The 144,179-nt window shown below is 46.0% G+C and overlaps 3 protein-coding genes and 3 long non-coding RNA genes across 36 annotated transcripts in view; 3 read left to right on the forward strand and 3 right to left on the reverse strand.

The window, feature by feature from the left end:
* Nucleotides 1–11,952: 11,952 nt before the first annotated feature.
* On the forward strand, nucleotides 11,953–101,355 carry ythdc1 (YTH N6-methyladenosine RNA binding protein C1). 13 transcript variants are annotated; one of them, XM_052517550.1, is made up of 15 exons: nucleotides 11,953–12,231; nucleotides 19,083–19,184; nucleotides 25,263–25,585; nucleotides 29,158–29,530; nucleotides 37,860–38,008; nucleotides 39,814–39,922; nucleotides 40,030–40,147; nucleotides 40,430–40,514; nucleotides 42,420–42,589; nucleotides 46,665–46,744; nucleotides 47,576–47,612; nucleotides 54,757–54,799; nucleotides 57,580–57,645; nucleotides 59,407–59,565; nucleotides 101,125–101,355. In XM_052517550.1, exons 1-15 carry the CDS (start codon nucleotides 12,204–12,206, stop codon nucleotides 101,338–101,340), a joined length of 2,058 nt encoding a protein of 685 aa, XP_052373510.1. In that variant the 5' UTR covers nucleotides 11,953–12,203; the 3' UTR covers nucleotides 101,341–101,355. The 13 variants fall into 13 exon arrangements, with proteins under 13 accessions (XP_052373510.1, XP_052373507.1, XP_052373513.1 ...); XM_052517547.1 differs by lacking the exon at nucleotides 59,407–59,565 and adding an exon at nucleotides 85,929–86,087; XM_052517553.1 differs by lacking the exons at nucleotides 54,757–54,799; nucleotides 57,580–57,645; nucleotides 59,407–59,565 and adding exons at nucleotides 80,143–80,185; nucleotides 83,509–83,574; nucleotides 100,848–101,006.
* On the reverse strand, nucleotides 44,270–44,937 carry LOC127929584 (uncharacterized). Of its 3 annotated transcripts, none has more exons than XR_008135280.1 (4): nucleotides 44,805–44,937; nucleotides 44,691–44,773; nucleotides 44,443–44,556; nucleotides 44,270–44,385 (listed from the first exon to the last, which is right to left on the reverse strand). It is a non-coding gene; the product is annotated as an uncharacterized LOC127929584 (long non-coding RNA). The 3 variants fall into 3 exon arrangements; XR_008135282.1 differs by having other exon boundaries at nucleotides 44,443–44,633; XR_008135281.1 differs by having other exon boundaries at nucleotides 44,634–44,773.
* On the reverse strand, nucleotides 49,979–77,181 carry LOC127929583 (uncharacterized). 17 transcript variants are annotated; one of them, XR_008135274.1, is made up of 10 exons: nucleotides 77,095–77,181; nucleotides 76,930–77,062; nucleotides 76,630–76,671; nucleotides 76,251–76,320; nucleotides 75,608–75,677; nucleotides 74,906–74,975; nucleotides 50,781–50,955; nucleotides 50,611–50,745; nucleotides 50,385–50,479; nucleotides 49,979–50,223 (listed from the first exon to the last, which is right to left on the reverse strand). It is a non-coding gene; the product is annotated as an uncharacterized LOC127929583 (long non-coding RNA). The 17 variants fall into 17 exon arrangements; XR_008135275.1 differs by lacking the exons at nucleotides 50,385–50,479; nucleotides 76,630–76,671 and adding an exon at nucleotides 76,388–76,429 and having other exon boundaries at nucleotides 50,174–50,320; nucleotides 76,930–77,027; XR_008135276.1 differs by lacking the exons at nucleotides 50,385–50,479; nucleotides 76,630–76,671 and adding an exon at nucleotides 76,388–76,422 and having other exon boundaries at nucleotides 50,174–50,320; nucleotides 76,993–77,062.
* Nucleotides 83,525–85,917, reverse strand: LOC127929585 (uncharacterized). The gene is made up of 3 exons (XR_008135283.1): nucleotides 85,290–85,917; nucleotides 84,849–84,995; nucleotides 83,525–83,668 (listed from the first exon to the last, which is right to left on the reverse strand). It is a non-coding gene; the product is annotated as an uncharacterized LOC127929585 (long non-coding RNA).
* Nucleotides 101,356–119,364: 18,009 nt separating the features above from the next.
* On the forward strand, nucleotides 119,365–132,507 carry dnajc25 (DnaJ (Hsp40) homolog, subfamily C, member 25). Its single transcript, XM_052517509.1, is given in 5 exon segments — nucleotides 119,365–119,711; nucleotides 121,885–122,037; nucleotides 123,205–123,602; nucleotides 123,604–123,673; nucleotides 127,743–132,507. Coding segments are annotated over 5 exon segments (1,044 nt in total). The 5' UTR covers nucleotides 119,365–119,411; the 3' UTR covers nucleotides 127,866–132,507.
* A 10,064-nt stretch (nucleotides 132,508–142,571) lies between these two features.
* The window catches only part of LOC118379804 (ceramide glucosyltransferase-B), a 68,573-nt gene continuing 66,965 nt past the window's right edge, over nucleotides 142,572–144,179 (forward strand). Inside the window, exon 1 of the mRNA XM_052517515.1 lies at nucleotides 142,572–142,861. Within this exon, the coding sequence (XP_052373475.1) occupies nucleotides 142,626–142,861 (236 nt within the window). The 5' untranslated portion in view covers nucleotides 142,572–142,625. The remainder of the gene's footprint in view (nucleotides 142,862–144,179) is intronic.

Raw genomic sequence — 144,179 nt, forward strand, 5'->3', positions numbered from 1 at the left:
CACTCTTAACAATACACCCAATACACCCACTCTTAACAATACACCCACTCTTAACAATACACCCACTCTTAACAATACACCCACTCTTAACAATACACCCACTCTTAACAATACACCCACTCTTAACAATACACCCACTCTTAACCATACACCCACTCTTAACCATACACCCACTCATAACAATACACCCACTCATAACAATACACCCACTCTTAACAATACACCCACTCTTAACAATACACCCACTCTTAACAATACACCCACTCTTAACAATACACCCACTCTTAACAATACACCCACTCTTAACAATACACCCACTCTTAACAATACACCCACTCTTAACAATACACCCACTCATAACAATACACCCAATACACCCACTCTTAACAATACACCCACTCTTATCAATACACCCACTCTTATCAATACACCCACTCTTAACAATACACCCACCACTCTTAACAATACACCCACCACTCTTAACAATACACCCACTCTTAACAATACACCCACTCTTAACCATACACCCACTCTTAACCATACACCCACTCTTAACAATACACCCACTCTTAACAATACACCCACTCTTAACAATACACCCACTCTTACCAATACACCCACTCTTATCAATACACCCACTCTTACCAATACACCCACTCTTAACAATACACCCAATACACCCACTCTTAACAATACACCACTCTAACCATACACCCACTCTAACAATACACCCACTCTTAACCATACACCCACTCTTAACAATACACCCACTCTTAACAATACACCCACTCTTATCAATACACCCACTCTTAACAATACACCCACTCTTAACAATACACCCAATACACCCACTCTTAACAATACACCCACTCTTAACAATACACCCACTCTTAACAATACACCCACTCTTAACAATACACCCACTCTTAACAATACACCCACTCTTAACAATACACCCACTCTTAACCATACACCCACTCTTAACCATACACCCACTCTTAACAATACACCCACTCTTAACAATACACCCACTCTTAACAATACACCCACTCTTAACAATACACCCACTCTTAACAATACACCCACTCTTAACAATACACCCACTCTTAACAATACACCCAATACACCCACTCTTAACAATACACCCACTCTAACAATACACCCAATACACCCACTCTTAACAATACACCCACTCTTAACAATACACCCACTCTTAACAATACACCCAATACACTAACAATACACCCACTCTTAACAATACACCCACTCTTAACAATACACCCACTCTTAACCATACACCCACTATTAACCATACACCCACTCTTAACCATACACCCACTCTTAACCATACACCCACTCTTAACCATACACCCACTCTTAACAATACACCCACTCTTAACAATACACCCACTCTTAACAATACACCCACTCTTAACAATACACCCACTCTAACAATACACCCACTCTTAACAATACACCCAATACACCCACTCTTAACAATACACCCACTCTTAACCATACACCCACTCTTAACAATACACCACTCTTAACAATACACCCACTCTTAACAATACACCCACTCTTAACAATACACCCACTCTTAACAATACACCCACTCTTAACAATACACCCACTCTAACAATACACCCACTCTAACAATACACCCAATACACCCACTCTTAACAATACACCCACTCTTAACAATACACCCACTCTTAACCATACACCCACTCTTAACCATACACCCACTCTTAACAATACACCCACTCTTAACAATACACCCACTCTTAACAATACACCCAATACACCCACTCTTAACAATACACCCACTCTTAACAATACACCCACTCTTAACAATACACCCACTCTTAACAATACAGCCACTCTAACAATACACAATACACCCACTCTTAACAATACACCCACTCTTAACAATACACCCACTCTTAACAATACACCCACTCTTAACAATACACCCACTCTTAACAATACACCCACTCTTAACAATACACCCACTCTTAACAATACACCCACTCTTAACATACACCCACTCTAACAATACACACTCTTAACCATACACCCACTCTTAACAATACACCCACTCTTAACAATACACCCACTCTTAACAATACACCCACTCTTAACAATACACACACTCATAACAATACACTCTTAATACACCCACTCTTAACAATACACCCACTCTTAACAATACACCCAATACACCCACTCTTAACAATACACCCACTCTTAACAATACACCACTCTTAACCATACACCCACTCTTAACCATACACCCACTCTTAACCATACACCCACTCTTAACAATACACCCACTCTTATCAATACACCCACTCTTAACAATACACCCACTCTTAACAATACACCCACTCTTAACAATACACCCACTCTTAACAATACACCCACTCTTAACAATACACCCACTCTTAACAATACACCCACTCTTAACAATACACCCACTCTTAACAATACACCCACTCTTAACAATACACCCACTCTTAACAATACACCCACTCTTAACAATACACCCACTCTTAACAATACACCCACTCTTAACAATACACCCACTCTTAACAATACACCCACTCTTAACCATACACCCACTCTTAACCATACACCCACTCTTAACCATACACCCACTCTTAACAATACACCCACTCTTAACAATACACCCACTCTTAACAATACACCCACTCTTAACAATACACCCACTCTTAACAATACACCCACTCTTAACAATACACCCAATACACCCACTCTTAACAATACACCCACTCTTAACAATACACCCACTCTTAACAATACACCCACTCTTAACAATACACCCACTCTTAACAATACACCCACTCTTAACAATACACCCACTCTTAACCATACACCCACTCTTAACAATACACCCACTCTTAACAATACACCCACTCTTAACAATACACCCACTCTTAACAATACACCCACTCTTAACCATACACCCACTCTTAACAATACACCCACTCTTAACAATACACCCACTCTTAACAATACACCCACTCTTAACCATACACCCACTCTTAACCATACACCCACTCTTAACAATACACCCACTCTTAACAATACACCCACTCTTAACAATACACCCACTCTTAACAATACACCCACTCTTAACAATACACCCACTCTTAACAATACACCCACTCTTAACAATACACCCACTCTTATCAATACACCCACTCTTAACAATACACCCACTCTTAACAATACACCCACTCTTAACAATACACCCAATACACCCACTCTTAACAATACACCCACTCTTAACAATACACCCACTCTTAACAATACACCCACTCTTAACCATACACCCACTCTTAACCATACACCCACTCTTAACCATACACCCACTCTTAACCATACACCCACTCTTAACAATACACCCACTCTTAACAATACACCCACTCTTAACCATACACCCACTCTTAACCATACACCCACTCTAACAATACACCCACTCTTAACAATACACCCACTCTTATCAATACACCCACTCTTAACAATACACCCACTCTTAACAATACACCCAATACACCCACTCTAACAATACACCCTCTAACAATAACAATACACCCACTCTTAACAATACACCCACTCTTAACAATACACCTCTTAACAATACACCCACTCTTAACAATACACCCACTCTTAACAATACACCCACTCTTAACCATACACCCACTCTTAACAATACACCCACTCTTAACAATACACCCACTCATAACAATACACCCACTCTTAACAATACACCCACTCTTAACAATACACCCACTCTTAACAATACACCCACTCTTAACAATACACCCACTCTTAACAATACACCCACTCATAACAATACACCCAATACACCCACTCTTAACAATACACCCACTCTTAACAATACACCCAATACACCCACTCTTAACAATACACCCACTCTTAACAATACACCCACTCTTAACAATACACCCAATACACCCACTCTTAACAATACACCCACTCTTAACAATACACCCACTCTTAACCATACACCCACTCTTAACCATACACCCACTCTTAACCATACACCCACTCTTAACCATACACCCACTCTTAACCATACACCCACTCTTAACAATACACCCACTCTTAACAATACACCCACTCTTAACAATACACCCCTCTTAACAATACACCACTCTTAACAATACACCCACTCTTAACAATACACCCAATACACCCACTCTAACAATACACCCACTCTTAACCAATACACCCACTCTTAACAATACACCCACTCTTAACAATACACCCACTCTTAACAATACACCCACTCTTAACAATACACCCACTCTTAACAATACACCCACTCTTAACAATACACCCACTCTTATCAATACACCCACTCTTAACAATACACCCACTCTTAACAATACACCCAATACACCCACTCTTAACAATACACCCACTTAACAATACACCCACTCTTAACAATACACCCACTCTTAACAATACACCCACTCTTAACAATACACCCACTCTTAACAATACACCCACTCTTAACAATACACCCACTCTTAACCATAATACACTTAACAATACACCCACTCTTAACAATACACCCACTCTTAACAATACACCCACTCTTAACAATACACCCACTCTTAACAATACACCCACTCTAACAATACACCCAATACACCCACTCTTAACAATACACCCACTCTTAACAATACACCCACTCTTATCAATACACCCACTCTTAACAATACACCCACTCTTAACAATACACCCACTCTTAACAATACACCCACTCTTAACAATACACCCACTCTTAACAATACACCCACTCTTAACAATACACCCACTCTTAACAATACACCCACTCTTAACAATACACCCACTCTTAACAATACACCCACTCTTAACAATACACCCACTCTTAACAATACACCCACTCTTAACAATACACCCACTCTTAACAATACACCCAATACACCCACTCTTAACAATACACCCACTCTTAACAATACACCCACTCTTAACAATACACCCACTCTTAACCATACACCCACTCTTAACAATACACCCACTCTTAACCATACACCCACTCTTAACCATACACCCACTCTTAACAATACACCCACTCTTAACAATACACCCACTCTTAACAATACACCCACTCTTAACAATACACCCAATACACCCACTCTTAACAATACACCCACTCTTAACAATACACCCACTCTTAACAATACACCCACTCTTAACAATACACCCACTCTTATCAATACACCCACTCTTAACAATACACCCACTCTTAACAATACACCCAATACACCCACTCTTAACAATACACCCACTCTTAACAATACACCCACTCTTAACAATACACCCACTCTTAACAATACACCCACTCTTAACATACACCCACTCTTAACAATACACCCACTCTTAACCATACACCCACTCTTAACAATACACCCACTCTTAACAATACACCCACTCTTAACAATACACCCACTCTTAACAATACACCCACTCTTAACAATACACCCACTCATAACAATACACCCACTCATAACAATACACCCACTCTTAACAATACACCCACTCTTAACAATACACCCACTCTTAACAATACACCCACTCTAACAATACACCCAATACACCAATACACTCTTAACAATACACCCACTCTTAACAATACACCCACTCTTATCAATACACCCACTCTTAACAATACACCCACTCTTAACAATACACCCAATACACCCACTCTTAACAATACACCCACTCTTAACAATACACCCACTCTTAACAATACACCCACTCTTAACCATACACCCACTCTTAACCATACACCCACTCTTAACCATACACCCACTCTTAACAATACACCCACTCTTAACCAATACACCCACTCTTAACAATACACCCACTCTTAACAATACACCCACTCTTAACAATACACCCACTCTTAACAATACACCCACTCTTAACAATACACCCACTCTTAACAATACACCCACTCTTAACAATACACCCACTCTTAACAATACACCCACTCTTAACAATACACCCACTCTTAACAATACACCCACTCTTAACAATACACCCACTCTTAACAATACACCCACTCTTAACAATACACCCACTCTTAACAATACACCCACTCTTAACAATACACCCACTCTTAACAATACACCCACTCTTAACCATACACCCACTCTTAACAATACACCCACTCTTAACAATACACCCACTCTAACCATACACCCACTCTTAACCATACACCCACTCTTAACAATACACCCACTCTTAACAATACACCCACTCTTAACAATACACCCACTCTTAACAATACACCCACTCTTAACAATACACCCACTCTTAACAATACACCCAATACCCACTCTTAACAATACACCCACTCTTAACAATACACCCACTCTTAACAATACACCCAATACACCCACTCTTAACAATACACCCACTCTTAACAATACACCCACTCTTAACCATACACCACTCTTAACCATACACCCACTCTTAACAATACACCCACTCTTATCAATACACCCACTCTTAACAATACACCCACTCTTAACAATACACCCACTCTTAACAATACACCCACTCTTAACAATACACCCACTCTTAACAATACACCCACTCTTAACAATACACCCACTCTTAACAATACACCCACTCTTAACAATACACCCACTCTTAACAATACACCCACTCTTAACCATACACCCACTCTCATAACAATACACCCACTCATAACAATACACCCACTCATAACAATACACCCACTCTTAACAATACACCCACTCTTAACAATACACCCACTCATAACAATACACCCAATACACCCACTCTAACAATACACCCACTCTTAACAATACACCCACTCTTAACAATACACCCACTCTTAACAATACACCCACTCTTAACAATACACCCAATACACCCACTCTTAACAATACACCCACTCTTAACAATACACCCACTCTTAACAATACACCCACTCTTAACCATACACCCACTCTTAACAATACACCCACTCTTAACCATACACCCACTCTTAACCATACACCCACTCTTAACAATACACCCACTCTTAACAATACACCCACTCTTAACAATACACCCACTCTTAACACTCTTAACAATACACCCACTCTTAACCATACACCCACTCTTAACCATACACCCACTCTTAACAATACACCCACTCTTAACAATACACCCACTCTTAACAATACACCCACTCTTAACAATACACCCACTCTTATCAATACACCCACTCTTAACAATACACCCACTCTTAACAATACACCCACTCTTAACAATACACCCAATACACCCACTCTTAACAATACACCCACTCTTAACAATACACCCACTCTTAACAATACACCCACTCTTAACCATACACCCACTCTTAACCATACACCCACTCTTAACCATACACCCACTCTTAACAATACACCCACTCTTAACAATACACCCACTCTTAACAATACACCCACTCATAACAATACACCCAATACACCCACTCTTAACAATACACCCACTCTTAACAATACACCCACTCTTAACAATACACCCAATACACCCACTCTTAACAATACACCCACTCTCTTAACAATACACCCACTCTTAACAATACACCCACTCTTAACCATACACCCACTCTTAACAATACACCCACTCTTAACAATACACCCACTCTTAACAATACACCCACTCTTAACAATACACCCACTCTTAACAATATACCCACTCTTAACAATACACCCAATACACCCACTCTTAACAATACACCCACTCTTAACAATACACCCACTCTTAACAATACACCCACTCTTAACAATACACCCACTCTTAACCATCTGGTTTGCGCATAATGGGACTATCATTTGTTTGTCAACAGGAAAATGACCCAAAACACACCTCCAGACTGTGTAAGGGCTATTTGACCAAGAAGGAGAGTGATGGAGTGCTGCATCAGATGACCTGGCCTGCACAATCACCCGACCACAACCCAATTGAGATGGTTTAAGATGAGTTTGACCGCAGAGTGAAGGAAAAGCAGCCAACAAGTGCTCAGCATATGTGGGAACTCCTTCAAGACTGTTGGAAAAGCATTCCCCATGAAGCTGGTTAAAAGCTAGCTATTTAAGCTGCAGCTGGTCCAAAACAGAGTGGCATGTTTTGCTCTTCATTGTAATCAGAGGGCTGATATAAATACTATGCATGCCCAGTCTCTCTTGGCTAAGAGTTGAGGAGAGACTGACTGCATCACTTCTTATTTTTATAATAAACAATGTGTTGAAAATCCCAAATTGTTTGCTTACACTGACACACACACTTATCCCACCAGACATGCCACCAGGGGTCTTTTCACAGTCCCCAAATCCAGAACAAATTCCAGAAAACGTACAGTATTATATAGAGCCCGAATTGCATGGAACTTCCTTCCATCTCATATCGCTCAAATAAACAGCAACCTGGTTTTAAAAACCAGATAAAGCAATACCTCATGGCACAACGCCTCTCCCCTATTGGACCTCTCTATCCCTCTCCCCTATTGGACCTCTCTATCCCTCTCCCCTATTGGACCTCTCTATCCCTCTCCCCTATTGGACCTCTCTATCCCTCTCCCCTATTGGACCTCTCTATCCCTCTCCCCTATTGGACCTCTCTATCCCTCTCCCCTATTGGACCTCTCTATCCCTCTCCCCTATTGGACCTCTCTATCCCTCTCCCCTATTGGACCTCTCTATCCCTCTCCCCTATTGGACCTCTCTATCCCTCTCCCCTATTGGACCTCTCTATCCCTCTCCCCTATTGGACCTCTCTATCCCTCTCCCCTATTGGACCTCTCTATCCCTCTCCCTATTGGACCTCTCTATCCCTCTCCCTATTGGACCTCTCTATCCCTCTCCCCTATTGGACCTCTCTATCCCTCTCCCTATTGGACCTCTCTATCCCTCTCCCCTATTGGACCTCTCTATCCCTCTCCCCTATTGGACCTCTCTATCCCTCTCCCCTATTGGACCTCTCTATCCCTCTCCCCTATTGGACCTCTCTATCCCTCTCCCCTATTGGACCTCTCTATCCCTCTCCCCTATTGGACCTCTCTATCCCTCTCCCCTATTGGACCTCTCTATCCCTCTCCCCTATTGGACCTCTCTATCCCTCTCCCCTATTGGACCTCTCTATCCCTCTCCCCTATTGGACCTCTCTATCCCTCTCCCCTATTGGACCTCTCTATCCCTCTCCCCTATTGGACCTCTCTATCCCTCTCCCCTATTGGACCTCTCTATCCCTCTCCCCTATTGGACCTCTCTATCCCTCTCCCCTATTGGACCTCTCTATCCCTCTCCCCTATTGGACCTCTCTATCCCTCTCCCCTATTGGACCTCTCTATCCCTCTCCCCTATTGGACCTCTCTATCCCTCTCCCCTATTGGACCTCTCTATCCCTCTCCCCTATTGGACCTCTCTATCCCTCTCCCCTATTGGACCTCTCCCTATTGACCCCTCCCTCCCCTATTGGACCTCTCCATCCCTCTCCCCTATTGGACCTCTCTATCCCTCTCCCCTATTGGACCTCTCTATCCCTCTCCCCTATTGGACCTCTCTATCCCTCTCCCCTATTGACCTCCCTCTATCCCTCTCCCTCCCTATTGGACCTCTCTATCCCTCTCCCCTATTGGACCTCTCTATCCCTCTCCCCTATTGGACCTCTCTATCCCTCTCCCCTATTGGACCTCTCTATCCCTCTCCCCTATTGGACCTCTCTATCCCTCTCCCCTATTGGACCTCTCTATCCCTCTCCCCTCCCTATCCCTCTCCCCTATTGGACCTCTATTCTCTCTATCCTCTCCCCTATTGGACCTCTCTATCCCTCTCCCCTATTGGACCTCTCTATCCCTCTCCCCTATTGGACCTCTCCATCCCTCTCCCCTATTGGACCTCTCTATCCCTCTCCCCTATTGGACCTCTCTATCCCTCTCCCCTATTGGACCTCTCTATCCCTCTCCCCTATTGGACCTCTCTATCCCTCTCCCCTATTGGACCTCTCCATCCCTCTCCCACCTCCTCCCTCTGTATATGGATTGATATGTAAGGCTATGTGTGCCTTTAAAAAAATGTTCTGTCTTTGAGCTGTTCTAGTCTATTGATGTATTATGACATAATTATTATGTCACTCTGTATCATGTGTTGTGTGGACCCTAGGAAGAGTGCTTTTGCAACAGCTAATGGGGATTCTATCAACTGGGCAGCAGGTAGCCTAGTGGTTAGAGCGCTGGGCCAGTAACCGAAAGTTTGCTGGATCGAATCCCAGAGCTGACAAGGTAAAAAAAAGACACTTAACATACTGTAGGCCGTCATTGTAAATAAGGATTTGTTCTTAACTGACCTGCCTAGTTAAATAATAATCATAATAAATTACCGAATACCAATTAAATTGAAAGAGGACAAAATTAAATTAAATCATTGGATCCTGTTGATCAGGTAGCTTTGGTCAACAAGATCTGACATTCTTATTGTGCATAATGGTAACTGACGTAGATTGGAAAAGTGCAATTGGAAAAGTGCAATTCAAAAAGGTGCTACCTCGAACCTAAAAGGGTGCTTTGGCTGACCCCATAGAACCCTTCTTGGTTCCAGGGAGAATGCTTTTGAGTTCCGTGTAAAAACCCTTCTTACATGGAACCAAAAAGCGTTATCCTTTGGGAACAGCCAAAGAACCCTTTCGTCAACCCTTTTTTTCTAAGATTGTAGATGAGCGGGCTGTCATTACTTCAGAACAATTGAAAGTTGTGTACATTGCAATAAAGTAAATAACTTTTACCTTTAATTTGATATTGAATATACAGAGGGAGTTCTAGCCCTTGACCTTGACCTTGACATTAGACATATGCCATTGGATGAAGAGGTCTTCTGTATGGGGGAGTTTTTGTCAGAGGCCCTACGCTTGTTCTGAACATGAACATACATCGCTTGAGGTAAGGTTTTGGAAGCATAAGGAACTTATCTTTCATATCAGCAAGAAATCATTTAAAAAAAAAACGTTATTGATGGGAGTCATTGAACACAAAGCAGCACTTCAGGCTGTCTAGCTCCTGGCTATCCTTTCGTTGGATTGTGGGATAGATCTCATTATTGTAATGATTTTTAAAATATTTGATAAGGGCTGTTTATGTTAATTGCCTGTATTCAATGGAGAAAAAGCATATGCTTCTAGACTCATTTCATGAATATTTTTTTTATATATTTTTTTTACCTTTATTTAACCAGGCAAGTCAGTTAAGAACACATTCTTATTTTCAATGACGGCCTGGGAACAGTGGGTTAACTGCCTGTTCAGGGGCAGAACGACAGATTTGTACCTTGTCAGCTCGGGGGTTTAAACTCGCAACCTTCCGGTTACTAGTCCAACGCTCTAACCACTAGGCTACGCTGCATAAGCTATCTCGAGACCACGCCCATATGTGTTTATTTGTCACATGCGCTGAATACAACGGGTGTAGTAGACCTTACCCTGAAATGCTTACTTTAAAAGCCATTCATTTTTGTTGTTGGCCAAATTCAAAAGTTATTGATCTCCAAACAAAAAAACGAATTCCTTGCTTTAGTGGGGGAAACATCGCCACCTGCTGGAGGGAGACATGTTTCCCTTAGAGTTGAGCCTCTCCCCCCCAGCCCTTGGAGTTGTGGGTAAAACGTTTTGCAGCGGTCCACTAGATAGCACAGCCTCAAAGTAAACGATATCTTTAAAAAAAAATATATATATTATTTTTATTTTTGATATATAAGGTTACCAGTTTGGTCAACGTTAGGGTTAAAAGTTGTGTTTAATGTTAGGTTTCATCACATTTAAAAGACGTCAACGTGCCTGAAATAGGAGGAGTTTCAGACTTTGTGGCTGTGGTAACGACCCTTTGCAGCAGCAGCAGGAGGGATGCAGTCATCCGCCATTTCAGCTGCTACGATGAGACCTTACTTCCAGTAAACATTGACGAGGGAACCATCCATTTACCACATTGTAGATGTTTTAGTTAGATATAGAGCAACGATTGGGTATAGGGCAACTATTAGACATATAGGGCAACCGTGAGAGGAGACAAAACGAGTCCTCTAAAGGTTTGCGGAAAGCAGGGAAAGGGGCGGAAGATGGCGGTCGACAGACGAGACGACAAAGGTAACGACGCCTCTAACCATTCTCTCTCCTATCGCTGTGTGTGTGTGTGTGTGTGTGTGTGTGTGTGTGTGTGTGTGTGTGTGTGTTTGTTTAGCTAGAAAGCCATAGTTGATGGTAAAGTAATTCCAATTACTCACAATTTGCCTTCAAGAATGATTCATTTTTAATTTTGGGGAGGAGAGGAGGGGGACACAGACAGTTATATAAGTTACATGAGCGAACGACATTCGCCATAGTTTTTGGTAGTTCACTATCGATAGTTTTTTTTTTTGTTTGTTGTTAAAATGACACCCAGAGTTTATACCCTCTGGCCACAGCTAAATGAACCATTTTGAGGTGTTAGGTAACGTTGTCTACAGCGATGCTTAACCGGTAGTAATCATGTCGCATTAGTTAGAAAAACAACAATCAAGCTGATTTGTGCCTCCGCCCGGATCTAAGTAACCAAACCTCCATTCCAGGGCCGTCATTGGAAATACCAATTTGTTCTTATTTTAACTGACTTGGCTCGTTGAAGGTTAAATAAGGGTAGATCGACAAAAGTAAATCACGTTATTCAGCTGTTTTTCCCCCCTAATTTAAGTAGAATACTATTGGAGATGTGTGATGCTAATTAAATGTGTATTCGGGTAATATTCCGGCGTTTGGTGATGTCTTACTGTCCAAACACATCTGGAAATGGATGTTATTGGTCTCAAACACATATTTAGCAGATGTTATTGCGTGTGTAGCGAAATTCCCCCATGTACCGGTACGTACATGATCCATTCATGCTGCAAAGTCGTCAAGTTGTAACTCCTTAACAATATTTTATGGTGAGATGGCGGGCAAAAACTGGCAAAATATGTGTGCTTTCTTTGACACGTTTTCCAACACAACACTAAAATGCCTAATGCCAGTCGGGGATGTTGCTTCTCTCTAAGCCAATCAGGTTTCAGCAGTCTGTTTACCCCTGGCAGAACGCAGCCGTGCAACATCAGGAAGTAGCATTAGTGTCTAGCATGGTGGTGGAAACGGATGTTTCCCAAAACAAAGTATGCATATTTAACCCATTTTTTCCCCCAGCCTACTCGCCATTTATTATTATAAATTCATTAGGTCCTAATCTATGAATTTGACATGACTGGGCACAGGCGCAGCCATGGCTAGCCCTGGGAGGGCAAAGGCTCACCCACTTGGGAACCAGGTCCACCTACTGGGGAGCCAGGCCCAAACAACCAGAATTAGTTTTTCCAAACAAAAGGGCTTTATTACAGACAGAAATACTTCACAGCTGTCCGGGTGGGTGGTCTCCGATGATCCCACAGGTGGAGAACCCAGATGTGGAGGTCCTGGGCTGGCGTGGTTACGTGTGGTTGTGAGGCCTGTTAGACTTACTGCCAAATTCTCTAAAACAACGTTGGATTCAGCTTGAACATTAAATTCTCTGACACAGCTCTGGTGGAGATTACTGCCGTCAGCATGCCAATTGCACGCTCCCCTAAAACATTAACAAACAAAAAAAACCTCCACATTTGAGTGGCCTTTTTGTGTCCCTAGCACAAGGTCCACCTGTGTATTGATCAGGCTGTTTAATCAGAGAACGGCTCACTAACAGGGATGTAAACGAATTTGTGCACAAAATGAGAGAAATACGCTTTTTGCACATATAGACCTTTACTGGGATCTAATATTCCAACTCGTGAAACACGGGACCTTTACACGGTGCGTTTAGTTTAGGAGGAAATCGATAAAACCTTAAATGGAGAATGCTTTAACTATGATTCGGTCCATGCCACTGCAAACCAGATTTTCATTGGCAAAAAAAGAACACAAAGCAGACTAAACTCTATGGTCCTTTTCAATCCTACTGTTGTACAATATTGAGTGGTATAGCTAGCAGTACAACATTGAGTGGTATAGCTAGCAGTACAACATTGAGTGGTATAGCTAGCAGTACAACATTGAGTGGTATAGCTAGCAGTACAACATTGAGTGGTATAGCTAGCAGTACAACATTGAGTGGTATAGCTAGCAGTACAACATTGAGTGGTATAGCTAGCAGTACAACATTGAGTGGTATAGCTGGCAGTACAACATTGAGTGGTATAGCTGGCAGTACAACATTGAGTGGTATAGCTTGCAGTACAACATTGAGTGGTATAGCTAGCAGTACAACATTGAGTGGTATAGCTAGCAGTACAACATTGAGTGGTATAGCTAGCAGTACAACATTGAGTGGTATAGCTTGCAGTACAACATTGAGTGGTATAGCTTGCAGTACAACATTGAGTGGTATAGCTTGCAGTACAACATTGAGTGGTATAGCTTGCAGTACAACATTGAGTGGTATAGCTTGCAGTACAACATTGAGTGGTATAGCTAGCAGTACAACATTGAGTGGTATAGCTAGCAGTACAACATTGAGTGGTATAGCTAGCAGTACAACATTGAGTGGTATAGCTAGCAGTACAACATTGAGTGGTATAGATAGCAGTACAACATTGAGTGGTATAGCTAGCAGTACAACATTGAGTGGTATAGCTAGCAGTACAACATTGAGTGGTATAGCTAGCAGTACAACATTGAGTGGTATAGCTAGCAGTACAACATTGAGTGGTATAGCTAGCAGTACAACATTGAGTGGTATAGCTAGCAGTACAACATTGAGTGGTATAGCTAGCAGTACAACATTGAGTGGTATAGCTAGCAGTACAACATTGAGTGGTATAGCTAGCAGTACAACATTGAGTGGTATAGCTAGCAGTACAACATTGAGTGGTATAGCTAGCAGTACAACATTGAGTGGTATAGCTAGCAGTACAACATTGAGTGGTATAGCTAGCAGTACAACATTGAGTGGTATAGCTGGCAGTACAACATTGAGTGGTATAGCTGGCAGTACAACATTGAGTGGTATAGCCTGCAGTACAACATTGAGTGGTATAGCCTGCAGTACAACATTGAGTGGTATAGCCTGCAGTACAACATTGAGTGGTATAACCTGCAGTACAACATTGAGTGGTATAACCTGCAGTACAACATTGAGTGGTATAGCTGGCAGTACAACATTGAGTGGTATAGCTGGCAGTACAACATTGAGTGGTATAGCTGGCAGTACAACATTGAGTGGTATAGCTGGCAGTACAACATTGAGTGGTATAGCTAGCAGTACAACATTGAGTGGTATAGCTAGCAGTACAACATTGAGTGGTATAGCTAGCAGTACAACATTGAGTGGTATAGCTAGCAGTACAACATTGAGTGGTATAGCTAGCAGTACAACATTGAGTGGTATAGCTAGCAGTACAACATTGAGTGGTATAGCTAGCAGTACAACATTGAGTGGTATAGCTAGCAGTACAGCATTGAGTGGTATAGCTAGCAGTACAGCATTGAGTGGTATAGCTAGCAGTACAGCATTGAGTGGTATAGCTAGCAGTACAGCATTGAGTGGTATAGCTTGCAAAATAAACACATGTGTCTCTGGGTGATGCATTTTTCCATCATTAGGACTGTTTTAGAAATGTCAAAACACTGTTTTGAAGTCTCGTAATCAATATGCAGAAACAGCCAATTTTATGTTGTCAATAGATTACAAACTACCTACACATTAGGGAAGTTAACTGCTAGCTGTGGAAAATTAGATTTGGGTTAATTTGCATAATTTGGTGTTTTCGTAGGTCGTCTTATCTTTTCACACGCACAGCAAACATACGCTATTTGGCTGACACCTCTCAAGACAGTTTTTTTCCCTTGACGCATAAGTCAGTCCTGTGATTATAAAACATTTAAAAAACAAAACATTTCCACAATGGAAAAATGTTTTGTTACTTTATATCTGGTGTTAGTCATATAACTAACGTAGAAAATATCATGTACCTGACCGACACGATCAACAGTATGTGCACACCTGATCGTCGAATATCTCATGCCAAAATCATTGGCCATTAATATGGAGATGGTCCACCCCCTTTGCGGCTAAAAAGCTCTATTCTTCTGGGAAGGCTTTCCACTAGATGTTGGAACATTGCTGCTATAACAGCCTCCACTCTTCTGGGAAGGCTTTCCACTAGATGTTGGAACATTGCTGCTATAACAGCCTCCACTCTTCTGGGAAGGCTTTCCACTAGATGTTGGAACATTGCTGCTATAACAGCCTCCACTCTTCTGGGAAGGCTTTCCACTAGATGTTGGAACATTGCTGCTATAACAGCCTCCACTCTTCTGGGAAGGCTTTCCACTAGATGTTGGAACATTGCTGCTATAACAGCCTCCACTCTTCTGGGAAGGCTTTCCACTAGATGTTGGAACATTGCTGCTATAACAGCCTCCACTCTTCTGGGAAGGCTTTCCACTAGATGTTGGAACATTGCTGCTATAACAGCCTCCACTCTTCTGGGAAGGCTTTCCACTAGATGTTGGAACATTGCTGCTATAACAGCCTCCACTCTTCTGGGAAGGCTTTCCACTAGATGTTGGAACATTGCTGCTATAACAGCCTCCACTCTTCTGGGAAGGCTTTCCACTAGATGTTGGAACATTGCTGCTATAACAGCCTCCACTCTTCTGGGAAGGCTTTCCACTAGATGTTGGAACATTGCTGCTATAACAGCCTCCACTCTTCTGGGAAGGCTTTCCACTAGATGTTGGAACATTGCTGCTATAACAGCCTCCACTCTTCTGGGAACGCTTTCCACTAGATGTTGGAACATTGCTGCTATAACAGCCTCCACTCTTCTGGGAAGGCTTTCCACTAGATGTTGGAACATTGCTGCTATAACAGCCTCCACTCTTCTGGGAAGGCTTTCCACTAGATGTTGGAACATTGCTGCGGGGACTTGCTTCCATTCAGCCACAAGAGCATTAGTGAGGTTGGTCACTGATGTTGGGTGATTAGGCCTGGCTCGCAGTCAGCGGTCCAATTCATCCCAAAGGTGTTCGACAAGGTTGAGTTCAGGGCTCTGTGCAGGACAGTCCAGTTCTTCCACACCGATCTCGACAAACAATTTTTGTCTGGACCTCACTTTGCACGGAGGCAGTCATGCTGAAACAGGAAAGTGTCTTCCCAAGCTGTTGCCACGAAGTTGGAAGCACAGAATCGTCTAGAATGTTGTTGTATGCCGTAGCGTTAAGATTTCCCTTCACTGGAGCTAAAAAGCCGAACCATGAAAAACAGCCCCAAAACATTATCCGTCCTCCACAACTTTACAGTTGGCACTATGCATTGGGGCAGGTAGCCTACCACTTTGCAGCGCAGCCGTTGTTGCTCCTAGACGTTTCCACTTCACAATAACAGCACAGACAGTTGACCGGCGAAGCTCGAGCAGGACAGAAATCTGACAAACTGACTTGTTGGAAAGGGTGTCATCCTATGACTGCCACTTTGAAAGTCGCTGAGCTCTTCAGTACGGGCCATTCTACTGCCAGTGTTTGTCTATGGAGATTGCATGGCTGTGTGCTCGATTTTATACACCTGTCAGCAACGGGTTATTACATTACGGCTTAAATGGCAGAATCCACTAATTTGAAGGGGTGTCCACATACTTTTGTAACTATAGTGTATAAAGAGTAGCTGGCTACTCACTAGCATGTGGGCTTGAGAGCTTGTTTACGAGGCCTGTTGATTTTTCTTATTGCCTGCTACAAGAAGTTAGTCGTTTAGTGGTTCTAGTCAAAGGACTGACTTTGGAGGAAGACTGACTTGACAGCAAGTGATTATTGCAAAAACGTTTTAATTTAAAAATTTAATTGAACCTTTTTATTTAACTAATCAAGTCGGTTAAGAACAAATTCTTATTTACAATGACGGCCAACCCCGGACGGCGCTGGGCCAATTATGTGCCGTCCAATCACAACCCAGTTGTCATACAGCCTGGATTCGAACCAGGGTGTCGGTAGTGACACCTCTAGCACTGAGACGCTGTGCCACTCGGGAGCCCAAAGTGGATCTTATGGATGTTGGAGGCTTATACTTAGCCTGAGTATAATATCACAAGCCCTGAATTAAATTGGATTATTGCTGACTGTTAGGAATGCAGTGTGTTTGACCTTTAAATTGTACAACAAAGGGGGGTCGGGTCTCCTGTTCTGTTCAAACTAACCTTACAGAAAAAAAGAAAGCGACAACAGGTTAAAACATGTTTATTTACTTAAGTATTCAGACTCTTTTGCTATGAGACTCAACATTGAGCTCAGCTGCATCCCGTTTCCATTGATCATCCTTTTAGATGTTTCTATATAACTTGGAGTCCATCTGTTATGCAAGGGAGGGATAACGAGTAGAATCATGCCTCTGAACTAGCTGACTAAACTCAACCGTTTTATGATGGCGTTGACTGGAGCTCTGACGTGTAAAATACTGATTTCGTCACCCAAAGCCCCCTGGGTGATTCGGTAATCCGTCCCTGGTTGGAGCTCCGACTATTTGCCGCTCAACTCCGTAACTCGTTGAGTTTAGTCGGCTCTAACTAGTCTAGTCGGCTCTACCTAGTCTAGTCGGCTCTACCTAGTCTAGTCGGCTCTACCTAGTCTAGTCGGCTCTACCTAGTCTAGTCGGCTCTACCTAGTCTAGTCGGCTCTGCCTAGTCTAGCCGGCTCTGCCTAGTCTAGCCGGCTCTGCCTAGTCTAGCCGGCTCTGCCTAGTCTAGTCTAGCCGGCTCTGCCTAGTCTAGCCGGCTCTGATTCTCAAAGATGATTTAAAAACACTTATGCTAGCTACATCCCAAATAGCATCTTATTCCTTTCCATAGTGCTTGTTTTGACTAGAGCTCTATGGGCCTTGGTTCAAGTTAGCTACCCTAAATGGACTCTGCACTCTTAAGTTGAAATGTGCTATGTGTAACTGTGATTGTACCTATCTGTCGTCCTAGAGGGAGAGCTCAACGTGCTGGATGACATCCTCACCGAGGCCCCGGACCAGGATGACGAGCTCTATAATCCTGAGAGTGAGCACCACGTCAACCAGAAAAAAGGTACCTTTTAACAGTGCACTTATGTCTGTTTATAAAATATTTAAAAGGTTGTATTAGCGAGCCTCATTGTCAATCTGTACCGTAATGCCCAAATCATTGTCACTCTTTGTCGTCCCTTTTTGCAGTGTACACTGAACAAAAATATATATAAATGCAACATTTTTGAAAGATTTTTATTTACAGTTCATATAAGGAAAATAGTACATTTTATTTATCAATCTATGGATTTCGCGACTGGGATGCATCTGTTGGACACATCTTTAAAAAGGGTAGGAGCGCGTGGATCAGAAAACCAGTCCGTATCTGGTGTGGATCAGAAAACCAGTCCGTATCTGGTGTGGATCAGAAAACCAGTCCGTATCTGGTGTGGATCAGAAAACCAGTCAGTATCTGGTGTGGATCAGAAAACCAGTCAGTATCTGGTGTGGATCAGAAAACCAGTCGGTATCTGGTGTGGATCAGAAAACCAGTCGGTATCTGGCGTGGATCAGAAAACCAGTCACTATCTGGCGTGGATCAGAAAACCAGTCACTATCTGGCGTGGATCAGAAAACCAGTCACTATCTGGCGTGGCGTGGATCAGAAAACCAGTCAGTATCTGGCGTGGATCAGAAAACCAGTCACTATCTGGCGTGGATCAGAAAACCAGTCACTATCTGGCGTGGATCAGAAAACCAGTCACTATCTGGCGTGGATCAGAAAACCAGTCAGTATCTGGCGTGGATCAGAAAACCAGTCACTATCTGGCGTGGATCAGAAAACCAGTCACTATCTGGCGTGGGAAAACCAGTCAGTATCTGGCGTGGAAAACCAGTCAGTATCTGGCGTGGATCAGAAAACCAGTCACTATCTGGCGTGGATCAGAAAACCAGTCACTATCTGGCGTGGATCAGAAAACCAGTCACTATCTGGCGTGGATCAGAAAACCAGTCGGTATCTGGCGTGGATCAGAAAACCAGTCGGTATCTGGCGTGGATCAGAAAACCAGTCGGTATCTGGCGTGGATCAGAAAACCAGTCCGGTATCTGGCGTGTCCACCATTTTGCCTCATGCAGCGTGACACGTCTCCTTCGCATAGAGTTGATCAGGCTGTTGATTGTGGAATGTTGTCCCATTCCTCTTCAATGGCTGTGCAAAGCTGCTGGCTGGAATTGGAACGCGGTTGTACATGTTGATCCAGAGCATCCCAAACATGCTCAGCCGGTGGTTACATGTCTGGTGAGTATGCAGGCCATAGAAGAACTGGGACATTTTTCAGGTTCCAGGAATTGTGTATAGATCCTTGCGACATGGGGCCGTGCATTTTCATGCTGACACATGAGGTGATGGCGGCAGATGAATGACAGGACGCCGGGCCTCGTCTCGTTCAAATTGCCATCGATAAAACGACATTGTGTTCGTTGTCCGTGGCATATGCCTGTCCATACCATAACCCCACCGCCCCTATGGGGCACTCCGTTCCCCTCAAAACCGCTCACCCACACAACACCATACAGACTATCTATCTGCCCAGTCCAGTACGTGAAAGCTCCTCTCTTCTCAGACTGTCTTCACACGTTCCCTCCTCCTCTCCGCCACCAAGGAAGAGGGCATTTCATTTCGTGACATGTAGCTGGAGCTCCTCTCTTCAGCAGTAATGGCTGCTGGTATTGTCATGCTGGAGGGTCATGTCAGGATGAGTCTGCAGGAAAGGTACCACATGAGGGAGGAGGATGTCTTCCCTGTAACGCACAGCGTTGAGATTGCCTGCAATGACAACGAGCTCAGTCCGATGATGCTGTGACCTACCGCCCCAGACCATGACGGACCCTCCTCCTTGATTAGTGACTCCCCATCCCGGGTGCGGGAGCGTCGACTGACACTAATTTGCATAACGCAACGGACATAAATATTCCTAGAAAATATTCCTATTCATGAAAATCACAAATGAAATATATTGAGACACAGCTTAGCCTTTTGTTAATCACCCTGTCATCTCAGATTTTCAATATGCTTTACAGCCAAAGCTAGACAAGCATTTGTGTAAGTTTATCGATAGCCTAGCATAGCATGTTGTCCAGCTAGCAGCAGGTAACTTGGTCACGGTAATCAGAAAAGCAATCAAATTAAATTGTTTACCTTTGATGAGCTTCGGATGTTTTCACTCGCGAGACTCCCAGTTAGATAGCAAATGTTCCTTTTTTCCCCAAAATATTATTTTTTTGTAGGCGCAATAGCTCCGTTTGTTCTTCACGTTTGGCTGAGAAATCGCCTGGAAATTGCAGTCACAAACGCCCGAAAAATATTCCAAATTCGCTCCATAATATCGACAGGAACATGGCAAATGTTGTTTATAATCAATCCTCAAGGTGTTTTTCAAATATCTATTCGATAATATATCAACCGGGACAGGTGGCTTCTTAGTAGGAGAGAGAGAAACAATGGCCACATTTGTCCTTTACGCACAAAACACTGAGACTTCAGCTGACCACTGATGCAATGTTGACGTTCAGGCTCATTTTTCAAAATAAAAGCCTGAAACTATGTATTGTGGCACTAGACACATTTTTTAATTTTTTTTTAAACCTTTATTTAACCAGGCAAGTCAGTTAAGAACATATTCTTATTTTCAATGACGGCCTGGGAACAGTGGGTTAACGACAGATTAACGACAGATTTGTACCTTGTCAGCTCGGGGGTTTGAACTCGCAACCTTACGGTTACTAGTCCAACGCTCTAACCGCTAGGCTACGCTGCCGCCCATTAGGGAAGCCATAGAAAAAGTAAACGGGTTGATAGCCCATTCACTGCTCAATAGGGACGCATAGGAACGCAGAGGATCTAAATAAGAGTCCCTTCCTGTTTGAATTTTTCTCAGGCTTTCGCCTGCAACATCAGTTCTGTTATACTCACAGACAATATTTTTATAGTTTTGGAAACTTTAGAGTGTTTTCTATCCTAAGCTGTCAATTATATGCATATTGTCCTGACAAAATATCCCGTTTACTACGGGAACGTTATTTTTCCAAAAATGAAAATACTGCCCCCTAGTCACAAAAGGTTAATTTGGGTGAATTTTGGCCCATTCCTCCTGACAGAGCTGGTGTAACTGAGTCAGGTTTGTAGGCCTCCTTGTTCGCACATGCTTTTTTTAGTTCCGCCCACACAGGATTGAGGTCAGAGCTTTGTGATGGCCACTCCAATACCTTGACTTTGTTGTCCTTAAGCCATTTTGCCACAACTTTGGAAGTATGCTTGGGGTCATTGTTCATTTGGAAGACCCATTTGCGACCAAGCTTTAACTTTCCTGACTGATGTCTTGAGATGTTGCTTCAATATATCCAGATAATTTTACTACCTCATGATGCCATCTAGTGCACCAGTTCCTCCTGCAGCAAAGCATCCCCCAACATGATGCTGCCACCCCCATCCCAACCACCCCGTGCTTCGCGGTTGGGATGGTTCTTCGTGGATATAGTTCCTTTTGTACCTGTCTCCTCCAGCATCTTCAAGGTCCTTTGCTGTTGTTCTGGGATCGATTTACACTTTTCACACCAAATTACGAGCGGTGTGATGGCTGCGTGGTCCCGTGGTGTTTATACTTGCGTACTATTGTTTGTACAGATGAACGTGGTACCTTCAGGCATTTGTAAATTACTCCCAAGGATGAACCAGACTTGTGAAGGTCTACAAGTATTTTTCTGAGGTCTTGGCTGATTTCTTTTGATTTTCCCATGATGTCAAGCAAAGAGGCACTGAGTTTGAAGGTAGGCCTTGAAATACATCCAAGCTGTTTAAATGCACAGTCAACTTAGTGTATGTAAACTTCTGACCCACTGGAATTGTGATACAGTGAAATACTCTGTAAACAATTGTTGGAAAAATGACTTGTCATCCACTAAGTGGATGTCCTAACCGACTTGCCAAAGCTGTCTAAATAACTGTCGTGGAAATTCAGTACCGAGAGATTTGATCATTTCTTCAAACAGTACTTTAATTTTTTTTTTTATTTCGATTAATTATTGCAATAATGAGGCTGGTCTTTTAAAAAAAAAATTGTAAAAATGTTTTTTTTAAATTCCCACCCCCACCCTTGAGTTTAGGACCGAGTAACCTAACCTTTACACAAATGCAGAGTATATAGCGAACACTAAAAATGCTTAGTCGTGGTTGGTTCCAGCAATCCCATGCAGATTGGGGTGTTATAAGTCACTCTGGGTTCACCCCCCCCCACCCCCTGCTTAGTTTCCCAGATGCGAGGATGATTGAGACAATGAGGGATTGTTCTACCCCTAAGCTATCTCTAGTAAAACACATTCTTGTCTGTGTAATGCAGTCTTTAGATCATTTGTCAGCTCGAGCCATCTCTGGTAACCATACGCCCAGATAAGCTGCAGGGAACTAGAGTGGAGCCCATGAAAACAGAACAGTAATGTCCTATTTTTAAAAGTATTAAGTAAGTACTAACTATTTATATCAAACAAACCAGGTAAATACACCACTGTTCAAAAGTTTGGGGTCACTTTAGAAATGTCCTTGTTTTTGAAAGAGTCAAGTTTTAAAATACAATCAAATTGATCAGAAATGCAGTGTAGACATTGTTGATGTTGCAAATGACTGAGCGGCTGATTTTTAATGGAATATCTACATAGACGAACAGAGGCCCATTATCAGCAACCATCATGTTTATTTTTTATTTTACCTTTATTTAACCAGGGAAGTCACAAGTTCTTATTTTCAATGACGGCCTAGGAACAGCGGGTTAACTGCCTGTTCAGGGGCAAGAGGACAAGTACATTAGTGTCTAGTTTGAGGATCCGACTCCTCACAAGTCCTCAACTGGCAGCTTTATGAAATAGTATCCGCAAAACACCAGTCTCAACGTCAACAGTGAATAGGCGACTCTGGGATGCTGTCCTTCTAGGCAGAGTTCCTCTGTCCAGTCTCAACAGTGAAGAGGACTCTGGGATGCTGGCCTTCTAGGCACAGTTCCTCTGTCCAGTCTCAACAGTGAAGAGGTGACTCCGGGATGCTGGCTTTCTAGGCAGAGTTTCTCTGTCCAGTCTCAACGTCAACAGTGAAGAGGCAGGATGCTGTCCTTCTAGGCAGAGTTCCTCTGTCCAGTCTCAACAGTGAAGAGGTGACTCCGGGATGCTGGCCTTCTAGGCAGAGTTCCTCTGTCCAGTCTCAACAGTGAAGAGGTGACTCCGGGATGCTGGCCTTCTAGGCAGAGTTCCTCTGTCCAGTCTCAACAGTGAAGAGGTGACTCCGGGATGCTGTCCTTCTAGGCAGAGTTTCTCTGTCCAGTCTCAACGTCAACAGTGAAGAGGCAGGATGCTGTCCTTCTAGGCAGAGTTCCTCTGTCCAGTCTCAACAGTGAAGAGTGCGGGATGCTGGAGGCAGAGTTCCTCTGTCCAGTCTCAACAGTGAAGAGGTGACTCCGGGATGCTGTCCTTCTAGGCAGAGTTTCTCTGTCCAGTCTCAACGTCAACAGTGAAGAGGCAGGATGCTGTCCTTCTAGGCAGAGTTCCTCTGTCCAGTCTCAACAGTGAAGAGGTGACTCCGGGATGCTGGTCTTCTAGGCAGAGTTCCTCTCTCCAGTGTCTGTGTTCTTTTGCCCATCTGAATCTTTTATTTTTATTGGCCAGTCTGAGATATGGATTTTTCTTTGCATCTCTGCCTAGAAGGCCATCATCCCGGAGTCACCTCTTCACTGTTGACAATGAGACTGGGGTTTTGCGGGTACTATTTAATGAAGCTGCCAGTTGAGGACTTGTGAGGCGTCTGTTTCTCAAACTACACTCTTTATGACAATTTTGTTAGCTCAGTTTTCAGCTGTGTTTCTGATCAATTTTATGTTATTTTAATGGATAAAAAATAGGCTTTTCTTAAAAAAAAACAAGGACCTTTTCTAAGTGACCTCAAACGTTAGAAAGGTAGTGTATGTAATTTTTTTGTCACATAACACAGCCACAAAGTCAGACCTGATGCCGCTCCGGTGGGAGACATAAAGTGAGAAACTGACACAGTCCAAGGCAGAGGGATTTAAGAACATAATATTGAAGATTTAATTACTTTTTTTTTTCTCCCTCCTTACAGGATCTAAGAGGAAGAATGACCGAGGGGATGACCACGATCTGAAACGTCTCCGGCCCTCGGCTCACACCACCACCAGACAGGCCACTAAAAGATCTGCCCCCTCGGCTGGCGGGAAGAAACTGGTCAACCTCAGGGGGGTGCGGCACCCCTCCGAATACAAGACCGAAGATTATTACGACGACCGGAAAACCCATTCCATCCGAGCTGGTGGGGCGCAGAGGGGGGACCCTCCCAAAGCAGCCCACCTTGACAAGCCTCTGGGCCGCAGGAGAGAGCCAGACAGACAGAGGATCAAGCCCCTCATGCCTGAGCTAACCACAGAGGTAGGAGTGGCTTCGCTACGGGTCACGAGGGGAAGTTAGAGTAGCATCTCTGCAGGGCTGTTTTCAGGTCTTTTCACTTCGCTAGTCAGTATAGCCTTTTCACGTTAGAATGAAATGAGATGCATCTTCTCGTGCTCTGTAGATCGGACAGGCCCCTGTCGGGTCACCGAGCCAGCGACGACAGGGAAACACTGCTGGTTTGTCAGCCTGTCCCGCCTCTCGGTACCTGTTTTTGCACTGTGGTTGACTGCAGTCAACAATAGAAATTAATGGAGGAGAGGGCATGATGCTTCTCTATCTCCTGTGAGTGAATGTCCACATCCCGTGTTGTGTATCTTTTAACGATGAGTTGAGGTTCACTTCATTATTGTTTTCCACCGCGGCGTCGGGGCACATGGGATATTTACGATTCTTTTGATTATATATATATATATATATTTTTTTTTTCCGGTTCTTTGATTGGCCCGCTGAACAGTGTGTGTTGACTAGTTTTTATAAAATGTGTATTGCTGACTAAATAAAGTCGACCTCCAAATCGAACAAAATCTTGCATTTTCCTAGTATTCAAAGCACCGCGTCGAGTCTTGCCAGCGGCCGCTGAAGTGACTCGTCGGCGTAGCCTTGTGATTGGTTGTTTGGGAATGAACAGCCCTTTTTTTGAACTGATCTCTTAGGTGAATCGAATCGCATCGACGAGAGAGCCCTTCATTTGGCTCCCTAATTTGCATACTGGTCAGCTACGACTGCTTCTTGGTGAATATGTGCAGATACATTAGAGAATCATTTTGATGAAGATTGTGAATCATCACTGCAGGAACAATGGGTAGTGGAGAACCTCATTCTGGTGCAAAATATGAACGGGGAAAAAAACGATTTTGAAGGTTATAAAAGCTGATGTCATTATACCTGTATGGTATTATTAAAGAGAATGGAGTCGTAGTCGGCTGGAGGAGCAGTCATACAGGCCCTAGCCCATATCCAAAACAACCAACACACTGAAGTCATACAGGCCCTAGTCCATATCCAAAACAACCAACACACTGAAGTCATACAGGCCCTAGTCCATATCCAAAACAACCAACACACTGAAGTCAGACGGGCCCTAGTCCATATCCAAAACAACCAACACACTGAAGTCATATAGGCCCTAGTCCATATCCAAAACAACCAACACTGAAGTCATATAGGCCCTAGTCCATATCCAAAACAACCAACACACTGAAGTCATACAGGTCCTAGTCCATATCCAAAACAACCAACACACTGAAGTCATATAGGCCCTAGTCCATATCCAAAACAACCAACACACTGAAGTCATATAGGCCCTAGTCCATATCCAAAACAACCAACACACTGAAGTCATACGGGCCCTAGCCCATATCCAAAACAACCAACACACTGAAGTCATATAGGCCCTAGCCCATATCCAAAACAACCAACACACTGAAGTCATACAGGCCCTAGTCCATATCCAAAACAACCAACACACTGAAGTCATATAGGCCCTAGCCCATATCCAAAACAACCAACACACTGAAGTCATATAGGCCCTAGTCCATATCCAAAACAACCAACACACTGAAGTCATATAGGCCCTAGTCCATATCCAAAACAACCAACACACTGAAGTCATATAGGCCCTAGCCCATATCCAAAACAACCAACACACTGAAGTCATATAGGCCCTAGTCCATATCCAAAACAACCAACACACTGAAGTCATATAGGCCCTAGTCCATATCCAAAACAACCAACACACTGAAGTCATACAGGCCCTAGTCCATATCCAAAACAACCAACACACTGAAGTCATATAGGCCCTAGTCCATATCCAAAACAACCAACACACTGAAGTCAGACGGGCCCTAGTCCATATCCAAAACAACCAACACACTGAAGTCAGACGGGCCCTAGTCCATATCCAAAACAACCAACACACTGAAGTCATATAGGCAACACTGAAGTCATCTAGTCCATATCCAAAACAACCAACACACTGAAGTAGCCCCATATCCAAAACAACCAACACACTGAAGTCATACAGGCCCTAGTCCATATCCAAAACAACCAACACACTGAAGTCATACGGGCCCTAGTCCATATCCAAAACAACCAACACACTGAAGTCATATAGGCCCTAGTCCATATCCAAAACAACCAACACACTGAAGTCATATAGGCCCTAGTCCATATCCAAAACAACCAACACACTGAAGTCATATAGGCCCTAGTCCATATCCAAAACAACCAACACACTGAAGTCATATAGGCCCTAGCCCATATCCAAAACAACCAACACACTGAAGTCAGACGGGCCCTAGTCCATATCCAAAACAACCAACACACTGAAGCCCTAGTCCATATCCAAAACAACCAACACACTGAAGTCATATAGGCCCTAGTCCATATCCAAAACAACCAACACACTGAAGTCATATAGGCCCTAGTCCATATCCAAAACAACCAACACACTGAAGTCATATAGGCCCTAGCCCATATCCAAAACAACCAACACACTGAAGTCATACAGGCCCTAGTCCATATCCAAAACAACCAACACACTGAAGTCATATAGGCCCTAGTCCATATCCAAAACAACCAACACACTGAAGTCATATAGGCCCTAGTCCATATCCAAAACAACCAACACACTGAAGTCATACAGGCCCTAGTCCATATCCAAAACAACCAACACACTGAAGTCATACAGGCCCTAGTCCATATCCAAAACAACCAACACACTGAAGAAGTCCATATGCAAAACAACCAACACACTGAAGTGCCCTAGTCCATATCCAAAACAACCAACACACTGAAGTCATATAGGCCCTAGTCCATATCCAAAACAACCAACACACTGAAGTCATATAGGCCCTAGTCCATATCCAAAACAACCAACACACTGAAGTCATATAGGCCCTAGTCCATATCCAAAACAACCAACACACTGAAGTCATATAGGCCCTAGTCCATATCCAAAACAACCAACACACTGAAGTCATACAGGCCCTAGTCCATATCCAAAACAACCAACACACTGAAGTCATATAGGCCCTAGTCCATATCCAAAACAACCAACACACTGAAGTCATACAGGCCCTAGTCCATATCCAAAACAACCAACACACTGAAGAAGTCCATATCAAAACAACCAACACACTGAAGTCATATAGGCCCTAGTCCATATCCAAAACAACCAACACACTGAAGTGATATAGGCCCTAGCCCATATCCAAAACAACCAACACACTGAAGTCATACAGGCCCTAGTCCATACCCAAAACAACCAACACACTGAAGTCATATAGGCCCTAGTCCATATCCAAAACAACCAACACACTGAAGTCAGACGGGCCCTAGCCCATATCCAAAAGACAACTCCCTGCCTTTCTGCTTTTTCTATTTGGCTGACTTACGGGAAACACTTCAAGTGCACTGGTTTTGAACAGAGCCCCATGGTCCACTCTTTTACCAAAACCTTATGGCCTTTGCCAAAAGTAGTGTACTATAAAGGGAATAGGGTGTAATTTGCGATACAGACCCTGATGCCTTTCTGTTCTCCTCTTGTCTAGAAGCTGATGCGTCCCAGTGAGGGGAGTGTTGGCAGGGTCAGCACCTCCTCCAAGGAAGAGGCAGAGGAGGCATCAGACCAGGAGACGGGCAGCACGGCTGAGTCCTCCGAGGGAGACCGATCCAACATGGAGGGAGAAGAGGTGATGGAGGAGGAAGAAGAAGAAGAGGAGGAGGAGGAGGAGGGAGAGAAGGGCCCAGAGGAAGACGAGGAAGAGGAGGAGGAAGAGTATGAACAGGAGGAAGGGGATCAGAGAGTTGTGAACGAACCGCCGGATTACGACACTCGCAGCGAAGCCAGCGACTCCCAGTCTGATTCAGTGTCGTTCTCTGAGGGGGAGTCTGTTCACTCTGGGTCTGGATCTGACGCCTCAGGTAAACAAAACATCTGCTCAACAACCTTTTCTTCTTCTCTTTTCACTATCCTGGTTGCATCCCATTCTCCCGACATCTGTTCACTTCCCTTCATGGATTAAGAAGGAGGTGACTGGTATCAGAAAATAAATGGGTGAAACGGCCTGATTAGAGGCACCAATCCATCCCATTTGGAGAGCCTTGGACTGTCCTAGAGGCACCAATCCATCCCATTTAGAGAGCCTTGGACTGTCTTAGAGGCACCAATCCATCCCATTTAGAGAGCCTTGGACTGTCTTAGAGGCACCAATCCATCCCATTTAGAGAGCCTTGGACTGTCCTAGAGGCACCAATCCATCCCATTTAGAGAGCCTTGGACTGTCCTAGAGGCACCAATCCATCCCATTTAGAGAGCCTTGGACTGTCCTAGAGGCACCAATCCATCCCATTTAGAGAGCCTTGGACTGTCCTAGAGGCACCAATCCATCCCATTTAGAGAGCCTTGGACTGTCCTGGAGGCACCAATCCATCCCATTTAGAGAGCCTTGGACTGTCCTAGAGGCACCAATCCATCCCATTTAGAGAGCCTTGGACTGTCCTAGAGGCACCAATCCATCCCATTTAGAGAGCCTTGGACTGTCCTGGAGGCACCAATCCATCCCATTTAGAGAGCCTTGGACTGTCTTAGAGGCACCAATCCATCCCATTTAGAGAGCCTTGGACTGTCTCAGAGGCACCAATCCATCCCATTTAGAGAGCCTTGGACTGTCCTAGAGGCACCAATCCATCCCATTTAGAGAGCCTTGGACTGTCCTAGAGGCACCAATCCATCCCATTTAGAGAGCCTTGGACTGTCCTAGAGGCACCAATCCATCCCATTTAGAGAGCCTTGGACTGTCCTAGAGGCACCAATCCAACCCATTTAGAGAGCCTTGGACTGTCCTAGAGGCACCAATCCATCCCATTTAGAGAGCCTTGGACTGTCCTAGAGGCACCAATCCATCCCATTTAGAGAGCCTTGGACTGTCCTGGAGGCACCAATCCATCCCATTTAGAGAGCCTTGGACTGTCCTAGAGGCACCAATCCATCCCATTTAGAGAGCCTTGGACTGTCCTAGAGGCACCAATCCATCCCATTTAGAGAGCCTTGGACTGTCCTGGAGGCACCAATCCATCCCATTTAGAGAGCCTTGGACTGTCTCAGAGGCACCAATCCATCCCATTTAGAGAGCCTTGGACTGTCTCAGAGGCACCAATCCATCCCATTTAGAGAGCCTTGGACTGTCTCAGAGGCACCAATCCATCCCATTTAGAGAGCCTTGGACTGTCCTAGAGGCACCAATCCATCCCATTTAGAGAGCCTTGGACTGTCCTAGAGGCACCAATCCATCCCATTTAGAGAGCCTTGGACTGTCCTAGAGGCACCAATCCATCCCATTTAGAGAGCCTTGGACTGTCCTGGAGGCACCAATCCATCCCATTTAGAGAGCCTTGGACTGTCCTGGAGGCACCAATCCATCCCATTTAGAGAGCCTTGGACTGTCCTAGAGGCACCAATCCATCCCATTTAGAGAGCCCTGGACTGTCTCAGAGGCACCAATCCATCCCATTTAGAGAGCCTTGGACTGTCCTAGAGGCACCAATCCATCCCATTTAGAGAGCCTTGGACTGTCCTAGAGGCACCAATCCATCCCATTTAGAGAGCCTTGGACTGTCCTGGAGGCACCAATCCATCCCATTTAGAGAGCCTTGGACTGTCTTAGAGGCACCAATCCATCCCATTTAGAGAGCCTTGGACTGTCTCAGAGGCACCAATCCATCCCATTTAGAGAGCCTTGGACTGTCTCAGAGGCACCAATCCATCCCATTTAGAGAGCCTTGGACTGTCTCAGAGGCACCAATCCATCCCATTTAGAGAGCCTTGGACTGTCCTAGAGGCACCAATCCATCCCATTTAGAGAGCCTTGGACTGTCTTAGAGGCACCAATCCATCCCATTTAGAGAGCCTTGGACTGTCTCAGAGGCACCAATCCATCCCATTTAGAGAGCCTTGGACTGTCTGAGGCACCAATCCATCCCATTTAGAGAGCCTTGGACTGTCCTGGAGGCACCAATCCATCCCATTTAGAGAGCCTTGGACTGTCTCAGAGGCACCAATCCATCCCATTTAGAGAGCCTTGGACTGTCTGAGGCACCAATCCATCCCATTTAGAGAGCCTTGGACTGTCCTAGAGGCACCAATCCATCCCATTTAGAGAGCCTTGGACTGTCCTAGAGGCACCAATCCATCCCATTTAGAGAGCCTTGGACTGTCCTAGAGGCACCAATCCATCCCATTTAGAGAGCCTTGGACTGTCCTAGAGGCACCAATCCATCCCATTTAGAGAGCCTTGGACTGTCCTAGAGGCACCAATCCATCTCATTTAGAGAGCCTTGGACTGTCCTAGAGGCACCAATCCATCCCATTTAGAGAGCCTTGGACTGTCTTAGAGGCACCAATCCATCTCATTTAGAGAGCCTTGGACTGTCCTAGAGGCACCAATCCATCCCATTTAGAGAGCCTTGGACTGTCCTAGAGGCACCAATCCATCCCATTTAGAGAGCCTTGGACTGTCTTAGAGGCACCAATCCATCCCATTTAGAGAGCCTTGGACTGTCCTAGAGGCACCAATCCATCTCATTTAGAGAGCCTTGGACTGTCTTAGAGGCACCAATCCATCCCATTTAGAGAGCCTTGGACTGTCTTAGAGGCACCAATCCATCCCATTTAGAGAGCCTTGGACTGTCCTAGAGGCACCAATCCATCCCATTTAGAGAGCCTTGGACTGTCTTAGAGGCACCAATCCATCCCATTTAGAGAGCCTTGGACTGTCTTAGAGGCACCAATCCATCCCATTTAGAGAGCCTTGGACTGTCTTAGAGGCACCAATCCATCTCATTTAGAGAGCCTTGGACTGTCCTAGAGGCACCAATCCATCCCATTTAGAGAGCCTTGGACTGTCTCAGAGGCACCAATCCATCCCATTTAGAGAGCCTTGGACTGTCCTAGAGGCACCAATCCATCCCATTTAGAGAGCCTTGGACTGTCCTGGAGGCACCAATCCATCCCATTTAGAGAGCCTTGGACTGTCCTAGAGGCACCAATCCATCCCATTTAGAGAGCCTTGGACTGTCCTGGAGGCACCAATCCATCCCATTTAGAGAGCCTTGGACTGTCCTGGAGGCACCAATCCATCCCATTTAGAGAGCCTTGGACTGTCCTAGAGGCACCAATCCATCCCATTTAGAGAGCCTTGGACTGTCTTAGAGGCACCAATCCATCCCATTTAGAGAGCCTTGGACTGTCTTAGAGGCACCAATCCATCCCATTTAGAGAGCCTTGGACTGTCTTAGAGGCACCAATCCATCCCATTTAGAGAGCTTTGGACTGTCCTGGAGGCACCAATCCATCCCATTTAGAGAGCCCTGGACTGTCCTGGAGGCACCAATCCATCCCATTTAGAGAGCCTTGGACTGTCCTAGAGGCACCAATCCATCCCATTTAGAGAGCCCTGGACTGTCCTAGAGGCACCAATCCATCCCATTTAGAGAGCCTTGGACTGTCTGAGGCACCAATCCATCCCATTTAGAGAGCCTTGGACTGTCTGAGGCACCAATCCATCCCATTTAGAGAGCCTTGGACTGTCTCAGAGGCACCAATCCATCCCATTTAGAGAGCCTTGGACTGTCTGAGGCACCAATCCATCCCATTTAGAGAGCCTTGGACTGTCTCAGAGGCACCAATCCATCCCATTTAGAGAGCCTTGGACTGTCTTGGAGGCACCAATCCATCCCATTTAGAGAGCCTTGGACTGTCCTAGAGGCACCAATCCATCCCATTTAGAGAGCCTTGGACTGTCCTAGAGGCACCAATCCATCCCATTTAGAGAGCCTTGGACTGTCCTAGAGGCACCAATCCATCCCATTTAGAGAGCCTTGGACTGTCCTAGAGGCACCAATCCATCCCATTTAGAGAGCCTTGGACTGTCTTAGAGGCACCAATCCATCTCATTTAGAGAGCCTTGGACTGTCCTAGAGGCACCAATCCATCCCATTTAGAGAGCCTTGGACTGTCCTAGAGGCACCAATCCATCCCATTTAGAGAGCCTTGGACTGTCCTAGAGGCACCAATCCATCCCATTTAGAGAGCCTTGGACTGTCCTGGAGGCACCAATCCATCCCATTTAGAGAGCCTTGGACTGTCCTAGAGGCACCAATCCATCCCATTTAGAGAGCCTTGGACTGTCCTAGAGGCACCAATCCATCCCATTTAGAGAGCCTTGGACTGTCTGAGGCACCAATCCATCCCATTTAGAGAGCCTTGGACTGTCCTAGAGGCACCAATCCATCCCATTTAGAGAGCCTTGGACTGTCCTAGAGGCACCAATCCATCCCATTTAGAGAGCCTTGGACTGTCCTAGAGGCACCAATCCATCCCATTTAGAGAGCCTTGGACTGTCCTAGAGGCACCAATCCATCCCATTTAGAGAGCCTTGGACTGTCCTAGAGGCACCAATCCATCCCATTTAGAGAGCCTTGGACTGTCTTGGAGGCACCAATCCAACCCATTTTAGAGAGCCTTGGACTGTCCTAGAGGCACCAATCCATCCCATTTAGAGAGCCTTGGACTGTCTCAGAGGCACCAATCCATCCCATTTAGAGAGCCTTGGACTGTCCTAGAGGCACCAATCCATCCCATTTAGAGAGCCTTGGACTGTCTGAGGCACCAATCCATCCCATTTAGAGAGCCTTGGACTGTCCTAGAGGCACCAATCCATCCCATTTAGAGAGCCTTGGACTGTCCTAGAGGCACCAATCCATCCCATTTAGAGAGCCTTGGACTGTCCTAGAGGCACCAATCCATCCCATTTAGAGAGCCTTGGACTGTCTGAGGCACCAATCCATCCCATTTAGAGAGCCTTGGACTGTCTGAGGCACCAATCCATCCCATTTAGAGAGCCTTGGACTGTCTTAGAGGCACCAATCCATCCCATTTAGAGAGCCTTGGACTGTCTTAGAGGCACCAATCCATCCCATTTAGAGAGCCTTGGACTGTCCTAGAGGCACCAATCCATCCCATTTAGAGAGCCTTGGACTGTCCTAGAGGCACCAATTCATCCCATTTAGAGAGCCTTGGACTGTCCTAGAGGCACCAATCCATCCCATTTAGAGAGCCTTGGACTGTCTTAGAGGCACCAATCCATCCCATTTAGAGAGCCTTGGACTGTCCTAGAGGCACCAATCCATCCCATTTAGAGAGCCTTGGACTGTCTTAGAGGCACCAATCCATCCCATTTAGAGAGCCTTGGACTGTCTTAGAGGCACCAATCCATCCCATTTAGAGAGCCTTGGACTGTCTGAGGCACCAATCCATCCCATTTAGAGAGCCTTGGACTGTCTTAGAGGCACCAATCCATCCCATTTAGAGAGCCTTGGACTGTCCTAGAGGCACCAATCCATCCCATTTAGAGAGCCTTGGACTGTCTTGGAGGCACCAATCCATCCCATTTAGAGAGCCTTGGACTGTCCTAGAGGCACCAATCCATCCCATTTAGAGAGCCTTGGACTGTCCTAAAGGCACCAATCCATCCCATTTAGAGAGCCTTGGACTGTCCTAGAGGCACCAATTCATCCCATTTAGAGAGCCTTGGACTGTCTTAGAGGCACCAATCCATCCCATTTGGAGAGCCTTGGACTGTCCTAGAGGCACCAATCCATCCCATTTAGAGAGCCTTGGACTGTCTTAGAGGCACCAATCCATCCCATTTAGAGAGCCTTGGACTGTCCTAGAGGCACCAATCCATCCCATTTAGAGAGCCTTGGACTGTCTTAGAGGCACCAATCCATCCCATTTAGAGAGCCTTGGACTGTCTAGAGGCACCAATCCATCCCATTTAGAGAGCCTTGGACTGTCCTAGAGGCACCAATCCATCCCATTTAGAGAGCCTTGGACTGTCTGAGGCACCAATCCATCCCATTTAGAGAGCCTTGGACTGTCCTAGAGGCACCAATCCATCCCATTTAGAGAGCCTTGGACTGTCTTAGAGGCACCAATCCATCCCATTTAGAGAGCCTTGGACTGTCCTAGAGGCACCAATCCATCCCATTTAGAGAGCCTTGGACTGTCCTAGAGGCACCAATCCATCCCATTTAGAGAGCCTTGGACTGTCCTAGAGGCACCAATCCATCCCATTTAGAGAGCCTTGGACTGTCCTAGAGGCACCAATCCATCCCATTTAGAGAGCCTTGGACTGTCTGAGGCACCAATCCATCCCATTTAGAGAGCCTTGGACTGTCCTAGAGAGGCACCAATCCATCCCATTTAGAGAGCCTTGGACTGTCTTAGAGGCACCAATCCATCCCATTTAGAGAGCCTTGGACTGTCTCAGAGGCACCAATCCATCCCATTTAGAGAGCCTTGGACTGTCCTAGAGGCACCAATCCATCCCATTTAGAGAGCCTTGGACTGTCCTAGAGGCACCAATCCATCCCATTTAGAGAGCCTTGGACTGTCCTAGAGGCACCAATCCATCCCATTTAGAGAGCCTTGGACTGTCTTAGAGGCACCAATCCATCCCATTTAGAGAGCCTTGGACTGTCCTAGAGGCACCAATCCATCCCATTTAGAGAGCCTTGGACTGTCTCAGAGGCACCAATCCATCCCATTTAGAGAGCCTTGGACTGTCCTAGAGGCACCAATCCATCCCATTTAGAGAGCCTTGGACTGTCTCAGAGGCACCAATCCATCCCATTTAGAGAGCCTTGGACTGTCCTAGAGGCACCAATCCATCCCATTTAGAGAGCCTTGGACTGTCTTACAGGCACCAATCCATCCCATTTAGAGAGCCTTGGACTGTCTTGGAGGCACCAATCCATCCCATTTAGAGAGCCTTGGACTGTCCTAGAGGCACCAATCCATCCCATTTAGAGAGCCTTGGACTGTCCTAGAGGCACCAATCCATCCCATTTAGAGAGCCTTGGACTGTCCTAGAGGCACCAATTCATCCCATTTAGAGAGCCTTGGACTGTCTTGGAGGCACCAATCCATCCCATTTAGAGAGCCTTGGACTGTCCTAGAGGCACCAATCCATCCCATTTAGAGAGCCTTGGACTGTCCTAGAGGCACCAATCCATCCCATTTAGAGAGCCTTGGACTGTCCTAGAGGCACCAATCCATCCCATTTAGAGAGCCTTGGACTGTCTTAGAGGCACCAATCCATCCCATTTAGAGAGCCTTGGACTTTCCTAGAGGCACCAATCCATCCCATTTAGAGAGCCTTGGACTGTCCTAGAGGCACCAATCCATCCCATTTAGAGAGCCTTGGACTGTCTTAGAGGCACCAATCCATCCCATTTAGAGAGCCTTGGACTTTCCTAGAGGCACCAATCCATCCCATTTAGAGAGCCTTGGACTTTCCTAGAGGCACCAATCCATCCCATTTAGAGAGCCTTGGACTTTCTAGAGGCACCAATCCATCTCATTTAGAGAGCCTTGGACTGTCCTAGAGGCACCAATCCATCCCATTTAGAGAGCCTTGGACTGTCTCAGAGGCACCAATCCATCCCATTTAGAGAGCCTTGGACTGTCTCAGAGGCACCAATCCATCCCATTTAGAGAGCCTTGGACTGTCTGAGGCACCAATCCATCCCATTTAGAGAGCCCTGGAGATTATTTTACCAGTAAGGTGCCAAACAAACTTGCTTCCATTCAGCCACAAGAGCATTATTGAGATCGGACACTGATGTTGGGTGATTAGGCCTGGCTCACAGTCTGCGTTCCAATTCATCTGAAAGGTGTTTGATGAGGTTGAGGTCAGGGCTCTGTGCAGGCAAGTCAAGTTCTTCCACACAGATCTCGACAAACCATTTCTGTATGGACCTTGCTTTGTGCACAAGGGTCATTGTCATGCTGAAACAGGAAAGGGCCTTCCCCAAACTGTTGTCAAAAGTTGGGAGCACAGAATCATCTAGAACGTCATTGTATGCTGTAGTGTTAAGATTTCCCTTCACTTGAACTAAGGGGCCCGAACCATGAAAAACAGCCCCAGACCATTATTCCTCCTCCGCCAAACTTTACAGTTGACACTATGCATTCGGGCAGGTAGCGTTCTCCTGGCATCTGCCAAACCCAGATTTGTCCGCCGGACTGCCAGAAGGTGAAGCTTCATTCATCACACCAGAAAACGTGTTTCCACTAGTCCAGAGTCCAATGGCGACGAGCTTTACTCCAGCCGACGCTTGGCATTGCTGCTGTCATTAATTTGGATTTTATGATGTGATTTTTTTTTTGTGTGTTTTTTTTGTCATCCAGGTTCTGAGAAGAAGCATGAGAAGCTATCCTCCTCTGTTCGAGCCGTCCGCAAGGATCAGACCAGCAAGCTGAAGTACATCCTACGAGATGCACGCTTTTTCCTGATCAAGAGCAACAACCATGAGAACGTCTCCCTGGCCAAGGCTAAGGTGCACTTCTCTATCTTAGCTTAGTTTCTCAATCTCTACCCAGTACAGCCAGTAGAGGACTGGCCACCCCTCAGAGCCTGGTTCCTCTGGTCTACCCAGTACAGCCAGTAGAGGACTGGCCACCCCTCAGAGCCTGGTTCCTCTGGTCTACCCAGTACAGCCAGTAGAGGACTGGCCACCCCTCAGAGCCTGGTTCCTCTGGTCTACCCAGTACAGCCAGTAGAGTACTGGCCACCCCTCAGAGCCTGGTTCCTCTGGTCTACCCAGTACAGCCAGTAGAGGACTGGCCACCCCTCAGAGCTTGGTTCCTCTGGTCTACCCAGTACAGCCAGTAGAGGACTGGCCACCCCTCAGAGCCTGGTTCCTCTGGTCTACCCAGTACAGCCAGTAGAGGACTGGCCACCCTCAGAGCCTGGTTCCTCTGGTCTACCCAGTACAGCCAGTAGAGGACTGGCCACCCCTCAGAGCCTGGTTCCTCTGGTCTACCCAGTACAGCCAGTAGAGGACTGGCCACCCCTCAGAGCCTGGTTCCTCTGGTCTACCCAGTACAGCCAGTAGAGGACTGGCCACCCCTCAGAGCCTGGTTCCTCTGGTCTACCCAGTACAGCCAGTAGAGGACTGGCCACCCCTCAGAGCCTGGTTCCTCTGGTCTACCCAGTACAGCCAGTAGAGGACTGGCCACCCCTCAGAGCCTGGTTCCTCTGGTCTACCCAGTACAGCCAGTAGAGGACTGGCCACCCCTCAGAGCCTGGTTCCTCTGGTCTACCCAGTACAGCCAGTAGAGGACTGGCCACCCTCAGAGCCTGGTTCCTCTGGTCTACCCAGTACAGCCAGTAGAGGACTGGCCACCCCTCAGAGCCTGGTTCCTCTGGTCTACCCAGTACAGCCAGTAGAGGACTGGCCACCCCTCAGAGCCTGGTTCCTCTGGTCTACCCAGTACAGCCAGTAGAGGACTGGCCACCCCTCAGAGCCTGGTTCCTCTGGTCTACCCAGTACAGCCAGTAGAGGACTGGCCACCCCTCAGAGCCTGGTTCCTCTGGTCTACCCAGTACAGCCAGTAGAGGACTGGCCACCCCTCAGAGCCTGGTTCCTCTGGTCTACCCAGTACAGCCAGTAGAGGACTGGCCACCCCTCAGAGCCTGGCCGGCGTGTTGTGGTAACTGGCCGGCGTGTTGTGGTAACTGCTTTTATAAAAATAAAAATATTTGATATAGAATGTACAAAAACACAAATGACTGCCATCAATCTAATTGTCTGTTTATATGTACTTTAACAAAGAAATCTGTACGGTAATATTGACTGATGCTGAACACAAACAAACAAGTGTGCTGTTTTATGTTGGTTGTTATTGCCAGGGGGTGTGGTCAACTCTGCCTGTTTTATGTTGGTTGTTATTGCCATTTGGTGTGGTCAACTCTGCCTGTTTTATGTTGGTTGTTATTGCCAGGGGTGTGGTCAACTCTGCCTGTTTTATGTTGGTTGTTATTGCCAGGGGTGTGGTCAACTCTGCCTGTTTTATGTTGGTTGTTATTGCCAGGGGTGTGGTCAACTCTGCCTGTTTTATGTTGGTTGTTATTGCCAGGGGTGTGGTCAACTCTGCCTGTTATGTTGGTTGTTATTGCCAGGGGTGTGGTCAACTCTGCCTGTTATGTTGGTTGTTATTGCCAGGGGTGTGGTCAACTCTGCCTGTTTTATGTTGGTTGTTATTGCCAGGGGGTGTGGTCAACTCTGCCTGTTTTATGTTGGTTGTTATTGCCAGGGGGTGTGGTCAACTCTGCCTGTTTTATGTTGGTTGTTATTGCCAGGGGGTGTGGTCAACTCTGCCTGTGAACGAGAAGAAGCTGAACGCCGCCTTCCGTTCTGCCCGCAGCGTCATCCTGGTCTTCTCCGTCAGGGAGAGTGGAAAGTTCCAAGGTAAACGGTCTTAAATGGAATCCTATTCCGTATATAGATATAGATATAGATAGAGAGAGATAGATATAGAGTGCGTAGTGTACTGAATATGGTCTGTCATCCTGTAGGTTTTGCCAGGCTGTCCTCGGAGTCCCATCATGGAGGGTCTCCCATCCACTGGGTCCTGCCTGCTGGGATGAACGCCAAGATGCTGGGTGGGGTGTTCAAAATCCACTGGATCTGCAGGTAAACACTTCTGGCTTCTCCTCAAAGACATGAGATGCGTTCTAAATGGCACTTTATAGAGTGCACTCCTTTTGACCCGGGCCCATAAGATGTAGGTCTAAAGCAGTGCACTACATGGAGTTTGGCGTGTCATTTGGAACTTGTCATGTCTTTCCTGACATTGTGGTAGCAGGCAGAAATATGAATATTATTTTTTTTATTTTAATTTTATTTTTGTGATCTCAGATCTGTTGTTAAGACTTGTGCATTCCGTGATCCGGTTTAAATCTAAAATGTTTTCAGACGGGAGTTGCCGTTCACTAAAACGGCTCACCTTTCCAACCCGTGGAACGAACACAAGCCTGTAAAGATCGGCCGAGATGGACAGGTAGACATTCTTCATCTATCTATCTCATGTTGTCCTTGGTCTTTTGGTTCTGCGTCGATCACTTTCTAGAGGTTGTCACTCTAGGATAGTGGGTATGATTCCTGCTGGGGTCAATCATACATTTTGTTGCTTTGTATAAAAGCATCTGCTGCCTGTACAGAGTATTCACTAAGTATTCAAAACCCTTGACTTTTTCCACTTAAAAAAAAAAAAACGTTATAGCCCGATCCTAAAAACAGATTAAATAGTTTTCCCTCCTCATCAATCTACAAACAATACCCCATAATGACAAATCAATAACAGGTTCTGAGAAATATTAGCAAAAGAACAGAATTATCACATTTACATAAGTATTCAGACCCTAGGGCCTCCCGGGTGGCGCAGTGCGCGCAAACCGACTCCTGTGGCGATCCGGGCGCAGTGCGCGCAAACCAAGGTTGCCTCGTGCACAGTGTTTCCTCCGACGCATTGGTGCGGCTGGCTTCCGGGTTGGATGCGCGCTGTGTTAAGAAGCAGTGCGGCTTGGTTGGGTTGTGTATCGGAGGACGCATGACTTTCAACCTTCGTCTCTCCCGAGCCCGTACGGGAGTTGTAGCGATGAGACAAGATGGTAGCTACTAAACAATTGGACACCACAAAATTGGGGAGAAAAAGGGGTTTTAAAAAAAGTATTCAGACCCTTTACTTCTGAAATTACTTTTTAATTTACTTGCTGAAATCCCATTAACAGGATGGATATGACAACAGCCAGTGAAAGTGCAGGGCGCCAAATTCAAAACAACAGAAATCTCATAATTAACATTCCTCAAACATACATGTATCTTATAACCGTTTTAAAGGTAATCTTGTTATTAATCCCACCACAGTATCTGATTTCAAATAGGTTTTACAGCGAATGCACCACAAACGATTGTTAGGTCACCACCAAGCCACAGAAAAAGACAGCCATTTTTCCAGCCAAAGAGAGGAGTCACAAAATAGAGAAAATTCATCACTAACCTTTGATGATCTTCATCAGATGAAACTCATAGGACTTCATGTTACACAATACATGTATGTTTTGTTTGATAAAGTTCATATTTATATAAAAAATTTGTGTTTACATTGGCGCGTTACGTTCACTAGTTCCAAAAACATCCCTTACCTTTGATCTTCATCGGAATGCACTCCCAGGAATCCCAGGTCCACAATAAATGCTTGATTTGTTCGATAATGTCTGTTATTTATGTCCAATTAGCTACTTTTGTTAGGGCTAAGGTATACAAACCCAAACGCTCGTGCAGGTCCCGCATAACCTAGGACAAAAACTTCAAAAAGTTATATTACAGGTCGAAGAAACATTTCAAACTAAGTTTAGAATAAATCTTTAGGGTGTTGTTATCATAACTCTTCAATAAAGTTCCAACCAGAGAATTCCTTTGTCTAGAGATGCAATGAAACGCAGGTCATTCAGCTCTTATTCAGGCCCACAACACAGAAGCCTCATTCAAGTTAAGACGGTTGACATCTAGTGGAAGCCCTAGGAAGTGCAACTTCATCCATATCCCACTGTGAATCCAATAGGGCCACGGTTGAAAATCGATCAACCTCGGATTTCTCACTTCCTGTTTGGATTTCTTCTCAGGTTTTCGCCTGCCATATGAGTTATGTTATACTCACAGACATCATTCAGTTTCAGAAACTTCAGAGTGTTTTCTATCCAAATCTACTAATAATATGCATATATTAGCAACTGTTTTTGAATAAGGTTATAATATAACAATGTGGAAAAAGAGAATGGGGTCATGAATACTTTCACAATGCTCTGTATTTTATATTGATGTATTTTCACACTAATTCTAATTGAGTGTTATTTAAAATGTTTATCTATTGATCTGTGTCTCCCCCCCTCCTCGGGACCACCAGGAGATCGAACCAGGGTGTGGGATGCAGCTGTGCATGCTGTTCCCCCAGGACGAGAGCATTGACTTGTATCAAGTTATTCATAAAATGCGACACAAGCGGAGGATGCCTTCGGAGCCGCGTTCTCGAGGACGCCCGCCGCACAGAGAACCCGCCCGAGGCGACCTGGGAAGGTTAGAAATATTCTTTGGACTGCTAGTGAGCTCTGGTGTCGGCGTGACATGATGCCCGGAGCAGTGTTCTGATCCGATGGTCTAACCGCCCCTTCCAGAATGCTCTCATCACATCCCAGCGAAGAGGGAAACCTGCTGACATCCTCTGGGCTGTTGCTAAGGACCCCGTACCACAGCTCCACAGTATCTATGGGCCGGGCCGCTGCTAACCCCAGTATCTATGGGCCGGGCCGCTGCTAACCCCAGTATCTATGGGCCGGGCCAGTCTTAACCCCAGTATCTATGGGCCGGGCCAGTCTTAACCCCAGTATCTATGGGCCGGGCCAGTCTTAACCCCAGTATCTATGGGCCGGGCCAGTCTTAACCCCAGTATCTATGGGCCGGGCCAGTCTTAACCCCAGTATCTATGGGCCGGGCCAGTCTTAACCCCAGTATCTATGGGCCGGGCCAGTCTTAACCCCAGTATCTATGGGCCGGGCCAGTCTTAACCCCAGTATCTATGGGCCGGGCCAGTCTTAACCCCAGTATCTATGGGCCGGGCCAGTCTTAACCCCAGTATCTATGGGCCGGGCCAGTCTTAACCCCAGTATCTATGGGCCGGGCCAGTCTTAACCCCAGTATCTATGGGCCGGGCCAGTCTTAACCCCAGTATCTATGGGCCGGGCCAGTCTTAACCCCAGTATCTATGGGCCGGGCCAGTCTTAACCCCAGTATCTATGGGCCGGGCCGTTGCTAACCCCAGTATCTATGGGCCGGGCCAGTGCTAACCCCAGTATCTATGGGCCGGGCCGCTTAACCCCAGTATCTATGGGCCGGGCCGTTGCTAACCCCAGTATCTATGGGCCGGGCCGTTGCTAACCCCAGTATCTATGGGCCGGGCCGTTGCTAACCCCAGTATCTATGGGCCGGGCCGCTGCTAACCCCAGTATCTATGGGCCGGGCCGCTGCTAACCCCAGTATCTATGGGCCGGGCCGTTGCTAGTAGGCTGAGTGTGGCTTGTCTCTCTCTACAGGTGATGGTGGTTAATTAGTTTGATCTCTCAATATAAAGAATGCAATTTTTTAATTTATACCATCATGATACTGAAAACCACTTAAGTTGTAGTTGCGTTTTAATACATTTTGTCTTCAGGTTTGAATGAATTTGTCGAGATAAGTTTGTTTTTTAAAATTTGTTCCCGAAGCCTTTTCTTTCAGGAGTATCCTGGCGAGTTAAAACCTAGTCATATATGGGACTTAGAAAAAGGAGCAGAAGATGACACGTGGATTTGAGTGGGGAGAATGATGATGCTCTCTTAAATGCTTCCAGGGGACTTTCCTCTCCCTCCACATGGGCCATTTATTGAATATACATAATGTATACCTGTGGTGAAATCTACACTACTGCTGTGTGTGCCTGTAGCTTCAGATGGGCAGGGGTGGGTGTCTATCTACAAAGCTGCCTGGAAAGGGAGTTTTTTTTTAAAAAGCGTTGGAAAGCGGTAGGCCTTTTGGGAGACCTGACGACAACCTAGAGAGAGAGAGAGAGAGAGAGAGAGGGGGCTTGGCTCTGCTGTGTGGTTCTCTCTACCTCCTGTTGCAATGCTTCATTTACACCAGCGATCCAAATCCCTTCGACATCCCCTTCAAGAGATCATATACCCGCAAAAACATTTTGGTTAATGGTCGGTCACTGCCCCCCACAACCAAACAGGACTGAAGATGGTTGTGGTGCTGAGAGAGCCTGCCAGCTGTTTTCTTGTTAAAGTTTCTTCATCTGGAATGAATGGCACCTGGTGGTAGGTGGTTAGAGAAACCTAAAGGACTAGGTTAGGAGTGTTTCCTGAAGGACAGGAGTGTTTCCATACCCTAACCTAAAGGACTAGGTTAGGAGTGTTTCCTGAAGGACAGGAGTGTTTCCATACCCTAACCTAAAGGACTAGGTTAGGAGTGTTTCCTGAAGGACAGGAGTGTTTCCATACCCTAACCTAAAGGACTAGGTTAGGAGTGTTTCCTGAAGGACAGGAGTGTTTCCTAAAGGACAGGAGTGTTTCCATACCCTAACCTAAAGGACTAGGTTAGGAGTGTTTCCTAAAGGACAGGAGTGTTTCCATACCCTGACCTAAAGGACTAGGTTAGGAGTGTTTCCTAAAGGACAGGAGTGTTTCCATACCCTAACCTAAAGGACTAGGTTAGGAGTGTTTCCTAAAGGACAGGAGTGTTTCCATACCCTAACCTAAAGGACAGGAGTGTTTCCATACCCTGACCTAAAGGACTAGGTTAGGAGTGTTTCCTAAAGGACAGGAGTGTTTCCATACCCTAACCTAAAGGACTGAGAATAAGGTAGGAGGAGACCCACTGGCAGAATGATACAACCCCACTCCTTTCCTTTTTAAAGCCTCAATGGACTGAGAATAACACCACAAGGAGGGGATGTTCTAAAAGCCAAAGGGGGGCGTCACCTTTTTGGTTTAACAAAATGGCCGACGTGAAGTTCATCCCCTGGTCTTTTCGATTGCAATGGACTGCATCAATCACCCTTATCAATCACCCCCTTTGCCCTCCCCAGCCCGGCCCCATCCTTGTAATGTCTTTGTGGCTGTAGACCCTAAACCGTAAGATGGACTGTCTATATGAACTTTTGATATCTTAATGTGTCAACGGTAACAGGTCACAAAACTACAAGAAAGCGGTATGTTACAATTTTAACCGGCTCTTTCTTCATTTTCCTGTAGACAGTCATTATCCCAGCTGTAAAAACAAACAAAACAACATTTTAGCATCTGGTTGATTTAAAAAAAAAAATTGAACATGGAAAGTTGTTTTGTGGAGTAATGATCATTCACTTAGTGCTAACGTGGTTATTGATGGCTAGTCAGAAGCTGTTAGAATAGAACTCTAGCTCCTTATTGGAGACAAGTGATACCCCAAACTATCCCCAAACAGGTAACTAGGGTGTACTTCCAATAGTTACAGTACTGTACACATCCTGTCTTAGCTACAGAATGAGTTGAACTATCATAGGACCGATCTGAACAAAAACAACTTACTGGTCAATTCACTGTTTTAATGGAACTGTCCACAACCAGTCAGATATCATTCAGAATATAATGGTTGATTCAGTCAGATATAATGGTTGATTCAGTCAGATATAATGGTTGATTCAGTCAGATATAATGGTTGATTCAGTCAGATATAATGGTTGATTCAGTCAGATATAATGGTTGATTCAGTCAGATATCATTCAGAATATAATGGTTGATTCAGTCAGATATAATGGTTGATTCAGTCAGATATCATTCAGAATATAATGGTTGATTCAGTCAGATATAATGGTTGATTCAGTCAGATATAATGGTTGATTCAGTCAGATATCATTCAGAATATAATGGTTGATTCAGTCAGATATAATGGTTGATTCAGTCAGATATCATTCAGAATATAATGGTTGATTCAGTCAGATATAATGGTTGATTCAGTCAGAATATAATGGTTGATTCAATCAGAATATAATGGTTGATTCAATCAGAATATAATGGTTGATTCAGTCAGATATAATGGTTGATTCAGTCAGATATAATGGTTGATTCAGTCAGATATAATGGTTGATTCAATCAGAATATAATGGTTGATTCAGTCAGATATAATGGTTGATTCAGTATGATATCAATCAGAATATAATGGTTGATTCAGTCAGAATATAATGGTTGATTCAATCAGAATATAATGGTTGATTGATGCAGTCTGCTCATTATAACTGTCTCTACATGTTTAGTGTTTTTTTTATTTTTATATTTGGGAATACTGTGAAATGCATCCTGAATTAAGTTTCCCCCTTTATGGAGGTGGATGAGCTCAGAAGAGACAGAATGGTGATAATATGGCTAAAATCTATTTGTTTCTCAATCTGTCAATAGATGTTTTTTTTTTGTGTGTTTTTTTTGACTAGTTCATGTAAATGTTTTGGTGTATAGATGTATACATATGCTTTTCAGATGATACTAGACGTTTTACACAGTTCTATTGTGACTTAGGGCAACTAGGATGCTGTGCTGTATCGTGGTGCTTGTCTCAATTGTTTACCTAATTCATGTAGGCGTCGGTCCGAGGAATATGACATTCACAACAGGAAACGCCCAAGGATTGACTATCCAGCCGAGTTCCCACAGAGACCAGGTTACTATTACTGCCATATGTATTGGTCCAGCATGGACATGTATCCCAGATGGCCCCCTATTCCCTATCTAGTGCACTACTTTAGACCAGGGGTCCAAATGGCTCTGGTCAAAAGCAGTGTGTATATTTAAAAAAAAAAAAACATTTTATTTGATAATTATTTAAGGAACTGGGTCATTTGGTCACACAACTAGTAATTGTATTGGTACCCGGTCAATGTCAGTTATAAGAACGAGCTGGACCAACAGGAACGTCGGCCGTGTGCAGTAGATCTCCTGCTGGGTGTCGACGAACCATTTTGATCAAACATGGAAGACGCGTCTGGAAATGAACATAAAATGCCGGCCATTGTGGTCGGAGGTGACAGTGCGGCCACCCGCTGTGCAGCGCCGGCGTTTGTGTTGGTCTGTCTTGTCCTTTTACTGGTATCTGAACGATGTACCCATGAAACATGCTTGAGTTTTTACCAGTAAAGCTCATTTTGAAATCCATATCTGCAACAAATGGAACCGAGTTGGAGTAGGATCCAGATGACCGATGTTTAGCCCAGCTGACTTATTACTGTCACAACTATCAGTTTACTGTAGTGGCAAGAGGTTAGATTTAATGTGCCAATTTTCCATGTGATATTTTCCACTTTGGATGTTACGAGTCAGAGTAGTAGGAGGTTGTAAGTAAGTATTGATTTCTTATTGACTACCGATGTAGCAGTATTAGGACAACACATGTTGAAATTGGCAACTTGTGTGTCTGTAAACACAGTTGTTCCACAGGGACATGAAAGAACATGATTCGCCAGTCGGAGTAAATCCGCTTTCTCTCTTTACACAGGCTTTATGCCAGTTCCACGTAACCCGCCAGTTGACCGGTAAGTACCTGACATAACTCACCGTGGACCCCAAATCTAAATCCCCACCAGGCTCTAGTGTAGACTGCCATAACTCACCGTGGACCCCAAATCTAAATCCCCACCAGGCTCTAGTGTAGACTGACATAACTCACCGTGGACCCCAAATCTAAATCCCCACCAGGCTCTAGTGTAGACTGACATAACTCACCGTGGACCCCAAATCTAAATCCCCACCAGGCTCTAGTGTAGACTGACATAACTCACCGTGGACCCCAAATCTAACCCCCCAGGCTCTAGTTTAGACTGCCATAACTCACCGTGGACCCCAAATCTAAACAACCCCCCAGGCTCTAGTGTAGACTGCCATAACTCACCGTGGACCCCAAATCTAACCCCCCCAGGCTCTAGTGTAGACTGACATAACTCACCGTGGACCCCAAATCTAAACCCCCCCCCAGGCTCTAGTGTAGACTGACATAACTCACCGTGGACCCCAAATCTAAACAACCCCCCAGGCTCTAGTGTAGACTGCCATAACTCACCGTGGACCCCAAATCTAACCCCCCCCCCCAGGCTCTAGTGTAGATTGATGACAGCTTCAGTTAGCTTCGCATTCTAGCTCCGGCTTCATCTGCACTACGATGGTGGATATTACCGCTAACTAGCAGGCGTGTAACTAGCAGGCGTGTAACTAGCAGGCGTGTAACTAGCAGGCGTGTAACTAGCAGGCGTGTGCTTGTCGGTCGTGGTTAGTCGAACGCCGAACTCTTCCATTGAGACCTGAAACGTCAATCCACGGGCAAGTCAGTGACACGTTTTCATTTGTGCCGAAAACAAAATGAAAATGTATCTTGCAAATTAGAAGTGCCGTCTTTATCCTATTATTACTTAGCACCACCAATGCCGTCTTTATCCTATTACTTAGCACCAATGCCGTCTTTATCCTATTACTTAGCACCACCAATGCCGTCTTTTACTTAGCATAAATGCCCTCTTTATCCTATTATTACTTAGCACCACCAATGCCGTCTTTATCCTATTACTTAGCACCAATGCCGTCTTTATCCTATTACTTAGCACCACCAATGCCGTCTTTTACTTAGCATAAATGCCCTCTTTATCCTATTATTACTTAGCACCACCAATGCCGTCTTTATCCTTTTACTTTTTTATTTTATTTTTTATTTTTTAACCTTTATTTAACCAGGCAAGTCAGTTAAGAACACATTCCTATTTTCAATGACTGTCTAGGAACAGTGGGTTAACTGGTCTAGGAACAGTGGGTTAACTGGTCTAGGAACAGTGGGTTAACTGGTCTAGGAACAGTGGGTTAACTGGTCTAGGAACAGTGGGTTAACTGGTCTAGGAACAGTGGGTTAACTGGTCTAGGAACAGTGGGTTAACTGGTCTAGGAACAGTGGGTTAACTGGTCTAGGAACAGTGGGTTAACTGGTCTAGGAACAGTGGGTTAACTGGTCTAGGAACAGTGGGTTAACTGGTCTAGGAACAGTGGGTTAACTGGTCTAGGAACAGTGGGTTAACTGGTCTAGGAACAGTGGGTTAACTGGTCTAGGAACAGTGGGTTAACTGGTCTAGGAACAGTGGGTTAACTGGTCTAGGAACAGTGGGTTAACTGGTCTAGGAACAGTGGGTTAACTGGTCTAGGAACAGTGGGTTAACTGGTCTAGGAACAGTGGGTTAACTGGTCTAGGAACAGTGGGTTAACTGGTCTAGGAACAGTGGGTTAACTGGTCTAGGAACAGTGGGTTAACTGGTCTAGGAACAGTGGGTTAACTGGTCTAGGAACAGTGGGTTAACTGGTCTAGGAACAGTGGGTTAACTGGTCTAGGAACAGTGGGTTAACTGGTCTAGGAACAGTGGGTTAACTGGTCTAGGAACAGTGGGTTAACTGGTCTAGGAACAGTGGGTTAACTGGTCTAGGAACAGTGGGTTAACTGGTCTAGGAACAGTGGGTTAACTGGTCTAGGAACAGTGGGTTAACTGGTCTAGGAACAGTGGGTTAACTGGTCTAGGAACAGTGGGTTAACTGGTCTAGGAACAGTGGGTTAACTGGTCTAGGAACAGTGGGTTAACTGGTCTAGGAACAGTGGGTTAACTGGTCTAGGAACAGTGGGTTAACTGGTCTAGGAACAGTGGGTTAACTGGTCTAGGAACAGTGGGTTAACTGGTCTAGGAACAGTGGGTTAACTGGTCTAGGAACAGTGGGTTAACTGGTCTAGGAACAGTGGGTTAACTGGTCTAGGAACAGTGGGTTAACTGGTCTAGGAACAGTGGGTTAACTGGACTAGGAACAGTGGGTTAACTGGACTAGGAACAGTGGGTTAACTGGACTAGGAACAGTGGGTTAACTGGACTAGGAACAGTGGGTTAACTGGACTAGGAACAGTGGGTTAACTGGACTAGGAACAGTGGGTTAACTGGACTAGGAACAGTGGGTTAACTGCCTGTTCAGGGGCAGAACGACAGATTTGTACCTGGTCAGCTTGGGGATTCTATCTTGCAACCTTCCGGTTACTAGTCCAACACTCTAACCACTAGGCTACCTGCCCCCCCCTACACTCTAACCACTAGGCTACCTGCCACCGCTACACTCTAACCACTAGGCTACCTGCCTCCTCTACACTCTAACCACTAGACTACCCTGCCACCTCTACACTCTAACCACTAGACTACCTGCCTCCTCTCCACTCTAACCACTAGGCTACCTGCCACCGCTACACTCTAACCACTAGGCTACCTGCCTCCTCTCCACTCTAACCACTAGGCTACCTGCCACCGCTACACTCTAACCACTAGGCTACCTGCCTCCTCCACACTCTAACCACTAGGCTACCTGCCCCTCTACACTCTAACCACTAGGCTACCTTGCCACCGCTACACTCTAACCACTAGGCTACCCTGCCACCTCTACACTCTAACCACTAGGCTACCTGCCACCGCTACACTCTAACCACTAGGCTACCCTGCCACCTCTATACTCTAACCACTAGGCTACCTGCCACCGCTACACTCTAACCACTAGGCTACCCTGCCACCTCTACACTCTAACCACTAGGCTACCTGCCTCCTCTCCACTCTAACCGCCACTAGGCTACCTGCCTCCTCCCCACTCTAACCGCCACTAGGCTACCTGCCTCCTCCACACTCTAACCGCCACTAGGCTACCTGCCTCCTCTACACTCTAACCGCCACTAGGCTACCTGCCTCCTCTACACTCTAACCGCCACTAGGCTACCTGCCTCCTCTACACTCTAACCGCCACTAGGCTACCTGCCTCCTCTACACTCTAACCGCCACTAGGCTACCTGCCTCCTCTACACTCTAACCGCCACTAGGCTACCTGCCTCCTCTCCACTCTAACCACTAGGCTACCTGCCTCCTCTCCACTCTAACCACCACTAGGCTACCTGCCTCCTCTACACTCTAACCACCACTAGGCTACCTGCCTCCTCTACACTCTAACCACCACTAGGCTACCTGCCTCCTCTACACTCTAACCACCACTAGGCTACCTGCTGCCCCATTACCATGAGACCTACAGTTATTTGCTTGACTATGACCTGCTGATAATCCATGACCGCCACAGGCCTAGTTGGAGGTACTGGCGTACTGGAGTTGGAACACTTGCTTTTAAAACTCCCCATGATGAATTTTGAAGAGAGAAGTTCAACGACAGGCTGAAACTGAGTGTAAAATATGGTCGTTGTGGATGTGTGTTTTTTTTTTTTTTTTTTGAAGCCTAACGAAATGGACAGGGCTTTCTAAGGTAACGGATTCACTTTTATTATGCTTCCTGGATCCCCGTCTGCTGCTCTGAGAGTCCAGGAGAGAGAACGTCTAGCCCCACGCCATGCTGTTGGGTCATTGATTGTGCAGGGCTGCTTACAGAGCCTACAGTTATAGTGCATTTGATTTTGAATAGCCTAGTAATAGGGCATTTTTAAATGGCCTTTTTTTTTTTTACCTCCGGAGTGTCTCCACCGTGCGTTTCCATCTCCTCTCCTTCTCCAGAACAGAGAGGGGCTGGCAACAGTTTAATGAAATGTTTTTGTTTGTTTGTGAAAATATGTTACTGTCGATGTTCCCGATCAGATTTCACTTGGTTTCCCACATTAAATCACTGGTTGGAGAGACCATGGCATCCAGAGTTTGGGCGGGAATATCACCTGTCGCCTAGGGAGAGGATGCATGCTCATCCTGTGTGAAAGCAGAGTTTTGATGGTTGCCACAAGCAACAGGAGACTCCCAGCAGCCGCTCTAGTTACTCCAGCGGCTCCTCCAGTTACTCCTCTGGTTGCTCCGGCGGCTCCTCTGGTTACTCCGGCGGCTCCTCTAGTTACTCCGGCGGCTCCTCTAGTTACTCCGGCGGCTCCTCTAGTTGCTCCGGCGGCTCCTCTAGTTGCTCCGGCGGCTCCTCTAGTTGCTCCGGCGGCTCCTCTAGTTGCTCCGGCGGCTCCTCTAGTTGCTCCGGCGGCTCCTCTAGTTGCTCCGGCGGCTCCTCTAGTTGCTCCGGCGGCTCCTCTAGTTGCTCCGGCGGCTCCTCTAGTTGCTCCGGCGGCTCCTCTAGTTGCTCCGGCGGCTCCTCTAGTTGCTCCGGCGGCTCCTCTAGTTGCTCCTCTGGTTACTCCGGCCGCTCCTCTAGTTGCTCCTCTGGTTACTCCGGCGGCTCCTCTGGTTACTCCGGCGGCTCCTCTGGTTACTCCGGCGGCTCCTCTGGTTACTCCGGCGGCTCCTCTGGTTACTCCGGCGGCTCCTCTGGTTACTCCGGCGGCTCCTCTGGTTACTCCTCTGGTTACTCCGGCGGCTCCTCTGGTTACTCCTCTGGTTACTCCGGCCGCTCCTCTGGTTACTCCGGCGGCTCCTCTAGTTACTCCTCTGGTTACTCCGGCCGCTCCTCTGGTTACTCCGGCGGCTCCTCTGGTTGCTCCGGCGGCTCCTCTAGTTACTCCTCTAGTTACTCCTCTGGTTACTCCGGCGGCTCCTCTGGTTACTCCGGCGGCTCCTCTGGTTACTCCGGCGGCTCCTCTAGTTACTCCGGCCGCTCCTCTGGTTACTCCGGCCGCTCCTCTGGTTACTCCGGCGGCTCCTCTGGTTACTCCTCTGGTTACTCCGGCCGCTCCTCTGGTTGCTCCTCTGGTTACTCCGGCGGCTCCTCTGGTTACTCCTCTGGTTACTCCGGCGGCTCCTCTAGTTACTCCTCTGGTTACTCCGGCGGCTCCTCTAGTTACTCCTCTGGTTACTCCGGCGGCTCCTCTAGTTACTCCTCTGGTTACTCCGGCGGCTCCTCTAGTTACTCCTCTGGTTACTCCGGCGGCTCCTCTAGTTACTCCTCTGGTTACTCCGGCGGCTCCTCTGGTTACTCCGGCGGCTCCTCTGGTTGCTCCGGCTCCTCTAGTTGCTCCGGCGGCTCCTCTATATACCGGAGTAACCTACCCAGCATGATTTTACAATGGAAAGCGGCCTCCATCCGCTTTTCCAGTGCATGCGGATGACATGTCCCCCCGCCTATTTGATAATGGGCCTTTTTTTTCTCTAAATCCAAACAAATTTGACATATTAGTGAAGACTAGATTTAAATTGAGTATCGTTTGATGGGTGAAAAGGTGATCACTTGAGGCACAAGCAGTTTTTTTGCGACTTTTTCAAATAGCAGATTTAGTTGAATCCTGCAGCCCATTTGTGTTTTGATTTCTAAGACTTTCTGAGGTTTTGTATCGTTCAAAACTAAAGTTGCCAAATAACTCTAAATCTGGTGTATAGGACCCGTTTCAAATGATCATTTTGACGCTCAACATAGCCACTTCATATGCGCACACATACTATAAAATAATGTAACGGGGACTTATGAGCATTTCAGCTAAATGAATTCGCCGACAACCTATGGCACGGAGCATAGCCAGATAACAGACTATTTTTTTTTCTTAAAATGATAACTTTTCTTTAAACCTGCCTAAAATAATGGATTTATTGTGATGTATAATAAATTGACATTTTTTAAATGTAGATTTTTCAGAGATTCTGCATCAGTGGCTGGTATGTGAGGAAGCCAGGAGATGCTACATGTGTTGGTTAATTAACGGTCAATTACTGTGAGACCTGGCAGTCATTTGCATGACAATAACCATCTGACAAAATGTAATGACCGCCCTGGCCCTCCCCCTCTCCACCAACCCTTCCCTGGCCCTCCCCTCTCCACCACCCTTCCCTGGCCCTCCCCCCCTTCCCCTCCACCAACCCTTCCCTGGCCCTCCTCAACCCTCCACCAACCCTTCCCTGGCCCCCCCCCCTCCACCAACCCTTCCCTGGCCCTCCACCAACCCCTTCCCCTCTCCACCAACCCTTCCCTGGCCCTCCCCTCTCCACCAACCCTTCCCTGGCCCTCCCCCTCTCCACCAACCCTTCCCTGGCCCTCCACCAACCCTCCCCCTGGCCCTCCACCAACCCTTCCCTGGCCCTCCCCCTCTCCACCAACCCTTCCCCTGGCCCCCACCAACCCCCCCTCTCCACCAACCCTTCCCTGGCCCTCCCTCTCCACCAACCAACCCTTCCACCAACCCTTCCCTGGCCCTCCCCTCTCCACCAACCCTTCCCTGGCCCTCCACCAACCCTCCCCTCTCCACCAACCCTTCCCCGGCCCTCCACCCCCTCTCCACCAACCCTTCCCCGGCCCTCCCCTCTCCACCAACCCTTCCCCGGCCCTCCCCTCTCCACCAACCCTTCCCCCGGCCCTCCCCTCTCCACCAACCCTTCCCCCGGCCCTCCCCCTCTCCACCAACCCTTCCCCTGGCCCTCCACCAACCCTCCCCCTCCACCAACCCTTCCCCCGGCCCTCCACCAACCCCCCGGCCCCTCCACCAACCCTTCCCCCGGCCCTCCACCCCTCTCCCCCTGGCCCTCCACCTCTCCACCGACCCTTCCCCTCTCCCCGGCCCTCCCCCCTCTCCACCGACCCTTCCCCTCTCCCCGGCCCTCCCCCCCTCTCCACCAACCCTTCCCCGGCTCTCCACCAACCCCCCCTCTCCACCAACCCTTCCCCCGGCCCTTCCCCCGGCTCTCCACCAACCCTTCCCCCGGCCCTCCCCCCTCTCCACCAACCCTTCCCCTCCCCAGACATTAACCAGTAGTAACTTCATTTCCCCAGGCGCTTCCCAACGGGAGTAAGAAGAGATGTGTTTCTCAATGGGGTGAGTTCAGTAAATATACACTACATCACCAAAGGTATGTGAACACCTACTGTCCTACATTCCAAAATCATTAATATGGACTTGGTCCTCCCTTTTAGTCCCATAACAGCCTCCATTCTTCTGGGAAGGCTTTCCACTAGATGTTGGAACATTGCTGCTATAACAGCCTCCACTCTTCTGGGAAGGCTTTCCACTAGATGTTGGAACATTGCTGCTATAACAGCCTCCACTCTTCTGGGAAGGCTTTCCACTAGATGTTGGAACATTGCTGCTATAACAGCCTCCACTCTTCTGGGAAGGCTTTCCACTAGATGTTGGAACATTGCTGCTATAACAGCCTCCACTCTTCTGGGAAGGCTTTCCACTAGATGTTGGAACATTGCTGCTATAACAGCCTCCACTCTTCTGGGAAGGCTTTCCACTAGATGTTGGAACATTGCTGCTATAACAGCCTCCACTCTTCTGGGAAGGCTTTCCACTAGATGTTGGAACATTGCTGCTATAACAGCCTCCACTCTTCTGGGAAGGCTTTCCACTAGATGTTGGAACATTGCTGCTATAACAGCCTCCACTCTTCTGGGAAGGCTTTCCACTAGATGTTGGAACATTGCTGCTATAACAGCCTCCACTCTTCTGGGAAGGCTTTCCACTAGATGTTGGAACATTGCTGCTATAACAGCCTCCACTCTTCTGGGAAGGCTTTCCACTAGATGTTGGAACATTGCTGCTATAACAGCCTCCACTCTTTGGGAAGGCTTTCCACTAGATGTTGGAACATTGCTGCTATAACAGCCTCCACTCTTTGGGAAGGCTTTCCACTAGATGTTGGAACATTGCTGCTATAACAGCCTCCACTCTTCTGGGAAGGCTTTCCACTAGATGTTGGAACATTGCTGCTATAACAGCCTCCACTCTTTGGGAAAGCTTTCCACTAGATGTTGGAACATTGCTGCTATAACAGCCTCCACTCTTCTGGGAAGGCTTTCCACTAGATGTTGGAACATTGCTGCTATAACAGCCTCCACTCTTCTGGGAAGGCTTTCCACTAGATGTTGGAACATTGCTGCTATAACAGCCTCCACTCTTCTGGGAAGGCTTTCCCCTAGATGTTGGAACATTGCTGCTATAACAGCCTCCAGTCTTCTGGGAAGGCTTTCCACTAGATGTTGGAACATTGCTGCTATAACAGCCTCCAGTCTTCTGGGAAGGCTTTCCACTAGATGTTGGAACATTGCTGCTATAACAGCCTCCACTCTTCTGGGAAGGCTTTCCACTAGATGTTGGAACATTGCTGCTATAACAGCCTCCACTTTTCTGGGAAGGCTTTCCACTAGATGATGGAATGCTGCTATAACAGCCTCCACTCTTCTGGGAAGGCTTTCCACTAGATGTTGGAACATTGCTGCTATAACAGCCTCCACTCTTCTGGGAAGGCTTTCCACTAGATGTTGGAACATTGCTGCTATAACAGCCTCCACTCTTCTGGGAAGGCTTTCCACTAGATGTTGGAACATTGCTGCTATAACAGCCTCCACTCTTCTGGGAAGGCTTTCTACTAGATGTTGGAACATTGCTGCTATAACAGCCCCCACTCTTCTGGGAAGGCTTTCCACTAGATGTTGGAACATTGCTGCTATAACAGCCTCCACTCTTCTGGGAAGGCTTTCCACTAGATGATGGAACATTGCTGCTATAACAGCCTCTACTCTTCTGGGAAGGCTTTCCACTAGATGTTGGAATGCTGCTGCTGGTACTTTCTTCCATTCAGCCACTGGGAGCATAAGGAAGGTCCTGGGAAGGTGCTGATGTTGGAACATTGGCTATAACAGGCTCACTCTTCAGGCGTTCCAATTCATCGTTCCAATTCATCGCAAAGGTTGAGGTCAGGGCTCTGTGCAGACCAGTCAAGTTCTTCCACACCGATCGACAAACCATTTCTGGTTTGTGCACGGGGGAATTGTCATGCTGAAACAGGAAAGCACCTTCCCCGAACTATTGCCACAAAGTTGGGAGCACAGAATCGTCTAGAATGTCATTGTATACTGTAGTGTTAAGATTTCCCTTCACTGGAACTAAGAGGCCGAGCCCAAACCATGAAAAACAGCCCCAGACTATTATTCCTCATCCACCAAACTTTACAGTTGGCACTATTCATAGGGGCAGGTAGCGTTCTCCTGGCATCCGCCAAACCCAGATTCATCTGTCGGACTGCCAGATGGTGAAGCTTGAAACATCACTCCAGAGAATGAGTTTCCACTGCTCCAGAGTCCAATGGTGGTGAGCTTTACACCACTGATCTTAGGCTTGTGTGCGGCTGCTGGGCCATGGAAACCCATTTCAATCAAGCTCCTGATGAACAGCTCCCGACAGTCTCGTTCTGTGAGCTTGTGTGGTCTACCACTTCGCGGCACAGCGCCGTTGTTGCTCCTAGATGTTTCCACTTCACAATAACAACACTTACAGTTGACCGGGGCAGCTCTAGCAGGGCAGAAATCTGACAAACTAACTTGTTGGAAAGGTGGCATCATAAGGCAGTGCCTCGTTGAAAGTCACTGAGCTTTTCCGTAAGGCCGTTCTACGGCCGATGTTTGTCTATGGAGATTGCATGGCATGCTCGATTGTATTCACCTGTAATCAACGGGGGTAGCTGAAATAGCTGAATCCACTAATTTGAAGGGGTGTCCACATACTTTTGTGTGTGTCTATATAGTCATTGACATTAACACACAGTTCATTTGATTCACTCCTATTGATATTATCATGTGTTTTGTTATCCCCAGTCCTACAACGATTACATGAGAGAGTTCCACCACACCATTGGGCCTCCTCCTCCTTGGCAAGGAATGGTATGTTCTAGAAGTTTGGTTCATAGAGCTATAGAGTGCTCTAAGTCATATGGTTTAATATAGACAGAAGACTAAAAAGGCCTATTAATGCTACCTGAGAAATACCTGTCTGGTCGAAACACGTTGTATGTAGTAAGTTACACTGACCTGAGAAATACCTGTCTGGTCGAAACGCGTTGTAGTAAGTTACACTGACCTGAGAAATACCTGTCTGGTCGAAACACGTTGTAGTAAGTTAAACTGACCTGAGAAATACCTGTCTGGTCGAACACGTTGTAGTAAGTTACACTGACCTGAGAAATACCTGTCTGGTCGAAACACGTTGTAGTAAGTTACACTGACCTGAGAAATACCTGTCTGGTCGAACCACGTTGTAGTAAGTTACACTGACCTGAGAAATACCTGTCTGGTCGAAACACGTTGTAGTAAGTTACACTGACCTGAGAAATACCTGTCTGGTCGAAACACGTTGTAGTAAGTTACACTGACCTGAGAAATACCTGTCTGGTCGAAACACGTTGTAGTAAGTTACACTGACCTGAGAAATACCTGTCTGGTCGAAACACGTTGTAGTAAGTTATACTGACCTGAGAAATACCTGTCTGACCTGTAGAAACTGACCTGAGAAATACCTGTCTGGTCGAACCACGTTGTAGTAAGTTACACTGACCTGAGAAATACCTGTCTGGTCGAACCACGTTGTAGTAAGTTACACTGACCTGAGAAATACCTGTCTGGTCGAAACACGTTGTAGTAAGTTACACTGACCTGAGAAATACCTGTCTGGTCGAACCAGTTAGTAAGTTACACTGACCTGAGAAATACCTGTCTGGAACCACGTTGTAGTAAGTTACACTGACCTGAGAAATACCTGTCTGGTCGAACCACGTTGTAGTAAGTTACACTGACCTGAGAAATACCTGTCTGGTGTAGTAAGTTACACTGACCTGAAATACCTGTCTGGTCGAAACACGTTGTAGTAAGTTACACTGACCTGAGAAATACCTGTCTGGTCGAAACACGTTGTAGTAAGTTACACTGACCTGAGAAATACCTGTCTGGTCGTTGTAGTAAGAAACGCGTTGAGAGTTACACTGACCTGAAATACCTGTCTGGTCGAAACACGTTGTAGTAAGTTACACTGACCTGAGAAATACCTGTCTGGTGTAGTAAGTTACACTGACCTGAGAAATACCTGTCTGGTCGAAACACGTTGTAGTAAGTTACACTGACCTGAGAAATACCTGTCTGGTCGAACCACGTTGTAGTAAGTTACACTGACCTGAGAAATACCTGTCTGGTCGAAACACGTTGTAGTAAGTTACACTGACCTGAGAAATACCTGTCTGGTCGAAACACGTTGTAGTAAGTTACACTGACCTGAGAAATACCTGTCTGGTCGAAACACGTTGTAGTAAGTTACACTGACCTGAGAAATACCTGTCTGGTTGTCTTTCACCTAATAAGTTACACTAATCTGCTCCTGTCTGTATAATAGTCAATATTTTGGGTGAATCTCTGAAGTTTCTCATCATAGTCTCTGTTAATGGCTCATCTCTTCAGAAGACTTTATCTAATATTTGTTTGTTAAATTTACGTGCAACTCATTTTACGTACATGGCTCTTCAATTGTTGTATAACGTAGTTACGTGGCAAGTACATTGTTTTTGTTTTTAATTGATCCTACCTGCCATTTTTAAGAGGTTTTCTTGCCTCTGACTTCATTCATAGTGTCATTTTAAAAACCCATCTCCCCGGTAGGCACCGTACCCTGGGATGGAGCAGCCACCTCACCACCCGTTCTACCAGCACCATCCTCCTCCTCCCCAGGCACATCCCCCGTACACTGGGCACCACCCTGTACCACACGACGCCCGCTTCAGGGAGAAGAGAGTCGGACGTTCCTTCAGCTCTACCCTGGTACAGCTCCTTTCTGTCCTGGTTTAAATGTGTAGTGCACTACAAATGGAATAGTGAGTCATTTGGGACGTAGTATAGCCTGAACACCACCATCTCTCTCTCTCTCTCTCTCCCTCTGCAGCATGACTACGACATGCGGGTGGATGACTTCCTGAGACGGACCCAGGCCGTGGTGACAGGTCGCCGCAGCCGCCCCAGAGAACGAGACCGGCAGAGGGAGCGAGAACGGCCCCGGGACGCCCGCCGGGACCGCGACAGAGACCGTGGACGCGAACGTGACCGAGAGAGAGACCGGATCAGAGACCGGGAGAAGGAGAGGGGGCGCTACAGGAGATAATCAGGGACTAAATCAAATCAAATAAGAAGTCCTGTGGTTGTTTCTCTGACCTTGTCATTTGTTTTTCTTCCATTTTGTTTTATTTTATTTTTTTAAGAATCTGAACTGTTCTGAGTGATTGTTCTGTTTTACATCGTGCTGTGAAGTCGCCTCATGTCTATCATGCATGCAGTGTAACTGAACTAACTGGGGGGGGGGGGTCCGTCCACCCCAAAAATACACATTTTTAGTTAATCTTATTTTGGAGGAGACGCGGTTAAGATCATTTGGAGCTGGTTTTCGTCTCTTCTTCCTGTCCCCGACTTTCAGTGTTGAATGCCAGTCTCTTTTGCGTGTATTTTTTTTTAGGAAGGGACTGATCCACTTGTCACATTTTGTCTTTGTGCTGTTCATACTTGTACATCGTTCAAGTGAAGATCTCTACTGACATGGGTATAATTGTACTGAATCTGACTGGCAGTGTTGTTGCGAGTCCCTTTTTTTTTCTAGTGTTTTGACCTGGAAGCAAAAAGCAATATTGTTGTTATGATCGATCCCGTTTCCTTTCGGGAAGTTTAAACCAATCAGTGTAAAGTTTAGAGAACCTGCAAGGTTTTTGTCGGGGACGGGGGAATAAGGTATCGCTTTTGTCTTGGATGACTGTTTTGTACAAAAAAACAACAAATTAAATACTATTGAGTGTTTTACTACTGTCGTCAGTTTGAGTAAAAGATGTTTTGTATTGATTCACTTTACATTAAACAAGGTTTTACCTTTCTGACTTTCTGCTGGTTTGCAGAGGAAATATTAATCGTAAGATCAACAATGGCAATACACATCAGTCAGATTTAAATGTTTGGGAAAACTAGTGACATTTTAGGCCTTATGTTTGGGCTCCTGAGTGGCGCAGCGGTCTAAGGCACTGTCTCTCAGTGCATCACTACAGACCCTGGTTCAGCGGTCTAAGGCACTGCCTCTCAGTGCATCACTACAGACCCTGGTTCAGCGGTCTAAGGCACTGTCTCTCAGTGCATCACTACAGACCCTGGTTCAGCGGTCTAAGGCACTGCCTCTCAGTGCATCACGACAGACCCTGGTTCAGCGGTCTAAGGCCCTGCCTCTCAGTGCATCACTACAGACCCTGGTTCAGCGGTCTAAGGCACTGCCTCTCAGTGCATCACTACAGACCCTGGTTCAGCGGTCTAAGACACTGCCTCTCAGTGCATCACTACAGACCCTGGTTCAGCGGTCTAAGGCACTGTCTCTCAGTGCATCACTACAGACCCTGGTTCAGCGGTCTAAGGCACTGCCTCTCAGTGCATCACTACAAACCCTGGTTCAGCGGTCTAAGGCACTGCCTCTCAGTGCATCACTACAGACCCTTGTTCAGCGGTCTAAGGCACTGCCTCTCAGTGCATCACGACAGACCCTGGTTCAGCGGTCTAAGGCCCTGCCTCTCAGTGCATCACTACAGACCCTGGTTCAGCGGTCTAAGGCACTGCCTCTCAGTGCATCACTACAGACCCTGGTTCAGCGGTCTAAGGCACTGCCTCTCAGTGCATCACTACAGACCCTGGTTCAGCGGTCTAAGGCCCTGCCTCTCAGTGCATCACTACAGACCCTGGTTCAGCGGAGCCCTGCCTCTCAGTGCATCACTACAGACCCTGGTTCAGAACATCTCAGTGCATCAAAACCTGGTTCCCAGAAGCCTCTCAGTGCATCACTACAGACCCTGGTTCATAGACAGCAATGTTAGAGGAGTCAACAGACTCAGAACATCTAGTGGAAAACCTTCCCAGAAGAGTGGAGGCTGTTATAGCAGCAATGTTCCAACATCTAGTGGAAAACCTTCCCAGAAGAGTGGAGGCTGTTATAGCAGCAATGTTCCAACATCTAGTGGAAAACCTTCCCAGAAGAGTGGAGGCTGTTATAGCAGCAATGTTCCAACATCTAGTGGAAAGCCTTCCCAGAAGAGTGGAGGCTGTTATAGCAGCAATGTTCCAACATCTAGTGGAAAGCCTTCCCAGAAGAGTGGAGGCTGTTATAGCAGCAATGTTCCAACATCTAGTGGAAAGCCTTCCCAGAAGAGTGGAGGCTGTTATAGCAGCAATGTTCCAACATCTAGTGGAAAGCCTTCCCAGAAGAGTGGAGGCTGTTATAGCAGCAATGTTCCAACATCTAGTGGAAAGTCTTCCCAGAAGGCAGCAAAGGGAGGGACCAACTCCATATTAATGGCCATTTTAACATTTTGGACAGGTAACTAGTAACAGATTGCATTAAGAAGGTAACCTACCCAACCCCTGTTTGCAAATGAATCCTTAGGGGAGAAAATTAGCTTAATTATCTATATATTTTATACTAGTTATCATACAAAGAATAATTACATCTATTTTAGATATGTAAGTTATGTTTTTTTTCAAGCCTAAATGGTCAACAATATTTTTGTGTGTGTGTACTCTTCATTTATTGGACTGTACATAATTGCCTTTGCATTCTGTCGCAGTGAAAATGGGGTCCACTCTACTCAGGAGCTAGTGGGGTCTATTCTACTCAGGAGCTAGTGGGGTCCATTCTACTCAGGAGATAGTGGGGTCTATTCTACTCAGGAGCTAGTGGGGTCCACTCTACTCAGGAGCTAGTGGGGTCCACTCTACTCAGGAGCTAGTGGAGTCCACTTTACTCAGGAGCTAGTGGAGTCCACTTTACTCAGGAGCTAGTGGGGTCCACTCAGGAGCTAGTGGGGTCCACTCAGGAGCTAGTGGGGTCCACTCAGGAGCTAGTGGGGTCCACTCAGGAGCTAGTGGGGTCCACTCAGGAGCTAGTGGGGTCCACTCTACTCAGGAGCTAGTGGGGTCCACTCTACTCAGGAGCTAATTGGGTCCACTCTACTCAGGAGCTAGTGGGGTCCACTCTACTCAGGAGCTAGTGGGGTCCATTCTACTCAGGAGCTAATGGGGTCCACTCTACTCAGGAGCTAGTGGGGTCCATTCTACTCAGGAGCTAGTGGGGGTCCACTCAGGAGCTAGTGGGGTCCACTCAGGAGCTAGTGGGGTCCATTCTACTCAGGAGCTAGTGGGGTCCACTCTACTCAGGAGCTAGTGGGGTCCACTCTACTCAGGAGCTAGTGGGGTCCACTCTACTCAGGAGCTAGTGGGGTCCACTCTACTCAGGAGCTAGTGGGGTCCACTCTACTCAGGAGCTAGTGGGGTCCATTCTACTCAGGAGCTAGTGGGGTCTATTCTACTCAGGAGCTAGTGGGGTCCATTCTACTCCGGAGCTAGTGGGGTCCACTCTACTCAGGAGCTAGTGGGGTCCACTCTACTCAGGAGCTAGTGGGGTCCACTCTACTCAGGAGCTAGTGGGGTCCATTCTACTCAGGAGCTAGTGGGATCCATTCTACTCAGGAGCTAGTGGGGTCTATTCTACTCAGGAGCTAGTGGGGTCCATTCTACTCCGGAGCTAGTGGAGTCCATTCTACTCAGGAGCTAGTGGGGTCCATTCTACTCAAGAGCTAGTGGGGTCCACTCTACTCAGGAGCTAGTGGGTCCACTCAGGAGCTAGTGGGGTCCATTCTACTCAGGAGCTAGTGGGTCCACTCAGGAGCTAGTGGGGTCCACTCTACTCAGGAGATAGTGGGGTCCAATCAGGAGCTAGTGGGGTCCATTCTACTCAGGAGATAGTGGGGTCCATTCTGGAGCTAGTGGGGTCCATTCTACTCAGGAGCTAGTGGGGTCCATTCTACTCAGGAGATAGTGGGGTCTATTCTACTCAGGAGATAGTGGGGTCCAATCAGGAGCTAGTGGGGTCCAATCAGGAGCTAGTGGGGTCTATTCTACTCAGGAGATAGTGGGGTCCATTCTACTCAGGAGATAGTGGGGTCCACTCTACTCAGGAGCTAGTGGGGTCCACTCTACTCAGGAGCTAGTGGGGTCCATTCTACTCAGGAGCTAGTGGGGTCCATTCTACTCAGGAGCTAGTGGGGTCCATTCTACTCAGGAGCTAGTGGGGTCCATTCTACTCAGGAGCTAGTGGGGTCCATTCTACTCAGGAGCTAGTGGGGTCCACTTAGGAGCTAGTGGGGTCCACTTAGGAGCTAGTGGGGTCCACTCAGGAGCTAGTGGGGTCCACTCAGGAGCTAGTGGGGTCTATTCTACTCAGGAGCTAGTGGGGTCCACTCTACTCAGGAGCTAGTGGGGTCCACTCAGGAAGCTAGTGGGGTCCACTCAGGAGCTAGTGGGGTCCACTCTACTCAGGAGATAGTGGGGTCCATTCTACTCAGGAGCTAGTGGGGTCCACTCTACTCAGGAGATAGTGGGGTCCATTCTACTCAGGAGCTAGTGGGGTCCATTCTACTCAGGAGCTAGTGGGGTCCATTCTACTCAGGAGCTAGTGGGGTCCACTCTACTCAGGAGCTAGTGGGGTCCATTCTACTCAGGAGATAGTGGGGTCCATTCTACTCAGGAGATAGTGGGGTCTATTCTACTCAGGAGCTAGTGGGTCCACTCAGGAGCTAGTGGGGTCCATTCTACTCAGGAGCTAGTGGGGTCCATTCTACTCAGGAGCTAGTGGGGTCCATTCTACTCAGGAGATAGTGGGGTCCAATCAGGAGCTAGTGGGGTCCATTCTACTCAGGAGCTAGTGGGTCCACTCAGGAGCTAGTGGGGTCCATTCTACTCAGGAGATAGTGGGTCCACTCAGGAGCTAGTGGGGTCCATTCTACTCAGGAGATAGTGGGGTCCAATCAGGAGCTAGTGGGGTCCATTCTACTCAGGAGATAGTGGGTCCACTCAGGAGCTAGTGGGGTCCATTCTACTCAGGAGATAGTGGGGTCTATTCTACTCAGGAGCTAGTGGGTCCACTCAGGAGCTAGTGGGGTCCACTCAGGAGCTAGTGGGGTCCATTCTACTCAGGAGCTAGTGGGGTCCATTCTACTCAGGAGCTAGTGGGGTCCATTCTACTCAGGAGATAGTGGGGTCCAATCAGGAGCTAGTGGGGTCCATTCTACTCAGGAGATAGTGGGGTCCATTCTACTCAGGAGCTAGTGGGTCCACTCAGGACCTAGTGGGGTCCATTCTACTCAGGAGATAGTGGGTCCACTCAGGAGCTAGTGGGGTCCATTCTACTCAGGAGATAGTGGGGTCCATTCTACTCAGGAGCTAGTGGGGTCCATTCTACTCAGGAGCTAGTGGGGTCCAATCAGGAGCTAGTGGGTCCACTCAGGAGCTAGTGGGGTCCATTCTACTCAGGAGCTAGTGGGGTCCATTCTACTCAGGAGCTAGTGGGGTCCATTCTACTCAGGAGCTAGTGGGGTCCATTCTACTCAGGAGCTAGTGGGGTCCATTCTACTCAGGAGCTAGTGGGGTCTATTCTACTCAGGAGCTAGTGGGTCCACTCAGGAGCTAGTGGGGTCCACTCAGGAGCTAGTGGGGTCCATTCTACTCAGGAGCTAGTGGGGTCCATTCTACTCAGGAGCTAGTGGGGTCCATTCTACTCAGGAGCTAGTGGGTCCACTCAGGAGCTAGTGGGGTCCATTCTACTCAGGAGATAGTGGGGTCCAATCAGGAGCTAGTGGGGTCCATTCTACTCAGGAGATAGTGGGGTCCAATCAGGAGATAGTGGGGTCTATTCTACTCAGGAGCTAGTGGGGTCCATTCTACTCAGGAGCTAGTGGGTCCACTCAGGAGATAGTGGGGTCTATTCTACTCAGGAGATAGTGGGGTCCGTTCTACTCAGGATGAGGAGCTATTCTACTTGCGAAATCTAGAGTTTACACACCAAGGAGAGTCACTGCTCATCTTGCAACCCATCTTGTCCAATCAGTTAGTCTCCCCAAAAATATACATTGGACATATATATATATTGCACCATACACTATGTTCTGTACTTTTGTGTCACAGTGAAAGGGGGGGTTGATTCTCGTCTGGAACACTTTTAGTTTCCAAATCCACCGAGTTTACACCCAGAGGACCGTCTCTTCTCAGTGTGCGGCCCTTAAAAGTGACAAATCATCTTAAATACAATATTTCTTTCATATTGGACATACAGTGCCTTCGGAAAGTGTTCCGTGTCATGAGGAATGGGGGGGTGGTCCTTTCAGAAAGAAGTGGTGGGTGATTAAAAAAAGTTCTTATTGTTTTACTGCCGAAAAGCCGAGACCAGAAAAGTCTGATCCGCAGCCTCAGCCTTTTAAAAACCAGTGGCAGTTGGTGATTGTTCTCTAAAGCAGTCTTCTGAGAGGGAAATATCAATACACTTTTTCACTATGGCATCCAATACTATGTTTTACATGAGTTATCAGAGATTAAATTACTTAGTGGAAAGAAGTTAAAATGTAAAGCTTGAATGATGCAGCAGACTGATGAAATTAAGAAATATGCTTGATAATGAAATAATATAATAATATATGCCATTTAGCAGACGCTTTTATCCAAAGCGACTTACAGTCATGTGTGCATACATTCTACGTATGGGTGGTCCCGGAATCGAACCCACTACCCTGGCGTTACAAGCGCCATGCTCTACCAACTGAGCTACAGAAGGACTCTTAACAAAAATATGAACTCGACATGCAACAAGTTCAACAATTGTCCTGAGTTACAGTTCATATAAGGAAATCAGTCAATTGAAATAAATTCATTAGGCCCTTATCTATGGATTTCACATGACTGGGTTGGGGCGCAGCCATGGGTGGGCCTGGTTCCCCAGTGGGTGGGCCTATGCCCTCCCAGGCCAGCCAATCAGAATGAGGTTTTCCCCCAAAAAGGGCTTTATTACAGACAGGAATACACAGTTTCATCAGCTGTCCGGGAGGCTGGTGTCGGACTATCAGGGAGGCTGGTGTCGGACTATCAGGGAGGCTGGTGTCGGACTATCAGGGAGGCTGGTGTCGGACTATCCCGCAGGTTGTGGAGGTCCTGGGCTCGCGTGGTTACACGTGGTTTGTGGTTATGAGGCCCGGTTAGACGTACTTCTCTAAAACAACGTTGTAGGCGGCTTATGGTAGAGAAATTAACATTAAATTCTCTGGAAACAACTCTGGTGGACATCCCTGCAGTCAGCATGCCAATTGCATGCTCCCTCAAAACATGAGACATCTGTGGCATTGGGTTGTGTGACAAAACTGCACATTTTATTGTCTCCAGCACAAGGTGCACCTGTGTAATGATCGTGTTTCATCAGCTTCTTGATATGTCACAGCTGTCAGGTTGATGGATTATTTTGGCAAAGGAGAAATGCTCACGAACAGATGTAAACTAATTTGAGAGAAGTGAGCTTGGAAAATGTCTGGGATCTTTTATTTCATCTCATGAATAATAATATAATAATAATAATAATCATGGGACCAACACTTTACATGTCACGTTTAGATTTTTGTTCACAATATATTTAAATATAAATGTGTTATTTATTTCATATAGTGGTGGGCACTAATATAGATAATTCTATATGATATTGATATTGTTTGATATCGATATGATCAAGGCGTATTGTGCTATTGCTTTATTCTTCCGGTTGACGTACACTATTCTGTAATAAAGCACACATGACTGTATCTGCAGGCACAGAGCCCTCTCACAGACCTTCTAACAGGCTGCTTAGCATACGATAAAACACATGACTGTATCTGCAGGCACAGAGCCCTCTCACAGACCTTCTAACAGGCTGCTTAGCATACGATAAAACACATGACTGTATCTGCAGGCACAGAGCCCTCTCACAGACCTTCTAACAGGCTGCTTAGCATACGATAAAACACATGACTGTATCTGCAGGCACAGAGCCCTCTCACAGACCTTCTAACAGGCTGCTTAGCATACGATAAAACACATGACTGTATCTGCAGGCACAGAGCCCTCTCACAGACCTTCTAACAGGCTGCTTAGCATACGATAAACAAACAAACAGTAAAACAGGCTGCTTAGCATATACGATAAACAAACAGTAAAACAGGCTGCTTAGCATATACGATAAACAAACAGTAAAACAGGCTGCTTAGCATATACGATAAACAAACAGTAAAACAGGCTGCTTAGCATACGGTAAACAAACAAACAGTAAAACAGGCTGCTTAGCATATACGATAAACAAACAGTAAAACAGGCTGCTTAGCATATACGATAAACAAACAGTAAAACAGGCTGCTTAGCATATACGATAAACAAACAGTAAAACAGGCTGCTTAGCATATACGATAAACAAACAGTAAAACAGGCTGCTTAGCATACGGTAAACAAACAGTAAAACAGGCTGCTTAGCATACGGTAAACAAACAAACAGTAAAACAGGCTGCTTAGCATACGGTAAACAAACAAACAGTAAAACAGGCTGCTTAGCATATACGATAAACAAACAGTAAAACAGGCTGCTTAGCATATACGATAAACAAACAGTAAAACAGGCTGCTTAGCATACGGTAAACAAACAAACAGTAAAACAGGCTGCTTAGCATATACGATAAACAAACAGTAAAACAGGCTGCTTAGCATATACGATAAACAAACAGTAAAACAGGCTGCTTAGCATATACGATAAACAAACAGTAAAACAGGCTGCTTAGCATATACGATAAACAAACAGTAAAACAGGCTGCTTAGCATATACGATAAACAAACAGTAAAACAGGCTGCTTAGCATATACGATAAACAAACAGTAAAACAGGCTGCTTAGCATATACGATAAACAAACAGTAAAACAGGCTGCTTAGCATATACGATAAACAAACAGTAAAACAGGCTGCTTAGCATATACGATAAACAAACAGTAAAACAGGCTGCTTAGCATAAAACGGTAAACAAACAAACAGTAAAACAGGCTGCTTAGCATATACGATAAACAAACAGTAAAACAGGCTGCTTAGCATATACGATAAACAAACAGTAAAACAGGCTGCTTAGCATATACGATAAACAAACAGTAAAACAGGCTGCTTAGCATATACGATAAACAAACAGTAAAACAGGCTGCTTAGCATATACGATAAACAAACAGTAAAACAGGCTGCTTAGCATATACGATAAACAAACAGTAAAACAGGCTGCTTAGCATATACGATAAACAAACAGTAAAACAGGCTGCTTAGCATATACGATAAACAAACAGTAAAACAGGCTGCTTAGCATATACGATAAACAAACAGTAAAACAGGCTGCTTAGCATACGATAAACAAACAGTAAAACAGGCTGCTTAGCATACGATAAACAAACAGTAAAACAGGCTGCTTAGCATATACGATAAACAAACAGTAAAACAGGCTGCTTAGCATATACGATAAACAAACAGTAAAACAGGCTGCTTAGCATACGGTAAACAAACAAACAGTAAAACAGGCTGCTTAGCATATACGATAAACAAACAGTAAAACAGGCTGCTTAGCATACGGTAAACAAACAAACAGTAAAACAGGCTGCTTAGCATACGGTAAACAAACAAACAGTAAAACAGGCTGCTTAGCATATACGATAAACAAACAGTAAAACAGGCTGCTTAGCATACGGTAAACAAACAAACAGTAAAACAGGCTGCTTAGCATACGGTAAACAAACAAACAGTAAAACAGGCTGCTTAGCATACGGTAAACAAACAAACAGTAAAACAGGCTGCTTAGCATATACGATAAACAAACAGTAAAACAGGCTGCTTAGCATATACGATAAACAAACAGTAAAACAGGCTGCTTAGCATACGATAAACAAACAGTAAAACAGGCTGCTTAGCATACGATAAACAAACAGTAAAACAGGCTGCTTAGCATACGATAAACAAACAGTAAAACAGGCTGCTTAGCATACGATAAACAAACAGTAAAACAGGCTGCTTAGCATACGATAAACAAACAGTAAAACAGGCTGCTTAGCATACGATAAACAAACAGTAAAACAGGCTGCTTAGCATACGGTAAACAAACAAACAGTAAAACAGGCTGCTTAGCATACGGTAAACAAACAAACAGTAAAACAGGCTGCTTAGCATACGGTAAACAAACAAACAGTAAAACAGGCTGCTTAGCATACGGTAAACAAACAAACAGTAAAACAGGCTGCTTAGCATATACGATAAACAAACAGTAAAACAGGCTGCTTAGCATATACGATAAACAAACAGTAAAACAGGCTGCTTAGCATATACGATAAACAAACAGTAAAACAGGCTGCTTAGCATATACGATAAACAAACAGTAAAACAGGCTGCTTAGCATATACGATAAACAAACAGTAAAACAGGCCGCTTAGCATATACGATAAACAAACAGTAAAACAGGCTGCTTAGCATACGGTAAACAAACAAACAGTAAAACAGGCTGCTTAGCATATACGATAAACAAACAGTAAAACAGGCTGCTTAGCATACGATAAACAAACAGTAAAACAGGCTGCTTAGCATATACGATAAACAAACAGTAAAACAGGCTGCTTAGCATATACGATAAACAAACAGTAAAACAGGCTGCTTAGCATACGATAAACAAACAGTAAAACAGGCTGCTTAGCATATACGATAAACAAACAGTAAAACAGGCTGCTTAGCATACGATAAACAAACAGTAAAACAGGCTGCTTAGCATACGGTAAACAAACAGTAAAACAGGCTGCTTAGCATACGGTAAACAAACAAACAGTAAAACAGGCTGCTTAGCATACTTAATTGTCTGCTGATGGTCCATCAATTGTGGATGAGCTTCCCATTGTATTAAAAGCAGTCGTCTGGTTCAGAAAAGTGAACATTTACACAGTTGCAATGTATTTTCTACAAAACTATATGTTATAATAATATATGCCATTTAGCAGACGCTTTATCCAAAGATAAACTTACAGTCATGTGTGCATACATTCTACGTATGGGTGGTCCCGGGATCGAACCCACTACCCTGGCGTTACAAGCGCCATGCTCTACCAACTGAGCTAGGGTTAGGAATCGTAAAATGCCACTGATATGTGTATAGATTTTCCATTTCGGTGCCCATCACTAAGTGAATGGATTAATTTGATGAGGGATTGAAACTAATTCATGTACCATAAAGTGTGTTAAAACATTCATTTGTATACACCGTGGACCCCAAATCTAACCCCCAGGCTCTAGTGTAGACTAACATAACTCACCGTGGACCCCAAATCTAACCCCCCACAGGCTCTAGTGTAGACTGACATAACTCACCGTGGACCCCAAATCTAAACAACCCCCCCCAGGCTCTAGTGTAGACTGCCATAACTCACCGTGGACCCCAAATCTAAATCCCCACCAGGCTCTAGTGTAGACTGACATAACTCACCGTGGACCCCAAATCTAAACCCCCAGGCTCTAGTGTAGACTAACATAACTCACCGTGGACCCCAAATCTAAATCCCCACCAGGCTCTAGTGTAGACTGACATATCTCACCGTGGACCCCAAATCTAACCCCCCAGCAGGCTCTAGTGTAGACTGCCATAACTCACCGTGGACCCCAAATCTAACCCCCCCAGGCTCTAGTGTAGACTGACATAACTCACCGTGGACCCCAAATCTAAACAACCCCCCAGGCTCTAGTGTAGACTGACATAACTCACCGTGGACCCCAAATCTAAATCCCCACCAGGCTCTAGTGTAGACTGACATAACTCACCGTGGACCCCAAATCTAACCCCCCCCAGGCTCTAGTGTAGACTGACATAACTCACCGTGGACCCCAAATCTAACCCCCAGGCTCTAGTGTAGACTGACATAACTCACCGTGGACCCCAAATCTAAACACCCCCCCAGGCTCTAGTGTAGACTGACATAACTCACCGTGGACCCCAAATCTAAATCCCCACCAGGCTCTAGTGTAGACTGACATAACTCACCGTGGACCCCAAATCTAAACAACCCCCCCCCAGGCTCTAGTGTAGACTGCCATAACTCACCGTGGACCCCAAATCTAAACCCCCCAGGCTCTAGTGTAGACTAACATAACTCACCGTGGACCCCAAATCTAACCCCCCACAGGCTCTAGTGTAGACTAACAACTCACCGTGGACCCCAAATCTAACCCCCCACAGGCTCTAGTGTAGACTGACATAACTCACCGTGGACCCCAAATCTAAACAACCCCCCAGGCTCTAGTGTAGACTGCCATAACTCACCGTGGACCCCAAATCTAAATCCCCACCAGGCTCTAGTGTAGACTGACATAACTCACCGTGGACCCCAAATCTAAACCCCCCCAGGCTCTAGTGTAGACTAACATAACTCACCGTGGACCCCAAATCTAACCCCCCAGGCTCTAGTGTAGACTGCCATAACTCACCGTGGACCCCAAATCTAAACAACCCCCCAGGCTCTAGTGTAGACTGCCATAACTCACCGTGGACCCCAAATCTAAACCCCCCAGGCTCTAGTGTAGACTAACATAACTCACCGTGGACCCCAAATCTAACCCCCCAGGCTCTAGTGTAGACTAACATAACTCACCGTGGACCCCAAATCTAACCCCCCAGGCTCTAGTGTAGACTGACATAACTCACCGTGGACCCCAAATCTAAACAACCCCCCAGGCTCTAGTGTAGACTGCCATAACTCACCGTGGACCCCAAATCTAAATCCCCACCAGGCTCTAGTGTAGACTGACATAACTCACCGTGGACCCCAAATCTAAACCCCCCAGGCTCTAGTGTAGACTAACATAACTCACCGTGGACCCCAAATCTAACCCCCCAGGCTCTAGTGTAGACTAACATAACTCACCGTGGACCCCAAATCTAACCCCCCAGGCTCTAGTGTAGACTGACATATCTCACCGTGGACCCCAAATCTAAATCCCCACCAGGCTCTAGTGTAGACTGACATAACTCACCGTGGACCCCAAATCTAACCCCCCAGGCTCTAGTGTAGACTGACATAACTCACCGTGGACCCCAAATCTAAACACCCCCCCAGGCTCTAGTGTAGACTGACATAACTCACCGTGGACCCCAAATCTAAATCCCCACCAGGCTCTAGTGTAGACTGACATAACTCACCGTGGACCCCAAATCTAACCCCCCCCAGGCTCTAGTGTAGACTGCCATAACTCACCGTGGACCCCAAATCTAAACAACCCCCCCAGGCTCTAGTGTAGACTGCCATAACTCACCGTGGACCCCAAATCTAAACCCCCCAGGCTCTAGTGTAGACTAACATAACTCACCGTGGACCCCAAATCTAACCCCCCAGGCTCTAGTGTAGACTAACATAACTCACCGTGGACCCCAAATCTAACCCCCCAGGCTCTAGTGTAGACTGACATAACTCACCGTGGACCCCAAATCTAAACAACCCCCCAGGCTCTAGTGTAGACTGCCATAACTCACCGTGGACCCCAAATCTAAATCCCCACCAGGCTCTAGTGTAGACTGACATAACTCACCGTGGACCCCAAATCTAAACCCCCCCAGGCTCTAGTGTAGACTAACATAACTCACCGTGGACCCCAAATCTACCCCCCCAGGCTCTAGTGTAGACTAACATAACTCACCGTGGACCCCAAATCTAACCCCCCAGGCTCTAGTGTAGACTAACATAACTCACCGTGGACCCCAAATCTAAATCCCCACCAGGCTCTAGTGTAGACTGACATATCTCACCGTGGACCCCAAATCTAACCCCCCCAGCAGGCTCTAGTGTAGACTGCCATAACTCACCGTGGACCCCAAATCTAACCCCCCAGGCTCTAGTGTAGACTGCCATAACTCACCGTGGACCCCAAATCTAACCAACCCCCCAGGCTCTAGTGTAGATTGATGACAGCTTCAGTTAGCTTCGCATTCTAGCTCCGGCTTCATCTGCACTACGATGGTGGATATTACCGCTAACTAGCAGGCGTGTAACTAGCAGGCGTGTAACTAGCAGGCGTGTAACTGCGTGTGCTTGTCGGTCGTGGTTACTCGAACGCCGAACTCTTCCATTGAGACCTGAAACGTCAATCCACGGGCAAGTCAGTGACACGTTTTCATTTGTGCCGAAAACAAAATGAAATAAATGTATCTTGCAAATTAGAAGTGCCGTCTTTATCCTATTATTACTTAGCACCAATGCCGTCTTTATCCTATTACTTAGCACCACCAATGCCGTCTTTTACTTAGCATAAATGCCCTCTTTATCCTATTATTACTTAGCACCAATGCCGTCTTTATCCTATTACTTAGCACCAATGCCGTCTTTATCCTATTACTTAGCACCACCAATGCCGTCTTTTACTTAGCATAAATGCCCTCTTTATCCTATTATTACTTAGCACCACCAATGCCGTCTTTATCCTATTACTTAGCACCAATGCCCTCTTTATCCTATTACTTAGCACCACCAATGCCGTCTTTTACTTAGCATAAATGCCCTCTTTATCCTATTATTACTTAGCACCACCGTCTTTATCCTTTTACTTTTTTATTTTTTTATTTTTTAACCTTTATTTAACCAGGCAAGTCAGTTAAGAACACATTCCTATTTTCAATGACGGTCTAGGAACAGTGGGTTAACTGGTCTAGGAACAGTGGGTTAACTGATCTAGGAACAGTGGGTTAACTGGTCTAGGAACAGTGGGTTAACTGGTCTAGGAACAGTGGGTTAACTGGTCTAGGAACAGTGGGTTAACTGGTCTAGGAACAGTGGGTTAACTGGTCTAGGAACAGTGGGTTAACTGGTCTAGGAACAGTGGGTTAACTGCCTGTTCAGGGGCAGAACGACAGATTTGTACCTGGTCAGCTTGGGGATTCTATCTTGCAACCTTCCGGTTACTAGTCCAACACTCTAACCACTAGGCTACCTGCCGCCTCTACACTCTAACCACTAGGCTACCTGCCACCGCTACACTCTAACCACTAGGCTACCTGCCACCGCTACACTCTAACCACTAGGCTACCTGCCACCTCTACACTCTAACCGCCACTAGGCTACCTGCCTCCTCCACACTCTAACCACTAGGCTACCTGCCTCCTCTACACTCTAACCACCACTAGGCTACCTGCCTCATCTACACTCTAACCACCACTAGGCTACCTGCCTCCTCTACACTCTAACCACCACTAGGCTACCTGCCTCCTCTACACTCTAACCGCCACTAGGCTACCTGCCTCCTCTCCACTCTAACCGCCACTAGGCTACCTGCCTCCTCCACACTCTAACCACTAGGCTACCTGCCTCCTCTACACTCTAACCACCACTAGGCTACCTGCCTCCTCTACACTCTAACCGCCACTAGGCTACCTGCCTCCTCCACACTCTAACCACTAGGCTACCTGCCTCCTCTACACTCTAACCACCACTAGGCTACCTGCCTCATCTACACTCTAACCACCACTAGGCTACCTGCCTCCTCTACACTCTAACCACCACTAGGCTACCTGCCTCCTCTACACTCTAACCACCACTAGGCTACCTGCCTCCTCTACACTCTAACCACCACTAGGCTACCTGCCACCTCTACACTCTAACCACTAGGCTACCTGCCACCGCTACACTCTAACCACTAGGCTACCTGCCACCGCTACACTCTAACCACTAGGCTACCTGCCACCGCTACACTCTAACCACTAGGCTACCTGCCACCGCTACACTCTAACCACTAGGCTACCTGCCACCTCTCCACTCTAACCACTAGGCTACCTGCCACCGCTACACTCTAACCACTAGGCTACCCTGCCACCTCTACACTCTAACCACTAGGCTACCCTGCCACCTCTACACTCTAACCACTAGGCTACCTGCCTCCTCTACTCTAACCGCCACTAGGCTACCTGCCTCCTCTCCACTCTAACCGCCACTAGGCTACCTGCCTCCTCTCCACTCTAACCGCCACTAGGCTACCTGCCTCCTCCACACTCTAACCACCACTAGGCTACCTGCCTCCTCTACACTCTAACCACCACTAGGCTACCTGCCTCCTCTACACTCTAACCACCACTAGGCTACCTGCCTCCTCTACACTCTAACCACCACTAGGCTACCTGCCTCCTCTACACTCTAACCACCACTAGGCTACCTGCCTCCTCTACACTCTAACCACCACTAGGCTACCTGCCTCCTCTACACTCTAACCACCACTAGGCTACCTGCCTCCTCTCCACTCTAACCACCACTAGGCTACCTGCCTCCTCTACACTCTAACCACTAGGCTACCTGCCACCGCTACACTCTAACCACTAGGCTACCTGCCACCGCTACACTCTAACCACTAGGCTACCTGCCACCTCTACACTCTAACCACTAGGCTACCTGCCACCTCTACACTCTAACCACTAGGCTACCTGCCACCGCTACACTCTAACCACTAGGCTACCCTGCCACCTCTACACTCTAACCACTAGGCTACCCTGCCACCTCTACACTCTAACCACTAGGCTACCTGCCTCCTCTCTACTCTAACCGCCACTAGGCTACCTGCCTCCTCTCCACTCTAACCGCCACTAGGCTACCTGCCTCCTCTCCACTCTAACCGCCACTAGGCTACCTGCCTCCTCCACACTCTAACCACTAGGCTACCTGCCTCCTCTACACTCTAACCACCACTAGGCTACCTGCCTCCTCTACACTCTAACCGCCACTAGGCTACCTGCCTCCTCCACACTCTAACCACTAGGCTACCTGCCTCCTCTACACTCTAACCACCACTAGGCTACCTGCCTCATCTACACTCTAACCACCACTAGGCTACCTGCCTCCTCTACACTCTAACCACCACTAGGCTACCTGCCTACTCTACACTCTAACCACCACTAGGCTACCTGCCTCCTCTACACTCTATCCACCACTAGGCTACCTGCCTCCTCTACACTCTAACCACCACTAGGCTACCTGCCTCCTCTACACTCTAACCACTAGGCTACCTGCCTCCTCTACACTCTAACCACTAGGCTACCTGCCTCCTCTACACTCTAACCACTAGGCTACCTGCCACCGCTACACTCTAACCACTAGGCTACCTGCCACCTCTACACTCTAACCACTAGGCTACCTGCCACCTCTACACTCTAACCACTAGGCTACCTGCCACCGCTACACTCTAACCACTAGGCTACCCTGCCACCTCTACACTCTAACCACTAGGCTACCCTGCCACCTCTACACTCTAACCACCACTAGGCTACCTGCCTCCTCTACACTCTAACCACCACTAGGCTACCTGCCTCCTCTACACTCTAACCACCACTAGGCTACCTGCCTCCTCTACACTCTAACCACCACTAGGCTACCTGCCTCCTCTACACTCTAACCACTAGTCTACCTGCCTCCTCTACACTCTAACCACCACTAGGCTACCTGCCTCCTCTACACTCTAACCACCACTAGGCTACCTGCTGCCCCATTACCCATTACCCATTACCTGCTGCTTACAGAGCCTACAGTTATAGTGCATTTGATTTTGAATAGCCTAGTAATAGGGCATTTTTAAATGGCCTTTTTTTTTTATAGCTCCGGAGTGTCTCCACCGTGCGTTTCCATCTCCTCTCCTTCATTCCTTTCTCCAGAACACAGAGAGGGGCTGGCAACAGTTTAATGAAATGTTTTTGTTTGTTTGTTTGTGAAAACATGTTACTGTCGACGTTCCCGATCAGATTTCACTTGGTTTACCACATTAAATCACTGGGTAGCTGCAGGAACAAGGCTGGAGAGACCGTGGCATCCAGAGTTTGGGCGGGAATATCACCTGTCGCCTAGGGAGAGGCTGCATGCTCATCCCGTGTGAAAGCAGAGTTTTGATGGTTGCTACAAGCAACAGGAGACTCCCAGCGGCTCCTCCAGTTACTCCGGCGGCTCCTCCAGTTGCTCCGGCGGCTCCTCTAGTTGCTCCGGCGGCTCCTCTAGTTGCTCCGGCGGCTCCTCTAGTTGCTCCGGCGGCTCCTCTGGTTACTCCTCTGGTTGCTCCGGCGGCTCCTCTAGTTGCTCCGGCGGCTCCTCTGGTTACTCCGGCCGCTCCTCTGGTTACTCCGGCGGCTCCTCTGGTTACTCCGGCGGCTCCTCTGGTTGCTCCGGCGGCTCCTCTGGTTGCTCCGGCGGCTCCTCTGGTTGCTCCGGCGGCTCCTCTGGTTGCTCCGGCGGCTCCTCTGGTTGCTCCGGCGGCTCCTCTGGTTGCTCCGGCGGCTCCTCTGCTTGCTCCGGCGGCTCCTCTGGCTGCTCCGGCGGCTCCTCTGGTTACTCCGGCGGCTCCTCTGGTTACTCCGGCGGCTCCTCTAGTCACTCCGGCGGCTCCTCTGGTTGCTCCGGCTCCTCTAGTTGCTCCGGCGGCTCCTCTAGTTGCTCCGGCGGCTCCTCTAATTACTCCTCTGGTTGCTCCGGCGGCTCCTCTGGTTGCTCCGGCGGCTCCTCTGGTTGCTCCGGCGGCTCCTCTAGTTACTCCGGCTCCTCTGGTTACTCCGGCTCCTCTGGTTGCTCCGGCGGCTCCTCTGGTTGCTCCGGCGGCTCCTCTGGTTGCTCCGGCGGCTCCTCTGGTTGCTCCGGCGGCTCCTCTGGTTGCTCCGGCGGCTCCTCTGGTTACTCCGGCGGCTCCTCTGGTTACTCCGGCGGCTCCTCTGGTTGCTCCGGCGGCTCCTCTAGTTACTCCGGCTCCTCTGGTTACTCCGGCTCCTCTGGTTGCTCCGGCGGCTCCTCTGGTTGCTCCGGCGGCTCCTCTGGTTGCTCCGGCGGCTCCTCTAGTTACTCCGGCTCCTCTAGTTGCTCCGGCGGCTCCTCTGGTTACTCCGGCGGCTCCTCTAGTTGCTCCGGCGGCTCCTCTATATACCGGAGTAACCTACCCAGCATGATTTTACAATGGAAAGCGGCCTCCATTCGCTTTTCCAGTGCATACGGATGACATGTTTCCCACCCCGCCTATTTGATAATGGGCCTTTTTTCTCTAAATCCAAACAAATTTGACATATTAGTGAAGACTAGATTAAATTGAGTATCGTTTGATGGGTGAAAAGGTGATCACTTGAAACACAAGCAGTTTTTTTTTTTTTTTTGCGACTTTTTCAAATAGCAGATTTAGTTGAATCCTGCAGCCCATTTATGTTTTGATTTCTAAGACTTTCTGAGGTTTTGTATCGTTCAAAACTAAAGTTGCCAAATAACTCTAAATCTGGTGTATAGGACCCGTTTCAAATGATCATTTTGACGCTCAACATAGCCACTTCATATGCGCACACATACTATAAAATAATGTAACGGGGACTTATGAGCATTTCAGCTAAATGAATTCGCCGACAACCTATGGCACGGAGCATAGCCAGATAACAGACTATTTTTTTTTCTTAAAATGATAACTTTTCTTTAAACCTGCCTAAAATAATGGATTTATTGTGATGTATAATAAATTGACATTTTTTAAATGTAGATTTTTCAGAGATTCTGCATCAGTGGCTGGTATGTGAGGAAGCCAGGAGATGCTACATGTGTTGGTTAATTAACGGTCAATTACTGTGAGACCGGCAGTCATTTGCATGACAATAACCATCTGACAAAATGTAATGACCGCCCTGGCCCTCCCCCTCTCCACCAACCCTTCCCTGGCCCTCCCTCTCTCCACCACCCCTTCCCTGGCCCTCCCCCTCTCCACCAACCCTTCCCTGGCCCTCCCCCTCTCCACCAACCCTTCCCTGGCCCTCCTCTCTCCACCACCCCCTCCCATGGCCCTCCCCCCTCTCCACCAACCCTTCCCTGGCCCTCCCCCTCTCCACCATCCCTTCCCTGGCCCTCCCCCTCTCCACCAACCCTTCCCTAGCCCTCCCCTCTCCACCAACACTTCCCTAGCCCTCCCCTCTCCACCAACCCTTCCCTGGCTCTCCCCTCTCCACCAACCCTTCCCTAGCCCTCCCCTCTCCACCAACCCTTCCCTGGCCTTCCCCCTCCACCACCCCCTTCCCCTGGCCCCCCCCTCTCCACCACCCCTTTCCCCGGCCCTCCCCCTCCACCAACCCTTCCCAGCCCTCCCCTCTCCACAACCCTTCCCCGGCCCTCCCCCTTTCCACCAACCCTTCCCCGGCCCTCCCTTTCCACCAACCCTTCCCCGCCCTCTCCACCAACCCTTCCCCGGCCCTCTCCACCAACCCTTCCCCGGCCCTCTCCACCAACCCTTCCCCGGCCCTCTCCACCAACCCTTCCCTGGCCCTCCCCTCTCCACCAACCCTTCCCCGGCCCTCCCCTCTCCACCAACCCTTCCCCGGCCCTCTCCACCAACCCTTCCCCGGCCCTCTCCACCAACCCTTCCCCGACCCCTCTCCACCAACCCTTCCCCGGCCCTCTCCACCAACCCTTCCCTCCCCAGACATTAACCAGTAGTAACTTCATTTCCCAGGCGCTTCCCAACGGGAGTAAGAAGAGATGTGTTTCTCAATGGGGTGAGTTCAGTAAATATACACTACATCACCAAAGGTATGTGAACACCTACTGTCCTACATTCCAAAATCATTAATATGGACTTGGTCCTCCCTTTTAGTCCCATAACAGCCTCTACTCTTCTGGGAAGGCTTTCCACTAGATGTTGGAACATTGCTGCTATAACAGCCTCCACTCTTCTGGGAAGGCTTTCCACTAGATGATGGAACATTGCTGCTATAACAGCCTCCACTCTTCTGGGAAGGCTTTCCACTAGATGATGGAACATTACCGCTATAACAGCCCCCACTCTTCTGGGAAGGCTTTCCACTAGATGTTGGAACATTGCTGCTATAACAGCCTCTACTCTTCTGGGAAGGCTTTCCACTAGATGATGGAACATTGCTGCTATAACAGCCTCCACTCTTCTGGGAAGGCTTTCCACTAGATGATGGAACATTGCTGCTATAACAGCCTCCACTCTTCTGGGAAGGCTTTCCACTAGATGTTGGAACATTGCTGCTATAACAGCCTCCACTCTTCTGGGAAGGCTTTCCACTAGATGTTGGAACATTGCTGCTATAACAGCCTCTACTCTTCTGGGAAGGCTTTCCACTAGATGTTGGAACATTGCTGCTATAACAGCCTCCACTCTTCTGGGAAGGCTTTCCACTAGATGTTGGAACATTGCTGCTATAACAGCCTCCACTCTTCTGGGAAGGCTTTCCACTAGATGTTGGAACATTGCTGCTATAACAGCCTCTACTCTTCTGGGAAGGCTTTCCACTAGATGTTGGAACATTGCTGCTATAACAGCCTCTACTCTTCTGGGAAGGCTTTCCACTAGATGTTGGAACATTGCTGCTATAACAGCCTCCACTCTTCTGGGAAGGCTTTCCACTAGATGTTGGAACATTGCTGCTATAACAGCCTCCACTCTTCTGGGAAGGCTTTCCACTAGATGATGGAACATTGCTGCTATAACAGCCTCCACTCTTCTGGGAAGGCTTTCCACTAGATGATGGAACATTGCTGCTATAACAGCCTCCACTCTTCTGGGAAGGCTTTCCACTAGATGTTGGAACATTGCTGCTATAACAGCCTCTACTCTTCTGGGAAGGCTTTCCACTAGATGTTGGAACATTGCTGCTATAACAGCCTCCACTCTTCTGGGAAGGCTTTCCACTAGATGTTGGAACATTGCTGCTATAACAGCCTCCACTCTTCTGGGAAGGCTTTCCACTAGATGTTGGAACATTGCTGCTATAACAGCCTCTACTCTTCTGGGAAGGCTTTCCACTAGATGTTGGAACATTGCTGCTATAACAGCCTCCACTCTTCTGGGAAGGCTTTCCACTAGATGTTGGAACATTGCTGCTATAACAGCCTCTACTCTTCTGGGAAGGCTTTCCACTAGATGTTGGAACATTGCTGCTATAACAGCCTCTACTCTTCTGGGAAGGCTTTCCACTAGATGTTGGAACATTGCTGCTATAACAGCCTCTACTCTTCTGGGAAGGCTTTCCACTAGATGTTGGAACATTGCTGCTATAACAGCCTCTACTCTTCTGGGAAGGCTTTCCACTAGATGATGGAACATTGCTGCTATAACAGCCTCCACTCTTCTGGGAAGGCTTTCCACTAGATGATGGAACATTGCTGCTATAACAGCCTCCACTCTTCTGGGAAGGCTTTCCACTAGATGTTGGAACATTGCTGCTATAACAGCCTCTACTCTTCTGGGAAGGCTTTCCACTAGATGATGGAACATTGATGCTATAACAGCCTCCACTCTTCTGGGAAGGCTTTCCACTAGATGTTGGAACATTGCTGCTATAACAGCCTCCACTCTTCTGGGAAGGATTTCCACTAGATGTTGGAACGTTGCTGCTATAACAGCCTCCACTCTTCTGGGAAGGCTTTCCACTAGATGATGGAACATTGCTGCTATAACAGCCTCCACTCTTCTGGGAAGGCTTTCCACTAGATGTTGGAACATTGCTGCTATAACAGCCTCCACTCTTCTGGGAAGGCTTTCCACTAGATGTTGGAACATTGCTGCTATAACAGCCTCCACTTTTCTGGGAAGGCTTTCCACTAGATGATGGAATGCTGCTATAACAGCCTCCACTCTTCTGGGAAGGCTTTCTACTAGATGTTGGAACATTGCTGCTATAACAGCCCCCACTCTTCTGGGAAGGCTTTCCACTAGATGTTGGAACATTGCTGCTATAACAGCCTCCACTCTTCTGGGAAGGCTTTCCACTAGATGATGGAACATTGCTGCTATAACAGCCTCTACTCTTCTGGGAAGGCTTTCCACTAGATGTTGGAATGCTGCTGCTGGTACTTTCTTCCATTCAGCCACGAGCATAAGGAAGGTCCGGTGCTGATGTTGGGCGATTAGGCCGGGCTCACAGTCAGCGTTCCAATTCATCGCAAAGGTTGAGGTCAGGGCTCTGTGCAGACCAGTCAAGTTCTTCCACACCGCTCGACAAACCATTTCTGGTTTGTGCACGGGGGAATTGTCATGCTGAAACAGGAAAGCACCTTCCCCGAACTATTGCCACAAAGTTGGGAGCACAGAATCGTCTAGAATGTCATTGTATACTGTAGTGTTAAGATTTCCTTCACTGGAACTAAGAGGCCGAGCCCAAACCATGAAAAACAGCCCCAGACTATTATTCCTCATCCACCAAACTTTACAGTTGGCACTATTCATAGGGGCAGGTAGCGTTCTCCTGGCATCCGCCAAACCCAGATTCATCTGTCGGACTGCCAGATGGTGAAGCTTGAAACATCACTCCAGAGAATGAGTTTCCACTGCTCCAGAGTCCAATGGTGGTGAGCTTTACACCACTGATCTTAGGCTTGTGTGCGGCTGCTGGGCCATGGAAACCCATTTCAATCAAGCTCCTGATGAACAGCTCCCGACGGTCTCGTTCTGTGAGCTTGTGTGGTCTACCACTTCGCGGCACAGCCGTTGTTGCTCCTAGATGTTTCCACTTCACAATAACAACACTTACAGTTGACCGGGGCAGCTCCAGCAGGGCAGAAATCTGACAAACTAACTTGTTGGAAAGGTGGCATCATAAGGCAGTGCCTCGTTGAAAGTCACTGAGCTTTTCCGTAAGGCCGTTCTACGGCCGATGTTTGTCTATGGAGATTGCATGGCATGCTCGATTGTATTCACCTGTAATCAACGGGGGGTAGCTGAAATAGCTGAATCCACTAATTTGAAGGGGTGTCCACATACTTTTGTGTGTGTCTATATAGTCATTGACATTAACACACAGTTCATTTGATTCACTCCTATTGATATTATCATGTGTTTTGTTATCCCCAGTCCTACAACGATTACATGAGAGAGTTCCACCACACCATTGGGCCTCCTCCTCCTTGGCAAGGAATGGTATGTTCTAGAAGTTTGGTTCATAGAGCTATAGAGTGCTCTAAGTCATATGGTTTAATATAGACAGAAGACTAAAAAGGCCTATTAATGCTACCTGAGAAATACCTGTCTGGTCGAAACACGTTGTATGTAGTAAGTTACACTGACCTGAGAAATACCTGTCTGGTCGAAACACGTTGTAGTAAGTTACACTGACCTGAGAAATACCTGTCTGGTCGAAACGCATTGTAGTAAGTTACACTGACCTGAGAAATACCTGTCTGGTCGAAACACGTTGTAGTAAGTTATACTGACCTGAGAAATACCTGTCTGGTCGAAACACGTTGTAGTAAGTTACACTGACCTGAGAAATACCTGTCTGGTCGAAACACGTTGTAGTAAGTTACACTGACCTGAGAAATACCTGTCTGGTCGAAACACGTTGTAGTAAGTTACACTGACCTGAGAAATACCTGTCTGGTCGAACCACGTTGTAGTAAGTTACACTGACCTGAGAAATACCTGTCTGGTCGAAACACGTTGTAGTAAGTTACACTGACCTGAGAAATACCTGTCTGGTCGAACCACGTTGTAGTAAGTTACACTGACCTGAGAAATACCTGTCTGGTCGAAACACGTTGTAGTAAGTTACACTGACCTGAGAAATACCTGTCTGGTCGAACCACGTTGTAGTAAGTTACACTGACCTGAGAAATACCTGTCTGGTCGAACCACGTTGTAGTAAGTTACACTGACCTGAGAAATACCTGTCTGGTCGAAACACGTTGTAGTAAGTTACACTGACCTGAGAAATACCTGTCTGGTCGAAACGCGTTGTAGTAAGTTATACTGACCTGAGAAATACCTGTCTGGTCGAACCGCGTTGTAGTAAGTTACACTGACCTGAGAAATACCTGTCTGGTCGAACCACGTTGTAGTAAGTTACACTGACCTGAGAAATACCTGTCTGGTCGAACCACGTTGTAGTAAGTTACACTGACCTGAGAAATACCTGTCTGGTCGAAACACGTTGTAGTAAGTTACACTGACCTGAGAAATACCTGTCTGGTCGAAACGCGTTGTAGTAAGTTACACTGACCTGAGAAATACCTGTCTGGTCGAACCGCGTTGTAGTAAGTTACACTGACCTGAGAAATACCTGTCTGGTCGAACCACGTTGTAGTAAGTTACACTGACCTGAGAAATACCTGTCTGGTCGAACCACGTTGTAGTAAGTTACACTGACCTGAGAAATACCTGTCTGGTCGAACCACGTTGTAGTAAGTTACACTGACCTGAGAAATACCTGTCTGGTCGAAACGCGTTGTAGTAAGTTACACTGACCTGAGAAATACCTGTCTGGTCGAAACACGTTGTAGTAAGTTACACTGACCTGAGAAATACCTGTCTGGTCGAAACGCGTTGTAGTAAGTTACACTGACCTGAGAAATACCTGTCTGGTCGAACCACGTTGTAGTAAGTTACACTGACCTGAGAAATACCTGTCTGGTCGAAACACGTTGTAGTAAGTTACACTGACCTGAGAAATACCTGTCTGGTCGAAACACGTTGTAGTAAGTTACACTGACCTGAGAAATACCTGTCTGGTCGAAACACGTTGTAGTAAGTTACACTGACCTGAGAAATACCTGTCTGGTCGAAACACGTTGTAGTAAGTTACACTGACCTGAGAAATACCTGTCTGGTCGAAACACGTTGTAGTAATTTACACTGACCTGAGAAATACCTGTCTGGTCGAAACGCGTTGTAGTAAGTTACACTGACCTGAGAAATACCTGTCTGGTCGAAACGCGTTGTAGTAATTTACACTGACCTGAGAAATACCTGTCTGGTCGAAACGCGTTGTAGTAAGTTACACTGACCTGAGAAATACCTGTCTGGTCGAACCACGTTGTAGTAAGTTACACTGACCTGAGAAATACCTGTCTGGTCGAAACGCGTTGTAGTAAGTTACACTGACCTGAGAAATACCTGTCTGGTCGAAACGCGTTGTAGTAAGTTACACTGACCTGAGAAATACCTGTCTGGTCGAAACACGTTGTAGTAAATCACCTAATAAGTTACACTAATCTGCTCCTGTCTGTATAATAGTCAATATTTTGGGTGAATCTCTGAAGTTTCTCATCATAGTCTCTGTTAATGGCTCATCTCTTCAGAAGACTTTATCTAATATTTGTTTGTTAAATTTACGTGCAACTCATTTTACGTACATGGCTCTTCAATTGTTGTATAACGTAGTTACGTGGCAAGTACATTGTTTTTGTTTTTAATTGATCCTACCTGCCATTTTTAAGAGGTTTTCTTGCCTCTGACTTCATTCATAGTGTCATTTTAAAAACCCATCTCCCCTGTAGGCACCGTACCCTGGGATGGAGCAGCCACCTCACCACCCGTTCTACCAGCACCATCCTCCTCCTCCCCAGGCACATCCCCCGTACACTGGGCACCACCCTGTACCACACGACGCCCGCTTCAGGGAGAAGAGAGTCGGACGTTCCTTCAGCTCTACCCTGGTACAGCTCCTTTCTGTCCTGGTTTAAATGTGTAGTGCACTACAAATGGAATAGTGAGTCATTTGGGACGTAGTATAGCCTGAACACCACCATCTCTCTCTCTCTCTCTCTCCCTCTGCAGCATGACTACGACATGCGGGTGGATGACTTCCTGAGACGGACCCAGGCCGTGGTGACAGGTCGCCGCAGCCGCCCCAGAGAACGAGACCGGCAGAGGGAGCGAGAACGGCCCCGGGACGCCCGCCGGGACCGCGACAGAGACCGTGGACGCGAACGTGACCGAGAGAGAGACCGGATCAGAGACCGGGAGAAGGAGAGGGGGCGCTACAGGAGATAATCAGGGACTAAATCAAATCAAATAAGAAGTCCTGTGGTCGTTTCTCTGACCTCGTCATTTGTTTTTCTTCCATTTTGTTTTATTTTATTTTTTTAAGAATCTGAACTGTTCTGAGTGATTGTTCTGTTTTACATCGTGCTGTGAAGTCGCCTCATGTCTATCATGCATGCAGTGTAACTGAACTAACTGGGGGTCCGTCCACCCCAAAAATACACATTTTTAGTTAATCTTATTTTGGAGGAGACGCTGTTAAGATCATTTGGAGCTGGTTTTCGTCTCTTCTTCCTGTCCCCGACTTTCAGTGTTGAATGCCAGTCTTTTGCGTGTTTTTTTTTTTTAGGAAGGGACTGATCCACTTGTCACATTTTGTCTTTGTGCTGTTCATACTTGTACATGGTTCAAGTGAAGATCTCTACTGACATGGGTATAATTGTACTGAATCTGACTGGCAGTGTTGTTGCGAGTCCCTTTTTTTGCCTTTAAAAAAAAAAAAAAAAAATGTCAAGCCATTTTTTTTTTTTTTTTTCTAGTGTTTTGACCTGGAAGCAAAAAGCAATATTGTTGTTATGATCGATCCCGTTTCCTTTCGGGAAGTTTAAACCAATCAGTGTAAAGTTTAGAGAACCTGCAAGGTTTTTGTCGGGGACGGGGAATAAGGTATCGCTTTTGTCTTGGATGACTGTTTTGTACAAAAAAACAACAAATTAAATACTATTGAGTGTTTTACTACTGTCGTCAGTTTGAGTAAAATATGTTTTGTATTGATTCACTTTACATTAAACAAGGTTTTACCTTTCTGACTTTCTGCTGGTTTGCAGAGGAAATATTAATCGTAAGATCAACAATGGCAATACACATCAGTCAGATTTAAATGTTTGGGAAAAATAGTGACATTTTAGGCCTTATGTTTGGGCTCCTGAGTGGCGCAGCGGTCCCAAGGCACTGCCTCTCAGTGCATCACTACAGACCCTGGTTCAGCGGTCACGGCACTGCCTCTCAGTGCATCACTACAGACCCTGGTTCAGCGGTCTACGGCACTGCCTCTCAGTGCATCACTACAGACCCTGGTTCAGCGGTCTAAGACACTGCATCAGTGTTAGAGGAGTCACTACAGACTCAGAACATCTAGTGGAAAACCTTCCCAGAAGAGTGGAGGCTGTTATAGCAGCAATGTTCCAACATCTAGTGGAAAGCCTTCCCAGAAGAGTGGAGGCTGTTATAGCAGCAATGTTCCAACATCTAGTGGAAAGCCTTCCCAGAAGAGTGGAGGCTGTTATAGCAGCAATGTTCCATCATCTAGTGGAAAGCCTTCCCAGAAGAGTGGAGGCTGTTATAGCAGCAATGTTCCAACATCTAGTGGAAAGCCTTCCCAGAAGAGTGGAGGCTGTTATAGCAGCAATGTTCCAGCATCTAGTGGAAAGCCTTCCCAGAAGAGTGGAGGCTGTTATAGCAGCAATGTTCCAACATCTAGTGGAAAGCCTTCCCAGAAGAGTGGAGGCTGTTATAGCAGCAATGTTCCAACATCTAGGGAAAGCCTTCCCAGAAGAGTGGAGGCTGTTATAGCAGCAATGTTCCAACATCTAGTGGAAAGGCTTCCCAGAAGGCAGCAAAGGGAGGGACCAACTCCATATTAATGGCCATTTTAACATTTTGGACAGGTAACTAGTAACAGATTGCATTAAGAAGGTAACCTACCCAACCCCTGTTTGCAAATGAATCCTTAGGGGAGAAAATTAGCTTAATTATCTATATATTTTATACTAGTTATCATAGAAAGAATAATTAAATCTATTTTAGATATGTAATTAATTTATATGGTTTTTTCAAGCCTAAATGGTCAACAATATTTTTGTGTGTGTGTACTCTTCATTTATTGGACTGTACATAATTGCCTTTGCATTCTGTCGCAGTGAAAATGGGGTCCATTCTACTCAGGAGCTAGTGGGGTCCATTCTACTCAGGAGCTAGTGGGGTCCATTCTACTCAGGAGCTAGTGGGGTCTATTCTACTCAGGAGCTAGTGGGGACCATTCTACTCAGGAGCTAGTGGGGTCCACTCTACTCAGGAGCTAGTGGGGTCCACTCTACTCAGGAGCTAGAGGGGTCCACTCTACTCAGGAGCTAGTGGGGTCCACTATACTCAGGAGCTAGTGGGGTCCACTCAGGAGCTAGAGGGGTCCACTCTACTCAGGAGCTAGTGGGGTCCACTCTACTCAGGAGCTAGTGGGTTCTATTCTACTCAGGAGCTAGTGGGGTCCACTCTACTCAGGAGCTAGTGGGGTCCACTCAGGAGCTAGTGGGGTCCACTCAGGAGCTAGTGGGGTCCACTCAGGAGCTAGTGGGGTCCACTCAGGAGCTAGTGGGGTCCATTCTACTCAGGAGCTAGTGGGGTCCACTCTACTCAGGAGCTAGTGGGGTCCACTCAGGAGCTAGTGGGGTCCACTCAGGAGCTAGTGGGGTCCACTCTACCTCAGGAGCTAGAGGGTCCACTCTACTCAGGAGCTAGTGGGGTCCACTATACTCAGGAGCTAGAGGGGTCCACTCTACTCAGGAGCTAGTGGGGTCCACTCTACTCAGGAGCTAGTGGGTTCTATTCTACTCAGGAGCTAGTGGGGTCCACTCTACTCAGGAGCTAGTGGGGTCCACTCAGGAGCTAGTGGGGTCCACTCTACTCAGGAGCTAGTGGGGTCCACTCTACTCAGGAGCTAGTGGGGTCCACTCAGGAGCTAGAGGGGTCCATTCTACTCAGGAGCTAGTGGGGTCCACTCTACTCAGGAGCTAGTGGGGTCCACTCAGGAGCTAGTGGGTTCTATTCTACTCAGGAGCTAGTGGGGTCCACTCTACTCAGGAGCTAGTGGGGTCCACTCAGGAGCTAGTGGGTTCTATTCTACTCAGGAGCTAGTGGGTTCTATTCTACTCAGGAGCTAGTGGGTTCTATTCTACTCAGGAGCTAGTGGGGTCCACTCTACTCAGGAGCTAGTGGGGTCCACTCAGGAGCTAGAGGGGTCCACTCTACTCAGGAGCTAGTGGGGTCCACTCTACTCAGGAGCTAGTGGGGTCCACTCTACTCAGGAGCTAGTGGGGTCCACTCTACTCAGGAGCTAGTGGGGTCCACTCTACTCAGGAGCTAGTGGGGTCCACTCAGGAGCTAGAGGGGTCCATTCTACTCAGGAGCTAGTGGGGTCCACTCTACTCAGGAGCTAGTGGGGTCCACTCTACTCAGGAGCTAGTGGGGTCCACTCAGGAGCTAGTGGGGTCCACTCAGGAGCTAGTGGGGTCCACTCAGGAGCTACTGGGGTCCACTCAGGAGCTAGAGGGGTCCACTCAGGAGCCAGTGGGGTCTATTCTACTCAGGAGCTAGTGGGGTCCACTCTACTCAGGAGCTAGTGTGGTCCACTCAGGAGGTAGTGGGGTCCACTCAGGAGCTAGAGGGGTCCATTCTACTCAGGAGCTAGTGGGATCCACTCTACTCAGGAGCTAGTGGGGTCCACTCAGGAGCTCGTGGAGTCTATTCTACTCAGGAGCTAGTGGGGTCCACTCTACTCAGGAGCTAGTGGGGTCCACTCTACTCAGGAGCTAGTGGGGTCCATTCTACTCAGGAGCTAGTGGGGTCCATTCTACTCAGGAGCTAGTGGGGTCTATTCTACTCAGGAGCTAGTGGGGTCCACTCTACTCAGGAGCTAGTGGGGTCCACTCAGGAGGTAGTGGGGTCCACTCCAGGAGCTAGAGGGGTCCATTCTACTCAGGAGCTAGTGGGATCCACTCTACTCAGGAGCTAGTGGGGTCCACTCAGGAGCTCGTGGAGTCTATTCTACTCAGGAGCTAGTGGGGTCCACTCTACTCAGGAGCTAGTGGGGTCCATTCTACTCAGGAGCTAGTGGGGTCCATTCTACTCAGGAGCTAGTGGGGTCTATTCTACTCAGGAGCTAGTGGGGTCCACTCTACTCAGGAGCTAGTGGGGTCCATTCTACTCAGGAGCTAGTGGGGTCCATTCTACTCAGGAGCTAGTGGGTTCTATTCTACTCAGGAGCTAGTGGGGTCCATTCTACTCAGGAGCTAGTGGGGTCCATTCTACTCAGGAGCTAGTGGGGTCCATTCTACTCAGGAGCTAATGGGGTCCATTCTACTCAGGAGCTAATGGGGTCCATTCTACTCAGGAGCTAATGGGGTCCATTCTACTCAGGAGCTAGTGGGGTCTATTCTACTCAGGAGCTAGTGGGGTCTATTCTACTCAGGAGCTAGTGGGGTCTATTCTACTCAGGAGCTAGTTTGGTCCATTCTACTCAGGAGCTAGTGGGGTCCATTCTACTCAGGAGCTAGTGGGGTCCATTCTACTCAGGAGCTAGTGGGGTCCATTCTACTCAGGAGCTAGTGGGGTCCACTCAGGAGCTAGTGGGGTCCACTCAGGAGCTAGTGGGGTCCACTCAGGAGCTAGTGGGGTCCACTCAGGAGCTAGTGGGGTCCACCAGGAGCTAGTGGGGTCTATTCTACTCAGGAGCTAGTGGGGTCTATTCTACTCAGGAGCTAGTGGGGTCCACTCTACTCAGGAGCTAGTGGGGTCCACTCAGGAGGTAGTGGGGTCCACTCAGGAGCTAGAGGGGTCCATTCTACTCAGGAGCTAGTGGGATCCACTCTACTCAGGAGCTAGTGGGGTCCACTCAGGAGCTCGTGGAGTCCACTCTACTCAGGAGCTAGTGGGGTCCATTCTACTCAGGAGCTAGTGGGGTCCATTCTACTCAGGAGCTAGTGGGGTCTATTCTACTCAGGAGCTAGTGGGGTCCACTCTACTCAGGAGCTAGTGGGGTCCATTCTACTCAGGAGCTAGTGGGTTCTATTCTACTCAGGAGCTAGTGGGGTCCATTCTACTCAGGAGCTAGTGGGGTCCATTCTACTCAGGAGCTAGTGGGGTCCATTCTACTCAGGAGCTAGTGGGGTCTATTCTACTCAGGAGCTAATGGGGTCCATTCTACTCAGGAGCTAATGGGGTCCATTCTACTCAGGAGCTAATGGGGTCCATTCTACTCAGGAGCTAGTGGGGTCTATTCTACTCAGGAGCTAGTGGGGTCTATTCTACTCAGGAGCTAGTTTGGTCCATTCTACTCAGGAGCTAGTTTGGTCCATTCTACTCAGGAGCTAGTGGGGTCCATTCTACTCAGGAGCTAGTGGGGTCCATTCTACTCAGGAGCTAGTGGGGTCCATTCTACTCAGGAGCTAGTGGGGTCCACTCAGGAGCTAGTGGGGTCCACTCAGGAGCTAGTGGGGTCCATTCTACTCAGGAGCTAGTGGGGTCCACTCAGGAGCTAGTGGGGTCCACTCAGGAGCTAGTGGGGTCCACTCAGGAGCTAGTGGGGTCCACTCAGGAGCTAGTGGGGTCTATTCTACTCAGGAGCTAGTGGGGTCTATTCTACTCAGGAGCTAGTGGGGTCTATTCTACTCAGGAGCTAGTGGGGTCTATTCTACTCAGGAGCTAGTGGGGTCCACTCTACTCAGGAGCTAGTGGGGTCCACTCTACTCAGGAGCTAGTGGGGTCCACTCTACTCAGGAGCTAGTGGGGTCTATTCTACTCAGGAGCTAGTGGGGTCCACTCAGGAGCTAGTGGGGTCCACTCAGGAGCAGTGGGGTCCACTCAGGAGCTAGTGGGGTCCACTCAGGAGCTAGTGGGGTCCACTCAGGAGCTAGTGGGGTCCACTCAGAGCTAGTGGGGCTATTCTACTCAGGGAGCTAGTGGGGTCTATTCTACTCAGGAGCTAGTGGGGTCCACTCTACTCAGGAGCTAGTGGGGTCCACTCAGGAGCTAGTGGGGTCCACTCAGGAGCTAGTGGGGTCCACTCAGGAGCTAGTGGGGTCCACCCAGGAGCTAGTGGGGTCCACTCAGGAGCTAGTGGGGTCTATTCTACTCAGGAGCTAGTGGGGTCCACTCTACTCAGGAGCTAGTGGGGTCCACTCAGGAGCTAGTGGGGTCTATTCTACTCAGGAGCTAGTGGGGTCCACCAGGGAGCTAGTGGGGTCCACTCAGGAGCTAGTGGGGTCCACTCAGGAGCTAGTGGGGTCCACTCAGGAGCTAGTGGGTCTCATTCTACTCAGGAGCTAGTGGGGTCTATTCTACTCAGGAGCTAGTGGGGTCCACTCAGGAGCTAGTGGGGTCCACTCAGAGCTAGTGGGGTCCACTCAGGAGCTAGTGGGGTCTATTCTACTCAGGAGCTAGTGGGGTCCACTCAGGAGCTAGTGGGGTCCATTCTACTCAGGAGCTAGTGGGGTCCATTCTACTCAGGAGCTAGTGGGGTCCACTCTACTCAGGAGCCAGTGGAGTCCACTCTACTCAGGAGCTAGTGGGGTCCACTCTACTCAGGAGCTAGTGGGGTCCACTCTACTCAGGAGCTAGTGGGGTCCATTCTACTCAGGAGCTAGTGGGGTCCATTCTACTCAGGAGCTAGTGGGGTCCATTCTACTCAGGAGCTAGTGGGGTCCATTCTACTCAGGAGCTAGTGGGGTCCATTCTACCAGGAGCTAGTGGGGTCCACTCAGGAGCTAGTGGGGTCCACTCTACTCAGGAGCTAGTGGGGTCCATTCTACTCAGGAGCTAGTGGGGTCCATTCTACTCAGGAGCTAGTGGGGTCCATTCTACTCAGGAGCTAGTGGGGTCCATTCTACTCAGGAGCTAGTGGGGTCCATTCTACTCAGGAGCTAGTGGGGTCCATTCTACTCAGGAGCTAGTGGGGTCCACTTCTACTCAGGAGCTAGTGGGGTCCACTCTACTCAGGAGCTAGTGGGGTCCATTCTACTCAGGAGATAGTGGGGTCCATTCTACTCAGGAGCTAGTGGGGTCCATTCTACTCAGGAGCTAGTGGGGTCCATTCTACTCAGGAGCTAGTGGGGTCCATTCTACTCAGGAGCTAGTGGGGTCCACTCTACTCAGGAGCTAGTGGGGTCCACTCTACTCAGGAGCTAGTGGGGTCCATTCTACTCAGGAGATAGTGGGGTCCATTCTACTCAGGAGCTAGTGGGGTCCACTCTACTCAAGACATGGTGGGTCCACTGTACTCAAGATAAGGAGCTATTCTACTTTCCAAATCTACAGTTTACACACCAAGGAGAGTCACTGCTCATCTTGCAACCCATCTTGTCCAATCAGTTAGTCTCCCCAAAATATACATTGGACATATATATATATATATATTGCACCATACACTATGTTCTGTACTTTTGTGTCACAGTGAAAGGGGGGTTGATTCTCGTCTGGAACACTTTTAGTTTCCAAATCCACCGAGTTTACACCCAGAGGACCGTCTCTTCTCAGTGTGCGGCCCTTAAAAGTGACAAATCATCTCAAATACAATATTTCTTTCATATTGACATACAGTGCCTTGAGGAAAGTGTTCCGTCATGAGGAATGGGGGTGGTCCTTTCAGAAAGAAGTGGTGGGTGATTAAAAAAAGTTCTTATTGTTTTACTGCCGAAAAGCCGAGACCAGAAAAGTCTGATCCGCAGCCTCAGCCTTTTAAAAACCAGTGGCAGTTGGTGATTGTTCTCTAAAGCAGTCTTCTGAGAGGGAAATATCAATACACTTTTTCACTATGGCATCCAATACTATGTTTTACATGAGTTATCAGAGATTAAATTACTTAGTGGAAAGAAGTTAAAATGTAAAGCTTGAATGATGCAGCAGACTGATGAAATTAAGAAATATGCTTGATAATGAAATAATATAATAATATATGCCATTTAGCAGACGCTTTATCCAAAGCGACTTACAGTCATGTGTGCATACATTCTACGTATGGGTGGTCCCGGGAATCGAACCCACTACCCTGGCGTTACAAGCGCCATGCTCTACCAACTGAGCTACAGAAGGACTCTTAACAAAAATATGAACTCGACATGCAACAAGTTCAACAATTGTCCTGAGTTACAGTTCATATAAGGAAATCAGTCAATTGAAATAAATTCATTAGGCCCTTATCTATGGATTTCACATGACTGGGTTGGGGGCGCAGCCATGGGTGGGCCTGGTTCCCCAGTGGGTGGGCCTATGCCCTCCCAGGCCAGCCAATCAGAATGAGGTTTTCCCCCCCCAAAAAGGGCTTTATTACAGACAGGAATACACAGTTTCATCAGCTGTCCGGGAGGCTGGTGTCGGACTATCAGGGAGGCTGGTGTCGGGACTATCAGGGAGGCTGGTGTCGGGACTATCAGGAGGCTGGTGTCGGACTATCCCGCAGGTTGTGGAGGTCCTGGGCTCGCGTGGTTACACGTGGTTTGTGGTTATGAGGCCCGGTTAGGCGTACTTCTCTAAAACAACATTGTAGGCGGCTTATGGTAGAGAAATGAACATTAAATTCTCTGGAAACAACTCTGGTGAACATTCCTGCAGTCAGCATGCCAATTGCACGCTCCTCAAAACATGAGACATCTGTGGCATTGGGTTGTGTGACAAAACTGCACATTTTATTGTCTCCAGCACAAGGTGCACCTGTGTAATGATCATGCTGTTTAATCAGCTTCTTGATCTGCCACACCTGTCAGGTTGATGGAGAAATGCTCACGAACAGATGTAAACTAATTTGAGAGAAGTGAGCTTGGAAAATGTCTGGGATCTTTTATTTCATCTCATGAATCATGGGACCAACACTTTACATGTCACGTTTAGATTTTTGTTCACAATATATTTAAATATAAATGTGTTATTTATTTCATATAGTGGTGGGCACTATATAGATAATTCTATATGATATTGATATTGTTTGATATCGATATGATCAAGGCGTATTGTGCTATTGCTTTATTCTTCCGGTTGACGTACACTATTCTGTAATAAAGCACACATGACTGTATCTGCAGGCACAGAGCCCTCTCACCTTCTAACAGGCTGCTTAGCATACGATAAAACACATGACTGTATCTGCAAGCACAGAGCCCTCTCACCTTCTAACAGGCTGCTTAGCATACGATAAAACACATGACTGTATCTGCAGGCACAGAGCCCTCTCACAGACCTTCTAACAGGCTGCTTAGCATACGATAAAACACATGACTGTATCTGCAGGCACAGAGCCCTCTCACAGACCTTCTAACAGGCTGCTTAGCATACGATAAAACACATGACTGTATCTGCAGGCAAAGAGCCCTCTCACAGACCTTCTAACAGGCTGCTTAGCATACGATAAAACACATGACTGTATCTGCAGGCACAGAGCCCTCTCACAGACCTTCTAACAGGCTGCTTAGCATACAATAAAACACATGACTGTATTTCCAGGCACAGAGCCCTCTCACAGACCTTCTAACAGGCTGCTTAGCATACGATAAAACACATGACTGTATCTGCAGGCACAGAGCCCTCTCACAGACCTTCTAACAGGCTGCTTAGCATACGATAAAACACATGACTGTATCTGCAGGCACAGAGCCCTCTCACAGACCTTCTAACAGGCTGCTTAGCATACGATAAAACACATGACTGTATCTGCAGGCACAGAGCCCTCTCACAGACCTTCTAACAGGCTGCTTAGCATACGATAAAACACATGACTGTATCTGCAGGCACAGAGCCCTCTCACAGACCTTCTAACAGGCTGCTTAGCATACGATAAAACACATGACTGTATCTGCAGGCACAGAGCCCTCTCACAGACCTTCTAACAGGCTGCTTAGCATACGGTAAAACACATGACTGTATCTGCATGCACAGAGCCCTCTCACAGACCTTCTAACAGGCTGCTTAGCATATACGATAAACAAACAGTAAAACAGGCTGCTTAGCATACGATAAAACACATGACTGTATCTGCAGGCACAGAGCCCTCTCACAGACCTTCTAACAGGCTGCTTAGCATACGATAAAACACATGACTGTATCTGCAGGCACAGAGCCCTCTCACAGACCTTCTAACAGGCTGCTTAGCATACGATAAAACACATGACTGTATCTGCAGGCACAGAGCCCTCTCACAGACCTTCTAACAGGCTGCTTAGCATACGATAAAACACATGACTGTATCTGCAGGCCCAGAGCCCTCTCACAGACCTTCTAACAGGCTGCTTAGCATACGATAAAACACATGACTGTATCTGCAGGCACAGAGCCCTCTCACAGACCTTCTAACAGGCTGCTTAGCATACGGTAAAACACATGACTGTATCTGCATGCACAGAGCCCTCTCACAGACCTTCTAACAGGCTGCTTAGCATATACGATAAACAAACAGTAAAACAGGCTGCTTAGCATACGATAAAACACATGACTGTATCTGCAGGCACAGAGCCCTCTCACAGACCTTCTAACAGGCTGCTTAGCATACGATAAAACACATGACTGTATCTGCAGGCACAGAGCCCTCTCACAGACCTTCTAACAGGCTGCTTAGCATACGATAAAACACATGACTGTATCTGCAGGCACAGAGCCCTCTCACAGACCTTCTAACAGGCTGCTTAGCATACGATAAAACACATGACTGTATCTGCAGGCACAGAGCCCTCTCACAGACCTAACAGGCTGCTTAGCATACGATAAACACATGACTGTATCTGCAGGCACAGAGCCCTCTCACAGACCTTCTAACAGGCTGCTTAGCATACGATAAAACACATGACTGTATCTGCAGGCACAGAGCCCTCTCACAGACCTTCTAACAGGCTGCTTAGCATACGATAAAACACATGACTGTATCTGCAGGCACAGAGCCCTCTCACAGACCTTCTAACAGGCTGCTTAGCATACGATAAAACACATGACTGTATCTGCAGGCACAGAGCCCTCTCACAGACCTTCTAACAGGCTGCTTAGCATACGATAAAACACATGACTGTATCTGCAGGCACAGAGCCCTCTCACAGACCTTCTAACAGGCTGCTTAGCATACGATAAAACACATGACTGTATCTGCATGCACAGAGCCCTCTCACAGACCTTCTAACAGGCTGCTTAGCATACGGTAAACAAACAAACAGTAAAACAGGCTGCTTAGCATATACGATAAACAAACAGTAAAACAGGCTGCTTAGCATATACGATAAACAAACAGTAAAACAGGCTGCTTAGCATATACGATAAACAAACAGTAAAACAGGCTGCTTAGCATATACGATAAACAAACAGTAAAACAGGCTGCTTAGCATATACGATAAACAAACAGTAAAACAGGCTGCTTAGCATATACGATAAACAAACAGTAAAACAGGCTGCTTAGCATACGGTAAACAAAACAAACAGTAAAACAGGCTGCTTAGCATATACGATAAACAAACAAACAGTAAAACAGGCTGCTTAGCATACGGTAAACAAACAAACAGTAAAACAGGCTGCTTAGCATACGGTAAACAAACAAACAGTAAAACAGGCTGCTTAGCAGCCCTCCCCTCTCCACCAACCCTTCCCCGGACCTCCCCCTCTCCACCAACCCTTCCCCTCCCCAGACATTAACCAGTAGTAACTTCATTTCCCCAGGCGCTTCCCAACGGGAGTAAGAAGAGATGTGTTTCTCAATGGGGTGAGTTCAGTAAATATACACTACATCACCAAAGGTATGTGAACACCTACTGTCCTACATTCCAAAATCATGGCCATTAATATGGACTTGGTCCTCCCTTTTAGTCCCATAACAGCCTTCTGGGAAGGCTTTCCACTAGATGATGGAACATTGCTGCTATAACAGCCTCTACTCTTCTGGGAAGGCTTTCCACTAGATGTTGGAACATTGCTGCTATAACAGCCTCTACTCTTCTGGGAAGGCTTTCCACTAGATGTTGGAACATTGCTGCTATAACAGCCTCCACTCTTCTGGGAAGGCTTTCCACTAGATGTTGGAACATTGCTGCTATAACAGCCTCTACTCTTCTGGGAAGGCTTTCTACTAGATGTTGGAGCATTGCTGCTATAACAGCCTCCACTCTTCTGGGAAGGCTTTCCACTAGATGTTGGAACATTGCTGCTATAACAGCCTCCACTCTTCTGGAAGGCTTTCCACTAGATGTTGGAACATTGCTGCTATAACAGCCTCTACTCTTCTGGGAAGGCTTTCCACTAGATGTTGGAACATTGCTGCTATAACAGCCTCTACTCTTCTGGGAAGGCTTTCCACTAGATGATGGAACATTGCTGCTATAACAGCCTCACTCTTCTGGGAAGGCTTTCCACTAGATGTTGTAACATTGCTGCTATAACAGCCTCCACTCTTCTGGGAAGGCTTTCCACTAGATGTTGGAACATTGCTGCTATAACAGCCTCCACTCTTCTGGGAAGGATTTCCACTAGATGTTGGAACGTTGCTGCTATAACAGCCTCCACTCTTCTGGGAAGGCGTTCCACTAGATGTTGGAACATTGCTGCTATAACAGCCTCCACTCTTCTGGGAAGGCTTTCCACTAGATGATGGAATGCTGCTATAACAGCCTCCACTCTTCTGGGAAGGCTTTCCACTAGATGTTGGAACATTGCTGCTATAACAGCCTCCACTTTTCTGGGAAGGCTTTCCACTAGATGATGGAATGCTGCTGGTACTTTCTTCCATTCAGCCACGAGCATAAGGAAGGTCCGGTGCTGATGTTGGGCGATTAGGCCGGGCTCACAGTCAGCGTTCCAATTCATCGCAAAGGTTGAGGTCAGGGCTCTGTGCAGACCAGTCAAGTTCTTCCACACCGCTCGACAAACCATTTCTGGTTTGTGCACGGGGGAATTGTCATGCTGAAACAGGAAAGCACCTTCCCCGAACTATTGCCACAAAGTTGGGAGCACAGAATCGTCTAGAATGTCATTGTATACTGTAGTGTTAAGATTTCCCTTCACTGGAACTAAGAGGCCGAGCCCAAACCATGAAAAACAGCCCCAGACTATTATTCCTCATCCACCAAACTTTACAGTTGGCACTATTCATAGGGGCAGGTAGCGTTCTCCTGGCATCCGCCAAACCCAGATTCATCTGTCGGACTGCCAGATGGTGAAGCTTGAAACATCACTCCAGATAATGAGTTTCCACTGCTCCAGAGTCCAATAGTGGTGAGCTTTACACCACTGATCTTAGGCTTGTGTGCGGCTGCTGGGCCATGGAAACCCATTTCAATCAAGCTCCTGATGAACAGCTCCCGACAGTCTCGTTCTGTGAGCTTGTGTGGTCTACCACTTCGAGGCACAGCCGTTGTTGCTCCTAGATGTTTCCACTTCACAATAACAACACTTACAGTTGACCGGGGCAGCTCCAGCAGGGCAGAAATCTGACAAACTAACTTGTTGGAAAGGTGGCATCCTAAGGCAGTGCCTCGTTGAAAGTCACTGAGCTTTTCCGTAAGGCCGTTCTACTGCCAATGTTTGTCTATGGAGATTGCATGGCAGTATGCTCGATTGTATTCACCTGTCAGCAACAGAGGGGGGGGTGGCTGAAATAGCTGAATCCACAAATTTGAAGGGGTGTCCACATACTTTGTGTGTGTCTATATAGTCATTGATATTAACACACAGTTCATTTGATTCACTCCTATTGATATTATCATGTGTTTTGTTATCCCCAGTCCTACAACGATTACATGAGAGAGTTCCACCACACCATTGGGCCTCCTCCTCCTTGGCAAGGAATGGTATGTTCTAGAAGTTTGGTTCATAGAGCTATAGAGTGCTCTAAGTCATATGGTTTAATATAGACAGAAGACTAAAAAGGCCTATTAATGCTACCTGAGAAATACCTGTCTGGTCGAAACGCGTTGTAGTAAGTTACACTGACCTGAGAAATACCTGTCTGGTCGAAACACGTTGTAGTAAGTTACACTGACCTGAGAAATACCTGTCTGGTCGAAACGCGTTGTAGTAAGTTACACTGACCTGAGAAATACCTGTCTGGTCGAAACGCGTTGTAGTAAGTTACACTGACCTGAGAAATACCTGTCTGGTCGAAACGCGTTGTAGTAAGTTACACTGACCTGAGAAATACCTGTCTGGTCGAAACGCGTTGTAGTAAGTTACACTGACCTGAGAAATACCTGTCTGGTCGAACCACGTTGTAGTAAGTTACACTGACCTGAGAAATACCTGTCTGGTCGAAACGCGTTGTAGTAAGTTACACTGACCTGAGAAATACCTGTCTGGTCGAAACGCGTTGTTAAGTTACACTGACCTGAGAAAATCACCTGTAGTAAATCATATGTTACACTGACCTGCTCCTGTCTGTATAATAGTCAATATTTTGGGTGAATCTCTGAAGTTTCTCATCATAGTCTCTGTTAATGGCTCATCTCTTCAGAAGACTTTATCTAATATTTGTTTGTTAAATTTACGTGCAACTCATTTTACGTACATGGCTCTTCAATTGTTGTATAACGTCGTTACGTGGCAAGTACATTGTTTTTGTTTTAATTGATCCTACCTGCCATTTTTAAGAGGTTTTCTTGCCTCTGACTTCATTCATAGTGTCATTTTAAAAACCCATCTCCCGGTAGGCACCGTACCCTGGGATGGAGCAGCCACCTCACCACCCGTTCTACCAGCACCATCCTCCTCCTCCCCAGGCACATCCCCCGTACACTGGGCACCACCCTGTACCACACGACGCCCGCTTCAGGGAGAAGAGAGTCGGACGTTCCTTCAGCTCTACCCTGGTACAGCTCCTTTCTGTCCTGGTTTAAATGTGTAGTGCACTACAAATGGAATAGTGAGTCATTTGGGACGTAGTATAGCCTGAACACCACCATCTCTCTCTCTCTCTCTCTCCCTCAGCATGACTACGACATGCGGGTGGATGACTTCCTGAGACGGACCCAGGCCGTGGTGACAGGTCGCCGCAGCCGCCCCAGAGAACGAGACCGGCAGAGGAGCGAGAACGGCCCCGGGACGCCCGCCGGGACCGCGACAGAGACCGTGGACGCGAACGTGACCGAGAGAGAGACCGGATCAGAGACCGGGAGAAGGAGAGGGGGCGCTACAGGGAGATAATCAGGGACTAAATCAAATCAAATAAGAAGTCCTGTGGTCGTTTCTCTGACCTTGTCATTTGTTTTTCTTCCATTTTGTTTTATTTTTTTTTTTTTAAGAATCTGAACTGTTCTGAGTGATTGTTCTGTTTTACATCGTGCTGTGAAGTCGCCTCATGTCTATCATGCATGCAGTGTAACTGAACTAACTGGGGGGTCCGTCCACCCCAAAAATACACATTTTTAGTTAATCTTATTTTGGAGGAGACGCGGTTAAGATCATTTGGAGCTGGTTTTCGTCTCTTCTTCCTGTCCCCGACTTTCAGTGTTGAATGCCAGTCTTTTGCGTGTATTTTTTTTTTTAGGAAGGGACTGATCCACTTGTCACATTTTGTCTTTGTGCTGTTCATACTTGTACATCGTTCAAGTGAAGATCTCTACTGACATGGGTATAATTGTACTGAATCTGACTGGCAGTGTTGTTGCGAGTCCCTTTTTTTGCCTTTAAAAAAAAAAAAAAAAAAAAATGTCAAGCCATTTTTTTTTTTTTTTCCTAGTGTTTTGACCTGGAAGCAAAAAGCAATATTGTTGTTATGATCGATCCCGTTTCCTTTCGGGAAGTTTAAACCAATCAGTGTAAAGTTTAGAGAACCTGCAAGGTTTTTGTCGGGGACGGGGGAATAAGGTATCGCTTTTGTCTTGGATGACTGTTTTGTACAAAAAAACAACAAATTAAATACTATTGAGTGTTTTACTACTGTCGTCAGTTTGAGTAAAAGATGTTTTGTATTGATTCACTTTACATTAAACAAGGTTTTACCTTTCTGACTTTCTGCTGGTTTGCAGAGGAAATATTAATCGTAAGATCAACAATGGCAATACACATCAGTCAGATTTAAATGTTTGGGAAAACTAGTGACATTTTAGGCCTTATGTTTGGGCTCCTGAGTGGCGCAGCGGTCTAAGGCACTGTCTCTCAGTGCATCACTACAGACCCTGGTTCAGCGGTCTAAGGCACTGCCTCTCAGTGCATCACTACAGACCCTGGTTCAGCGGTCTAAGGCACTGTCTCTCAGTGCATCACTACAGACCCTGGTTCAGCGGTTCTAAGGCACTGCCTCTCAGTGCATCACGACAGACCCTGGTTCAGCGGTCTAAGGCCCTGCCTCTCAGTGCATCACTACAGACCCTGGTTCAGCGGTCTAAGGCACTGCCTCTCAGTGCATCACTACAGACCCTGGTTCAGCGGTCTAAGACACTGCCTCTCAGTGCATCACTACAGACCCTGGTTCAGCGGTCTAAGGCAGACCCTGGTTCAGCGGTCTACAGAAGGCTAAGGCACTGCCTCTCAGTGCATCACTACTAAGGCACTGCCTCTCAGTGCATCACTACAGACCCTTGTTCAGCGGTCTAAGGCACTGCCTCTCAGTGCATCACGACAGACCCTGGTTCAGCGGTCTAAGGCCCTGCCTCTCAGTGCATCACTACAGACCCTGGTTCAGCGGTCTAAGGCACTGCCTCTCAGTGCATCACTACAGACCCTGGTTCAGCGGTCTAAGGCCCTGCCTCTCAGTGCATCACTACAGACCCTGGTTCAGCGGTCTAAGACACTGCATCAGTGTTAGAGGAGTCACTACAGACTCAGAACATCTAGTGGAAAACCTTCCCAGAAGAGTGGAGGCTGTTATAGCAGCAATGTTCCAACATCTAGTGGAAAACCTTCCCAGAAGAGTGGAGGCTGTTATAGCAGCAATGTTCCAACATCTAGTGGAAAACCTTCCCAGAAGAGTGGAGGCTGTTATAGCAGCAATGTTCCAACATCTAGTGGAAAGCCTTCCCAGAAGAGTGGAGGCTGTTATAACAGCAATGTTCCAACATCTAGTGGAAAGCCTTCCCAGAAGAGTGGAGGCTGTTATAGCAGCAATGTTCCTACATCTAGTGGAAAGTCTTCCCAGAAGAGTGGAGGCTGTTATAGCAGCAATGTTCCAACATCTAGTGGAAAGCCTTCCCAGAAGAGTGGAGGCTGTTATAGCAGCAATGTTCCAACATCTAGTGGAAAGTCTTCCCAGAAGGCAGCAAAGGGAGGGACCAACTCCATATTAATGGCCATTTTAACATTTTGGACAGGTAACTAGTAACAGATTGCATTAAGAAGGTAACCTACCCAACCCCTGTTTGCAAATGAATCCTTAGGGGAGAAAATTAGCTTAATTATCTATATATTTTATACTAGTTATCATACAAAGAATAATTACATCTATTTTAGATATGTAAGTTATGTTTTTTTTTTCAAGCCTAAATGGTCAACAATATTTTTGTGTGTGTGTACTCTTCATTTATTGGACTGTACATAATTGCCTTTGCATTCTGTCGCAGTGAAAATGGGGTCCACTCTACTCAGGAGCTAGTGGGGTCTATTCTACTCAGGAGCTAGTGGGGTCCATTCTACTCAGGAGATAGTGGGGTCTATTCTACTCAGGAGCTAGTGGGGTCCACTCTACTCAGGAGCTAGTGGGGTCCACTCTACTCAGGAGCTAGTGGAGTCCACTTTACTCAGGAGCTAGTGGAGTCCACTTTACTCAGGAGCTAGTGGGGTCCACTCAGGAGCTAGTGGGGTCCACTCAGGAGCTAGTGGGGTCCACTCACTCAGTCCACTCACTCAGGAGCTAGTGGGGTCCACTCAGGAGCTAGTGGGGTCCACTCTACTCAGGAGCTAGTGGGGTCCATTCTACTCAGGAGCTAATTGGGGTCAGGAGCCAGTGGGGGTCCAGGAGCTCTCCACTCAGGAGCTAGTGGGGTCCATTCTACTCAGGAGCTAATGGGGTCCACTCTACTCAGGAGCTAGTGGGGTCCATTCTACTCAGGAGCTAGTGGGGTCCACTCAGGAGCTAGTGGGGTCCACTCAGGAGCTAGTGGGGTCCATTCTACTCAGGAGCAGGAGCTAGTGGGGTCCATTCTACTCAGGAGCTAGTGGGGTCCACTCAGGAGCTAGTGGGGTCCACTCTGCTCAGGAGCTAGTGGGGTCCACTCTACTCAGGAGCTAGTGGGGTCCACTCTACTCAGGAGCTAGTGGGGTCCATTCTACTCAGGAGCTAGTGGGGTCCATTCTACTCAGGAGCTAGTGGGGTCCATTCTACTCAGGAGCTAGTGGGGTCCATTCTACTCAGGAGCTAGTGGGTCCATTCTACTCAGGAGCTAGTGGGGTCCATTCTACTCAGGAGCTAGTGGGGTCCACACTCAGGAGCTAGTGGGTCCACTCAGGAGCTAGTGGGGTCCATTCTACTCAGGAGCTAGTGGGTCAGGGATCCATTCTACTCAGGAGCTAGTGGGGTCCATTCTACTCAGAGAGCTAGTGGGGTCCATTCTACTCAGGAGCTAGTGGAGTCCATTCTACTCAGGAGCTAGTGGGGTCCATTCTACTCATAGTGGGGAGCTAGTGGGGTCCACTCTACTCAGGAGCTAGTGGGTCCACTACTCAGGAGCTAGTGGGGTCCATTCTACTCAGGAGCTAGTGGGTCCACTCAGGAGCTAGTGGGGTCCACTCTACTCAGGAGATAGTGGGTCCAATCAGGAGCTAGTGGGGTCCATTCTACTCAGGAGATAGTGGGGTCCATTCTGGAGCTAGTGGGGTCCATTCTACTCAGAGAGCTAGTGGGGTCCATTCTACTCAGGAGATAGTGGGGTCTATTCTACTCAGGAGATAGTGGGGTCCAATCAGGAGCTAGTGGGGTCCAATCAGGAGCTAGTGGGGTCTATTCTACTCAGGAGATAGTGGGGTCCATTCTACTCAGGAGCTAGTGGGGTCCATTCTACTCAGGAGCTAGTGGGGTCCACTCTACTCAGGAGCTAGTGGGGTCCATTCTACTCAGGAGCTAGTGGGGTCCATTCACTCAGGAGCTAGTGGGGTCCATACTCTAGTGGGGTCCATTCAGGAGCTAGTGGGGTCCATTCTACTCAGGAGCTAGTGGGGTCCATTCTACTCAGGAGCTAGTGGGGTCCATTCTACTCAGGAGCTAGTGGGGTCCACTTAGGAGCTAGTGGGGTCCACTCAGGAGCTAGTGGGGTCCACTCAGGAGCTAGTGGGGTCATTCACTCAGGAGCTAGTGGGGTCCACTCACTCAGGAGCTAGTGGGGTCCACTCAGGAGCTAGTGGGGTCCATTCTACTCAGGAGCTAGTGGGGTCCATTCTACTCAGGAGCTAGTGGGGTCCATTCTACTCAGGAGATAGTGGGGTCCATTCTACTCAGGAGCTAGTGGGGTCCACTCTACTCAGGAGATAGTGGGGTCCATTCTACTCAGGAGCTAGTGGGGTCCATTCTACTCAGGAGCTAGTGGGGTCCACTCTACTCAGGAGCTAGTGGGGTCCATTCTACTCAGGAGATAGTGGGGTCCATTCTACTCAGGAGATAGTGGGGTCTATTCTACTCAGGAGCTAGTGGGTCCACTCAGGAGCTAGTGGGGTCCATTCTACTCAGGAGCTAGTGGGGTCCATTCTACTCAGGGAGCTAGTGGGGTCCATTCTACTCAGGAGATAGTGGGGTCCAATCAGGAGCTAGTGGGGTCCATTCTACTCAGGAGCTAGTGGGTCCACTCAGGAGCTAGTGGGGTCCATTCTACTCAGGAGATAGTGGGTCCACTCAGGAGCTAGTGGGGTCCATTCTACTCAGGAGATAGTGGGGTCCAATCAGGAGCTAGTGGGGTCCATTCTACTCAGGAGATAGTGGGTCCACTCAGGAGCTAGTGGGGTCCATTCTACTCAGGAGCTAGTGGGGTCCTCAGGAGCTAGTGGGGTCTATTCTACTCAGGAGCTAGTGGGTCCACTCAGGAGCTAGTGGGGTCCACTCAGGAGCTAGTGGGGTCCATTCTACTCAGGAGCTAGTGGGGTCCATTCTACTCAGGAGCTAGTGGGGTCCATTCTACTCAGGAGATAGTGGGGTCCAATCAGGAGCTAGTGGGGTCCATTCTACTCAGGAGATAGTGGGGTCCATTCTACTCAGGAGCTAGTGGGTCCACTCAGGACCTAGTGGGGTCCATTCTACTCAGGAGATAGTGGGGTCCAATCAGGAGCTAGTGGGGTCCAATCAGGAGCTAGTGGGGTCCATTCTACTCAGGAGATAGTGGGGTCCATTCTACTCAGGAGATAGTGGGGTCCATTCTACTCAGGAGATAGTGGGGTCCATTCTACTCAGGAGATAGTGGGGTCCATTCTACTCAGGAGATAGTGGGGTCCATTCTACTCAGGAGATAGTGGGTCCACTCAGGAGCTAGTGGGGTCCATTCTACTCAGGAGATAGTGGGGTCCATTCTACTCAGGAGCTAGTGGGGTCCATTCTACTCAGGAGCTAGTGGGGTCCAATCAGGAGCTAGTGGGTCCACTCAGGAGCTAGTGGGGTCCATTCTACTCAGGAGCTAGTGGGGTCCATTCTACTCAGGAGCTAGTGGGGTCCATTCTACTCAGGAGATAGTGGGGTCCATTCTACTCAGGAGCTAGTGGGGTCCATTCTACTCAGGAGCTAGTGGGTCCACTCAGGAGCTAGTGGGGTCCACTCAGGAGCTAGTGGGGTCCATTCTACTCAGGAGCTAGTGGGGTCCATTCTACTCAGGAGCTAGTGGGGTCCATTCTACTCAGGAGCTAGTGGGGTACTCAGGAGCTGGGGTCCATTCTACTCAGGAGCTAGTGGGTCCACTCAGGAGCTAGTGGGGTCCATTCTACTCAGGAGATAGTGGGGTCCAATCAGGAGCTAGTGGGGTCCATTCTACTCAGGAGATAGTGGGGTCCAATCAGGAGATAGTGGGGTCTATTCTACTCAGGAGCTAGTGGGGTCCATTCTACTCAGGAGCTAGTGGGTCCACTCAGGAGATAGTGGGGTCTGTTCTACTCAGGATCAGGAGCTATTCTACTTGCGAAATCTAGAGTTTACACACCAAGGAGAGTCACTGCTCATCTTGCAACCCATCTTGTCCAATCAGTTAGTCTCCCCAAAAATATACATTGGACATATATATATATTGCACCATACACTATGTTCTGTACTTTTGTGTCACAGTGAAAGGGGGGGTTGATTCTCGTCTGGAACACTTTTAGTTTCCAAATCCACCGAGTTTACACCCAGAGGACCGTCTCTTCTCAGTGTGCGGCCCTTAAAAGTGACAAATCATCTTAAATACAATATTTCTTTCATATTGGACATACAGTGCCTTCGGAAAGTGTTCCGTGTCATGAGGAATGGGGGGGTGGTCCTTTCAGAAAGAAGTGGTGGGTGATTATAAAAAGTTCTTATTGTTTTACTGCCGAAAAGCCGAGACCAGAAAAGTCTGATCCGCAGCCTCAGCCTTTTAAAAACCAGTGGCAGTTGGTGATTGTTCTCTAAAGCAGTCTTCTGAGAGGGAAATATCAATACACTTTTTCACTATGGCATCCAATACTATGTTTTACATGAGTTATCAGAGATTAAATTACTTAGTGGAAAGAAGTTAAAATGTAAAGCTTGAATGATGCAGCAGACTGATGAAATTAAGAAATATGCTTGATAATGAAATAATATAATAATATATGCCATTTAGCAGACGCTTTTATCCAAAGCGACTTACAGTCATGTGTGCATACATTCTACGTATGGGTGGTCCCGGGAATCGAACCCACTACCCTGGCGTTACAAGCGCCATGCTCTACCAACTGAGCTACAGAAGGACTCTTAACAAAAATATGAACTCGACATGCAACAAGTTCAACAATTGTCCTGAGTTACAGTTCATATAAGGAAATCAGTCAATTGAAATAAATTCATTAGGCCCTTATCTATGGATTTCACATGACTGGGTTGGGGCGCAGCCATGGGTGGGCCTGGTTCCCCAGTGGGTGGGCCTATGCCCTCCCAGGCCAGCCAATCAGAATGAGTTTTTCCCCCCAAAAAGGGCTTTATTACAGACAGAAATACTCAGTTTCATCAGCTGTCCGGGAGGCTGGTGTCGGACTATCCCGCAGGTTGTGGAGGTCCTGGGCTCGCGTGGTTACACGTGGTTTGTGGTTATGAGGCCCGGTTAGACGTACTTCTCTAAAACAACGTTGTAGGCGGCTTATGGTAGAGAAATTAACATTAAATTCTCTGGAAACAACTCTGGTGAACATTCCTGCAGTCAGCATGCCAATTGCACGCTCCCTCAACATGAGACATCTGTGGCATTGGGTTGTGTGACAAAACTGCACATTTTATTGTCTCCAGCACAAGGTGCACCTGTGTAATGATGGTGTTGTTTAATCAGCTTCTTGATCTGCCACACCTGTCAGGTTGATGGAGAAATGCTCACGAACAGATGTAAACTAATTTGAGAGAAGTGAGCTTGGAAAATGTCTGGGATCTTTTATTTCATCTCATGAATAATAATATAATAATAATAATAATCATGGGACCAACACTTTACATGTCACGTTTAGATTTTTGTTCACAATATATTTAAATATAAATGTGTTATTTATTTCATATAGTGGTGGGCACTAATATAGATAATTCTATATGATATTGATATTGTTTGATATCGATATGATCAAGGCGTATTGTGCTATTGCTTTATTCTTCCGGTTGACGTACACTATTCTGTAATAAAGCACACATGACTGTATCTGCAGGCACAGAGCCCTCTCACCTTCTAACAGGCTGCTTAGCATACGATAAAACACATGACTGTATCTGCAAGCACAGAGCCCTCTCACCTTCTAACAGGCTGCTTAGCATACGATAAAACACATGACTGTATCTGCAGGCACAGAGCCCTCTCACAGACCTTCTAACAGGCTGCTTAGCATACGATAAAACACATGACTGTATCTGCAGGCACAGAGCCCTCTCACAGACCTTCTAACAGGCTGCTTAGCATACGATAAAACACATGACTGTATCTGCAGGCAAGAGCCCTCTCACAGACCTTCTAACAGGCTGCTTAGCATACGATAAAACACATGACTGTATCTGCATGCACAGAGCCCTCTCACAGACCTTCTAACAGGCTGCTTAGCATACGGTAAACAAACAAACAGTAAAACAGGCTGCTTAGCATATACGATAAACAAACAGTAAAACAGGCTGCTTAGCATATACGATAAACAAACAGTAAAACAGGCTGCTTAGCATATACGATAAACAAACAGTAAAACAGGCTGCTTAGCATATACGATAAACAAACAGTAAAACAGGCTGCTTAGCATACGGTAAACAAACACTAAAACAGGCTGCTTAGCATACGGTAAACAAACAAACAGTAAAACAGGCTGCTTAGCATACGGTAAACAAACAAACAGTAAAACAGGCTGCTTAGCATATACGATAAACAAACAGTAAAACAGGCTGCTTAGCATATACGATAAACAAACAGTAAAACAGGCTGCTTAGCATATACGATAAACAAACAGTAAAACAGGCTGCTTAGCATATACGATAAACAAACAGTAAAACAGGCTGCTTAGCATACGGTAAACAAACAGTAAAACAGGCTGCTTAGCATACGGTAAACAAACAAACAGTAAAACAGGCTGCTTAGCATACGGTAAACAAACAAACAGTAAAACAGGCTGCTTAGCATATACGATAAACAAACAGTAAAACAGGCTGCTTAGCATATACGATAAACAAACAGTAAAACAGGCTGCTTAGCATACGGTAAACAAACAAACAGTAAAACAGGCTGCTTAGCATATACGATAAACAAACAGTAAAACAGGCTGCTTAGCATATACGATAAACAAACAGTAAAACAGGCTGCTTAGCATATACGATAAACAAACAGTAAAACAGGCTGCTTAGCATATACGATAAACAAACAGTAAAACAGGCTGCTTAGCATATACGATAAACAAACAGTAAAACAGGCTGCTTAGCATATACGATAAACAAACAGTAAAACAGGCTGCTTAGCATATACGATAAACAAACAGTAAAACAGGCTGCTTAGCATATACGATAAACAAACAGTAAAACAGGCTGCTTAGCATATACGATAAACAAACAGTAAAACAGGCTGCTTAGCATATACGATAAACAAACAGTAAAACAGGCTGCTTAGCATATACGATAAACAAACAGTAAAACAGGCTGCTTAGCATACGATAAACAAACAGTAAAACAGGCTGCTTAGCATACGATAAACAAACAGTAAAACAGGCTGCTTAGCATATACGATAAACAAACAGTAAAACAGGCTGCTTAGCATATACGATAAACAAACAGTAAAACAGGCTGCTTAGCATACGGTAAACAAACAAACAGTAAAACAGGCTGCTTAGCATATACGATAAACAAACAGTAAAACAGGCTGCTTAGCATACGGTAAACAAACAAACAGTAAAACAGGCTGCTTAGCATACGGTAAACAAACAAACAGTAAAACAGGCTGCTTAGCATACGGTAAACAAACAAACAGTAAAACAGGCTGCTTAGCATACGGTAAACAAACAAACAGTAAAACAGGCTGCTTAGCATACGGTAAACAAACAAACAGTAAAACAGGCTGCTTAGCATACGGTAAACAAACAGTAAAACAGGCTGCTTAGCATATACGATAAACAAACAGTAAAACAGGCTGCTTAGCATACGATAAACAAACAGTAAAACAGGCTGCTTAGCATACGATAAACAAACAGTAAAACAGGCTGCTTAGCATACGATAAACAAACAGTAAAACAGGCTGCTTAGCATACGATAAACAAACAGTAAAACAGGCTGCTTAGCATACGATAAACAAACAGTAAAACAGGCTGCTTAGCATACGATAAACAAACAGTAAAACAGGCTGCTTAGCATACGATAAACAAACAGTAAAACAGGCTGCTTAGCATACGGTAAACAAACAGTAAAACAGGCTGCTTAGCATATACGATAAACAAACAGTAAAACAGGCTGCTTAGCATATACGATAAACAAACAGTAAAACAGGCTGCTTAGCATACGGTAAACAAACAGTAAAACAGGCTGCTTAGCATACGATAAACAAACAGTAAAACAGGCTGCTTAGCATACGGTAAACAAACAAACAGTAAAACAGGCTGCTTAGCATACGGTAAACAAACAAACAGTAAAACAGGCTGCTTAGCATACGGTAAACAAACAAACAGTAAAACAGGCTGCTTAGCATATACGATAAACAAACAGTAAAACAGGCTGCTTAGCATATACGATAAACAAACAGTAAAACAGGCTGCTTAGCATATACGATAAACAAACAGTAAAACAGGCTGCTTAGCATATACGATAAACAAACAGTAAAACAGGCTGCTTAGCATATACGATAAACAAACAGTAAAACAGGCCGCTTAGCATATACGATAAACAAACAGTAAAACAGGCTGCTTAGCATACGGTAAACAAACAAACAGTAAAACAGGCTGCTTAGCATATACGATAAACAAACAGTAAAACAGGCTGCTTAGCATACGATAAACAAACAGTAAAACAGGCTGCTTAGCATACGATAAACAAACAGTAAAACAGGCTGCTTAGCATACGATAAACAAACAGTAAAACAGGCTGCTTAGCATACGATAAACAAACAGTAAAACAGGCTGCTTAGCATATACGATAAACAAACAGTAAAACAGGCTGCTTAGCATACTTAATTGTCTGCTGATGGTCCATCAATTGTGGATGAGCTTCCCATTGTATTAAAAGCAGTCGTCTGGTTCAGAAAAGTGAACATTTACACAGTTGCAATGTATTTTCTACAAAACTATATGTTATAATAATATATGCCATTTAGCAGACGCTTTTATCCAAAGCGACTTACAGTCATGTGTGCATACATTCTACGTATGGGTGGTCCCGGGATCGAACCCACTACCCTGGCGTTACAAGCGCCATGCTCTACCAACTGAGCTAGGGTTAGGAATCGTAAAATGTCACTGATATGTGTATAGATTTTCCATTTCGGTGCCCATCACTAAGTGAATGGATTAATTTGATGAGGGATTGAAACTAATTCATGTACCATAAAGTGTGTTAAAACATTCATTTGTATTTTATAAATTGGTGACTGTAGTGGTGACTAGTGACTGTAGTGGTGACTGTAGTGGTGACTGTAGTGGTGACTAGTGACTGTAGTGGTGACTAGTGACTGTAGTGGTGACTGTAGTGGTGACTAGTGACTGTAGTGGTGACTGTAGTGGTGACTAGTGACTGTAGTGGTGACTAGTGACTGTAGTGGTGACTGTAGTGGTGACTAGTGACTGTAGTGGTGACTGTAGTGGTGACTAGTGACTGTAGTGGTGACTGTAGTGGTGACTAGTGACTGTAGTGGTGACTGTAGTGGTGACTAGTGACTGTAGTGGTGACTGTAGTGGTGACTAGTGACTGTAGTGGTGACTGTAGTGGTGACTAGTGACTGTAGTGGTGACTGTAGTGGTGACTAGTGACTGTAGTGGTGACTGTAGTGGTGACTAGTGACTGTAGTGGTGACTGTAGTGGTGACTAGTGACTGTAGTGGTGACTGTAGTGGTGACTAGTGACTGTAGTGGTGACTGTAGTGGTGACTAGTGACTGTAGTGGTGACTGTAGTGGTGACTAGTGACTGTAGTGGTGACTGTAGTGGTGACTAGTGACTGTAGTGGTGACTGTAGTGGTGACTGTAGTGGTGACTAGTGACTGTAGTGGTGACTGTAGTGGTGACTAGTGACTGTAGTGGTGACTGTAGTGGTGACTAGTGACTGTAGTGGTGACTGTAGTGGTGACTAGTGACTGTAGTGGTGACTGTAGTGGTGACTAGTGACTGTAGTGGTGACTGTAGTGGTGACTAGTGACTGTAGTGGTGACTGTAGTGGTGACTAGTGACTGTAGTGGTGACTGTAGTGGTGACTAGTGACTGTAGTGGTGACTGTAGTGGTGACTAGTGACTGTAGTGGTGACTGTAGTGGTGACTGTAGTGGTGACTAGTGACTGTAGTGGTGACTGTAGTGGTGACTAGTGACTGTAGTGGTGACTGTAGTGGTGACTAGTGACTGTAGTGGTGACTGTAGTGGTGACTAGTGACTGTAGTGGTGACTGTAGTGGTGACTAGTGACTGTAGTGGTGACTGTAGTGGTGACTAGTGACTGTAGTGGTGACTGTAGTGGTGACTAGTGACTGTAGTGGTGACTGTAGTGGTGACTAGTGACTGTAGTGGTGACTGTAGTGGTGACTAGTGACTGTAGTGGTGACTGTAGTGGTGACTAGTGACTGTAGTGGTGACTGTAGTGGTGACTAGTGACTGTAGTGGTGACTGTAGTGGTGACTGTAGTGGTGACTAGTGACTGTAGTGGTGACTGTAGTGGTGACTAGTGACTGTAGTGGTGACTGTAGTGGTGACTAGTGACTGTAGTGGTGACTGTAGTGGTGACTAGTGACTGTAGTGGTGACTGTAGTGGTGACTAGTGACTGTAGTGGTGACTGTAGTGGTGACTAGTGACTGTAGTGGTGACTGTAGTGGTGACTAGTGACTGTAGTGGTGACTGTAGTGGTGACTAGTGACTGTAGTGGTGACTGTAGTGGTGACTAGTGACTGTAGTGGTGACTGTAGTGGTGACTAGTGACTGTAGTGGTGACTGTAGTGGTGACTAGTGACTGTAGTGGTGACTGTAGTGGTGACTAGTGACTGTAGTGGTGACTGTAGTGGTGACTAGTGACTGTAGTGGTGACTGTAGTGGTGACTAGTGACTGTAGTGGTGACTGTAGTGGTGACTAGTGACTGTAGTGGTGACTGTAGTGGTGACTAGTGACTGTAGTGGTGACTGTAGTGGTGACTAGTGACTGTAGTGGTGACTGTATTGGTGACTAGTGACTGTAGTGGTGACTGTAGTGGTGACTAGTGACTGTAGTGGTGACTGTAGTGGTGACTAGTGACTGTAGTGGTGACTGTAGTGGTGACTAGTGACTGTAGTGGTGACTGTAGTGGTGACTAGTGACTGTAGTGGTGACTGTAGTGGTGACTAGTGACTGTAGTGGTGACTGTAGTGGTGACTAGTGACTGTAGTGGTGACTGTAGTGGTGACTAGTGACTGTAGTGGTGACTAGTGACTGTAGTGGTGACTGTAGTGGTGACTAGTGACTGTAGTGGTGACTGTAGTGGTGACTAGTGACTGTAGTGGTGACTGTAGTGGTGACTAGTGACTGTAGTGGTGACTGTAGTGGTGACTAGTGACTGTAGTGGTGACTGTAGTGGTGACTAGTGACTGTAGTGGTGACTGTAGTGGTGACTAGTGACTGTAGTGGTGACTGTAGTGGTGACTAGTGACTGTAGTGGTGACTGTAGTGGTGACTAGTGACTGTAGTGGTGACTGTAGTGGTGACTAGTGACTGTAGTGGTGACTGTAGTGGTGACTAGTGACTGTAGTGGTGACTGTAGTGGTGACTAGTGACTGTAGTGGTGACTGTAGTGGTGACTAGTGACTGTAGTGGTGACTGTAGTGGTGACTAGTGACTGTAGTGGTGACTGTAGTGGTGACTAGTGACTGTAGTGGTGACTGTAGTGGTGACTAGTGACTGTAGTGGTGACTGTAGTGGTGACTAGTGACTGTAGTGGTGACTGTAGTGGTGACTAGTGACTGTAGTGGTGACTGTAGTGGTGACTAGTGACTGTAGTGGTGACTGTAGTGGTGACTAGTGACTGTAGTGGTGACTGTAGTGGTGACTAGTGACTGTAGTGGTGACTGTAGTGGTGACTAGTGACTGTAGTGGTGACTGTAGTGGTGACTAGTGACTGTAGTGGTGACTGTAGTGGTGACTAGTGACTGTAGTGGTGACTGTAGTGGTGACTAGTGACTGTAGTGGTGACTGTAGTGGTGACTAGTGACTGTAGTGGTGACTGTAGTGGTGACTAGTGACTGTAGTGGTGACTGTAGTGGTGACTAGTGACTGTAGTGGTGACTGTAGTGGTGACTAGTGACTGTAGTGGTGACTGTAGTGGTGACTAGTGACTGTAGTGGTGACTGTAGTGGTGACTAGTGACTGTAGTGGTGACTGTAGTGGTGACTAGTGACTGTAGTGGTGACTGTAGTGGTGACTAGTGACTGTAGTGGTGACTAGTGACTGTAGTGGTGACTGTAGTGGTGACTAGTGACTGTAGTGGTGACTGTAGTGGTGACTAGTGACTGTAGTGGTGACTGTAGTGGTGACTAGTGACTGTAGTGGTGACTGTAGTGGTGACTAGTGACTGTAGTGGTGACTGTAGTGGTGACTAGTGACTGTAGTGGTGACTGTAGTGGTGACTAGTGACTGTAGTGGTGACTGTAGTGGTGACTAGTGACTGTAGTGGTGACTAGTGACTGTAGTGGTGACTGTAGTGGTGACTAGTGACTGTAGTGGTGACTGTAGTGGTGACTAGTGACTGTAGTGGTGACTGTAGTGGTGACTAGTGACTGTAGTGGTGACTGTAGTGGTGACTAGTGACTGTAGTGGTGACTGTAGTGGTGACTAGTGTAGTGGTGACTAGTGACTGTAGTGGTGACTGTAGTGGTGACTAGTGACTGTAGTGGTGACTGTAGTGTGACTAGTGACTGTAGTGGTGACTGTAGTGGTGACTAGTGACTGTAGTGGTGACTGTAGTGGTGACTAGTGACTGTAGTGGTGACTGTAGTGGTGACTAGTGACTGTAGTGGTGACTGTAGTGGTGACTAGTGACTGTAGTGGTGACTGTAGTGGTGACTAGTGACTGTAGTGGTGACTAGTGACTGTAGTGGTGACTGTAGTGGTGACTAGTGAGTGGTGACTGTAGTGGTGACTAGTGACTGTAGTGGTGACTGTAGTGGTGACTAGTGACTGTAGTGGTGACTGTAGTGGTGACTAGTGACTGTAGTGGTGACTGTAGTGGTGACTAGTGACTGTAGTGGTGACTGTAGTGGTGACTAGTGACTGTAGTGGTGACTGTGACTGTGAGTGGTGACTGTAGTGGTGACTAGTGACTGTAGTGGTGACTGTAGTGGTGACTAGTGACTGTAGTGGTGACTGTAGTGGTGACTAGTGACTGTAGTGGTGACTGTAGTGGTGACTGTAGTGGTGACTAGTGACTGTAGTGGTGACTGTAGTGGTGACTAGTGACTGTAGTGGTGACTGTAGTGGTGACTAGTGACTGTAGTGGTGACTGTAGTGGTGACTAGTGACTGTAGTGGTGACTGTAGTGGTGACTAGTGACTGTAGTGGTGACTGTAGTGGTGACTGTAGTGGTGACTAGTGACTGTAGTGGTGACTGTAGTGTGGTGACTAGTGACTGTAGTGGTGACTGTAGTGGTGACTAGTGACTGTAGTGGTGACTGTAGTGGTGACTAGTGACTGTAGTGGTGACTGTAGTGGTGACTAGTGACTGTAGTGGTGACTGTAGTGGTGACTAGTGACTGTAGTAGTGACTGTAGTGGTGACTGTAGTGGTGACTAGTGACTGTAGTGGTGACTGTAGTGGTGACTAGTGACTGTAGTGGTGACTGTAGTGGTGACTAGTGACTGTAGTGGTGACTGTAGTGGTGACTAGTGACTGTAGTGGTGACTGTAGTGACTGTGACTGTAGTGGTGACTAGTGACTGTAGTGGTGACTGTAGTGGTGACTAGTGACTGTAGTGGTGACTAGTGACTGTAGTGGTGACTGTAGTGGTGACTAGTGACTGTAGTGGTGACTGTAGTGGTGACTAGTGACTGTAGTGGTGACTGTAGTGGTGACTAGTGACTGTAGTGGTGACTGTAGTGGTGACTAGTGACTGTAGTGGTGACTGTAGTGGTGACTAGTGACTGTAGTGGTGACTAGTGACTGTAGTGGTGACTGTAGTGGTGACTAGTGACTGTAGTGGTGACTGTAGTGGTGACTAGTGACTGTAGTGGTGACTGTAGTGGTGACTAGTGACTGTAGTGGTGACTGTAGTGGTGACTAGTGACTGTAGTGGTGACTGTAGTGGTGACTAGTGACTGTAGTGGTGACTGTAGTGGTGACTAGTGACTGTAGTGGTGACTGTAGTGGTGACTAGTGACTGTAGTGGTGACTGTAGTGGTGACTAGTGACTGTAGTGGTGACTAGTGACTGTAGTGGTGACTGTAGTGGTGACTAGTGACTGTAGTGGTGACTGTAGTGGTGACTAGTGACTGTAGTGGTGACTGTAGTGGTGACTAGTGACTGTAGTGGTGACTGTAGTGGTGACTAGTGACTGTAGTGGTGACTGTAGTGGTGACTAGTGACTGTAGTGGTGACTGTAGTGGTGACTAGTGACTGTAGTTGTGACTAGTGACTGTAGTGGTGACTGTAGTGGTGACTAGTGACTGTAGTGGTGACTGTAGTGGTGACTAGTGACTGTAGTGGTGACTGTAGTGGTGACTAGTGACTGTAGTGGTGACTGTAGTGGTGACTAGTGGTGACTGTAGTGGTGACTGTAGTGGTGACTAGTGACTGTAGTGGTGACTAGTGACTGTAGTGGTGACTGTAGTGGTGACTAGTGACTGTAGTGGTGACTGTAGTGGTGACTAGTGACTGTAGTGGTGACTGTAGTGGTGACTAGTGACTGTAGTGGTGACTGTAGTGGTGACTAGTGACTGTGGTGTGGTGACTAGTGACTGTAGTGGTGACTAGTGACTGTAGTGGTGACTAGTGACTGTAGTGGTGACTAGTGACTGTAGTGGTGACTATTAGTTTAATGTATATAGAGGTATTGACTTCAGGACCATGGATAGTTGAATGTATATAGAGGTATTGACTTCAGGACCATGGATAGTTGAATGTATATTGAGATATTGACTTCAGGACCATGGATAGTTGAATGTATATAGAGGTATTGACTTCAGGACCATGGATAGTTTAATGTATATAGAGGTATTGACTTCAGGACCATGGATAGTTTAATGTATATAGAGGTATTGACTTCAGGACCATGGATAGATGAATGTATATAGAGGTATTGACTTCAGGACCATGGATAGTTGAATGTATATTGAGATATTGACTTCAGGACCATGGATAGTTGAATGTATATAGAGGTATTGACTTCAGCACCATGGATAGTTGAATGTATATAGAGGTATTGACTTCAGGACCATGGATAGTTGAATGTATATAGAGGTATTGACTTCAGGACCATGGATAGTTGAATGTATATTGAGGTATTGACTTCAGGACCATGGATAGTTGAATGTATATAGAGGTATTGACTTCAGGACCATGGATAGTTGAATGTATATAGAGGTATTGACTTCAGGACCATGGATAGTTGAATGTATATAGAGGTATTGACTTCAGGACCATGGATAGTTGAATGTATATAGAGGTATTGACTTCAGGACCATGGATAGTTGAATGTATATTGAGGTATTGACTTCAGGACCATGGATAGTTGAATGTATATAGAGGTATTGACTTCAGGACCATGGATAGTTGAATGTATATAGAGGTATTGACTTCAGGTCCATGGATAGTTGAATGTATATAGAGGTATTGACTTCAGGACCATGGATAGTTGGATGTATATTGAGGTATTGACTTCAGGACCATGGATAGTTGAATGTATATAGAGGTATTGACTTCAGGACCATGGATAGTTGAATGTATATAGAGGTATTGACTTCAGGACCATGGATAGTTGAATGTATATAGAGGTATTGACTTCAGGACCATGGATAGTTGAATGTATATAGAGGTATTGACTTCAGGTCCATGGATAGTTGAATGTATATAGAGGTATTGACTTCAGGTCCATGGATAGGCACCCCATTTTAAGCAGTTTGACCACAGTGAAAGGCCAGCAACACTCCGTATTATTCAGAGCCCCATGAAATGACACCATATACACATTCTACAGACCCAACTGAGTTTTCCCAAACTACAATAGTCTTGCTCTATTCCATATACAGTGATTTCCATTGGAACATGTTTTAAAAACCCACATGTAATGTAACTTAAATATTAACACATATGAATCATTATTCATGTTTGGACAAGTATTTGTCATATATCATTAATAAATAAAGGTTATTGACACTTTTCTACCACTACGTGTGGAATTTTGGGAGGAACGTTTCCGAAATCCGTAACCCGGAAGTATTTGTTTTATTTTTTTATGTTGCTGACGAGACGTGGATCAAATTCTGCGACTCATCAAGTGGTGAAAATGGCTGCACTCACCGAGTATGGTCGACACTGTGGTCAATCGACAGGCATTATATTCATTGTGGTGGTGGTTTTCGTACCGTCTGCCACGGCGCTTATCGAGGGACTGTATTGTGGCACCCAGATTTGTTACGATGTTCTCGGAGTATCGAGGGACGCGGTTAAATCGGACATCGCCCGGGCTTACAGACAGATCGCCAGAAAGTATCACCCGGACAGATTCTCAAGTCTTGCAGGCGAGACAAGAGAAAGTGCTCATCAAAAATTTCTGCTCATTGCGACTGCATATGAAACGTTGAAGGTAAGTGGAGAAACCTGACATTTTGATTCGTTTCAGCTAATCTTTTCAAAGTAAAACGCTGCTTCTCCGGTCAGGTAGTTTACCGTTAACTTGTGTTGTATGCCAATGTGGCACTTTTCTCAACTCCGTCAAAAAAAAAGTCCTTCAGTCAATTTGATCGTTTTGCCTTCTAGTGTACAAATACTGTAAATGACTGTGTTATGAATAAACCTGAACGAGTTCAAAGTCAAGTTATCATTGGGATGGTTTGTTTCCTTCACATGCAGGTAGAGGCAGCCCGATCAAATCTCAGACACCCAAGATGTTGGGAAAAGTTGTTGTAGTGGTTCAGATGAGCAGTATGTATCTGGAGGTTGACATGGTCATCTCTGAATCAGATGATCAGTATCTAATCAGAGAGGATCCACTGACATGCCTTTTGTCAGATGAGGCAAAGTTGGGAGGGTTCATGCTTACCACTCCACCTAATAGTGAGTTTACGTTGACGCGTGAGGATTGGGAGAGGGTCCTTTCAGAAAGAAGTGGTAGGTAATTTTTAAAAAGTTCCTATGGCCTATTTTGCACCGCCGATAAGCCGCGTCGAGAAAAGTTGGATCCTCGACCTTTAAATACATTTTAAAAAACGAACAGTTTTTTTTGTGTGTGTGTCCTTGGCCTCGATAACCACTACGGTGTTATTGCGGAAAATAGTACGCAGCATCATCTGGATAGGTGTTCGAAAAATGTTTTAACATTTACCTTTATAACATTTCTGCCAAACCGTCCACGCATACAGTTTTGACGCATACGTTCGATAAATCCAACGTATGAACCACACAGAACGCGCAGCCTCTGCAACGCGCAGCCTCTGCAACGCGCAGCCTCTGCAACGCGCTGCCTCTGCAAGGAAAACGCAGCGTTCCATTGGAAATTAATGTACTTCTGGTGAACCAAAATGCAATGACGCTGTCGATCACACGGAGGCGTTATGAGAGGGCAAGGCGGAAAAAGCCTTTTACACAGTGGCATGCAAGACTGTTTTAATACCAGTTATCGGAGAGAACTGTTATCTTAAAGGCAGGACTGCACTCCAACTCTGATAGGCTTGATACATACAGTACCAGGCAGAACTTTTAGAACATTCCAGGGTTTTTCTTTATTTTATTTTTTTTACTATTTTCTACATTGTAGAATAATAGTTAAGACATCAAAACTATGAAATCATGTAGTAACCAAAAAAAGTATGCAAATCAAAATATATTTCATATTTGAGATTCTTCAAAGTAGCTACCCTTTGCCTTGATGAAAGCTTTACACGGGCTTGGTATTCTCTCAACCAGCTTCATGAGATAGTCGCCTGGAATGCATTTCAATTAACAGGTGTGCCTTGTTAAAAGTTGTGGAATTTCTTTCCTTAATGCGTTTGAGCCAATCAGTTCTGTTGTGATAAGGTAGGGGTGGTATACCGAAGAGATGGTGACACTGTCTGTGATTTATTTAGATTTCAAGGCACACTTAACCAGCATGTCTACCACAGCATTCTGCAGTGTTACGCCATCCCATCTGGTTAGGGCTTAGTGGAACCATTATTTGTTTTTCAACAGGACATTGCCCCAACACACCCAGTCTGTGTAAGGTCTATTTGACCAAGAAGGAGAGTGATGTAGTGCTGCATCAGATGACCTGGTCTCCACAATCACCCGGCCTCAACCCAATTGTGATAGTTTGGGATGAATTGTACCGCAGAGTGAAGGAAAAGCAGCCAACAAGTGCTCAGCATATGTGGGAACTCCTTCAAGACTGTTGGAAAAGCATTCCCCATGAAGCTGGTTGAGAGAATGCCAAGAGTGTGCAAAGCTGTCATCAAGGCAAAGGGTGGCTACTTTGAAGAATCTAGAATAGAAAATATATTTTGATTAGTTTAACACCTTTTTTTGTATTTTTGGTTACTACAAATGTTTTATTTCATAGTTCTGATGTCTTCACTATTATTCTTCAATGTAGAAAATAGTAAAAAAAAAAAAAATCTTGAATGAGTAGGTGTGTCCAAACTTTTGATTGGTACTGTACACACAGCTCTCAATCATTCTGATACGGAGATATCTTCTTGTAACTTGTACCTTAGTACATGGCCTATAGCAATTAGCTAGTCGTCATAATAGTGTTATAAGGGTCATTTCCTCCTGTGTCTCAGGATGAGGAGTCCCGTAGAGACTACGACTACATGCTGGACCACCCTGAAGAGTACTACAGCCACTACTACACCTACTACAGGAGACGACTGGCGCCTAAAGTGGACGTACGGATTGTCATTCTGGTCACCGTGGTTGCTATATCCATCTTCCAGGTAGGATCATACACATACTCGTATAGTGCACTATAAAGGGAACAGGGTAGCATTTGGGACGCAGTGTGTGTTTGCTTAATACCAATCATGAGCAGTAGAATGTCACCGTTTTGGAGGTTACGAATGGTACCGTTTGGACAATGTAAGGTTAGGAATCGCACCGTTTGGTACATAGCAGTGTGTGAATAATCAGAACGGTTCTGATAGACCCATAGGAACCCATTTCCTCCCCAGCTCCTGAGATGCACTCTCTGAACTCTCTAAATGTCATTTCTGTTTTTCAGTGGAAACTGTTTAGGCTACAGAATAACTATGCAGACTGCAGTGGTGGACAAAGTACCCAACTGTCATACTAAAATACTACTTGAGTAAAAGTAAAGATACCAGAATAGAAAATAACAGTCACCCAGTAAAATACTACTTCAGTAAAAGTCTAAAAGTATTTTGTTTTAAATCTACTTAAGTATCAAAGGTATATGTAATTGTTAAAATATCATTAAGCATCAAAAGTATAAATCATTTCCAATTCCTTATTTTAAGCAAACCAAACGGCACCATTTTCTTGTTTTTATTTATTTACGGATAGCCAGGGTCACACTCAGACATAATTTACAAACGAATCGTGTGTTTAGTGAGTCCGTCAGATCAGAGGCTGTAGGGATGACCAGGGATGTTCTCTGTTTAGTGAGTCTGCCAGATCAGACGTAGTAGGGATGACCAGGGATGTTCTCTGTTTAGTGAGTCCTCCAGATCAGAGGCAGTAGGGATGACCAGGGATGTTCTCTGTTTAGTGAGTCCTCCAGATCAGAGGCAGTAGGGATGACCAGGGATGTTCTCTGTTTAGTGAGTCCTCCAGATCAGAGACAGTAGGGATGACCAGGGATGTTCTCTGTTTAGTGAGTCCTCCAGATCAGAGACAGTAGGGATGACCAGGGATGTTGTCTGCTAAGCATTCAAAATGTAACGAGTACTTTTGAGAGTATGGAGTGAAAAGTACTTTAAAAAAATAAAAACATTTTTAGGAATGTAGTGAAGTAAAGGTTGTAAAATAATATATAAATACTAAAGTACAGCTACCCCCAGAAACTACTTACAGTAAGTCGTTCTTTAAAGTATTTTTACATCATTACTTTACACCACTGCCTGATTGTAATTTTCCTGCTTCAGTACTACAGTTGGTGGGCCAGCTACACTGAAGCCATCAACTACCTGTCAACAGTCCCCAAGTACCGTATCCAGGCGACGGAGATAGCCAAGCAGCTGGGTCTCCTGAACAAGACAAAAGAGAAGGGCAAGAACCGGCGGTCCAAAGAGGAGATCCGGGAACAGGAAGAAGAGGTCATCCGTGACATCATCAAGAACAAGATCGACATCAAGGGAGGCTACCAGAAGCCTAAAATCTTGGACATCCTGCTCTGTCAGATTGTCCTGTTCCCTTACTGCCTGTGTGCCTATGTGGTCTGGTACTGTAAGTGGATCTACAGGTTCACCATCTGCAGAGAGGAGTACGGAGACGAGGAGAAGCTCTACATCATCAGGAGGAACATGAAGATGTCTCAGTCTCAGAGACAGTCTGGAGGCAGAGCAGAGAGACACCTTACTGGAGAGGCAGCTCTGGATCAAAGACAACTATGAGGTCTGTAGTAATGTTCTCTGTAGTAGCAGTAGTAGCAGTAGCTGTAGTAGCAGTAGGGATGAGCAGCTGGATAGTAGCAGCTGTAGTAGCAGTCCTAGCAGCTCAGAGCAGTAGGGATGACCAGGGATGTAGTCTGTTTAGTGAGTCCTCCAGATCAGCAGACAGTAGATGACCAGGAGTTGTCTTTTGAGCAGTAGTGGAGCAAAAGTACTTTAAAAAATAAAAACATTTTTAGGAATGTAGTGAAGTAAAGGTTGTAAAATAATATATAAATACTAAAGTACAGCTACCAGCAGAAACTACTTACAGTAAGTAGTTCTTTAAAGTATTTTTACAGCAGCTGTTACAGCAGCAGCACCTGCTTCAGCCTAGCAGCTGTGTAGCAGCAGCAGCTGTAGTAGCAGCAGCTGCAGCAGCAGCACTTTACTGCCTGATTGTTTTCCTGCTTCAGTACACAGTTGGTGGGCCAGTACACTGAAGCCATCAACTACCTGTCAACATAGTACCGTATCCAGCGACGGAGATAGCCAAGCAGCTGGGTCTCCTGAACAAGACAAAAGAGAAGGCAAGAACCAGCAGGTCCAAAGAGGAGATCCGGGAACAGGAAGAAGAGGTCATCCGTGACATCATCAAGAACAAGATCGACATCAAGGAGGCTACCAGAAGCCTAAAATCTTGGACATCCTGCTCTGTCAGATTGTCCTGTTCCCTTACTGCCTGTGTGCCTATGTGGTCTGGTACTGTAAGTGGATCTACAGGTTCACCATCTGCAGAGAGGAGCTGTAGCAGGCAGCACGAGTAGCAGCAGCTAGTAGCATCATCAGGAGGAACATGAAGAGCAGCAGTCTCAGTAGCGCAGCAGCTGCAGAGTAGCAGCTCAGCAGCAGCAGAGCACAGTACTGTAGCAGCAGCAGCAGGAGCAGCAGACAACAGTAGCAGGAGAAGCAGTAGCAGCAGCAGCTGAGGAACATGAAGAGTCAGCAGTCTCAGCAGACAGTCTGGAGCAGCTGTAGCAGTAGACAGCAGCTGGAGTAGTAGCAGCTCTGGATCAAAGACAGTAGTAGTAGCAGTAGTAGTAATGTTGCTGTAGTAGCAGCAGTAGCAGTAGTAGTAGTAGCAGCTGTAGTAGTAGTAGCAGCTGTAGTAGTAGCAGCAGTAGTAGTAGTAGTAGCAGTAGCAGCTGTAGTAGCAGCAGCAGCTGTAGTAGTAGCAGCTGTAGCAGTAGCAGTAGCAGTAGCAGTAGTAGTAGCAGTGGCAGTAGTAGTAGCAGCTGCAGTAGCAGCAGCAGCAGTAGCAGCTGTAGTAGCAGTAGCAGCTGTAGTAGTAGTAGCAGCTGCAGCAGTAGTAGCAGCTGTAGCAGCTGCAGTAGCAGCAGCAGCAGTAGTAGTAGCAGCTAGCAGTAGCAGCAGCTAGTAGTAGCAGCAGCAGTAGTAGCAGTAGTAGCAGCAGCAGTAGTAGTAGCAGCAGCAGCTGTAGCAGCAGCAGCAGCAGCTGTAGTAGCAGCAGCAGCAGCAGTAGTAGCAGCAGCTGTAGCAGTAGCAGCTGCAGTAGCAGCAGTAGCAGCAGCAGCAGTAGCAGCAGCAGTAGTAGCAGTAGCAGCTGTAGTAGTAGCAGCAGTAGCAGCTGTAGTAGTAGTAGCAGCTGTAGTAGTAGTAGCTGTAGCAGCTGTAGTAGCAGCAGCTGTAGTAGTAGCAGCTGTAGTAGTAGTAGCAGCTGTAGCAGTAGCAGCTGTAGTAGTAGTAGCAGTAGCAGCTGCAGTAGCAGCTGTAGTAGTAGCAGTAGCAGCAGTAGCAGCAGCAGCTGTAGTAGTAGCAGCTGTAGCAGCAGCAGCAGCAGTAGTAGCAGCAGCGCAGCAGCAGTAGCAGTAGCAGTAGTAGTAGCAGTAGTAGTAGCAGCTGTAGTAGCAGCAGCAGCAGCAGTAGTAGCAGCAGCAGCAGTAGTAGCAGTAGCAGCAGCAGTAGCAGCTGCAGTAGCAGTAGCAGCAGTAGCAGCAGCAGTAGTAGTAGCAGCAGCAGTAGTAGCAGTAGCAGCAGTAGTAGTAGCAGCTGTAGTAGTAGCAGCAGCAGCTGTTGTAGTAGTAGTAGCAGCTGTAGTAGTAGCTGTAGTAGCAGCTGTAGTAGCTGTAGCAGCAGCTGTAGCAGTAGTAGCTGCACCAGTAGCAGCTGTAGTAGCAGTAGTAGCTGTAGTAGTAGCAGCTGTAGCAGTAGTAGTAGTAGTTGTAGTAGCTGTAGTAGCAGCTGTAGTAGTAGCTGTACCAGTAGCAGCTGTAGTAGTAGTAGTAGCTGTACCAGTAGCAGCTGTAGTAGTAGCAGCAGTAGTAGTAGTAGCAGTAGCAGTAGCAGCAGCAGCAGCAGCAGCAGCAGCTGCAGCAGTAGTAGTAGTAGTAGTAGTAGTAGTAGCAGTACCAGTAGCAGCTGTAGTAGTAGCAGCTGTAGTAGTAGTAGCAGCAGTAGCAGCAGTAGCAGTAGCAGTAGTAGCAGCTGTAGTAGTAGTAGTAGCAGCTGTAGTAGTAGCAGCAGCAGTAGTAGTAGCTGTAGCAGTAGTAGTAGTAGTAGCAGCTGTAGTAGTAGTAGCAGCTGTAGTAGTAGTAGTAGTAGTAGTAGTAGTAGCAGCTGTACCAGTAGCAGCAGTAGCAGTAGCAGCTAGCAGCTGTAGTAGTAGCAGCAGCTGTAGTAGTAGTAGCAGCTGTAGTAGTAGCAGCTGTAGTAGTAGCAGCTGTAGTAGTAGTAGTAGCAGCTGTAGTAGTAGTAGTAGTAGTAGGAGCTGTAGCAGTAGCAGCTGTAGTAGTAGTAGTAGCAGCTGTAGTAGTAGCAGCAGTGTAGTAGTAGTAGTAGTAGTAGCAGCAGTAGTAGTAGTAGCAGCTGTAGTAGTAGCAGCTGTAGTAGTAGTAGCAGCTGTAGTAGTAGTAGTAGTAGTAGTAGCAGTAGTAGTAGTAGTAGTAGTAGTAGTAGTAGCTGTACCAGTAGCAGCTGTAGTAGTAGTAGCAGCAGTAGTAGTAGTAGCAGCTGTAGTAGTAGCAGCAGATGTAGTAGCAGTAGCAGCTGTAGTAGTAGTAGCAGCTGTAGTAGTAGTAGTAGTACCAGTAGCAGCTGTAGCAGCAGTAGTAGTAGTGTACCAGTAGCAGCTGTAGTAGTAGCAGCTAGTAGTAGTAGTAGCTGTAGTAGTAGTAGTAGTGCTGTAGCAGTAGTAGTAGCAGCTGTTGTAGTAGTAGTAGTAGTACCAGTAGCAGCTGTAGTAGTAGTAGGAGCTGTACCAGTAGCAGCTGTAGTAGTAGTAGCAGCTGCTGTAGTAGTAGCAGCTGTAGCAGTAGCAGCTGTAGTAGTAGCAGTAGTAGTAGTAGTAGCAGGAGCTGTACCAGTAGCAGCTGTAGTAGTAGCAGCTGTAGCAGTGCAGTAGTAGCAGCTGTAGTAGTAGTAGTAGTAGTAGCTGTACCAGTAGCAGCTGTAGTAGCAGATGTAGTAGTAGCAGCTGTAGTAGTAGCAGCTGTAGTAGTAGTAGTAGTAGTAGCTGTACCAGTAGCAGCTGTAGTAGCAGATGTAGTAGCAGTAGTAGTAGCAGTAGCAGCTGTAGTAGTAGTAGTAGTAGTAGCTGTACCAGTAGCAGCTGTAGTAGTAGTAGTAGCAGTTGTAGTAGTAGTAGCAGCTGTAGTAGTAGTAGTAGTAGTAGTAGTAGTAGTAGTAGGAGCTGTACCAGTAGCAGCTGTGTAGTAGTAGCAGCTGTAGTAGTAGCAGCTGTAGTAGTAGTAGTAGTAGTAGTAGTAGTAGTAGTAGGAGCTGTACCAGTAGCAGCTGTAGTAGTAGTAGCAGCTGTAGTAGTAGTAGTAGCAGCTGTAGTAGTAGTAGTAGCAGCTGTAGTAGACTACACACACAAACAGTGGAACACTTTGCATCAGATATTACAATGTTATAACAACAGAACAATGTGAACATTTATATCTTAAGCCGAGTTGGTACAAAGGGAGGCTCGAGAGAGAGAGTATCTCCATTTAAAAATAATGATGCTTTCTCTTTGGTGCCTTTAAAAGAAAACATGTGTTTGTATATTTATATTGCATGATGTTGTTGTACAGGTATACAAGGAAGAACAGGAGGAAGAGATGAAGACGAAGATGGCCCTGGATCCCAGGTGGAAGAGGTACCGACGGTGGATGAAGAATGAAGGACCTGGACGGCTCACTTTTATTGACGATTGACAACAAATGCCGATCGACAGTCACACCTGACTTGTGGCAATACTTACAGATACACACTGTGTTATACCGATACAGGGCATTCGGAAAGTATTCAGACCCCTTGACTTTTTCCACATTTTGTTATGTTACAGCCTTATTCTAAAATTGATTGAATAAATGATTTATTGAATCTACACACAATACCCCATATTGACAAAGCAAAAACGGATTTATTTTTTATTTTTTGTGTGCCTGGCCAAGCGATTGCTTAGTTTGTCCGGGCAGCCAGCTCTAGGAAGTGTCTTCTTCTATTTAAGAATGATGGAGGCCACTGTGTTCTTGGGGATCTTCAATGCTGCAGAAATGTTTTGGTTCCTTCCCCAGATCTCTGCCTCAACACAATCCTGCCGTATTAAAAATGTAAAAAACATTTACGTAAGAATTCAGACCCAATACTGAAATATCACATATACATTAGTACTCAGACTCTTTACTCAGTACTTTGTTGAAGCACCTTTGGCAGCGATTACAGCCTCAAGTCTTCTTGGGTATGACGCTACAAGCTTGGTACACCTGTATTTGGAGAGTTTCACCCATTCTTCTCTGCAGATCCTCTCAAACTGTCAGGATGGATGGGGAGCATCGCTGTAAAAGCTATTTTCAGGTCTCCAGAGATGTTCAATTGGGTTCAAGTCCGGGCTCTGGCTGGTCTTCTCAAGGACATTCAGAGGCTTGTCCTGAAGCCACTCCTGCGTTGTCTTGTCTGTGTGCTTAGGGTCGTTGTCCTGTTGTAAGGTGAACTGTCTCCCCAGTCTGAGATCATGAGCGCTCTGGAGTAGATTTCCATCAAGGATCTCTCTGTACTTTTCTCCGTTCATCTTTGCCTCGATCCTGACTAGTCTCCCAGTACCTGCCTCTGAAAAACACCCCCACAGCATGATGCTGCCACCACCATGCTTCACCGTAGGGATTGTGCCAGGTTTCCTCCAGGCGTGACACTTGGCATTCGGGCCAAAGAGTTCAATCTTGGTTTCATCAGACCAGAGAATCTTGTTTCTCATGGTCAGAGTCCTTTAGGTGCCTTTTGGCCAACTCCAAGCAGGCTGTCATGTGCCTTTTTACTGAGGAGTGACTTCCATCTGACCACTCTATCATAAAGGCCTAATTGGTGGAGTGCTGCAGAGATGGTTGTCCTTCTGGAAGGCTCTCTCATCTCCACAGAGGAACTCTTGAACTCTGTTAGAGTTACCATTGGGTTCTTGGTCACCTCCTTGACCAAGGCCCTTCTCCCCCGATTGCTTGGTTTGGTCGGGCAGCCAGCTTGAGGAAGAGTCTTGGTGGTTCCAACCTTCTTCCATTTAAGAATGATGGAGGCCACTGTGTTCTTGGGGACCTTCAATGCTGCAGAAATGTTTTGGTACCCTTCCCCAGATCTGTGCCTCGACACAATCCTGTCTCAGAGCTCTACGTACAATTCCTTCGACCTCATGGCTTGGTTTCTGCTCTGACATGCGCTGTCAACTGTGGGACCTTATATAGACAGGTGTGTGCCTTTCCAAATCATGTCCAATCAATTGAATTTACCACAGGTGGACACCAATCAAGATGTAGAAACATCTCAAGGATGATCAGTGGAAACAGGATGCACCTGAGCTCAATTTTGAGTCTCAGAGCAAAGGGTCTGAATACTTATGTAAATAAGGTACTTCTGGTTTGTATTTTTACTACATTTGCAAAAATGTCTAAACATTGTATTGATTGAGGAAATAAAAGTAATTCAAAACATTTTAGAATAAGGCTGTAATGTATCAAAGTGGACAACAGATACACTGTGATGAAATATATACAGACACAGTGTTATACAAATACACTGTTTGCATACCTGAGTGTTTGTGAATACATCTACTGGTGTGTGTGTGTGTGTGTGTGTGTGTGTGTGTGTGTGTGTGTGTGTGTGTGTGTGTGTGGTGTGTGTGTGTGTACAGACCATTGACAATAATGCCTGTTTGTATGGAGAATTATTTTCATAGATATTGTATTGGGGATGTTTTCAAGCCGATGAAAGGTACTATACTGTATAACTAATAAGATGTATTGAAGCCTTATACAGCCTATCGAGAGCTGACGACTAGAAGGGTCTATCTGCAAAAAGATCATTCTGAGATAATTGGCTTTCAAGTTCTGAACCCTCATTGGTTTAAACGGTGGCGGCTATTTTTTTAAACTCTTGTAATTCTTTGGAACTTAACATGAATTGTGGTACTCATGAATTGAGTACTATATACGTAGTGTATTTAGAGTATTATATACGTAGTGTATTTAGAGTATTATATACGTAGTGTATGTAGAGAACATTGTATTTAGAGTACTATGTAGTATATGTAGAGAACATTGTATTTAGAGTACTATATATGTAGAGAACATTGTATTTAGAGTACTATATAGTATATGTAGAGAACATTGTATTTAGAGTACTGTATATGTAGAGAACATAGTATTTAGAGTACTGTGTAGTATATGTGGAAAATATAGTATTTAGAGTACTATGTAGTATATGTAGAGAACATTGTATTTAGAGTACTATGTAGTATATGTAGAGAACATTGTATTTAGAGTACTATATAGTATATGTAGAGAACATTGTATTTAGAGTAGTATATAGAGAGAACATTGTATTTAGAGTACTATGTAGAGAACATTGTATTTAGAGTAGTGTATATATAGAGAACATTGTATTTAGAGTACTATATAGTATATGTAGAGAACATTGTATTTAGAGTAGTATATATAGAGAACATTGTATTTAGAGTAATATGTAGAGAACATTGTATTTAGAGTACTATGTAGTATATGTAGAGAACATTGTATTTAGAGTACTATGTAGAGAACATTGTATTTCGAGTACTATGGAGTATACGTAGAAAACATTGTATTTAGAGTACTAGGTAGTATATGTAGATAGAACCTTCTAGCCCCAACCTCTGCTGGTGTTTGTGACGCCTTTCATAATATGACCTTTCAGCTTTCTGCTCTACAGGGAAAAGCTCATGGTATGAAAGAGTCAGAAGTATTTAAAACCTGCGTGGAGGAACTGTTCTTATTACTGTTCCACCCCTCTGGGGCGGAAGGGTAGCCTATTGGTTAGAGCGTTGGACTAGTCACCGGAAGGTTGCAAGTTCAAACCCCCGAGCTGACAAGGTACAAATCTGTCGTTCTGCTCCTGAACAGGCAGTTAACCCACTGTTCCCAGGCCGTCATTGAAAATAAGAATTTGTTCTTAATTAACTGACTTGCCTAGTTAAATCAAGGTAAAATACAAAATAAAATAAAACATTACGATGTCTGTATCCTAAATGGAACCCTATATAGTGTGCCAATTATGGTCAAATCTAGTGCACTATATAGTGCGCCACTTCTGGTCAAATCTAGTGCACTATATAGTGTGCCACTTCTGGTCAAAACTAGTGCACTATATAGTGTGCCACTTCTGGTCAAAACTAGTGCACTATATAATTGCTTGCTGTTTGGGGGTTTTAGGCTGGGTTTCTGTGCAGCACTTTGAGATATCAGCTGACGTAAGAAGGGCTTTATAAATCAATTTGATTTGAACTGAACTGAAAGTACTGGTTCACAAAATTGTACAAAGTATTCAGAACTCAGTAAAAATGAGTCCTGGGTCTGTGGTATTTGTTCTACCCTCATCCTTTACTTTAAATATTGACTTTGTTGCATGTTAACAGCCAACCAATCAAGCTTCATTTGACCTCTCCTGTAATAACATGGTATATTACGGAATAGTTGGGTACGTGTGGAGCTTTTGTTGGATTGAAAACACAAACCAATGATTTAAAAAAAAAAATGAAACCAGAGATTCTTGTTGGTACTGCATTGGCTTTACTTCACTGTCCGTCTCTGTCTGTGTCCCACATGGACCCTATTTCATATAGTCCTGCGATACCAGGGCACATAAGACTTTGGTCAAAAGTAGTGTACTATATAGGGAATTGGGCTTTGTCCCAAATACACCACCTATGTTTATTGTTTATCATGTAACCATAACATGATGAAATCAAATCTGCCCCTCAGACTGTGGTTGCTACACATCATTTACAATTCAATGTTAAATCGCCTCTGTAGTATATGTTATAGTAATTAGCAACATCAACAAGAATTTAGTGTTGTTCAACTATTTCTCACTTTAGTTGGAACTAATGTTTGGGGGAGGGAAACATTTTTATTTCTAAACATATTAAAATAATAGTATAGTATATTTTAAATGTCAGGGTACATGCCATTACAAAAAACAAAAAAAACCTGTCAGAAACGGAATGTATTTGCTTGACTGCTGGACACGTGATTACAACCAGACGCTTCAAACCTGTTGCGTTCCAGCGGAAGTCCTTCGTCGCCCGTGGAGATGTCAGCAACGATCCGTTGCTAAAGGAAAGACGGGCTGAAACGTTTTGCATAGTTAGATTTCGGGTATGTGAATTGCATATACGATGATTGTTAAACGTGTGGGTGATGAACAGTTTCAGGCAGCGCTTGTGTTGTCCACTGTGATGTGATGCTGTGACCAACATTGGCCTGGATGCTTCCGACAGAGAAAAGGACGTTTTTATTAATTTAGGAGCCTGAGCTAAATAAAATGTAAAAAAAAGTACACGGTTTGTCTGTCACTTATTATTAATGCTATGCTATTGCTATTTTACGATATTAAAGGGCTGCTGTCAAAAATAGCAACATTTAGCTAAATTGTGTCTCCTGACGTTCTGGTCATGTGTCAACGTTGCCTTTGCTGTTTCTATCATCGCAGTGATTTACGGTAATGACACGGTAATGGCACGGTAATGACACGGTAATGACACGGTAATGACACTGTAATTACACGGTAATGACACGGTAATTACACGGTAATGACACGGTAATGACACGGTAATTACACGGTAATGACACGGTAATGACAGTGCATTCGGAAAGTATTCAGACCTTTGACTTTTTCAAAAAGTTTTTTTTTTTTTAACATTACAGCGTATTTTAAAATGGAGATGAAAAAAAAAACATCAATCTACACACAATATCCCATAATGACAGCGAAAACAGCTTTGTATAAATTTTTGCACATTTATAAAAATACAAATACCTAAGTATTTGGACCCTTTGCTATGAGACTTGAAATTGAGTTCAGGGTGCATCCTGTTTCCATTGATCATCCTTGAGAAGTTTCTACAACTTGATTGGTGTGCACCTGTGGTAAATTCAATTGCTTGGACATGATTTGGAAAGGCACACACCTGTCTATATAAAGCCCCACAGTTGGCAGTGCATGTCAGAGCAAAAACTAAGCCGTGAAATCAAAGGAATTGTCCGTAGAGCTGCCCCTCAGGATTGTGTTGAGGCAGAGATCTGGGGAAGAGCACCAACATATTTCTGCAGCATTGAAGGTCTCCAAGAACACAGTGGCCTCCACCATTCTTAAATGTAAGAAGTTTAGAACCACCAAGATTCTTCCTAGAGCTGGCCGCCTGACCAAACTGACCAATCCGGGGAGAAGGGCCTTGGTCAGGGAGGTGACCAAGAATCCGATGGTGACTCTGACAGAGCTCCAGAGTTCCTCTGTGGAGATGGGAGAACCTTCCAGAAGGACAATCATCTCAGCAGCACTCCACCAATCAGGCAGAACTCCACCAATTTATGGTTGAGTGGCCAGACGGAAGCCACTCTTTAGTAAAAGGCACATGACAGCCCGCTTGGAGTTTGCTAAAAGGAACCTAATGGACTCTCAGACCATGAGAAACAAGATTCTCTGGTCTGATGAAACCAAGATTGAACTCTTTGGCCTGAATGCCAAGCATCACATCTGGAGGAAACCTGGCACCATCCCCTTACGGTGAAGCATGGTGGTGGCAGCCTCATGCTGTGGGGATGTTTTTCAGTAGCAGGGACTGGGAGACTAGTCAGGATCAAGGGAAAGATGAACGGAGCAAAGTACAGAGAGATCCTTGATGAAAACCTGCTCTAGAGCAGCGAGCTGTAGGCTAGTTGTCTAGTGATATTGGTGTCTAGCTAGCTGTAGGCTAGTTGTCTAGTGATATTGGTGTCTAGCTAGCTGTAGGCTAGTTGTCTAGTGATATTGGTGTCTAGCTAGCTGTAGGCTAGTTGTCTAGTGATATTGGTGTCTAGCTAGCTGTAGGCTAGTTGTCTAGTGATATTGGTGTCTAGCTAGCTGTAGGCTAGTTGTCCTAGTGATATTAGTGTCTAGTTGTCTAGTGATATTGGTGTCTAGCTGTTGGCTAGTTGTCTAGTGATATTGGTATCTAGCTGTTGGCTAGTTGTCTAGTGATATTGGTATCTAGCTGTTGGCTCATTGTCTAGTGATATTGGTGTCTAGTGATATTGGTGTCTAGCTGTTGGCTAGTTGTCTAGTGATATTGGTATCTAGCTGTTGGCTAGTTGTCTAGTGATATTGGTATCTAGCTGTTGGCTAGTTGTCTAGTGATATTGGTATCTAGCTGTTGGCTCATTGTCTAGTGATATTGGTGTCTAGTGATATTGGTGTCTAGCTAGCTGTAGGCTAGTTGTCGAATGATATTGGTGTCTAGCTAGCTGTAGGCTAGTTGTCCTAGTGATATTAGTGTCTAGTTGTCTAGTGATATTGGTGTCTTGCTGTAGGCTAGTTGTCTAGTGATATTGGTGTCTAGCTGTTGGCTAGTTGTCTAGTGATATTGGTATCTAGCTGTTGGCTCATTGTCTAGTGATATTGGTGTCTATTGATATTGGTGTCTAGCTAGCTGTAGGCTAGTTGTCTAGTTATGTTGGTGTCTAGCTGTAGGCTAGTTGTCTAGTGATATTGTTGTCTAGTGATATTGGTGTCTAGTTGTCTAGTGATATTGGTATCTAGCTGTAGGCTAGTTGTCTAGTGATATTGGTGTCTAGTGATATTGGTGTCTAGTTGTCTAGTGATATTGGTATCTAGCTGTAGGCTAGTTGTCTAGTGATATTGGTATCTAGCTGTAGGCTAGTTGTCTAGTGATATTGGTATCTAGCTGTAGGCTAGTTGTCTAGTGATATTGGTGTCCAGCTGTAGACTAGTTGTCTAGTGATATTGGTGTCTAGGTGTAGGCTAGTTGTCTAGTGATATTGGTGTCTAGCTGTAGGCTAGTTGTCTAGTGATATTGGTATCTAGCTGTAGGCTAGTTGTCTAGTGATATTGTTGTCTAGTGATATTGGTGTCTAGCTGTAGGCTAGTTGTCTAGTGATATTGGTGTCTAGCTGTAGGCTAGTTGTCTAGTGATATTGGTGTCTAGCTGTAGGCTACCTGTCTAGTGATATTGTCGACCATCGTCAGCTGATCCAGGAAAGAAAACTATTGATAGAAAAGAATAGAGCTAAAATGAAAGGGTCTACTTCTTGTGGCCATGGTTAGCTCAGAGAACACTCATTACCCAGCATGCACCTGAAAAACAAAGCAATGAGCTGACTGGCAATGAGCTGACTGGCAATGAGCTGACTGACAATGAGCTGACTGGCAATGAGCTGACTGGCAATGAGCTGACTGACAATGAGCTGACTGGCAATGAGCTGACTGGCAATGAGCTGACTGGCAATGAGCTGACTGGCAATGAGCTGACTGACAATGAGCTGACTGGCAATGAGCTGACTGGCAATGAGCTGACTGGCTATGAGCTGACTGACAATGAGCTTACTGACAATGAGCTGACTGGCAATGAGCTGACTGGCAATGAGCTGACTGGCAATGAGCTGACTGGCAATGAGCTGACTGACAATGAGCTGACTGGCAATGAGCTGACTGGCAATGAGCTGACTGGCAATGAGCTGACTGACAATGAGCTGACTGACAATGAGCTGACTGGCAATGAGCTGACTGGCAATGAGCTGACTGGCAATGAGCTGACTGGCAATGAGCTGACTGGCAATGAGCTGACTGACAAAAGCAAACAATGATAAATTAACTGATAAATCGAATGCATTGGAATAAAGGCAAACTTTAAAAAAAATCAAGGATGGCAAACAAATGACAAACATTAGGAACTGCGAAGGCGATCTGTGTCCGTAAAAGAGCTCAGCTGTAGAAATACATTATTTTAACTATGACAGAGAGGTGAGGTTGTTCATTTCATTTGGAAGCTTGGGTAATGATGGGTAACGATGCTTAGAGGGTGTCAGTTGTTGATGTGTGCAGAGGGTCCCTGGTTCGAGCCCGGGTAGTGGCGAGGACAGGGACTGAAGCAATCCTGTTACAGGAGCTAATGTCTCGCTCAGGGGACCCCCCTAGCTAGACCAATAAGAAAACAGTTCCAAACCTCTCTGCCAATAACAACTCGTTTTCAGTTTTCCCCTCCCCACTGAACCCACTTCTTGCTTGAGAAATTGGTCTTTGCTAAAGAAGCTATTTAAAAATTAAAAATAAAAATACAATTTTAATTGAAAATAATCACAGTAAGGTACTTAATTGTTACCCAGAAGTGATTTGATTTTGAGATAAAAAATGTCTGCATTGGTACTTTGGAAAAGACCAATCTGGGATCGTTACATAGACTTTTAAATGAATGACATATAGACATTATTGTGTGAATTTCCCCTTTAATGATTTTATTAGTGGTTTCCCAGTGGCAGTTGTTTGTCATCACCAGATGAAGATAGGGTAATGTCATTTTAAGTCGTCATTTTAAGTCCTCTTTAAGGTCATCTATACGTTTTTGCTAGGTAAAGCTCCGCCTTATCTCAGTTCACTGGTCATGATAACAACACCAACCCATAGCACGCGCTCCAGCAGGTGTATCTCACTGATCATCCCCAAAGCCAACACCCCATTTGGCCGCCTTTCCTTCCAGTTCTCTGCTGCCTGTGACAGGAATGAATTACAAAAATCACTGAAGTTGGAGACTTTTATCTCCCTCACTAACTTCAAACACAAGCATTTCGCTACACTCGCATTAACATCTGCTAACCATGTGTATGTGACAAATAACATTTTATTTGATTTGATTTGAACATCAGCTATCTGAGCAGCTAACCGATCGCTGCAGCTGTACACAGCCCATCTGTAAATAGCCCATCCAATCTACCTCATCCCCATATTGTTTTTATTTACTTTCCTGCTCTTTACCACACCAGTATCACTACTTGCACACCATCTGCTAATCTATCACTCCAGTGTTAATCTGCTAAATTGTAAATACTTTGCTACTATGGCCTATTTATTGCCTTACCTCCTCACGCCATTTGCAGACACTGTATATAGATTTTGTTTTCTATTGTGTTATTGACTGTACGCTTGTTTATTCCATGTGTAACTCTGTTTTGTTGTTTGTGTCGCACTGCTTTGCTTTATCTTGGCCAGGTCGCAGTTGTAAATGAGAACTTGTTCTCAACTGGCCTACCTGGTTAAATACATATTTTTTTTCTTATTTATTTTTTTACTGTGCCTGCTTAAACAGTACATATTGGCTACCATCACTCAATGTCTATAGTATTCTCTCTGGTTTGCAATCTGGTTTCCACTCAGGTTATGGATGTGTTACTGCAACCTTAAAGGTCCTCAATGATTTCACCATTGTCCTTGATTCTAAGCAGTGTTGTGCTGCTATTTTTATTGACTTGGCCAAAGCTGTTGATACGGTAGACCATTCCATTCTTGTGGGCCGACTAAGCAGTATTGGTGTCTCTGAGGGGTCTTTGGCCTTGTTTGCTAACTACCTCTCTCAAAGAGTGCAGTGTATAAAGTCAGAATTTGCTGTCTCAGCCACTGCCTGTCACCAAGGGAGTACCCCAAGGCTCGATCCTAGGCCCCACGCTCTTCTCAATTTATATCATCAACATAGCTCAGGCAGTAGGAAGCTCTCTCATCCATTTATATGCAGATCACACCGTCTTATACTCAGTTGGCCCCTCCCCGGATTTTGTGTTAAATGCTCTACAACAAAGCTTTCTTAGTGTCCAACAAGCTTTCTCTGGCCTTAACCTTGTTCTGAACACCTCCAAAACAAAGGTCATGTGGTTTGGTAAGAAGAATGCCCCTCTCCCCAAAGGTGTGATGACTACCTCTGAGGGTTTAGAGCTTTAGGTAGTTACCTCACACAAGTACTTGGTAGTATGGCTAGACAGTACACTGTCCTTCTCTCAGCACATATCAAAGCTGCAGGCTAAAGTTAAATCTAGACTTGGTTTACTCTATCGTAATCGCTCCTCTTTCACCCCAGCTGCCGAACTAACCCTGACTCAGATGACCATCCTACCCATGCTGGATTTCGGAGACATTATTGATAGATCAGCAGGTAAGGGTGCTCTCGAGCGGCTAGATGTTCTTTACCATTCGGCCATCAGATTTGCCACCAATGCTCCTTATAGGACATATCACTGCACTCTGTACTCCTCTTTAAACTGATCATCTCTGTATTCCTGTTGCAAGACCCACTGGTTGATGCTTATTTATAAAACCCTCTTAGGCCTCACTCCCCCCTATCTGAGATATCTACTGCAGCCCTCATCCTCCACATACAACACCCGTTCTGCCAGTCACATTCTGTTAACGGTCCCCAAAGCACACACATCCCTGGGTCGCTCCTTTTTTCAGTTCACTGCAGCTAGCGACTGGAACGAGCTGCAACAAACAGTCAAACTGGACAGTTTTATCACAATCTCTTAATTCAAAGACTCAATCATGGACACTCTTACTGACAGTTGTGGTTGCTTAGTGTGATGTATTGTTGTCTCTACCTTCTTGACCTTTGTGCTGTTGACGTTTCCCAATAATGTTTGTACCATGTTTTTGTGCTGCTACCATGTTGTGTTGCTACCATGTTGCCATGCTGTGTTGTCATGTGTTGCTGCCTTGTTATGTTGTCTTTAGGTCTCTCTTTATGTAGTGTTGAGTCTCTCTTGTCGTGATGTGTGTTTTGTCCTATATTTTATAGTTATTTTTTTTATACCAGGCCTCCGTCCCCGCAGGGGGCCTTTTGAAGGCCTACCATTGTAAATAATAATTTGTTCATAACTGACTTGCCTAGTTAAATAAAGGTTAAATTAAATTAAATAAATAATAAAAAATAAAAAATAAACGTTTTTCTTACTAGTTGAATAGACGCAATAGAAAGGTCTGACTTACCTTTTCTATTTGGGGAGGTCATAGGTCATTCACACTGACTTACCTTTTCTATTTGGGGAGGTCATAGGTCATTCACACTGAGTTAACTTTTGTATTTGGGAGGTCATAGGTCATTCACACCGAGTTACCTTTTCTATTTGGGGAGGTCATAGGTCATTCACACTGAGTTACCTTTTCTATTTGGGGAGGTCATAGGTCATTCACACTGAGTTACCTTTTCTATTTGGGGAGGTCATAGGTCATTCACACTGAGTTACCTTTTCTATTTGGGGAGGTCATAGGTCATTCACACTTGAGTTTTCTTTTCTATTTGGGGAGGTCATAGGTCATTCACACTTGAGTTACCTTTTCTATTTGGGAGGTCATAGGTCATTCACACTGAGTTAACTTTTCTATTTGGGGAGGTCATAGGTCATTCACACTGACTTACCTTTTCTATTTGGGGAGGTCATAGGTCATTCACACTGAGTGGTTTTCTCCACTTCTGTTCTTTTTTTAATGCAAGCTACCCTCACTCAAAACTGGAGACTCTTTTACTGTCCCTTCTTACGAGGCTTGTAAACGCCTCAACTACTGCAACACCTTCAATCCACCACAAGATGGACGCCTTTACTATCACAAACCGGTTACTTCCCCCAGAGGCTAGGTTACTACTTCGCTAAAAACAATAGCAAATCCATAAATTGTCTGTTCCATTACAACAGCATTTGATTGGAATAGGGTGAGTCAATCCCCATTGAAAACAATATGCTGTGAAACAGCAAGACACTGTTGAATGAGCCTTAATACATTTAAAATGATTTTATGGTAGAAGGGTGAGATTATTGTACAGGACAAAGTCTGAGTGTTACTACAGTAATCAGTATTCTTGCGTCAGAGGTTGTTAAAGAGCACCAGAAAGGTAAACGTTTATTGTAGTAAACAAACCAACATGCTGTTTGGATGAAGGCTCCTGAGTGGCGCAGAGATCAAAGGCACTGCATCTCAGTGCTAGAGGTGTCACTACAGACCCTGGTTCGCTTCCAGACTGTATCACAACCGGGCTGTGATTGGAAGTCCCATAGGGCGGTGCACAATTGGCACAGTGTCGTTAGGGTTTGGCCCGGGGGTAGGCCATCATTGTAAAAAATAATTAGTTCTTAACTGACTTGCCTAGATAAATAAATGTACGCTCTATGGATTCATTTGGATAGATTATCACCTGTCTGTTATTTGGTAATGTTGAAATATTTTGTACTGTTCAATTTTATGTCTTAACTTGCTTTGTTCGTGTGTGGCCAGTTTGTGTGTTAATTCATGAACGTTTCATGTGTCACAAAAAAAAAGTTTTCAATTTGTTGTTTTGGGGAATTAATTTGAAAATGATATATTTATGACCTATTGTGTACTGAATGGGTGGTAACAACACAATCACATCTCCTGTCTATAACATCACACCCAATCCTTTCTGGGGCGGCAGCGTAGCCTAGTGGTTAGAGCGTTGGACTAGTAACCGGAAGGTTGCGTTCAAACCCCCGAGGTACAAATTGTCCTTCTGCCCCCGAACAGGCAGTTAACCCGCTGTTCCTGTCATTGAAAATAAGAATTTGTTCTTAACTGACTTTACTAGTTAAATAAAGATAAAATAAAAAATTCTATAAGAATTAATGATGGTACTCTTGTTCCCATGGATATGTGTCATTATGGTGTCATGTGACTGAAGTTTCTCCTCCGGTTGTATGTTTCCACTGATATTTAATATTCCAACATCTCTTACCTGCTCAGTATTGCCTCACTCTCACTGACAATGTAAATCTGCCGCTTTTCTTATCATGGTCCTTAATTTTTAAACACAATGTTTCTCCACACAGATATTGTATATGGAATAATCGGGATATATTGTATAAAAATACTTCTTTGTTTTTAGAATATTGGTTCCGAAATTATATCCTATTGGTGAGCCAACTGGTAAATGCAGAGGGTCTTCTAGTTATAAGGAATTCTTATCACTTTACAAGGTCCCTGTAACACCTAAAGATGTTGCCATGGTTTTAGACGCCATTCCGTCAGGTGCTGCTCTGTTATTCAGGAACGTGTCAAGACCTGACCCTCAGAGCCGACCTTCTGTTGACCCTGTTGACTCATCAGTAGGAAAGACCTGACCCTCAGAGCCTACCTTCTATTGACCCTGTTGACTCATCAGTAAGAAAGACCTGACCCTCAGAGCCTACCTTCTATTGACCCTGTTGACTCATCAGTAGGAAAGGCCTGACCCTCAGAGCCGACCTTCTATTGACCCTACCTTCTGTTGACTCATCAGTGGGAAAGGCCTGACCCTCAGAGCCGACCTTCTATTGACCCTGTTGACTCATCAGTAGGAAAGGCCTGACCCTCAGAGCCTACCTTCTGTTGACCCTACCTTCTGTTGACTCATCAGTGGGAAAGGCCTGACCCTCAGAGCCGACCTTCTATTGACCCTGTTGACTCATCAGTAGGAAAGACCTGACCCTCAGAGCCTACCTTCTATTGACCCTGTTGACTCATCAGTAGGAAAGGCCTGACCCTCAGAGCCTACCTTCTGTTGACCCTACCTTCTGTTGACTCATCAGTGGGAAAGGCCTGACCCTCAGAGCCGACCTTCTATTGACCCTGTTGACTCATCAGTAGGAAAGGCCTGACCCTCAGAGCCTACCTTCTGTTGACCCTACCTTCTGTTGACTCATCAGTGGGAAAGGCCTGACCCTCAGAGCCGACCTTCTATTGACCCTGTTGACTCATCAGTAGGAAAGGCCTGACCCTCAGAGCCTACCTTCTATTGACCCTGTTGACTCATCAGTAGGAAAGACCTGACCCTCAGAGCCTACCTGCTATTGACCCTGTTGACTCATCAGTAGGAAAGATTTGTTTCTCTTTTGGTCCATTCAACAACAGAGCGATACGAACCTGGTTTCAGCAGGATGTTGTATCTATACTTTATGTCATGCCTTATTGGAATGGATTTATTGATAATATCTGTTGGAAAAAAGTTTGGATGTTGCCACACACGTACCTACTTGTTAACAAAATGAAGGAAGTTTCCTTTAAATAAAGGAAGGAAGTTTCCATTCATAAATATTATCCTGCCAACCACTATATGAAGAAGTTTAAGGAAAACATCAACTCAAACTGCTCCTTTTGTAATGACCACCCAGAAACAGTGTTGCATTGTATTCATGTAAGAAAACTGTGGCAAGACATCAGTAGGTTTATAATTGAACACATTTATGAAGATTTTACACTATTGTGGAGAGATGTACTGTTTGGATTCTTTACATACAATAGAAATAAGCGGAAGCATTTTTATGTAATTAATTTTATTATTCCTTTGGCCAAATTTCATATACACAAATGTCAATTTACAAACCGAAAACCACATTTTCGTACCCTACAAAAATAAATTGAACTGTATTTTAAAACGGTTAAATGCTCTACTAACAAAAAATCTGTTAGAATTGTAAGTGTATGCATGTCCCTTAAATTCCGTGTTGTAATTGTAATGTGATATTGTAGCCCCTTGCTCGATTGTCCGTTGTCTGCAATATAGCGCAATATGATCTGTAGTAGTGGACGAGAGAGACGTGGTTCTCTGTTCTAAGAAGTCGAGGTCTTTTTTGAGTCAGAAGACTACTGTTGTCATGGGCGGAAGTGCCGTACCCCGCCCAGTTCGTACCTTCTGCGACGTTTTGGAGCAGAGTCTGTACCTCGGTGATTCGCTCACCAGTCTGCGTGGGTATTTACACCCGTGGTGTAGCTACAACAACAAGGGCGCAAACATGGACCTTGTGGATCTTGCCATGCAAGGGCTCTCCGTCTTTGGATTAATTCTTTTTCTCGTACTCTGGTTTATGCATTTCATGTCCATCATCTATGTGTAAGTACTGCCTGGTTAGTACCGGAGCCGATTTAACCCATCTCTACGACGAGTTGATCCGTAACTAAACATGAGTGTGGGCAGAGATGAGCTCTGAGTCACATCACATTAAGTTTTTCATCAAAAACTAACGATTTCAGCACCCAAAGAATAGCCTGCAATTTTACACAGGATATTATTATTATTATTATGCGTAATTACGGCCTATTGTTTGGTTGCTGAAATCAGTAGTAGTTAACCTCCGGTCCGTCCAAACCAGTCGCCGCTCAACCGTAAACCGTAGAGTTCAGTCGGCTGGGGAAGTGGCTCAACACAAGGGAAGCAAGCTAACGGTGGGCAACTCAAGAGTTGTCAAATAGTGGCAGCTTGCTGTCTATCTAACTAGTTATCTATGCCGATATACTGATTTAGTTTTAGTACTCCTAACCTCGCATATAACTAACTAGTCACCGGGAACCACATGGCGAGAGAAACACTAAAGTCAGCTGACTAGTTACCTAACTAAGGTTAAGTGGGCACTGGAAAGTTGGTTAACTAAAAACGTAACTAGTTTACTATTTTGTAAGATACTACCAAATATACTGGTAACTAATGCTACTTGTTGTTGTTTAAACCGGTGTTTCTCAGCGCTTCCTTGTGTTTCTGATGTGGTGTGATCTACAGTAACTAGATGGTTCCTTTACCTAGTGGCTTGGTATCTACTAGTAAACCCGGCTCTTGGGGATAAGGACACCCGTTACCTCTTGTCATTTTCTTTACGGTGAGAAAGCACCGTAACCCCTGATGGCGAGTTAGTCGATTCAACTCTACGAGGTGGAGCCATCCTTTTTTTTTTTTAGGTCAGCCCCGTTTCTGTCTCAGGCACAAACCTCTCTAGACAGAGTTCAGACACACTAAATCAGATTTGCCGACAGGAAGGAAATAAACAATCAATGTGTTCTAGCTGCTCATGTGCACATTACACGAACCATAGTAAAATGAAATACTAACTACTAGTTTTGAGTCTAGACAGATGTAGATAGAAATGAAATACTAACTACTAGTTTTGAGTCTAGACAGATGCAGGCTGTTACTCATATGTACATAGACATAGCTGATTTGTAAATTCTTTACTCAGAGCCTGGGATAGGGAAGTTGGGGTGGCAGCGTAGCCTAGTGGTTAGAGCTGTAGTTCTGCCCCTGAACAGGGGGTGCTTGCCTAGTTAAATGAAATGCCTGCCTCTATTCCCTTCTATGTAGTGCAATACCTGTCAAAAGTAGTGCACTATATAGGAATAGGGGGTTCTAAAGTAGTGCCCCTACAAGTAGGGCTCTGGTG

The sequence above is a fragment of the Oncorhynchus keta genome, unplaced genomic scaffold (assembly GCF_023373465.1).
Source record: "Oncorhynchus keta strain PuntledgeMale-10-30-2019 unplaced genomic scaffold, Oket_V2 Un_scaffold_8424_pilon_pilon, whole genome shotgun sequence".
NCBI lineage: Eukaryota > Metazoa > Chordata > Actinopteri > Salmoniformes > Salmonidae > Oncorhynchus > Oncorhynchus keta.

What these genes read in the sequence shown, in the direction of transcription:
- ythdc1 (XM_052517550.1), top strand. Translation starts at nt 12,204, where the DNA reads ATGGCGGTCGACAGACGAGACGACAAAG. An exon ending in AAAATCCACTGGATCTGCAG is followed by an intron (nt 40,148 to 40,429) that starts GTAAACACTTCT and finishes AAATGTTTTCAG; the next exon opens with ACGGGAGTTGCCGTTCACTA. An exon ending in CGAGTTCCCACAGAGACCAG is followed by an intron (nt 46,745 to 47,575) that starts GTTACTATTACT and finishes CTCTTTACACAG; the next exon opens with GCTTTATGCCAGTTCCACGT.